The sequence below is a fragment of the Psittacula echo genome, assembly GCF_963264785.1.
Source record: "Psittacula echo genome assembly, chromosome: 2".
In the NCBI taxonomy this organism is placed as follows: Eukaryota; Metazoa; Chordata; class Aves; order Psittaciformes; family Psittacidae; genus Psittacula; species Psittacula echo.
The window spans coordinates 17,030,228-17,161,097 of record NC_137737.1 but is presented as its reverse complement, the minus strand read 5'-3'; the positions used below and the strand labels follow the sequence as shown (position 1 = coordinate 17,161,097).

The window sequence follows — 130,870 nt, the reverse complement described above, 5'->3', positions numbered from 1 at the left end:
AAATCCGTACCTCTTACCTTTCCAGGCACTGCGGCTCACCCTGCTACCGCTTTCGGGGGGCACAGACCGGGGGATGACATCCTTCCGTCCCCGGACTCGCCCATTCCCTGCCCTCCTTCGCCCCTGGGCGGCTGCGGACCAGGGTCTGGAGATTGCCAGGTCGAGCTCACCCACCTAGGACCACTGCAGAATAGAAACTCTGAGAAATAACTTTTTGTTCTTCTAAGCGGAAAATATATCTAGGTTAGAGGCAGTGCTCTACTGCCCGTGTGTTTGAAAGGAGAATTTGAGGGGACACACACCCAACACACAGAGAATTAAAGGAAGGGGGAGATGACATGCCTACACCTTCACAAGCCAACCGCGAGCAGTTGTAATGTGGATGTAGTGATGGTTCTAATAGCGTTTCCTTTGGGGTTGTGGGGAGGAAAGGGCTAGGGGGAAGAAAGAGAACTAAATGAAAGACTTAATTATTTACTGAAAAAAAAAAAATCAGGTATAAATTCGCCATATATCGTAAAGAAACAATCACTGAAAGAAAAATTCAGCAGATTTTTAGCTCTTGTATTATTTATGACAACTGACTATGCATTGCCATCTTTTCGGAGACAAATCATATTTAAATACTAAAAGTAAAAAAGGGGGAGAGGGGAGAAGTGTGAATTTAAGTGTTTTAAAAGAAACAACTCCATAAAGGAAACTAACCTTCTGGCTTCTGGCTCACAAACTTTCTTCAGGAAATACCTGTGGAGAACGACAGTTTAGCAAATACCACACAACACTTAATTGAAACTTGGAGTTGTGCAATGCACTAACATTGGATCATTAAAATAACTCCATCGCATGTTCTTTTAAAGGTGACTAGTGAGGAGTTTAAACAGAAGCCAAACAATGTAAATATGGTAATTTTGTTGTTGTTTACTTTAAATGTCAAGAGCTCTACTTTGTAGCCCAGTCGACGTATGCAAAGAATTGAGAGTTGTTCGGACTTATTTTAAATATCTATAAATATATATATTTCCCTGCAGGAACCAAAGCGTGAAAGAAATAAAAAAGAAAAAACAACAAAAAACCACAACCCAACAAACAAAAAAACTCCGCAATTTAAAAAAGAAAATATAAAAAAAAAAAAAAAGAAAATATTTAAAATTCTATATCAGTTTACAAAGGATACTGTGTTCTATCGTTAAGGTAATTTGCTGTTGAGAGTATGTGAATGTATATTTCATACAAGAACGGTGTTTTACAAGACTTGTAAATAATAAAAAAAGAACCCATGACCTATTTTGTTTGAATGCCTTTCTCCCCCTCCCTGTTTTTTGTGTTGTTGTTGTTCCTTTGGGGCTAAGGGGTTTGGGATTACTTTACATGTGCAACAAAGTGTTGATAAGAATGGTTTTTGATTAATAAATTTACCAAATGGATGTAATTTCTTTGTCACGGTTCACAAAATGCAATATCTTTATATGACATCACTGTTTTCAACATGTATCATCTATATGTATATACAGTTTTCTTTAAATATGCGAAGTATTTGGTTGCATGTATACAGTGGAACAGTGCACAAGGAAAATAAAAAAATGGAAACTTTATATTTTTACTCTGGTGTTAAGTTACTGCATGTTCTTTTATCTGATGTAACTCTGGGACCAGAAATTCCTCGTGACCTTGTTCAGACATTTGAGGAGAATTATTCTTTTTTTGGGAACTTCGCCATTAAATCTTCTGCTCTGGAGTTAGCAAGTGAACCTGGGCTTGCTCAAGCGTCGTTTTAGGGGGTCGCAGGAAGAGGATAATGAAGTATGTTGATAGCTCCCTATGTTTTAGGCCTTTTTCTTACCCTGCCAAGGCCGGTAAGGCAAGGTTCTATGCTTCAGGGTTTGATGTGACATTGCTGCTTGCTCCCCACCACATGAGTCCAGCAGAACTCCTTGGGAAACGCTGGCGGTCTCAGTAGCTTTTGGGATAGATTTTAGAAGCCGAAGGGAATTTATAACCAAAGGGAAGGTCTAAACCAGCCGATAGATGTTGAGCCCTAAGAAAACTGTTGTCTTTGAACAAAAAAAAAAAAAAAAAAAGGCATGTGGTGGAAATGGACTGTTTGAAATTGTCCTTGATCTCCAAGGCAGGGAGGAGGTGGACTGGGGCGGGCAGGGGGAGTGAAGGGGAGGAGGGCTGGAGGGAGAAAGTTAGGGGAGGGAAGGGGGGAGAAAACCCTAAACAATAGCTGAGATAGGAATGTGTTTTGAGAAGAGTTTGAATCTTTCATGTTGACCCTAATCCTAATCAGGAGAAGAAAGTACATTCTGTTTTCACATTGTTTACTGGCTTTGAACTTCTGTATTGCTTGGACATCACCCATAACCTTGAGGTGAAGGACTTACTGACTTTGGGCCTTTGTTGACAACTGCCACCCAGCCAGGCAACCTCTGCCCAAAGGAGATGTTAAAAAGTGAGGAGGGAAAAAGCAGACTTTTTGTTTGTTTGTTTGCCTAGTGTGCAAGGGGTGATGCCAGTTAAAAGGAGATGGACAGAGGGACAGGCAGTGGGAGAGGGAGAGAGGGATGGATGGTGAGATAAATGGCAATGAAAGTTAAGCCAGCAAGCTTCCTTTCCTGGTTAAAAATTAACTGGCATTCCTAGCCAATCCCAGAGACAGTTAAGCCATGGAGTTTCTCTGGTCGGGGTTTTGATTTCCTAGCCCAATAAAATCGCATCCTCTGTGTTGTGACAATGTGGCCATAAAAAGTGTCCGTGACTTGTCCACTGGCCTGCACGAAATACATCGCTATAAAGGCAGAGGAGCTTTCAGCACCGAGAGGTGAGTGGCCACTTGCCCTCAACCATCCATCCGTCTGTCCGCCTCCTCGCCGTCCCCGCGGCAGGACGAAGGGCAGGCGGACGGACAGACGTCGGCGGTTTGAAGGCTGTTTTGCCACAAGATGGCGATCTTCAGATCAATGTCAAAGCCGCCCAAGGCGAGGGGAGCAGCCCTGCGAAAAAAAAAAAAAAATCTTGGCCTTTGTTCATTTTGCATCCCTGGAGCCGCACGGATAATTATTGCACTTACCGGGCTCCGCGTTACAAAAAGCCGCTCGGGATGCCGGGGGAGGGGAGGGAGCTGCTGGGGCTTCTCGGTGGAGTTAAAGCCTCTGGGCTTTGGGTTGGAACATAAGCGGAGGTAAGTGTTTTATCCATCTACCCTGAGTGGAGAATGGAGAGGAGCGGGCAGTGGTCGCTGTGGTCCTCAGCCAGCTGAGGTGGCCCCGGATCCAAGCATGGAGCACAGCGGAAAATAACCCTAGGGAAGGAAAGCAATGCAAAAAGTTGGTGATTACGACGTGAAATAATATAGAAGGGGTTTTCTGAGTTGCAGCTGACCTTTTATTTTCTCTTCGTAAAGTTTTGGCCAGCAGGGTGGAAAAACCCACGTTATCTGGAAATAGTTTTTCAGAGTAACTTGTAGTTTTCTTCCAGTTATAAAAAAATTGTAACACTGGAAATATCATGAAACTTGACATTTATGTCTGAAATAGTAGGTGTCGTCAATCAAATAGATCTATGGCAACAGAGACTGCAAATGACAGACAACTCTGACGATCTTATTGGACTTGAACTGTAGTTTAGTTGGGGTCGTTTGGTAACTTTAAAGGATAGGCTGCTTCCTTGCAGCTGGACACAGACTGTGGTAAACAAGTTTTGTCACACCTATGCTAAAAACTCTTTATGTGATTGCATATGAAGTCAATGTTTATATGAGACCAGTGTTGGATTTCCTCTATCTATATCTATCTATCTATCTATCTATCTATCTATCTAAACCAGCACATGGGCTGTAAACAAACAATAGTCACGCATTCTCATGTGCTCAGGGCTGCTCTGGTTTGTAGCTTTGAAACTCTATCCTGGCTACGAGTATCCCTAACTCCAGGTTACTTTTCTCACTCATAAAAGTTTCACATGTTTTTGTTATGTCTCCATTTGAGAAGGGCGGGAGAGAAGATGGTATTATATGGAGGAGATACTTGTTTGGCTGCATGTTTTAATTCACATGTTTCTTAGGAGAGATATTCAATTTAAAAATGTCTGTCCGGGGAATTAAAAAAAAAAAAAAAAAAAAAAAAAAGAAGAAAGAAAGGGGAAAAAAAAAGGGGGGGGGGGAATCATTTTATCCTTGATCTCTCATGTGAAGTAATACAACTCGTCTGCAGTATTCTTAAAGAAAGCGCCCTTGTGCTGTCAGGGAACTGTTGCAAGTGTAGTTAAAAGCACATGTTCAGTCAGTAGAGAGATGTTTTGAAATGCCTATCGGAACCGATCGATTTCATCAAAGATGCTCCATTAAAAGCTCAGGGATGTTTATCTCTTTGACCTCCCCTCAGCAATGCCAAGAAGTGAGAAGCAACGTCTCGGAAAATAGCAGGGTGAGTTGAGGGTCCCTTTGCAACATTTCATTTTACACCAGTCAAGTTAAACTCAGCATATTTGATCAAATATTTATTTTTCCCCTCGTTGTTTCCCTGCCCCATTCAATACTCGGCTGAATAAATCAAAGGGACCCCAGCAGCAGTTAAAGCGCCCTCTGGTTACAAATTTTTTACTGACGGCCGCAGTCATAGGATAATATTTAAAAAAAACAAACTTGTTTCTTACAATAACTGTTTATTATTTCACATGATTTGGGTTTGCATGTTTTGGAGGGAAGAGGCGAAGCCAACTCAATGTCTACACTGTGTTTAATTAATCGTGTACTCAACTTCAGCTCACATACCACATTCAAACCCCTGGGAGGCTTTTTCATAAGCTCTTTGGGTTTCTGTTTTGTTGTCTTTTTTTTTTTTTTTTTTTTTTTTTGTCACAATCTTTTCATTAAATGCTCTGAAATCGAAACTTCAGGCCAAAGTGTGTGTCTGAGAGCCAAGTTGTACCGCAACCAAAAAAGACATTTGTGTATGCATCCAGATCTTTTTTAAAGGAAAGACAGCTACAAAAAGGGGAGAAGGGATATAGTTTCAAATGCTTAATACAGCTGTGCGGCCCATCTCTTGCAGCAGAAGGGGTACACTTAAAAGACAGACTGGGGTATGTAAGATTTCCCCGGCACATGTTATAACCCGATACTGCTGTTGCTTCTGCCCGGCGTTCGGGGGTCTCTGGACAATAGAAAGCCCCGTTGTTCTCGCCGGTGCCGAGGAAGGGTGAGGAGATGAAGCCCTAATGAATTGGTTGGGTGTATTTTGTCCTGCCGCACACTAGAATTTGGAGCTCGTCAGACTTCCTTGCAAAATATGCTCCTAATTCAAATGAGTAAAACTATACACATATACTATAAAACATGGTTAGAAGAACAAGCCTCCGGATGGCTGGAATAAAATTAAATCTCAGCCTAATTTTTAACAGGATAGTCCGCCAAAACAAGCCAACCACACCACCACCACAACCAGCATGAAAGAATTTATAGTAAAGATAAAATTAGTGGGGCCGTCATTTGTCACCTAACTTGGCACAGATGCAGTTCCTAAACCTCCTGTTTGAAATCCGCCTTCTTTGGAGCAATTCCAAGAAAAAAAAAAAAAAAAGAAAGAAAGAAACACCACACAAAAGGAGGAATCTGGCACACACGCACGTTTTTGGCAACTGACAATTCCAGTATTAAATAACTATACCCTGATTGCATTAATTTTTGGAGCTGTCTAAAGCGTAATTCGCGGCTCTACTCTCAGATAGGCGGCGCATACACTCCTGCAACAGCCTGCAAGGCCATTTACGTTTTCACAAATTGCAGTTTGCCCGTGTCTACAAATAAAAGCATATTTTAATTAGCTCGCAAAACGCTTCTCCGGATTAACAGTGCTGATCTTTCGGGTTATACGGGCCAATAATAAAAAGATAAATCACGGTTTAACATGATCCATTTTGCGATTTCCAGTCAGAGTTTGCTCAGGCTGAGCTGCCGGGTTTTATTTATTCCCTTTTTGTTTTTAATTTTAGTACGACCAATAAAACGGCTTAACGACGCTATTAATGCATCTATCATATTTTTCTTAGATCAATAAAGTTTTATTTTTATATTGTTGTCTATGTACGCCATGAATTTAGATTCTTCACGAAAGCACCTTCTCGCCGGTTTTGATATTTATCAGAATTTTATTTGCTCGGTTTTATAGACCCTCGGATAGCTTTACTTACAGAAGTAAAATTAAAAAGAAGGTATTTCTCGTCCCCTGGCGTCCACAATATTCTTTAAAATTTCATTTAAATGGGGGTGAAGCTCCAAGGGACACATTGTTAAGGGTTGGAAATGCAGTAGCTACACCCAGCGCATGCCAAATTAGCTCCGTTTAGTCAGAATTGACCATTATCTTTTATAGTTTCGAATCAAGCGAACATTATTAGTTTTACTTCACTGGGTTTGACGATGCTAGTTACTATTTGCCTTGGCCTTGTTAGCGATTAAAGAAAGAGGAGATAATGCCTCTCCGAGCTGAGTTCATGATCTAGACAGAGGCTGTGCCTTGACCATCAGATCCACAATGGACACAGCTACTAACACAGCACAACGGGGTCCCACCAACGGCAGCTCCGTCAGGGCCTGACACCCTCCAAGGGCGGGCAACCCCCAGCCTTCTGCTGGGGGTTTAAAGAAAACTTTAAACCTTCCAAACTGTCCCTGGCCTCCATGCCTTTTGTCTGATTTCCCTGGACCGGCTTGCAAAGAGGGAGAAGAAGCCAACTAGTGCTTCTTCCAGAGCATTTCGAGTCGTTTCATTTCGGCTGACGGGGACTGCAACGTCCTTTTATAGGCCTTTTTCCCCTTTAATCCAATTTTTTTAAAGGGAGCTGCTTGTTTTAAAAAACAGCTTTGGAAGAATTTCAAGTGTTGCTCCTTGGTTCCGTATGGCTTTTAGGTTTGCAATCCATTTCTATTTAATTTGGCAAATGCAAAATAAACATACCGCAAGAGCAGACTTCCCCGGAGTAATTTTTATACCTGACTTGTGTAGAGAAACGTATTTGGAAGGCGGCGTTGGGGCTCACGTTTCATTTTATTTAGATCTGTATTTATAACGCTAAGCCTATTGATAATAGCCTTCCTGTATACCAGCCAATAAACCTGTGTCATATGTAGTATTAATTTTGTTAGCAGCGATATGACCCACATAGGAATCTGATAAGGGTTTGTCCATCTCACACTAACACATCACGAGGTTAGTCGGGTTGGGAAAACACGAACAATATTACAAGACGAAATACGGGAAGGAAATAACCCACGGAGGGTTTCCATAAGTTGTGGGGTCTACCCAAGCCACTGCATCCTACGGGCCGGTCAGAAGGAAGCCGTGCTGTGATGCTCGCCCCACCTCGCTGGAAAAACCAGGCACCTTTGCGTAAGGACTTTATGGATGTTGCAAAGTTGTAGGTAGAATCCTTCGTCCGCTCCCCGGCGCTTTTAGCGGGCACGGAAGAAGGCTGAGGAGGACCCCTCCGGATCGGCGGGCCCGCGGAAGGGACACTCACCTCCCGCCGTAAGGAGGAGGGAGGAGGAATTCTTCGGGGGCATGTCATGCCGCGGAAAAAGCGTTTCCCCGTGGCAGGCACACACGGCAAGGCGAGACCACGTGGGGGGCTTAACAGATCCGTGGGGTGGAGGGGAACGGTTGCTCCTATGGGCAGCTTGAAAGCTGAGGGCTGGCACCGGGGGATGCAGGGCCCACCGCTCGCTCGGCCGCCGCCGCCGCCAGCTCCCTCTTGGGCATGGCAGCGAGTGCCAAGCCGCGGCCATCGCCCAGGCCGCAGCTGATGCCCGGAAGGCAGCCTTTTTCCCCCTCCTGCTCCACTGGAAGCCGAGACCGTCCGGGCTGTACTTCCCCGGGCAGCTTGCGGGAGAGGGGAGCGAGCCCGGCTACTCGGGGTGGCCGGCCAGCGCCAGCCAGCCTCAGACTCCCTTTGAGCCCGGAGTTCCGCGGCCCAGGCAGTGAGGCGACTTCGAAATGGCGTAAGAGAGAGATGATGGAAGTGAAAGCAAGCCATAATTAAGCAATTCATTAGAAAATCTATCTGTCTCTCTGTCTGCGTCCCTGTCTGTCTGCTATCTGTCTGCTCCCTCCGCCACAACTGCAAATTGACTGAACAAGGCTGTTTAGTATCTCAGGATTCATCTACTTATTTTTCTTTCTATTATTTAGTACAGTGCTTGTGAAAGAGACGGTGCTTTTGAAGAGGCAAAAAGTGAATGACCGGGGGGGGGGGGGAAGATAAAAATGATCACTCAAATATAAACACATCAATAAACAGGGTCCGCAGCATCCTGCGAGGATCCATTTGAACTGCTAGCGTCTGGATTCTTTCTGTGGCGTATGTCTAGCTTTATATTTTAGATGGTAATCAGACCTTTGGAAGAATCCAACGTTAACTAAAGCATTAGGAATTGCAACCGCACAATCAATCCTCCCAGAATGGCATTGCTCCCTAAGAAATTCTTCAGCTCAGCAGTAAGCATTTTATCTCCAGGAAATTTAAGCCTAGCCTGGCGTCGTCGCGGTGATATTAGGCTGGAAGCAGCCCCCTTCCTCGGTAGTTTTACGCGAGAGGCACTAGGCCCCTTTACGGTTTCCGATGATCCATGATAAATAATAACACGTCTTTTATTTCTTAAAAAACGAGACAATCAAATAAAATGAGCAGAGCCTGAGCATAAAACACCGGGCGAGCCGGGCTTTAGTAATTTCATGAGACACACACAGGCTGCGCAGGAAGGTGAGCAGGCACTGTCGCCGGAAAGCCCAACCGCGGGGAGAGAGGAGCGATAGTAAAAGCTTCATCTGGACACCGTTTCAGCCTAGGTATAATAAACATCAGGACCGCCGGGCTATTTTATAGCGGAGAGTGTGATAAGAAAGGAGCAAAACTCTGAGACAGCACCGGCAAAGCCAGCTCCTTGCCTTTCCCCTTCCCCTTTGCTTCCCAGGATCGTGGCTCTTGTCTGGGCGCAGGGGCTTGCCCATATGGACGAAGCGTGTGAGCCAGTGTCTATGGAAATCTATATTACACATTAATATCCATCTATCTCCCAAAATCAGAGGTCGACCTGAGAGCAGCTCTGTGCATACGAAACCAGACGGGGAGGGGTTGCTGGGGAGGCACGGGCTTCCATTGGCTGCAAGCGTCTGCCGTTGTGCGGGGGTATCTCTAATCATATTCAGCATGTTTTGCACAAGAAATGTCAGCCAGGAAGGGCTATCTGCTCCCTTCGCCAAATTATTCCACAACAATGTCATGCTCCGAGAGCCCGGCTGCAAACTCTTTTTTGGTAGACTCCTTGATCAGCTCGGGCAGAGGGGAAGCGGCGGGAGCAGGAGGAGGAGGCGGAGGAGGAGGCGGCTACTACCCCAACAGTGGTATCTACCTGCCACAACCGTCCGATCTGTCCTACGGGCTGCAAAGCTGCGGACTTTTCCCCGTTTTGAGCAAACGCAATGAAGGTACTTCTCAAAGCATGGTCCCCAGCTCTCACCCCTACGTGTCAGGGATGGAAGTGTGGCTAGACCCCCCCCGGTCCTGTCGCATGGAAGAGCCGGAGAGTCAGCAGGCCACCTCGTGCTCCTTTGCTCCAAGCATTAAGGAAGAGAGCTCCTACTGCCTCTATGATTCAGAGAAATGCCCCAAGGGCTCGACTGCCACCGACCTCGGTCCTTTCCCTCGGCTGAATGCCGAGGTCAACCCAGCCGGCAGCGGCGGCGGGGTCCCCGTCCCGGGCTACTTCCGCCTTTCCCAGGCTTATGGCACCTCCAAGAGCTACGGCGCGGGGTCGGCCGGGGCTGCCCCCTTCCCTCCGCAGCCCCCCGGCCGCTTCCAGACGCCTCCATCTTTGCCTCCTGTCCCGAACGCGGGGAGGAAGGAGGACGAGGAACGCTCCCCCAGCCCCTTGGCGTGTGTCTCCCAGAGGGAGGACGAGACTCAGGCTTCATCTTCCACCGCAGAGGAGCTCTCTCCAGCTCCGTCAGAGAGCAGCAAAGCCTCTCCCGAGAAAGAGCCCGTAGGTAAGCGAATGGTGATGATGGTGATGGTGGTGGTGATGATTAAAAAAAAAAAAAGAAAAAGAAAAAAAACCAAAACGGTTGAGGACCATAGTGGCATCGCGATGCAAAAGGAGGATCCCAGCTGCCCCGCGGGGCTGCCAAGAAGCGCTGCTCAGACTGACCTTCTGAACTTCGTAATATTAGGGCATGGGGTTGCCGTAAAAATTAATGTCCATCCTATAGCTTAAACCCCTTAGAGTCTCCGCTCTGGGCAACTTTAGCCCGCATGCTGCTTAAACATATAGAAAAACAAGATCAATCTTTCCCCTGTGATGTGAAGGTGCCTACCAGATAACAGAGATGTTTGTAAAGCATCCAAAATAAGCAATAGGCAGTGCCAATAAATAAACCTATTAACTCGGTAAGTTATATTTTACGATCCAGAATGCTTTTCGGAGTAACAGCCGCGCTGAAATGTGCCATCTATGAACTGCCATCAAATTAGACTGATGAATGCACCGCGAATATCCTTCAACGTCTACACTAGATAACAGGGTAGTTATTTATTCATTCACTTCTTTATTTCCCTTTCGGGTCCCCATGGCAAAAAAAAATAACTCCCCTTCCCTGAGCGGCAGACTTTGCAGGCGCTTCTCTCAGGCTGCATTTCAGACGCCCTGTTATTCCTTCAGAGCGCCACATTGGAAAATTATAAGGTCAAAACAAAACAAGAAAGCGGAAAACTACTAGAGAGACAACCCCAAACCAGGAACCACTCCGAGCCATCGAGGGATCAGTGTTACCTCCTTTCTAACCAATTCCAGTGATAGAAATAAACAGCCTGTACCTGGAGATTTTTAGTTTTGAGGGTTTTGGTGTGTTTTTTGGTTTGATTTGGTTTGGTTTTTTCCTTCCCAGAAATGGTTGGATAAGAGAGGGCCGAGGCGAAGCACCCGGGAAGGCAGGGAGGCTCCGGCTCCTCAGCTGACCTTGTTTTCTAACTGCAGAGCATGCTTGTAAAGTTCAGATTCGTGCAGGCTTTGTTTTTTGGAAGCAGGTGTCTGGGGGTGTGTGAAATAAGCCTCCAGGCCATTTACGAAGCACACCCCAGTAGCAGTGGGCTCGGAGAGCCCGAGGGGGAACGAGTAAAAGCCTTTTTTGGAGGGTCGGAGATGAACTACTAAGCGGGGCGCTCTGCCCCGCCCGAGGCTGGCCGGAGCATTTTGAGGAAAGGCAGATTTTCCCTGGCGGATTCACAATCATTGGGAAACCGGTTTGAAGCTCTCTGTACCCACAAAGACACCCCACATTACAGTTGCCCGCAAGTGACAGAGCGAGCTTCCCAAACACATACTGGCACACACACAAGATGCTCCTTCCACCCTGTTCCTCCCTGGCTCATTGCCTCCTACCCGCTGGTAACGTCCCTTTTTTACTTTCTCAAAACTAGGCAATTCAAAAGGAGAAAATGCAGCAAACTGGCTCACGGCAAAAAGTGGCAGAAAGAAACGGTGCCCCTATACCAAGCATCAAACTCTCGAGCTGGAAAAGGAGTTTCTATTCAATATGTACCTGACTCGTGAGCGTCGCCTAGAGATCAGCCGCACAGTCCACCTCACAGACAGACAAGTTAAAATCTGGTTTCAGAACCGCAGAATGAAACTGAAGAAAATGAACAGAGAGAATAGGATTCGGGAGCTCACAGCCAACTTTAATTTCTCTTGATGAACCTATAAACACATCTTTATGGTTTAAAGAGCCAGTATCATTTTCCTAGGCTGTAGTCATCCGCACCTGTATGGATTAACGATTTTAGGGGTTCTCAATATGTCCTTAACCTCTTAAGAACTACTTTGGAGTGGGAAGAGAGGGTGGGGGAACACGACTAAAGCTAAGTTAATGCACAAAATGCCGTGCGTGAACCTCCCCACTTCCTTCGGCCTTTCCAGGGGCCAGCTTGTTCCTTTAAGCTTTAAAACACAGAAATACCATTTCAGGAGCTGCAAATATCTTTTCTCCCATATCTCTCTCTCTGAAAAGTAAACAAGCTTGGTTAAAGGCGCATTCTTTAAAATTAGAAGCGGTATAACTTGAACTGCACGTAGCTGCACAATGAAGAATTTAAGCCTTGCCATATTTCTATATATTGGGAGCTTTCTTCCCCTCCCCCTTTTCCTTCGAAAAGCAGGACTTACAATAATGAAATGCAGGCATCCTTTAACAGAGCTTCATGGGAACGGGTGTTAAGAGAGATTCTTTTCTTTTTCTTTTTTTTGGTCTTTTGTTTTGTTTTGTTTTGTTTTTTGCTTTACCCTCGAAGTCAATATTACAGCTTTAAAATTGGCCAGGAAAATGAAATCTCTTCTCTTTAAAGGTATAAAAGCGTTCGTGTTACTCATGGACTAAATTATGACACTTACCTCTGAATTTCTCTCTCTCTTTCTGGTTGTAGATATTTACTTAATGTAGTTTTGCTTAAATATGTGGAATTAGTGATCTTTTTTTGTCTATAAATGGCGTTACCGTTGGTAACGCATGACAAGCACACAGAAATTCCCCTTTGAGAAGAAAGTGGTCACTTTTTCCTCACTAATTTCACTGAAAACTCTATATCCTGAACATCAGACGGACTTTCTGAGCCAGAGTCTGAGATTGCGAGGGAGGCACTGTTCGTCTTCCTTTATACTGTGAAGTTACATGCATTAAAGGGTCAAACATATAGGTGAAAAGATTAAAAAAATAGAAAAAATTAAAGAAAGAAAAAAGGGGAAAAGCTATAAATACAGATATGTATAAATGTCTATTATTATTAAAATGCCGATACTGTTTTAAGCAAATGCATTCTATCGTTATTATAAATGTTAGTTCTAGCTATATCTAGTCCTTACCTTAAATCGGAATAAATTAATATTGTAATGCTGCTGTGCGTGAAAAAGACGATGTTTATGTTCTCATAGAAGAATAAAATACCGTGGAATGAATCCTTTTAATTTTACCTCTTTTTGTGACTGTTTATCCTCAGGTTCTACTTTATGTCTTCGAGAACTTTTACAACAGGAATAGTTGCCTAAACCCCCTGCAATTACTTTAGGAATCTATTTAAATATTACCTAGACGGTCGTAATTTGTCTGGGCCATATAGCGATGGTGCTCTAAGGTTTGTCGGCTTTTGTTCAGTTTTATGACTTGCTAGTATATCTGGATTGTTGCTGTCTTGAACGAGTGGTTTCAGTTGACTGAGGAGCTGCATAGAATGAGGAAGCAAATTACTATTTCTTGAGGGTAGGGAAATGATCTTTTTTTTCTTTAATCAAACACCTACAAGTGTGCGGAGATCTTTTACACCAGAGGACGATGACAAAATTCTAGCTTTATCTCAGGGCTGAGAAGAAATCGTAAAGGTGAGCTCATGGAGAGGGGGGTACCCCAGCCTCGCCTCCTTGCCAGTGGGCCCCTCCAGACAAGACTATTCCCTACCTGGCTGCATGTGGAAGAGCTTATTTCACCTAGGCTGCTTCGGATTTTTTTCTTTGGGCTTTTTTTGTTTGCTTTGCATCCTCCCTTCTTTGCTGCATGTTTAACTGATGGAGTCTTGCACAAAGGGAAGGCAAAAGGAGGTCTGGGAGAAGAGAGAGCTGATGCTTTCTTGCGGGGCTGTGTATGCTGGGAGGAGGGGGGGACAGACTTTGAACCCTAGCTCCTTGGGAGCCTTTAGCTTCTCGTGATGTTAACATTGGCGTGCATGGCCTTTTTCTTCCCGATTGCATCTGCATGGAGAGGCGAAAGCTGCCCGGGAAGGGTGGGGTGGTGATGGTGATGTTATTATATATTTTTCTTGTTTTCATTAACTCACCCGAGGCTGGCCGGGGACCGCGGAGGGGCGCTGGCTGGGCGGGCGGGAGAGAGGGATGTTTTAGTCACGTTTCTGGGTTTATTTTTGTAGCGGGATCCTTGCGTTAAGGACCACGGCAATGGGCAAGTAATAATTAGCGCCTGAGAACTGCTCTGTGGTTTAGGTAGTTTCATGTTGTTGGGGCTCCACCTTTCTCTCTACAGCACGAAACTGCCTTAATTACTTCAGTTGATATCATCACCAGGTATGCTTGGTGCGAGGGTCATTTCTGCCCGAAGAAATCTTAGCGCTGAACTGATCTGTAGGCGTCAAGTCCCAATGCCATTGTTCCCCATCTGCAACGGAGCCTCCTTTGATTCCTCAGATAAACACGGCAGCCGAGGGGGAAAGCTTGGCAAGTTCTTCAAGGTTAGCTAGCTCCTAAGCGAGTCCCTGCCTGCTTGCGGGATTTTAATATATCTCGTAGGCTGCATTCAAGGTCAGGTGCGTTTTTGTGTTCTGCTCGGCGTGCGTCGAGCTCGGGGGGCTGGAGAAGCGGCGGGGGGGGGGGGGGAATGTTGTTTGTATTTTTCTGTCCGGATTTATTAGAGAACAGAGACCCGAAAGCCTGCCTGGGGGTGGGACTTGGGAGAGATCAAGTCTGCCGGCCCCGCTCCTCTCATCCATCGCAAACAAGGTCCCGGAGCGCAGGAGCAGTGGCCGGTCGGACCCCACTCAAGGTGCGGGCTCGCGGCCCCGCCGGCGGCTCTACCCCATGGTGGGGGTGTCTATTGCCCGCCTGGGCCTGTCGCGGGGCTCCGTCAACCGCGCGCTGCCGCCCATCAGATCAGCGCCCCCGGGGCTTCCCCGCGGCCCGCAAGGCCTCGGTTACGATCATGACTGCGGCTCGGCCGTTCTCCGCGACGGCGGAACGGGCAACAGCGACCTCTCCGGGCTCGCCGCCGCTGCCAACACCGCCGCCTTTTGTGTCCGCAGCGCGGCCGCGAGCAGGAGCTGTCTCCCGCCGGGCCCTCCGCCAGTTCCGGCACCGCAGCGAAGCGGGGCACCCTCGGTAGCCGGAAGGCAGGCAGGGGAAAGTGCAGAAAACTCAATCTCAGTGTGTATGCATTTCTACTTTTTTTTGTAGTGATTGTGATTATTTTTGCCTAAAAAAAAAAAAAAAAAAAGAAAAGAAAAAACCCCAAACAACTTTTTCAAAACTCGAACTGGGATGCAGGAACTCGGAGGAGTTTGGATAACGGATTTATCTAGACCCATCCTAGCCTTCCTTAGAGAAGGAGACGTCCTTGTCTGGGTCAGGAGCAGAGCTCGACGTTGCAGTCAAATTTAAGTGTTTATGTCTGTCTCTACCCACACTGCACATCTGATGAGCTATCTGCTGTGATCGTGCGGGGAGTGTGTTTACAGTGTGTATGTCCGTGGCTGCTTGTACGGCCTTTGTACATAGGTTTGCCTCTGCTCTTTATTTCTCGTCTTGTTTTTTTCAGCATCATCCTGATTTTTGATTCCTTTACCCTAATTCTGGTTTTTTATTTTCTCTCCGCCATGCCAGAATACCTCCGTGCATTCGTAGCTCTGGCGATTCCGTGAGAGAGGTTTGCGGTGGCAGGAAACCCCGGGGAAAGGCGATCCTGAACTTCCCGTTCAGGAGTGCTCGCCAAATCCCGTGCATTCCTGCCCCACGCCCGCGTACGCCTCCTGCTAAAGTAGCAGGGCTTGCAGATACCCTTCGCTTGAGAACCGACAGGGTCTTTCCTCTTGCAGCTGGGGGTAAAAGGTATTGGGATGGGGCTTCTGCTAACTTGGTTATATCGAGGTGGAGGGCAGGGAGTATTTTTGTCCAGGTACGATGGCTCCAACGGTGCTTCGTTCCTGGGAATTCGGATTTCATTGTGCAATTTGATGTGAACGTTTGGAGGCTTTTGCCTCCGAGGGTTTGAGCCACCAAAACCTTCAGTAATTTGCAACGCAAATCGTGGGGAGCCCCCTCTGCCCCGGCTAGCCTTGGTGGCTCGCCTGCAAAATGGGCTTTGAGGAAAAATGGGGTCTAAAATGACGAAAAGAGAGACGAATGCTCCAGCGTTATTAACAGCAACGTGACCTCGTGAAAAACGCCTGTAATTATTTGCTATATTTTATCCCTTGCTTTCTGTACACCCGCTCCTGCCACTTGGCTGCTGACAGTGAGCAAAGGCAGAATTTTACAGGGAAATAAAAATGCAGGCACTTTCTTTAAAGCGTTACTGTTATTGTTATTCATTTGCTATTATTTTTGGTGGGCAACCAAAAAAACGAAACCCGCTGCAAGTCGAGAACCCAAATTCGAATATAAACATCCAGGACTCCTGCAGCTAAGATTATTTTTTCTGAATGGAAAAAGGAAGTTCTACAATCACATTTCACCACAGCTGACTCTCAATAATAAATACAAATGACGTCGAGTTCCGTCTTTCCAGGAAAGAAATACAGTTATTTTGTACTGTTACGGCGTGCCTATACAATGGCTAAAAAAACAAAAAACAAAAACAAAAAACAAAAAACACACACAAAAAAAAACCCCCAACCAAACAGATGAGAGCTTTATTTGCATTTTTTAAATTGTTAGAAAATAACGGGCTCCTTGTTTGTGGAGATCTTGCAACTGTTCCGTAATTTTCGAACTCTAATGGGGGATAATAGTTTCATTATGGGCCTTTGTAATCATGAATGGGGGGAGAGAGCGTTGTTAAAATCGGATCTCTGTAAGATTTCAGATTAAACTGTTGGGGAGACATGAAAAGAAAAAGAGAGAAATAGAGGGAGCGAGAGAGGGAGAGAGGCAGCCACATAGCGATGTAAAACTAATTAGAACCACACTTTCACATGCACAATATTTACACGTGATTTTAATTATTACTCAGCGGTCCCTACCATTTGCTGGGGTCTATTTTCAATAAAAGCTGTTTCGAGTAAATTGAGACACTCGCCGAGATTTTTTGTGCCCCCTGCATTTTACTGACCGCGCTCCTTTGCCAACCGCGGGGACAAACAGCATGAGTCTCCGCCGGAGGAGAAAACCCAGGGAGTCGCAGTCGTGTTTGCAGAGCGCTCAGCCACGACTTTAATTCCTAACACTGGACTTGGATCTGGCCGCCTCTTACTTTTCCCCCTCGCACCCTCCCCTCCTGTAACCCTCCGCTCGGTTTCCGATGTCGCTAGTGTGTGTCCTTCAGTCAAAAGGAGGTGCCAGCAAATAAATAACTATATTTGCACATAAATTTGATTCACTAGATTGCGGGACGGCCGACTGCGAGCGCCCCTTTGATAGCCGCCCGGAGAAGCAGGGTGCCTTTCGGCAGCGGGGAAACGGGGCTTTTTCACCCTTTTCCCCCCGCTGTTTCCCTGCATAGTTAAAGAATTAATCGTCGTGATAAATACCGCCGGCCGGCTCTGACCGCACTTCTTCCCTCCCGGCCGGGAAGCAGTCTCCGTTCACCTCCGACCGCCCAGCCCCGGTTCCTCTCTCCGGCCTGGCGAGGGGGTCCGCGTTCGCAGCGGCCCCATCCAAGGGCAGGGGCGGGCAGGCACGGCGGGGAGGACTCGGAGGGTGTTCCGGTCACTGCCGCGATCTCCCCGGCCGGGTGGGGTGGGTGGTGAAGTGCAGTTTGGCGCGGGCCATCCCAAATACCCGTGCCAGCCCCTGCCGCGGTGCTCCTCAGACCCGGCGGCCGGGTTGCTGGAAGGGGATACGTTGAATTTGACTTTTCGCTGCCGGCTCTGCTCTGAACGGAACGGTATTATTTACAATGAGTTCCCAAACTAAACACAATAGTATAATTTAACCTTTCCAAGCACTCGTAAATTTTTACTGCTGTGAAACACAGCGATGCAAATGAGTGCGCTCATAGTTACTGACTTAATAACAACCCCGTGGTTCCTGAAACAAAAACTCCTTATGAAATATAATAAATACATATTTAAATACAGTATACCGCAACTGCTGTTTTTTTTTTTTTTTTTGCTTTTATTATCGTATCATTTTATGTGAAGGTCTCAGATCATAAGGGTGGTGTGGGGTTTTATTTAATTTTTTTTTTCCTCGGGGAACACGACCCACTGATGGAATGATTAATTATGATATAAAATAGTCCGTTTAAACAAAAAAAAAAAAAAAGGAAAAAGAGGAAAGAGAGAGAGAAGGGGGGGCGTAATACGGAATCTGATCTTTTCATCTCGGTTGGCCGCAATTAAAACAAACCCCGCCGTATAACTCAAATATCCCTTTGCATAAAAACATATGGCCTCGCTATAAAAATTATGGCTGGAAAACAGTGACCCATTAATAGCCCGCGGACTGATTTATACTTTATTGTTCTGCTCCCCCCCCCACGTGACCGGGGCAGCCAATGGGCGCCCGGGCTGCCCTCAACTTATTACTGAGTCTACTTCTCCTCCAGCACCAAGTTGTTACGTGAAACCCGCAGCCCCGAACCGCGGCGGGTCCGCCGACCGCGCCCGCCATGTCGGCTCCCGGGACCCTCAGCAATTACTACGTGGACTCCTTCCTGGTTCCGGAGGGGGACGAGCTGTCGGCGCCCCGCTACCCCCCCGCCCCACTGGGGCCGCCGCCGCCGCGGCCGGCGGCGCTGGCCGAGCACCCCGAGCTGGCCCCCTGCAGCTTCCAGCCCAAGGCGCCCGTCTTCGGTCCCCCCTGGAGCCCCGCGCACCCAGCCGGCGCCAGCGGCGTCCCCGCCGTCTACCACCCCTACGCGCACCACCAGGCGCCGGTGGCACCGCCCGACGGCAGGTACATGCGTTCGTGGCTTGAGTCTGTGCCGGGCTCCTTGTCTTTCCCCGGGTTACCTACCGGCAGGCATTACGGCATTAAACCTGAACCGCTGGCGGCCAGGAGGGCTGACTGTACCACGTTTGACACTCATACTTTGTCTCTCTCTGATTATGCTTGTGGTTCTCCTCCAGTTGATAGGGATAAGCAAAGCCACGAAGGCGCATTCTCTGAAAGCAATGGCGAAAGTGAGGCAAACGGAGAGAAACAGCAGATCGATCCAAGTAAGTGGGACTGCGAGGGTCATGGACTTTAGGGCACTGCGCCGGCGGCGGGGAGGTGGCGAGGCGCTGGGGTTAGTTGCGCGGCCAAGCACCGGCTGCCACCGCCGCCGCTCCAGCTCGCCGAGGTCTGCCATCTGCGGAAGCCAGCGCTGCCTTTCGGAGGCTTGAACGGGATCTAGAATGGCTCGGGCTTTCCAGGCTGAAAGGAAAACAAAACCCCACCCTGCAGCTGCAACCTAAACAACAACAACAAACAAAAAACCCCACCAACACCCAAATCCAGAGAGGCAAAAGCCGCCCCCCCTCCCTCCTCAGCCAAGCCAGCAAACTTCGCCTGACGCGTTTGCATCCTCCTGTCCCAGGCAGAAGCCGGGGAGAGGCCGTCTGTAAAGCATCGAATGTGAATCTGGTCTTTTTGAGACGGCTCGCAGGCCTGGGAAGCTCTTGCGGTGCTGAATGCACAAACCTCGCCGTTGACTTGGTCCCTTCCCTCCCCCCTTTCGTCTCTTCGGTGGAAAAACCCGGCCGGGCTGGATGCTCCCAGAGCTGCGGAACTGGTGGCAGAGCGCCTCGGGGTTGCTATCGCGATTAGCGCCGTGCGAATGAGGGTCCTAAGCGGGCGAGGTTTTAATTATGCCAGCTGTAGACTGGCTCGCCAGCTCCCTGGGTCTTGCCAGTGATGACACAGGAGAAGGCCGAAATTAAAAAGTGAAACAATTTCGATGACATATTGGTCTTACTGGTCACTCCCCGGACTGGCAGTTGGGGGGGGGGGCAGGAAAGAGGGAGGGAGCCAGCAGAGAGAGAGTGAGGAGGAGAAAGTATTTGAAAATTACATCCTATAAACAATAAAAAAAGCGAGGGGAGGTGGGGGCGGCGGGGCTCCGCTGCGTGTCGTTGCGTGTGACCTCTCCATGTGTCTGTATTTTGGAGTCCATTGTGCCTCACTATCCTCTGTGCCTGGGGAGACGAGAGGCACCTCTAAACCCCAATATCGGGACACATATGCCGCTTGTCCTGCGTGGATCTCCCTCCCCAGCCCCCTCTCCTTATGCTTCCACCCTCCCCGAGCCTGAACTTCTCCTGTTTTTTTCATTGTAGATAATCCAGCTGCAAACTGGCTCCACGCAAGGTCCACCAGGAAAAAACGCTGCCCTTACACCAAGCACCAGACGCTAGAACTGGAGAAGGAGTTCCTGTTCAATATGTATCTCACTAGGGACCGCAGATACGAGGTGGCCAGGCTCCTCAATTTAACTGAGAGACAAGTGAAAATCTGGTTTCAGAACAGGAGGATGAAAATGAAGAAAATCAACAAAGATCGAGCAAAGGACGAATGACGGTGACATGGGGGTTAAATAAAAAATGCACAAAGTTAAAAAAAAAAAAAAAAAAAAAAAAAAGAGAAAAAACACCCAAGAAAAAATAGGTTAAAAACAAAACAAAAAAATCTCCCCTGGAGCCCTGCCATGCAATGCGTCTGGGTCCAGGCCTCATTTTCTTTTCCCTTGGCAAATTGTGATTATGATTGTACCTTGATTGTCACAGAGACCAGTTTGCCAGGAGAGGTACAGTAAGACTTTTAATTTTCTAACAGGAAAGAAAAAGGGGGCATTAGCACGAAAAAGCTGTTTAGCTGGCTTGTATAAATCTACCTGTTTCTTCACTTATGGAAAGAAAAAAAAGAAAAAAGAAAAAAACTACCTTTCATAATGCACAACTATTTACGGACTGTATAGTTTAGTCTTACGTAGTTAATTTTATTCGCTCTTTGCGCGGCAGAGAGATCTCTGCTCTAATACTTGAACACTGTGTTTTATTGTGGTAATTATGTTTGTGACTCAATTTATGTGCTTGGGTGCTGTACCGGATGTAATGGTGTAAGCTAGAATTCAATTTGAACTCAGGTTGTTTATTATAAAAATTGCATAGAGTATAGCTCTGTAGTGTATTAAGTCTTTTCTGTATAATTAGACAGTTAACCTTTGATTGTAAAATATATATATTATATATATCCCAACGCAAAAAGAGGAAAAAAAAAAAAAAAAAGGCTCGTCTGGGATGTCTGGGAATTAAGGTTTGAAGCAAGTCATTTTAGTATGCACAATTGATATATATAGTACTGTCTTTGTCGGTTGTATATATAATCTATATATTAAAAAAAGTAAATAAACAGTCTAGCTTAAATATTGTTTTTGCACCAGTGAGCAGTTATCAGATTTCGGAGCTATACGTATATGTGAAAAGGGTAACTACCTATGGTTTACGTTTTAATTTCAATCGAATGATTTGATGGTTATTGTAATGAAGGTTAATTTTATTGATAATAAATTATACGCTATAAAAACCTACATTTGGTTATTGTAAATCTGTATCGATTAAAAAAAAAAAAAAAAAGGGGGGGGGGGGGGAAGAAATCCGGGGAGTTATGTTGATGCAGAACGTACACTGTCTATTTTGCAATAGTTACCTCAAGGCCTACTGACCAAATCGTTGTGTTGAAATGATATTTAACTTTTTGCCAAATAAAATATATTGATTCTTTTCTACTTTGTGATGCTTTAAGATTATTAAGAAGGGGTTCTTCCACAGCACACTGAATCTTGCCTGCAGGTGTGGCAGGGCTAGGGCAGCTGCCGAGTCAATATTATTTCGGTGTCAGTTCTACAAATGCAGACCCCAGGTGATAATATTTTCTCTTATTTTAGTCCGAAATGCTCAGATCCGGGTCCCGAATGCCATTGCTTGGCTGAGAGGAGGCTTTGCTTCCTCCCTTCCGGATATAATTTGGGAAGCAGGCCGAGGAGGGAGCCCCTTCGCCTGGCAGTGGAGGCACAGTCCCCAGTTAACGCGGATTTAATAAATTCGCCTGTCGGGGCGGGGGATTTAGGACCAAACCAAAATGTCCGTCGTTCTGCGATGGGGACAATAATGTAAATCAGCTCAGACAACGACATTTAAGCTGAGATGGTTAATTAGCCTCCACCAGAAAATGCCTAGCACTAAGTGTGCTTCCCAAGAGCTGTGAGAAGGCTTGCCTTACCGAACGCCTTCATTTTAGGGTTGTCCCTTCTAGAGATACTTGCCCATGCAAAATATGTTATTTCAGACATCACTCCCTTTTTCCTTCTCCTGCCATCACATTTGGGATATTTTTTTTTTCCCTTTTAAATTTCCCTTGACAAATAAAAATAACTCGTTGCATTTTACTAGCGCCTCGGATTATATATGTGTATATATATAGATATAGGTACAGATAAAATTTTACAGACAATTATAGCAGAATTTATGGTCTAAATTTTACTCGCTGATTCAGCCGAAGGAAAGAGGTGGGCTGGCAGCAGGCTAGAGCACAGGAGACAAAATAGGATCTAGTTTTTAAAAACACAAGAAGGTTTCTTTGGAGTGGAAGACACACACGACCCCCACCCCTTCGCTGCACCCACCCCTCCCCCGCCGCCCCAAGCCAAACCAAGCTCAGCAACAAAAGAAAATAGCAAAGTCTGTGAGCTTGCTGAAATTTACCCTTGTTTTGGGCCGACATCTTACTGCTCAGACCAGATATCCTCCATAATATGAGCCGCAGCACACTTCTGCGGCACACCGAGTCTTGTTTGCAAATATGTCGAATAACAGTACAAGCCTTCTTGTTTTACGGGCGTACACTTGCACACACATATGTATATTTAAAGAAAAATAAGATGGAACACACTTATGGCGTTGGCAGAAGTTGTTGTTAGGAAAATTCAGAGCCATACAGTGCAATAAAAGAAAATGACTGCTGTTACCGTTTATGGGGTGTAAAACGCTGCAGGGCTAAAGACAAAACTTAGGGAGCCGGCAAGAAGTTTACAGATGTGCGGAACTGCGGGAGGGGGAAAAAAGCTTTCGGCTTCACCTTAAAAAAAAAAAAAAAAAAAAAAGAGAAGAAAAGAAAGGAGAAATCCAGGGGTAAGTTTTGATGAGTTCTAATTAGCAAAAGGGAGTTTGTTCTGGTGTGCACACACACAAAAAAGTCCCTAATTGATCCCTGAGCCAGTATTTGGGGATGCTGGGACGCCCTCTGTTGTTGCAGACAGAGGCAACTTCAAAGAATCAGCATTAAGAGTGTGTAATAAATGACGGGTCTGCAAACTGTCTGGAATTCGGCTCTTAATGAGTTTACAACTGTCCAGCCACAATTAAGATTTTCTACAAAAGCCTTTTCATTTGTTTTGTCTGGCTGTTTTAGATAAAGCGGGCGAGCGGAAATAACAACCTTTTATTGGCCTTCCCCTGCTTAAATCCAGGCTGGGAAGTGTACATTTATCTTCTCGGGCGCTGGCGGGCAAAGGCGCTGGCTCCTCGGACCACGACGCGGCGGGACGGCGGGAGGCAGCGGTGGCGGTGGCGTGGCGGCGGCGGCAGGTGGCGCTGTGACACTGCGAAAGAGCCTGCGCCCGCCCGCCATCAAGCTCTCGGCCGCCTGCCCGAATGCTTCTAAAATGTCGACTTTATGGGAGCCTAACTGGGGTGGGAACCGCTGGTTTGGTTTTAACAAAGGACGAGAGGTTTGAGATTCCCCCTCTTCCCTTTCCTTATCCTGGGAGTACAGCGAGGGATGCCCCTCTGGCACAGGGCGCCGTTAGGGTGACGTTCACTGCCTGGCCCCGCTGGGTGCACCCGTGGCAAAAGTAAAGCTTGCTCTGCACCAAGAACATATCCTGCATTTATTATTCTCAAAACGCCGAATCATTTCCTATTAGCTAATAGAGATGGATGGAGCCCTGGCACAGAACCACTAGCTTCTCTTTCTCTTGGCCCAGACCTTCGCCGTTCTCTGTCGAAGCTCTGAGACTGCAAGCAGGCTGTCCTGACCTTCTGAAGGGCTTCTCAAAAAGGAAATATTGGGAGCAAGGGGGAATTAAGGGGTTCGGGCAGGATGGAAGAGGGTCCCCCGGATCAGCCCCGGAGGACAGCACCCGGAGGGCTTTCCCGTTGGAGTGGTGGATGAAGTGGCGGGTTTTCCAGTGCCTGTCTCTGTCCCGCATAGCGGGAAACGGCAGCACCGCAAACCCCCTGTTCGAAAATTATTTACCGGCGATTGAAATTCCTCAACAGCTGTCTTTGATCCAAATAAAAAGCTCTGCTTGTGTCCCAAGCAATTTCAGCTCAGTGGGACCCGCTGCAATTATATGATACAGATGCGAACAGACTGATGCTCTGCAAACTTGACGTGTCTTTCAAAGTCATTCCTAACTTCTCCTCGCCTTCTATTTTGATTTCTTCCAGTCTTTTTCCTATTTTTTCCTCCTTTTTTGCTTTTGTTGGCTTTAGCGTGTTCAGAATGAGGCTTAGTGGGGAATTGTGGAGTGTTTTCAGACTGCAGTTGCCAAAAGAGAAGAGTGGAAAGTAAGTGGAAGGAAAATAAAAGCAGAAGGAAAAGAAACATAAAACAGGGTCTGAAGTATGAACGCAGTATTTTTCAAGTTTAAGGCAGACAAGCAAACAAGTAGCTGCATAGTATTCCGCAACAGAACTATTTTTTTCCGCGGCTTATTTGAATTCCCTTAAATCAAAGCCAATCCCTTTGTATCGAAATTCAGAATCGGGAAGGAATGCGAGCACTGAGCTATTTTTTTTTAGAAGCACTGTTTCAAAGATTAAATTCTTTCTAGGGATAGAGAGTAACAGCCACTCCCTGCTTTCTAACAAGAGCCTTCAGATCAAATGTTTGTCTACAGTGGCATTGCTAAACTTATTATGAATTTTTTTCCTTGGGCAATAAAATTATATTGAAATTTAAAAGTGTTTATGCATCGTCATACTAAGTAATAACTTGGCACAGTGCGCTCCATTATTATCGTGGTTAAATTACAGCGAGCACAGATTCCAAAACAACAAAATCTTCTCTAGTATGAACCACATCAAGATACTGTTTAATACACAAGCCATAATCATGTAGTGCTCCCAGGTCGCTTATAACTTCTGAACACCATTTTGTCACTACCTTTTACTTCCCGGAAAAGCTCAGGACGAGAAAAGAGGTAGTCCAGAGCTCACAGGATAAAAAAAATAAATACAATGAATCACGCCTAGAGTATTATTTTTAAAGCGTGTGAAAATATTGCGGTGACGGAAACCTTGAAATCTGCGCCCTTTCGCCTTTCCTCGACAGGGGGGGAAAAAAATCTGGGGGAAAAAAGAAAAATTAAAAGTGCGTTTTTAGATTCAGGAATCCACCCTGATTTTGTGAGCGATAAAAAGGGAAATTTCAGCGTCTGTTTCAGAGACAGCGTTATGGCTAACGCGCGAGGGGGCAGAAGCAGTAAATAAGGTGGTGGGGACCCATGTCTAGGGGCCGTTTTAAGGTTTATTTAGAGAAGACTTTTTCAGAAATCTTAAGGGCTAGCAGAAAAAAAATCACAACACAACAAAAGCTGAAAGCAATATATATATACACGTATACACACATATATGTATGAAAAAGGTGACAGCAGTAAACACACAGACACAAACGAAAATATATAAACGTGTAACTTATACAGAAACAGAGAGCTAGAAATACAACCACCCAGCTGATCTATTCGGTCCTATGTTATCCATATTTAAGTCTAGACATTGGTTATATTTGCTGTTTCTTTCTTCTTGCATCTTGGTATGTTGTCACCAGAAGAGTAATTTATTGGTCTAATGTCATCTACTTCAGCCTCTTTGATCTTCTTGGTCGTCGTCTTGTTTGCATCCATTCGTTTAATTTCTTGGGCCTTTTTTCCTTTAAAGCAGCCTCTTCTGCCGGCGTGTTCCCACATCGCAACTGCGACCGCAGGGATATTGTCTAGTATTGGCGAATTGGAAGAAATAACAGAATGGGGCTCATTCACCAGCTTCTCCCTTATGCCTGCAAATAATAACGCATTTTCATGTGCTTAACACTTGGCTAGTATCTACATAGAGTAGCCACATTTGCGTGCTCTGAAGCACCAGTATCTCAGGGATCTGGCTGTAGAGGATTTACTTGCTTCTGTCAGTAACTTATATTCATGGGGCTGCAGTAACCACGTATAAAGAGTCCCAAAGGGTGTGTATGTATGCGTGTGTGTTGGAGGTGTGTGTACAGTGAGGGGGGGAGGATGCCCCACGTTTACAAAAACATAAAGTTTAGGGTCCGTGCTAAATATCGCCAAGAACAATTTTAACTGGTGAGAAAGTCTTTGTACACGGGGCACCAAACTATAATTGAAAGGAGAATTTCCGGGCAATTCCATTGTGCTCCTTCCAGTTTATGATGTGCAATACAGTCAGGCAGTAAAAGCTGTCTTTACCAGGACTCTCTGTCTGAGGGAAGGAAACTCATTTTACGATCCGTTTAAAGGAAGGGCACGGTGCAGCATCCTCAATGAAGAGCCATTCACATTGTTGAGGAGCCCACTGTTTAGAAAAGCAGCAACGCTCCCCGTCATCTGAGCGTCCTGCTGCCGCCTCACCCTTAGGACCGTAAGGTATGTAGGACCGTAAAGGTAAAAGCGGTATGAAACAGATAGCTGAGATTTGAAGCCATTTGTAGGCGATTTCTTCAGCATGGGGGATTTTTATTTATTTTTCATTTTCTGGAGTTCCGAAAGGTTTTTTTTCTCTATTTTTTTTTAATTTTTTTCCCTCTCCTGGGAGGGTGACCCTGCCTTTTTGTCCTAAGGGGAGGGCAAACCGGGAGGCTCACTCCAGGGGGACCCCTTGATTTTACAGCCTCGGGGAAGCCCTTTAGGACGGCGGCGGTACCACGGGGCCCTGTGAGTGAGGGGTACCTCTCCAAAACCCTCTCCCGGCTTACCGCCTGCTTATTTTCCCCCTTACGGGGAAAAAAAACCTCATGCAAATGTCACGAGCAGCCTCCGTATAACTATATTTTGTTTGATTTCATTTTCCACAACACCCCTGGCTTGTCTAAGGGACAGTATGTGGGCGTTCCCCCCTCGGGAAATGGGAAGCACTGCACACCGTTCTCGGGGTGGCGAGGGTGCGGCGGCGGCTGGAGGGCGCTCCCGGGCCCGACGGCAGCGGCGGCGTTCCCGACCCGTCCATGTCCGGGCACCGGCGGGCCGCAGCCGGCACCACCTGTGAGGCGGGCGGGGATTGGCGGGCGTCGTCATATGACCGGTCACGTGCTCGAGGCAGCTCAGTCCAAAAGAAAATGGGGTTTGGTGTAAATCTGGGGGTGTAATGTTATCATATATCACGCTACCTCGTAAAACCGACACTGAAGCCTGCCGGACAACAAATCACAGGTCAAAATTATGAGCTCTTCGTATTATGTGAATGCGCTTTTTAGCAAATATACGGCGGGGGCTTCTCTTTTCCAAAATGCAGAGCCTACTTCTTGCTCCTTTGCAAGCAACTCCCAGAGAAGCGGCTATGGACCAGGCGCGGGTGCCTTCGCCTCCTCCATGCCCGGCTTGTACAATGTGAACAGTACCATATATCAAAGCCCGTTCTCTTCCGGATACAGCCTGGGCTCTGATGCCTACAACCTGCATTGTTCCTCTTTTGATCAGAACATTCCCGTCCTCTGCAATGAGCTAACCAAACCCAGCTGTGAGAAAGCGGAGGAAAGCAACCTGCACAACCAGGCTGAGCCTAATTTCCGGATATACCCCTGGATGAGGTCTTCAGGTAGGGGCAAGCGGAGAGGGCTCGAAGCTGTGGCAGCCAGGCAAAGCGTGTCGCCAGAATTATTGTCAGCACAGCCTTTATGGTTTTAATTATAGCCGAGGCGCCATTGCGTAGAAAGCCCGTGGCATTGTATGTAAATGAGTATCATAAAACTTTTTATTGCCCAATTAATGGGTTCTAGCCTCGTAAATTTATTTAACTCCATTTGCTATGGAATTTTAGCATTGAGTTGATTTGTGCTATTTGCTGTAGAAATGCGGAGAGCTGGCCGCGGGCTTCCAGAGCCCCCACGGGTAAGCGGCTCCCCTGCCCTCTGCCGAAGTTGGGCAGAAAAATCCCGCTCGCTGGGAAAGGCGGAGGGGAGAGGGGCGTTCAGGAGCGGGGGACGGGCTGCTGAGGACTTTGCCAGCCCATGTTGCGGAGACGTGCCACTCTTGTCCCTCCCTGCCCTTTCCACGGAGATAAGGATCTATAGAAATGTACTAAACAGGAAAACGGGGCGGGGGGGGGGTGGGGTGGGTGAGGGGTACTGGGGGGGAGAGTGTGTGAAAAAGGAGAGCTCTCAAATCTGGAGCTAAATGCGATGTATTGTTTACGATCCAGGCAGGGTGGGGGTGTGTGTGGAGGGAGCCCCCGATATTAAAATAAAACAAATACGGCCCAAGCTTTCAGCTCTCTATTTCCACTTGCGAAACGCGAAAGTCTGAAAGGTTTTAGGGAAATACATCGCCTGGGGGGAAAGTTCCTCATCCCAAAAGCAATTTCCTCCCCCACTTCTTCTCCTGAATGCTTTCTCTCCACTTTTTCTAGGTCTCGAGGAACTTAATTTTTGCCTTGCCCGAGTAGGGCAGGTCGTGTGGCTGAAATGTCTTTGTTATGGGAAAGTGGGGGGGGGCGGGTGGAAGTGAGAGGAGGGGATCATTCACTGTTGCTCGGCAGCTTTTTTGTTTTTTATTACTTATTTATAAAAAGCATATTAAGAAGGAAAAGAAAAAAATTTGGAAAGAGAAAACTTTATTCTCTCTTCTTGTCTAACTCTTGGCCATTTGTGCCTGTTTTCAGGTCCAGATAGGAAGCGAGGGCGCCAGACCTATACCCGCTACCAGACCCTGGAGCTGGAGAAGGAATTCCACTTCAATCGTTATCTGACTCGGCGGCGGAGGATAGAGATCGCCCATGCTCTCTGCCTGACGGAGAGACAGATCAAAATCTGGTTCCAGAACCGGAGGATGAAGTGGAAGAAGGAGCACAAGGAAGAGAGCTCCAGCACCCCGGCTCCCACAGAGCCCACGTCAGCAGCAGCCTCTGTCGAGAAAGTGGAAGAAGACGAGGAAGAGGAGGACTAAGGAGTCCCACTCGAGGAAGCGATCTCTTAGTCTAATGTATGCACATGACAGTTGGGAAAGCTCCCTTTAAAGGGTAAAAAAAAAAAAATAATGGAGAGAGACTTAATGTTTTTATTAAAAAAAAAGAGTAATTTCCCTCCAATAATCATCTTGCAAGCGAGCGTTTGCAGACATTAAAACGTTTTTTGGGGTGGTTTCCCAGCCTTCTGTCCACTGTCCCGTGCTCCCCAGACCTACCCTGTGCCGAACCTTTTGGTAATATCTCCTAAGAGCACCCTACAATCATTTATTTCTTTCATTTACCCAAAAACGGGTGGGTGGGTTTCTCCACGGAACATTTCACTGGGAGAAGCGCTGCTTGCACAAATAGTAAACCATGACCTTCGAAGTAACTACCTGACTCAATAGTTCCAATCATGTGTAAGGGGAAAAGTGCATTAGGCTCACATTAAGAAAAACTACCTAATTTTTGAAGCTCTGCACTTCTCTGTTTCTTTTTTTTTTTGTTAATTATTGTTAGAAAAATATCATAACTAACAGCTACTCTAACAAAAGTTTAAACACCAAGTAAAGGGGGGGGGGGGGGGGGAGACGTTCCACAAACCACTACGATCTACAGCAATGATTTGTACTACCTATTTTCCAGACTACCTATATATCTTGCTCCGCCTACCTATCTTTGAAAGTATACTGTATTTTAGTAGTCAAAAGGATGTTACAAGATTACTAATGTGAATCGCAAAATGCTTTTAGAAATGTAAGTGTAGTCGTTTGAAAAGCACTCATCCATAGCTTTGGTATAGAATTTGGTACCGAAAAGGCTGAATATATTTAAATTTAAAATAATATATTTATTCCAAAGCAATTAGAAATGAAAACCATATGCTGCAATATATCTTTGTTCTTGATTCTTTACTATTCCGAGTGAGGAAGCAAACACACGCCAATATTGTACAAAGCGGTTTCACATCTCCCATTGGCTTCTACCTTCGGCTGCCTTTGCTAAAGGCCGTTTTCTAATTCTAGGTTGATCTTACTTAATATAGTGGAAAGTGTTATTTGAAAACTGAATTTAAATGACCATGTAACTACCTTAAAAAAAAAAAAAAAAAAAACAACAAACCAACAAAACCCAAAAACCCTGTTTGTCTTGATTATCTGAAAGTGTTATTATGTAATACCGTGAATTTTCCTACAATAGCAAATACTGGTTGGGTTTTGTTTTGTTTTGATTTTTTTTCTTTGTAATTTATATTTGTCTTGGAGCTCATTTGTAAGATCATATCATAAATTGGGAAGTATGTAATTAATTTGGAAACTTTGTAGCATGGTGTATTGTTAAGAACTCTGTATAAATCCGTCGTAAAGGTTTAGCTAAAGTTCATTCAAAAATTGTATGTTACAATGTGTTTTGTTGTGTTCATTGTGAACATTTGGATATGCCGTGTAATTATTGGAAGTGGGGAAAAAAAAATGTCCGTGAACTCTCTTTGGAAGTGATACCGTGTTCAAGTATCTCCCACGATAAATGTGTTTTATGTTATACAGAAAATAAATATGCTTGTTGACAATGAATTGTGTTTCTTTATTAGTGACACAGTTCGAAGGAAGCGTCAAAAAATAATTTACATTGACAAATACAGAAATTAGATCATATAAATATTATTTTCCGTAATCAGAATGGAAAAAAATCCAAGGTGATGGATTGATAGGAATCAGTCAATTTCTCTATCTCATCTTCGTTATTTTTTTCCCCTAGTGCTGTTGATTAATAAAGCGAAAAGCCTGCTTTATGGGAGGGTTTCCTTCCACCGTTTTCCCGTCCTCTCGCAGTCCTAACGCTAGTCCAGGCGCCCAGCGAGCGAGCCGAAATCGCACGCAGTGAAATAATATTTAGTAATAAGCAGAAAGTGCGGTGAGAAACTTCCAAGTGTAAATGATCTGGTCGGGTACGTTTGTGGGATGTGCGGGGTATGCAGGCGGCTTTCGAGGGCAGCAGGGGGGCATTAAAAAGGAGGGGAAATCCCCCCGCTTTAGAAAATGTTTAATGTTTGCCAGGTAACACGTAATGTCAAGGAGATCTGAAATTTTCAATCTTTATAATAATAATAATAAAATAAATAAATTAAAAAGCTTATCCGAAAAGTCCCTTTATTCGCCCGGGTAAATACAGGTAGAACCAGAGCATCATTTGCGCAGAAGTTTCCCTTTTCTACCACACTCTGTTCCTGCTCAACCTACTAATTGCAAATTTAATAAAATTAGTACAAACTCCAGGTCTTTTAAAAAACTCTAGGGCTGCCTCTGTGGTAAGATGGCGCCTCTCTAAGACCTGCCTCTTCTTAGTGATGAGGAAAAGGCCATAAATCCGTTGTTGTTTATGAAAATTTACAACTTTGCAATACAACTTTATGAGTTGTTCGGTTTTTCCATTGGTCGTTGTCGGTCATGTGGATGGTAACCGTGAACATGAACTTTTTTATAATTTCCCTTGCGAGAATAGAGCCGCATTCTTTTGCTGAGCTCTGTCCTGCTTCGGATCTCTCTGGCTTTCAATCCCCATTTCATTTGTTCTTTGTAAGGCAATAGTGAACAAAGTGTGCGGAGGTTCGGCATAAGCAGCCGCCTAGAACACAGATCCGGGATGGCAATTTCCAGTTCCCCCGCTGGAAGGTGTGGCATATTGGATTCAAAGCACTGGCGTGGCAGATTTTCAACTTGCAACCTGGCTAATTTCCTGCTTCTTCTGGCACCAAAAGGAGGGCGATTCGTCTCCTGTGCAGCCAAAGCGACAGCTGTCAAAGTCGCAGGGGCTCCTGTGAGCCAGAACCTAAAAGGTGAGAAATGTATATGACACTACCGTAAGCAGGGAAACATAGTTTAATACGTTTAAATATTAGACATGTGCAATTAAAGCAAGTGGAAATGTTAGCGGCCAAAAATAGACGTGGCTGCAACTCGGTTGATTTGACTTAACCAATGCATGCAAAATTATGCCAAAATAAAATGTCTACTTTCTATTATTTAGCGAGGAAGCCGTGGATTTTTTTTTTTTTTTTTTTTAAACGAAGTTTATTTCTGGTTCCATTTGCCAGGGAGCTCTGTGGCATACGGGTTATTTTCTAATAATTTAGCTTTACAGCATCAATCCGAGGGGATTTTTTTTTTCCCCAGCGTGAGGGAAAAAAAAAAATTACCCCCCCCAACATTAATTTATGTTTTCATTATTTCGCAGCATTAACTTAAAGTTCATTTGCGACGGCTGAAATTTAGATGTAATTTATGTTTTAGTATTTCAGAAAAAAAACCCGTAAGTCAGTATAATGTCTCCTGGCTTCCCCGGCATGTCCACGCGAAAGGTTATTTCTAGATGGGGGAAACAGCGCGGAATGTGTCTTTGATTTTCTTTATCAGATCCAGCGCTGCCTGCAAAACCCCCGTGCCCCTCCGTGGGTTCGTGGGAACGGCGTTCCTGGCACTTTCCGCCTTGGGTTGCTTGCTCGCCTCGGCTGCGCAGAAAGGATAAAGCGATCCGAGCGGCCGGAGACGGAGCTTTTGCCCTTTCCCCCCACCCCCCCTTTTTCTCCTTGTTGTGACTGCTACCGTGCGGCGCTGGGGCGGGGGAAGCGGCGGCTAGTGGGTCGGTGCCCCACCGTGTATGCCGGCGAGGGTGAGAGGGCCCCGGGAACGGCGCCCCGGACACCCTCCCAGTCATTCCTCTCCGCCGCTCCCGCCTCCCCACGGCGAACGAGAGGCTCAGAGGGCTTTAAGTGTTAGCCTCGGCTGTGGTTGTGCTGCCGGGCTGAAAGCATTACATTTGCATTGCATTGCGGTATCCGCCGGACTGGAGCTGCAGTGAGCGCCGGATTATTTATTGCGAGGCAGCGGGTGCTCAGTGCTGCCACGGCGTGGCGGAACGGCGGAGGAGGGAGCAGAGCCGAGCGGCCCCCGCGGGCCCTGCGAAGAGCAGAGCTGCTCGGGGGAAACCCAAAGAGAACACCCCCAAAAAACCAAACAAACAAAAAAAAATAACACTAATCAAAATAATTAAATCATTCCGGCCAACCGTCTTTTACGCCAGCATCACAACTAACCCCCGGGCAAGATATTCTGGCAGGACCGGCTCTGCCCCCTCCCCTCCCCTTCCCTTCCTTTCCTTTCCCTTCCACTTCTCTTCTACCGCGGTGTGTGTCAACTGTAAAATATCACCGGGGGAAGCTGGGGAGGAGCCGCCCGCCTTCCCTACCGGCCAGGCTCCCGGTACCCCGCCAGTCTAAACAACGGTTCGGCTTGCCCAAACTGTTTGGATTAGGAGGTATTAGGTAAAGGTTGGTTGTGGTGACGCTGCCAAGCATGAGAAGGATTTGTAAGTGGGTTTATATACAAGGAGAAGGAGGCTTTGAAGCTTAAGAGGGTAACTGGCCCCGCACCTGTATCCGAGGGTGGCTGGGGCAGAGGGCCCGGTTTCGGCGGGAGGAGAATTGTGAGGTGATCGGAGGAGGAGGTGCTGGGGGAGCGGGGCATTCTGCAAACAAATAAAAGGCGGATAAAATCGGCGGATATCGCCAAGTGTGACTTTGTTGCGGTGGCAAAAATGCAGCGGCTGACTTTCTGCTTTCCAGAGTGGGGAAACGGTGAAGGGAAACTGCTGTGAAATGTGTCCGGGCAGGGCATTTCCCCCGGCAGATCTGGGGGGTCACAGATTATTGTATTTAGAGGTTTTCTGGGGGTAGGGGGAGGAGCAGAGAGGACGCTTGAATGTGACTGAAGCGGAGATTGCAATGCAGATTGTTTAGCTGTCACAGTAACTACTCGAACACGACCCAGCAAGGCAAACGTGCACATTTCAGTCCTTTCCATATTATGGGATCAAAGAAGAAATGTTTTCGCTGCCTGCGGTCGGGCTTGTGACTGTTTGGTTTGAGCACGAACAATAACTTGAAAAAGACGAGAGAAACAAAAAGAGAGGGAAAAAAGAAACCGGTCTGTAACCGATTCTATAGCATGCAAATATAAGTAAGCCTGGCTCGATTTTTTAATTTTGGTCTCTGTGTGATGGATTAAAAGACTCCATCTGGTCACAACTTTTAAAAAGTGAGGCAGTGGGTTTCGCTTGCCCCCATTATTTCATGGTGCGTTTTCGTTCTGACCTGCGTTGGTGAAAATCTGCTCTTTTAAAATCCCCTTTGTATTTAGCATGCTGTGTGCTTGTCTGATGATGTTGTTTCCTTTTTGTAACTATCCGCGCTGAGTAAAAAAAAGAACTTTTTCTGGAGAAGGCTGACTTTCAGGAAATACGCGTTTCCGAAATGACCTCCCAAAGCAAGCAGCTAGTGAGCTGTAATTCTACCAGGTGTGTTTATGGACTAGCCGGGATGAAGAGGTTAAGGAAGTTGGAAAAAAAGGGGAAAAAAATTGAGGCAATCAACATCTGAATGTGAAAGTCCAGCTGGGACTGTGAACAATACAAACTATTGTGGAGCAATGTTTTAACTCACTACTGTTTTATAGGTATCGTAATCTGCCCCCGGAAATGAGGCAAATAACCTCACAACAACAACAAAACTCTCTTTTGAAAGTTACTTTAGGAAACGGGGCTCCTACGAATGTCACTTTCCGTCAGAGTGCCTTTAAAATAAGGCTATTCAATCTGTTGCAATGGGCACAGATTATGAGTAAACACAGCTTGGAATGAGCAACCTCATTTTATCTGCAGGAACTGCAGGGTTATGGCTGAATTCAAAGCGCCTCAGCGAATTTAATTAGCACTGTTACTGTCCCTGCCCTGGGCCAAGAATTTTATTTCCACTGTGGGGTAACTGCCATTGAAAATTGGAGGTGGAAATGTTTGTTTCATGTAGATGTTTGTTTTGGTGGTTTTCCTCTTCTTAAAGACACACATCCGCGTTTAATCAAATTATTCGGAGCAACAACGAAACCGATTGGCTTTTGCTGACTCATTAGAGGGGCTGTATTAATTAGGAATAATCCTACTGGTTCATTTTCGAATTTGAATATTTGATTCCCTCGGCTCGACTCTGGCGGGGGGAAACTCGGGGAGCGGAGACACGTGGAACTTTGGCTGGGCTGCTCAGGGGGCGCCGGGAGCCTGCCCAGCCCTTGCCGGGGCCTTCCAGGGCACCTGGTGCAAACCAAAAATCTCATTCTCCAGAACCCCACAGTTTCCTACCACAGCCGAAACCTCCGCGTTAATTATGAGGGTGCTAATTAAGATATGAGACCTCTTCCACGCAGGACACGTTAGTTTCTCTCACAAAAGCTAGGTTCGGCACTGAGGTAGGCTCCGAAGGGAAGCCTCAGCGGAATAAGTACAATGAAATAAATTTAAAAATCGGCTAAAACCTCTGGGATGCGGTTGTGGAATAGCGGTGGGAAAATGGAGAGATGCCGGCCTTTTTCTCCACCCCATCCCGCGCTGCGTTGCGCGGCGCTGCTCTCCCCCTTTCACATGCTCCCTCCGCTCAAAACTTTCCCTCCGCAGCATCCACCGCTGCCTCCTTCCTTCGCCTCCCTCCTTCGCGTCCCCCTTCCTCCATCGGAGGGCCGGAGCTGTTCATCCGCCATCCCCACAGGACTACGCGGCTCCCTCCCTTAAAAGTTGGCGGGCGAGTAGCCCCCCTCCACACACCTTCTGCCCCCCCGTGGGGGAGGGTCGCCCCCGTCCGCCGCTGTCACATTGCCTGGAAATATTACTATTATTACTGTCATTGTTATTATTATTATTATTACGATGGGGCTCCCTCACGCCGGTGGGGCGGTGCCGCCCGGGGGCGCGGCTGTCCCCGCGGCTCTGCGCGGGGCGGCGCGGTGGGGCCGGGGCTGCCGGTAAGTTGGCGGCGCGGTGGCGGCGGCCCCGGGGGAGCGGGCGCCGCGTGCGCTCTCATTGGCCGCCCCGCCGTCAGCTGCTCCTATTTTCTGCTGTCGCTTTTGGCGCTCGGCCATCCAGAAACAAACCACTTCGATGACTCCTAATAGTTATCGCCAGATGTACTAATACACAACAAATCACGGTCCGGGCGAGGGGGAAGAGCAAATGAGTTCCTATTTCGTGAATCCCACTTTCCCGGGGAGCCTGCCCGGGGGCCAGGACTCCTTCCTCGGACAGATCCCCCTTTACCCGGCTGGCTATGATGCTCTCAGGCATTTTCCGGCTTCATATGGGGCAAGCAGCCTGCAGGACAAGACTTACACCTCACCTTGTTTCTACCAACAGTCCAACACCGTCATTGCTTGCAATCGGGCTTCCTATGAGTACGGAGCCTCTTGTTTTTATTCGGACAAGGAGATTAGTAGCGCTTCTCCCTCCAGCAGTGACAAACAGAGGGGGCCCGGGAACTATCTGCACTTTCCTCCCGATCAACAGTACAAATCCAGCAGCGTCCAAGCCAAAATTGTAAATGACGAAGGCACCGACCGGAAGTACACGAGCCCTGTTTACCCCTGGATGCAGCGGATGAACTCCTGCGCTGGTAAGGCACTCAGATGCAATGGGGGGGGGGGGGGAGGAAGGAAAAGTTTCTTTCCCCAAGATTGTTTGGTTTGGTTCTTAGACAAAGTACAGGTTGCTGGAGAGAAACGGGTCCTGCAAGGCACTGTGCAACAGGAAACCTTCGCAGGTTATTTTAGACCCGGCACGCTGGCACCCTGGGGTGGGTGGCCGAGAACCCAGCTTGTGGGTTCACTGGTGGAAGTTACAGGGGAATCCTTGGGAAGTAGGCAAAAATAATAAAAAAAAATAAAAAATAAATAAAGAAATAAAAAAATAGAAAAACCAGGAGCAAAGCAGTTTTACCAGTTTCCTAAAGCCACCTCACAGCCCCTGCTCCGCTTCTTCACTGTGTCAGAGAACGATGCAGGGAATATGCCCTCTGTTCTGAGGATCCAATGCATTTGTGGCACATTCCTCCTCGTCCCCCTCCCCCAGCTCATTAGCCTGTAAGTATTGGAGATTGAGAGCACGTTTCTGGGGCCGTGGGCTCACTTCCATGGCATTGCATTTCTGATTTTCTCTGACTTAGGAGTGAACTTCACGTAACTGAACTATTCTGACCAGGAGTGGTGCTTGGGGGAAGGGGAGGAGGGGGTTATGCATTGAGGTGGCACTTATTTTTAAGAATCCCATAGTAAGACTTTTACTTTCAGTGTCTGTTAATGGCTTCCGTCCTCCAGAGTTTATGTTTGCTGGACTGTGGGTTGCATTTCTTTTTTGGAGAGTTACACTTTTTTTGCAAGACCATTCTGATGCTGTTTCGCATTCAAGGGCAATAAATTCCGGAGCAAATGGCAGAGGCTCTTCTATGATCTTTAGCTGATGTCTATAATTATATTTAAATCACATCCTCTCTGTAGTCACAGCCATGGCAATAGAGCGTGTTTGTGTAAACACACCCGCATATGCGTGCATACGCTCACGCACACACACATGCGTGCAGCTCCCCGGATCGCACACGTGTGTTTGTAGATGTGTGTGTGTGTGCATAGGCTCGCAACACGCAGAGGATACACAGTGCTCAGCAATTCATACGGGTGCTACCTACTGCACTTTCCCTAGGTCCACCTTAAAGCCTCTTTGTACCTCAGTTATCCCACCACTCTAAACACGCTGCACATCCGCATTTACAGCTGGTCAGGCAGGAGAAAATGAAAAGAGGGACAAAAAGAGAAAGAAAGGGAGAAAAGCCTCCAGGAAACCACAGCAATTCTCACCTCCCACCCCCACCCCTACCCCTCTGTGATTGTGCCTGCAAAAGGAGGCAGAATATACTAATCGCTCTTTTTGGTCTGAAATCACTGGGCCCTGTCCAATGCGATCGTTTTGTCTTTACTTCTACAGGTACAGTATATGGAACTCATGGGAGACGAGGGAGGCAAACTTACACCAGATACCAAACGCTAGAGTTAGAGAAGGAATTTCATTTTAACAGATACTTAACCCGAAGACGACGTATTGAGATTGCAAACGCTCTCTGCCTTACTGAACGCCAGATTAAAATATGGTTTCAAAACAGGCGGATGAAATGGAAAAAGGAAAACAAATTCATAAATTCCACACAGCCCAGCAGCGAAGAAACAGAGGAAAAGTCAGGGGAGTAGAACCACGTTTAATAAACGCTACCAGGCCTTTCCGTAGTGCTTACTATTCCTATTATATACCTTGTGTTCCTTCTGCTAGTAAAATCCTATAGGTTTGTCACAGTCTATTAATTCCTCAAAGGCTTGGTTAAAAGATGTACATTTACAATCATCTGTGACTTTCTTTAATATATGTGGAAGTCCTAGCTTTCGAGCTACAGGCATGTATGTATATAACCACCTTCCCAAAGCGTAGATGGCATTGCTTAAAGTCTTATAGAAATGGCCCAGATTTTTAAATGTTTGAGGTGAGCATCTGCGTGTGGGTGAGTGTCCCTGGTGTACCTGTATGAGAAGAGATCAATGAGGGATATTTTTTTTTTAAATTAACTATATTCATATTGTAGAAATACGAGAGATTTTAGAAAATGTTGGGTTTCTGTTTTTGCTAAGTCCCGCTACGTCGGGCCATCTCATTATGCTGTGTTTGGGAGCTTATGGTCTGCAGGGGAGGAAAAAAAGTTTTACGCATGTGCAAGATATTTAAAAAGCAAAAAGGAAAGGAAAAATCCTTTTAAAAAATGTTCTATAAACCCCTGGGTATAATCTTGCAGTTAAAGCGAAGATGAATTGCAGAGAGATTTATTTTAAATGCCGCTAAACTGCCTAATATGCACTACTGGTGTTAAAGTAAAAACTCGGCGTTAAACTTCAGGGGAAGCGAGGGAAGAGGTTTCGAGGCGGGCAAATTTCTGTGGTTCCCGTTGAGCTACACTGAGGTTTCGGTGAGCTTAGTTATACACTGAAGGGGCTTTGAATAATGGACTACATTTCTTGTGGCTTCGGGGGCTTGGGTCGATATTTTTTTATTTTATTTTCTTTATTTTTAATTAAAAGAAAAGTGTCTATCATTAAGGCGGTGATCTTCTTCCCCGCTTGTGTGGTATCCTAATTCGCATTCACATTTCTTAGCACTGGAAACAAAAAATAAATAGATACTGTAGAGTAAAGTAGCTGCCATAAAAGGCTTTCACTTCGAGTTCTGTACAAGTAAAATGAGCGCAGCGAAAATATTGATTAATATATATGTTATATCTAAAGTATGTTGTGTGTGCGTGAGTGTGCGTGTGAAGCTGTGTACAAATACACTTGTACATGCACCGAGGCTCTTTTGTTTGGAAGGCAGCGCGATTTAGGCTACAGCACTAAACATTTTAAAATCCAAATCTGGAAAACACTAATGCAAAATGGCTACCGTCTCATTTAGAGGTTTGGTTGGTTTTGTTGGGTGTTGTTTTTTTCCCGAGAGGTGGAAAAACAGCGGCGGCCGTAAAGCTGCCTGGAATTTGACCCCTAGTAGGAAAAACGCTGCACGATATTTGTCTTTCATAGGTACCTGCCATTTCGCATCGGCAGAACGCGGGTGCCTCTCGAATCTGCCGGCACGGGAAAAAGGGGGGAGAAAATTAAACTAAGATATATATGTAGAGAGAGAAGGGACATAAGCGTGGCCAACACCCGAGGATGGATCACGCAGAATTTGTAAACTGGTGTAAATAAGCCTCGCAAGGCGGCGAAGGCACGCACAAAGCGGAGCTCTCCCTGCACGCCGAGCTCTCCGCTGGCCGCGGCGGGGGAGCCGGCCCTGCCGGCTCAGCTGCCCCTCCGCCGCTGCCGGCTGCAGCATGCCCCGCTCCGCGCCGCCGTCGGGGGCCATCACCCCGGGCCGACCCTGCGGAGCCGCCGCCATCCCCCTCGCCGCCAGCGGGTGGCGCTGGAGGCCGGCGGACGGGCGGGCGGTGGCGGCGGCGGCGCGCAGCGGAGGCGCGCACGAGACTGCCCGCGCCCTCCCAGCTCCCCCACCAGTGCACGAGTTTACCTCTAGAGGTCATCAGGCAGGATTTACGACTGGACAACAAAAGCACGTGATGTGGAGCCGTACCCCATATTTGGGTGCCTACGTAGGAGGGAACCAAGTACATGTCCCAGTCATTTCCATAATTCATCATAAATTGTGCAAGGGTGCTATAGACGCACAAAACGACCAAGAGCCACAAATCAAGCACACATATCAAAAAACAAATGAGCTCTTATTTTGTAAACTCATTTTGCGGTCGCTATCCAAATGGCCCGGACTACCCGTTACATAATTATGGAGATCACAGCTCGGTGAGCGAGCAATACAGGGACTCCGGCAGCATGCACTCCGGCAGGTACGGATACGGCTACAATGGCATGGACCTCAGCGTCGGGCGCTCTGCTTCCACCCACTTTGGTGCCAGTGAGAGACCCCGCAGTTACCCGGCCAACACCACCTCTGCCTCGACAGAGCCCAGGTACAACCAGCCCGCGACGGCTTCCCACTCGCCTCCCCCCGACCCTCTGCCCTGTACCGCCGTGGCCGGTTCGCCTGTCACCAGCGAGAGTCACCACGGGGTGAAAAACTCCCTCGCCAACTCCACCAGCACTTCGTCCAATTCCAGCAGCAACACGCACATCAGCAGGGACGGGGTTGGCACCTCGTCCGGGACTGAGGAAGACACTCCAGCAAGCAGCGAGCAGGCAAGTGCCCCGACCGACCAAAGCACAGCCCAGCCTTCACAGCCCCAGATCTACCCCTGGATGCGAAAACTGCACATAAGTCATGGTAAAGCAAATACCCTGTTCTTTCTTTATTTATCAGGAGAAAAGGGAGTATTTAATGTAAACCGGGTGGCTGTGCCGAGCAAGGTCGGGGAGAGGGGAGAGGAGAGCGTGAGAGCGGGCAGCCTCCGCGCACAGCACAGCTCTGCTCTCAGGGAAGCAGGCTCCTTTCTCCGGGGGAGCCGTGTCCCCCCCTCAAAAACACGAAAAGAAATATAAAGAACCCGCTCGGCCCCAGTAACCGAGCCCGGCTGGCTCCCAGCGCCGGCCCCGGCGGGCAGCGGGAGAGCAGCAAGCACCTTCCCGAAGGGGCTCGGGAGCAGAGGCTGCTCCCGGCTCTCCTCTGGAAGGGGGCTCCTCCAGTGGGAACGGCGCGGCTGACCCCATTTATTTTGCCGAGCCATATTAAAAAGAGAATAGGAGAGGGCGAGGAGGGCAGTTTTCACTGCTGGGAAGTCGTAGGGAGGGGGAGGAGGGGCGAGTAGCCCCAAACTCCGGGGAGAGGGCTCGAGGGAGTGGGGAAGCGGAGCAACTTTCCGCCCGGGGTACTTGCCCTGCCCTGGGTGCTGGGGAAGCAGCCGGGGGCTAGGAGCCTCCCAGAGCCTTCCCCAGCTCAGCCGTGGGAAAGGGCTGCACGCTTCAGCTTTGCTCTCCCAGCCCTGAACACACAGCTAGCAGCAGAAGCATCCTCCAAAATAGCTTATCTGCGGAAGGCGGGAGGGGTAGGGTGTTATCCTTCCAAAAATTACCTCAAAAATTCAATTAAAAAATAAAAATCGAAAGCCAAATCCAAGCGAAAACTTACCGAAACCACCAAATCCCCCTCCCCCAAGCCTTTCCTAAAAGGGGCTGGAGGAGGAAACTTGTTGAGCATTTATCCAAACCAGAAACAAAACCAAGCAGGACTGAGAATAACGGTCCTGGATGCTGGTAGCTGCAGTAAGTCACGAAAGATCCGAGTGGCTGCTGAGAATCTAAATTATGTACTTTTCTCTTCCAGACAACATAGGGGGACCAGAAGGGAAAAGGGCTCGGACTGCTTACACCCGCTATCAAACGTTGGAGCTGGAAAAGGAGTTTCACTTCAATAGATACCTGACCCGCAGAAGAAGGATTGAAATAGCACATGCTCTTTGCCTCTCAGAGAGACAAATAAAGATCTGGTTCCAAAACAGGAGAATGAAATGGAAAAAGGATAATAAGCTGAAAAGTATGAGCATGGCAGCTGCAGGAGGGGCATTCCGTCCCTGAGCGTTTGATCAATTAAAAGTACTGAGCAGTATTAGCTGACCCTGCGTCTCATGTCAGTACTAAGTTGACTTTCTAAAACTTCCTTGTGTTACTTCTGTGAAGAAACCCTGTTCTTGTCGCCCTTATTCATCTTTTAATCATGAGCCTGTTTATTACCATTCTCTCGCGTGTATAAGTAGATCTGCTTTTATCGTACATTTCTTTGTCTTGAATGGCTTTGTCTTGAAAAAATAATAGATGTTTTAACTTATTTATAAGAAGCGAGCTGTGTTACTTGAAGTAACTGTTAAAGCAAAACTAAACTAAACAAAAAAAGACAAAAAAAAGGAAGAAAAAAAAAGAAAAAAAAAGGAGAGAGAGAAAGAAACCCTCCCCCGGTTTAGTACAAATGTTATGTGTTGCACTCAACCTGCTTAACTGTGCATGTGTGGTCAAGTGTTAATGTCTGTATAGCTCCAAGCTGTTAAAAATATTTTTATTCAAACTACCTATATAATTCCTGTGTAATTAATGCTGTTGTAGAGGTGAAATGATGAAATCAACTGAACTTGTCCTACGTGTAGTGAATAGTGAATCTGTGACGAAAACTGTGATTCCAAGCAGTATGTCCTTGCTGTGCCTTTGTATATGACTCTTTGCACGAACTCTTAGAAGTGGCTCTTATTAAGTGCAGCTTCTGTGATGTATGTTTTTTGTGAACAAAGTTACAAATATAGTCAAAGTCTGGCTGTTTGAGCAAACTGTGATCAGCTTTTTTTTATTATTATTATTATTATTTGTTTTTAAAAAAAAACCTGACTGGAAATCAACAAAAAAATAAACTTTCTATTGTAAAGTTTTTGTGACCTGGTTTGTGCAAAGCAAGAAGTTGTGCTTCCTGATTTGCCCCTGAAAAAAAAACCAACTAACTCGTGCAGAGTTTGTAATATTATTTTACCTGGCTCTTGCTGCACGTTGCAAATGGTAGGTGCTGCTATTGTCCGCTACCACTATTTTTAATTGAAAGTTTGACCACAAGTACCTCCTTACTGGTTTCTCGCTAGATGGAAAGCTGCATCGCAGGACCACAATCAACACCCTTTGTGGGTGAATCAACTGTTAGATGTTTGTTGATGGTTAAGAAAAAAAAAGAGAACACCCAACCCATGTGCTTTGTTAAAACGCGCTGCTAACTCCAAGACGTGTTTGCATCGCTCTAGATTTTCTCCTGTGGTTTCATTAAGTATATTTGCAGGACAGACACCTCCGAGCCCTCTGCGTCTATTAGTAACCCTCACTAGCCACATTCCCACTTTTCGCCCTTTAAAGATTTTTGGTTTTCTTCGCTACAATTAGTTTGCTATAAACGTAATGTTACTTACCCCATCAGAGCTTGAATGGTTAACTCTTCTGAGCTTCTAAGAGCAACTAAAGATTTGCACATTTACTGACTGGTTACATTGATGCCTTCCCTTAAAAGTTATAAAACAGTAAACTTTATAAGCCCCAGTTCCGGCTATATGACATTTGGGTGCCAAATGAATAGGGTTTTGTCTATGAATTAGATCGTAAAATCATCCATAGCACAGACAGATAGGCTCACTGGCTATAAAAAGTCACGTGGTGCCATTAAAGTAAGTTTTATGGTTTTGGGGAGTTGACATCCAACATTATATACCACATAACATATAATCTCACTGACGCTGGACTTCATTTGACTCTTTTGCAGGCTACGTGTGCCTCCTGGCCATTCAAATTGTCAGGTTTAGGGACAGAAGTATCCAAACCACAAGTTCTCAATACTGTATGAAAAATGGCTCCTTGCAAGTCAAAGGTAAGTTTTGTGCACAAGTTCCTTGAAGTTTATTTGGACAGTGGGGATGCCGAGGCTCCCACTCGCTCTCGCTGCCTCTTGCCTCTCTCTTTTTTTCTCGTTCTCTTTACCTTTCCCTTTCCTTTTCTCTCCGCCTGGAGCTTTTCAGGACGGTCCCACTGAGCCGGAGAGGCAGGATCAACCACTAAAGATCCAGGTTGCGATGCAATTCCTCCCCCTCCCCCCCCCCCCCTTCACTCGCAGCAGCTAGCTCTCTATTTTAACGATCAAATCAAAGTAAACCACAATAAGCGACTTTGGCAGAGATGGATTTTGGGGCCTAACTTTAATCACTTTGACTACCGCAGAAGATAATTACTTCCTTTCCTCCAATAGACTCTCCAACTTTGGAGAGGTTTTGTTTAGCAAGGAGTAGTTACTGCAGGCGATTAAAAAAAAGGGGGAAACAAAATAGATAAGGTTTGATATTATCTGGGCAGTGTCTTATGTAGGCGTGATAGAGTTGGAGGCATGCTGATACGTTAATAATCTTTGGTTTGGCAAAATATGTTGCACATCAGAGCTAGTATTAAGATGGCACAGACTGTACTGGGGTGCTTAAGACTCTTGTTTTCTGCGCTGGATTGTGCAGAAGGCTGTAGCTATGTATATTTGTCCATCTGTGAGCATATAGTGTGTTTCGGGGTTGTGCATTTATAACGTTGCTATAACTTTTCCCAGTTCTTATACGTAATTGCATAAGTATAAATATATTTAAATTATGCTCGTGTGTGCATGCATGTACAAATCAATGTGTGCACCTGTGTAAAGCCATGCACATGCATATGTGTGTCTAATATCAGTGTATTTATGTATACAAAGGGTGTGTACGTGTGTATACATATATATGTTCCTGTGACTTTTTTCTTTTTTCTTTTTTTAAAGCGAACCAATTGACTGTAACTTGTAGCATTAATACAAGAGACTACAGGTCATTAGAGTGCTGCAAATTATGAAATACGGGCTTGCTTTATTGAAGATTGTAAATATTCCCCTTGCTCTGCTTTCTCCCTCTCTCCCTTATATTGCTGGCTGCCATTGTGGGGTAGGCCCCAGCTGCGTGTTTACTTCAACATTCTTTTTATTTAAGTGGACTGTTCTCACTAGAGTGTGATTACTCAGCAATAAACTTTATGGCCGGATTTTACTTTAGTCTTTGAATTTCCAGGACTTGAATGAAAGGGTGAAAGGAACTCTGTCTTTCTTTGGGTAGCATTAAGGCCTGATCCTTACCCTCAGAGCTGTTACTTAGCTGAGTGATCTCAGGGGGCACAAGACTGACTAGTTAGGGAAGAGGCTTGAGCACTGCTTCCAAAAAAATATGTTTGTATATACGTATCTCATATATCTATCTTCAAGCCAGCTGTGAGTATTGTTTTCTATGCTCAGGTTTGAAGTAGCAGGGATTCAGCAGATCGCATTGTTTTCCTTCATGTGACATAAAGTCGGGTTTGCAAAAGAACAGGGTGGTTTGGGGAGAGCTGGAAGATAGGCTTTGTTTTATTTTGCTAGTGGTATCTCATTTGAATATATGTATCTGTATCTGTTACTTTGAGTGAAAAGGAGAGAAAGGTGCAACGGTACAAGCGGGTGAGGTTGTTGTGTACCTCTGCAAGGTCTGCACATTGCTGACTGAATTCTATTTTAAATTTATTTATTTGTCTTTAACGTTAAAGAAGCGGTTGTACAAACCATTGGCTTAGCTCAAATATCTCACAGTTTTACAAATATTTAGTATTTAGAGTCAACCTCCTGTGTCAGATAAATGGAGTCCGAAGCCTTTGTGTCTGTGTATCCTTCCTATCCACACTAAACAAACACATATGCATATACTTTATATTTTTTTTTAAATATGAAAGGCTTTAAAATTGCATATCCAAATGCACATTTGAAAATAATTTCCGTAATAAACAGCTGGAGATTTTATAGTACACTAGCTGTCACATTTCTGTCAATAAGAATACCAGAAAGTTACATATGATAGGCGTGCATCATTATATGCCATAAAATTTTATAGTTTTAAGTAAAGGCATGAAAACCCTTAAAAGTTTGGGCTTTATTGATATACAAGTCCTTTTCCAAGGAATATCATTTGCTTGTAAACGGGAATGATATTAGACACAAACCATTCGCGATTACTCAATGTTCAACAATGCTGCGTTATTTGAGTGATCCGGTGAATATACAAACATACATTCACACCCTTTCGACTACTATTTTAGGCACCTGGATATCACTGCAGATAGTAATTTTTCATTGTCTAGGGCGAAAAGGTTTGCTACTAGGGATTTTCACATTTTTGAATGTGACTTCTGGACCACATTCCACATAAAGGAGTGTACAGAGATTCGCTAAGTACTGAAAAGAAAAACCAACCAAACCCACAAGCATATAAACCAGCCTGTACTGCAAAACTGTCTCACGACAAAAGAAAGTTAGCTAGAAATGACAATTTCTCCATATCTCTGGCCCTGCCCTCTCCCGAGCAGCACGGTTGAAGCCATTCAAATCCAGAAATGCAGTCAGATTTTTCTAATCCCCTTTAAATCTGAAATTCAAGCGAACCCAGCCTGCTGAACTTTACCAAAATATTCCCAGGTCCGAATTGTTTTCCGAGGGAAACATATAACAGAGAATAACCGCTGGGAATGAGAAGAGAGGTTTTATCTGCACACATTATTTTTCTGCTCTGTTAGGGGGATTAATGCAGGCGAGTTTGTTTTACTTTAGGCATGGCAAGTGGTGTTATGCAATTTGAAATATAGTTTACTTAATCCTTTGAAAGAAATACTTGAGTGCAGTGTGTCATGTCTAAGAGTAAGGACAATTAAAGATTAGGCAATTCCCTTAATTTGTGTAACTAGTGACTTCGCAAGACGTAACTTTCTCTAAAGGAGAAGTACAACAACCCGGTGGAAAGTCATCCGTAAATTACAGCTCTGCAGCCTTGTCTAAACCGTGCAAACGCCCTAATTGCAGAACATTATGGGGAAATTATTATTCTGCCATTTCCTTACATTCAATAAGTGTGTATCTGTGGAAGGGTGACAATGAAGGGGTTTGCAATCTGCTCCATGGGAAATTGAATGGAACAGATCATGAGGGGCGGATCATGAGGTTTCGATTTCAAACCCTGGATACTGGGGCAGTGCCTTTTCCCTCCCCACAAATACAGATTCAATGCATTAAACGCAGACATATCTAAATCTCCTGACCAAGTCAAGACATCACTTTGCTTTCTTTGCTCTTTCTCTTTCCTGCCCTTAAAATCTTACGGATTTGCTGCTAGCCAGAGCACAAAACCACATCTCCCACAGCCGCCTGGTCATGTTTAAAAACATTATTCCTTTCGAATTAAAGCATCCTCACGAATATCTCTCTAGAAGGCAAATACACTTGGACCATCATAGTCACATGTTCCTGTGGCTACACGCACAAACAATATCAAATCTAACATAAAGAACGTGTAAAATTTGCAAGGATAAGGAATCGCATAAGGAATCTTTTCTATATCCCCTCCCCAAAAAAATGTCTTTTCAATAATAATATTTGCTATGAAGGTTATTGGGTAATTATTGCAATTTTGTGGAACAGTCCTTGCTTGAGGTGAAGTCTGTCTCTGGATAACAAATGGCAGCCCGTGCAGTTCACTGCCAGGTTAAGTAAATGCAGAAAAGATAAATCTGCACACCCTAGGAATCACCAGCAGAGCTCGCTTTAGACCAAGTTCACAGTCAACTCGTTTGCCTAGACAAGGCTTCGCAAACAATTAGAGTTGTTTCTTTATGTTTAAATCAAGGACAAATGACTAAGACCCTCGCAGCAGAGAGCTGCAGCTTTTCCCCCAACGCTCGTCGCTACATTTCTTCCAACCTCACGCCCAGAACTTACCCAGCATTTCACCTGCAATTGTAACCATATAGCGCCTTTGAGTAAGAGGCTTCCCTCCAACGCTGCCGAAAGGCTGCTGTGCAATCTAACAGCACTTTACAAAGCTGCGAGATTAAAGAAAATGAAAGAAAAAAAGGCAATAATTAAAAATGAAAAAAGTATCCGATTTCTCAACAGCAAGAAGGAAAAAGAAAAAAAATAAAAAAGCCCTTAGAAAGCTGGGGGAAAGGGGAGAACTATTGAAACAAACAGTGCGAGTCTCTTACTCCTAAAAGAAGCTGCATAGCTTTTGTATATCTTTGTGGTTAAGGGCGTTACAACTGCAGGTCAAAAAGTTGAGGGTCAAAAGTTTACGTTTTGCACCACTCTTAGTCATTCGCCCAGACAGAGTTTGATGTCAATGTTATAGCCGAGATCTTGACTATCAGCACAAAAGATAAAATAGCTTTGAGTTACGTGTGTATCACAGTATGGACTTCAGGTGAACCCTGCTGGCTGAATGACCTCAATTACCGAGGAAAGGATAGAAAATTCCTCTTTTCAAGAGTAATACGCGTTGGTTTTCATCTTGAATTATCGGCCACATTTGTGTCCGAATATCTCGGGTTCAGCCGTAGCAGGTAAACACGCGTGTTATCCCCACGGCATCCGCTGGTGTTGCCTCCTCCGAGAGCCAGGTAGCAAACTGTTTCACCCTTGTTTATTCTATAATAACCTGCTTTAAGAGGTTTAATGTTGAGCCTTTTTACTTTGCAAAATGGCAGGAAGATAAGATAGGAGCGAAGCTATTAACGCCTGTATCGATCCTAGCCTCGTCTTTGTCTTTGCTCTCATTTCTGTAGTGACCACTAAACTGTACTTAAACAGGACATGCCGGAGATAATACAGGTTATATGTTTGGTCCGAAGGAGCTCGTTTAAAATGCGGGACGGTGGGGCCGTGTTGTGCTACCGATGGAAAATATTGCGGGGAATCTGGCGCTGTGCTCCTCCTTGATTAGGAGGATTCTCACAGCTTTCGGGAATTACCCGAGGCAGCAGTTCCCAGCGAAATGGGGAGCGGGGAGGGGTTTTTTTCCTATCCCTCCGTTCCCTTGGCTTCCCTCCCCCAAAAGAAGAAGTTCTGTGGCAGTCCTTTGCGCAAAGATTTATTCCCACATAGCTGGGATTTTTTGTTCCCGCTGCCGCCTTGGTGTTGGAGCTTTAGCTCCTGCGTTAGGCGACTCTGGAGGGAGAACTGGCCAATATTGAACAGGGAATTTCATTCTGAGGGAAATCACTGCAAACCAGCTTCAGCCTGAAATGGTGAGGACGAGGGCTTGATGGTGGAGAGAAAGGATATTTCCAGATATTCCTAAACCGATATGAAAGTTGTGGAGGAGTGGCGAGAGGAAGCCTGGAAAGAGCTCACCTCACCTCCATCCATGTATTTGCTGCCTTTCCACACCAAAGGCAGGAGGCTACACCGGCCTCTGTGCAGCTGTTATGCGACAATCCTTTACGGGAGACACAGCTGGATCGTGGTAGGCGAGTGCTATTCCTTGAGAAGAAATATGCGAGATTAGCCAAAGCGATTATTGAAGATTTTACCTAAAGTACCTGCTGAAGCCTGAGAAGTAGATAGTGCAAGTGTTTGCTCGGCGTGTAGACCGTGTTCACAAGTTGCTGCTGTTGCTCACTTGTAGTGAGCCCTAGCATTGCACGTTTGGACAGCCTGCCCTCGCTGGAGATAATGTATAACCTTTCACATCCAGAGTATTTATTTGGTGTAAGAGCGAAGCTTGATAACAAGCTAAAAGGCGTAGCCAAATATCTATTTGGTTAGAGAATAGCAGGCGGATTGTTTCCAAGAATAGCAATGCATCTTTGATATACCCACAATGAAAGCAGTTACTATAACCGGCTTACTTATGAGTAGGTGATCGAAATCCGTTCACTTCCTCACCAAAACAATTAGTGTCTCTAACTCCATATTTTCTATCTGTTTTAGAATGAATATATCAATGAGAGTATTTTCAAAGAAGCTGAATCTGCGATTTCAATAAATCGCAGTTTCTTTCTTCTGAATTGTCGTTTAAATTATTCCCTAAAAAAAATAATATATATATATATGTATATAAAGCAACAAACTGGAGCAGAACAGTTAGTAACTTGACACGAATTCTTTCTGTTCTTTCACTCTCTGCATCGGCACACTGCTCTCTGGCGTGGAAGGTCTGCTCAAAAGACCATTCATTTCAAATCGGGGCACAAATCACATTTTACGTGTTTATTTAACTGCGCCAGGACAGACCGAGCTAAATCCCGCCAACCACCCCCCATTGTTACAAGGAGCCTCGATACCGGGGAAGCCACCGTTTTTGCCAAATGCTGAACTTGGGACAAAACTGCCAGCATTGCCCCAGCAGCGACCGTAGGAAAGAAGCAGGAGCAGCCTCGGGGGCTGTATCATTCCGAGGAACAAAGGAGGGAATACAGTCGATACATTCCATAACGTTTACATTTTCCCGCGATTTTTTCTTAATTTTCCCTTAGAAGTAATGACCTGGGCAAAGCACCCCGCTATCTAAAAGACACTGTTACAGACCTTTTAGAAAAACTAAGTCCAAGGCCGAGGTGAACTTCAGGTCACCGCGTCTAACAAATATGAAAATGTCGCCTGGTGAAGGGCACGCCTTGTTATTTAACAAAGACTGTCAATGTGTAAGATTAATAAGAAACAAAATGCACACGGTGTCACTTTTCGGTCACTTTGAAACTTGGGACAGCCTCGCATTCAAGACGGGAAAGCTGGGGCTAAATATATTCAAAATGGTTCAAATCAAATTCAAACCAGACTGCTAGTGTGATTCTCCCTCCTCCTACCGCTCTCGGTAGAGGATGCCTGGACCCGGCGAAAGGTTGACTTGAATTGCTATTATTATTTTTATTACTATTGCTGTTCTTGCTGTTATTATTTTCTCTTTCGGAGTAATTACGTTTTAGCAGCGCCTGTGAAGGGTAGCAGGAGTGCTTGCTTGTTTCACAAGAAAAAGGGGGATTCCCTTTCCCCCCGCCCCTTTGGGTATGTATGAGGTTGCCTTTGACTGTCCCTCTCAACTTAATTCTGGGGGGGTCCCAATCTATTCCTCGGCCAGCGTCGTTTGGGAAACTCTCCATCCCTTATTAACTGATTAAAGTCTCCTTTGCCAGTGAAATTGAGCCCCTAGTCCTTCTGGGGAAAAAAAAAAAAAAAAGAAAAAGAAAAAAAGTGAGCGGGCCTATTTTTCCTCTTCTTTTCTTTCTTTGTGAGCTTAGGATGATGCTACAAGTTTGTTAAAGGGAAGTACCGGGGGAAAAAAGAGGGTTTCTGAGATTGTTTATTACAGCCATAAATCTTGCAGTAAAATGTCGAAATGGCCGTGTGCAAGATAACACTTGGTGGTCTTGGCTGGGTTCTTGTTTATGATAACAAAACCACAAAGACATGGAACAGGCCTTTTGGAGGTCCTGTCTCAGCACATCTTCGCAGGCTAACAGAACCACAAGAAAATAACAGGACTTCATCTGAGCAGCTCAGGTCACCTTGCAGATTTACAGTCGTATGGAAAATTGCATCCTTCTCTCTGTAACCGAGTGCCAGAGCCCCACGGTAGAAAGAGGGACAGTGAAGCAAGTATACTTTGAGATCTAATCATGGTAAATAATACGAAACAGAGCCCGGTCAGCTCGGCCAATATACCGCTGAGATTACAAACCAAGACACCACTTTTCGTTGTGTTTTACCGTGGCGTGGGAGCACGGCAGCTTGCTGGGGTGCTCTGACCATGGTGTCTCAGGGCTTGTGCCCAGGATATTTTTAGGATAACCCAGTGTAATTCATCTGGTGCTGGCCGGCAGGTATTTGTATGTATGTGTCTGTATGTGTGCATGCATGTCTTCATGCCGGGATAATGCTCTCTGCTCGTGGTGGGCTTTGGCAGTCTTTGATTTTTTACAATCATGTGGATGAGAGCTTTATTCTTTTACAACATGGGTTGCTGTTGGTTTTGTAGGGGTTTTGTTGTTTTGGGGTTGGTGGTTTTTTTTTTTCACCGTCTTTTTCTTTTTTTTTTTTTTATATATATATTGATAAATAAAACAATCTCCCCTTTCCTGCCAAATGTGTGCTGTTGAACAGTTATGGCTGTCTCTATGTGCATGTGTGTAACCGCATTTCCTCTCCATGCAGAGTAAATAGAGAAACTTATCTATTACCCCAGTAAAAGAGTTCCGTAGATGTGCTGTTTGAAATGAGTAAGTAAATGTGTTTTAACTCTCTTTACAAATTAGACGTTCGATAGGAGGAGGAAATGAGTGATTGTTTAGATAAGTACCCCTGTATACCCAAGTGCTGGAAATGTTCTAACATATTACAAGCCGCCTGCAATGTGCTTGCCTCTGTGTGTGTGTGTTTGTGTGTAAATAAAATATAAATCGATACGATGTGTGCCTTGTTAGATAGAATATATATTCAAATAGAATTTTATTGCATATATCCATTATCTATAAAACTGCAAAAGACAATAATCTGAATTTAAACCAGGCTAACTGTTAATGTAATATCTTTAGGAGGGCAAGATCTAAACCGTATCGTACTTATGCTTGATATATTAGATGTATTTTACCATACCAGCAGATGAGATTACCCACTCAGCAATTATATTCTCAAAGGGTGCGGTAAATATTTCTGTATGTTTAGATGCTTTCCTGAAAAGGACAGGGAGAAAAATTCCGAAAAGTTCGCTTCTAACGCCGTACGTACCAGACTAACTGATGTGCAATATGTATTTTTTCCCCTTACAATAAGAGCGTAATTAATTTAACCATCAAATTTCAATTACCTAAGGTCAAGGCAGTTGCCTCTTTCCCCTGTGAGCTGCAAATATCGTTAACAATCTCAGTTTTAGCCACGCAGAAGTGCCCCATTGCCCTCTCCCCTCCACGCCAAGGTTTAGAGGTTCCTTCTGAGAAGGCGCTAGCTATTTCTCTTGGAATACAGAATTGAGAAATAAGGCCAGGACAAGGCATACCAAACCGACGGAATTAAAATCGTAGTTTGAAAACCGCTCCTCCACCGGGAGGGATGCTCGCAGGGAGCCCTGCCATCGCCGCTAGGAAGTACTTGATGCCGTCGTGTCCGCGTTCCCCTCTCTCCCTCCCTTCCCCCTCTCTTCCCAGATATTTTCAGCCTCGCTACGTCCCTCACATCCCGCAACTCATGCAAGGACTCTCTTCTGCCTCCCCGCCACCTTCGTACGAACTTTTGCATCTATTCCTCCAGTTAGCACAGCTTCGAGGGTGCTAAGATTTGGCCCCATCGCTCCTGGCCGAATGGCTGCTGTCCAGCGGCGGCGGGGCGCTGAGAGCAGACCCAGCAGCGCTGCCGCTGGCCCGTGCCCGGCAGCCGCTGCCGCCCTCTGCCTGCGCGCAGCCCCGACTCCAGGCGTTTGGAGCCGGGTTCGTTTAAAAGGATTGTGCAACGCCTTGTGCAATGCCTGCCTCCCTCTGGACCGCGCAGCTTGGCTGCGCTAAGCTTCCTCGCCCCACTTCCTACTCTCTCCCGCGGGGGAAGAGAGTAACAAAAAAGTGCCGGGACGGGGAGAGGGGAGAAAGACTGTCAGAGCTGGATGAGTTTTATTTCGCTTGACACCGCCACTGCCGGTCGCGGCCCGAGCCGGAGCAGGGGATGCTGGTGAGGAGCGGCCACTGGCGCCCGGCAGCCCCCGGCGGGGCGCTCCCTTGCCGGGCAGCCGCCGCACGGGGAGGAGGTGCAGCATTGGCCCCCACGGTGAGTCCGCGGGCTCGCAGCTGCCCCGCGGCAGTTCGCCCTTCTTCCATTTCCTGATCCGGGGTCCGCGGCCCCGCGCGGTAATTGGCGCTGGCGGTCAGGTGGTGGTGGGGTGGCGGGGGGTGAGGGGGGAGTGTGAGTGCGTTTGGGTGTTGTGTGTGTTGTAGACGCTCCAGGGGTGGGAAGAGAGGAAGGGAGGGGAGTGCGACTGGGAACGGAGGGAGGGGGGAGCTGGAGGCCCAAACTTTGGTAGCGGCGAGCACTTGACAGCAGCGGGAGGGGGAGAGGGAGGGAGGGGAGAAAGGGGGGGAAGGGGAGGGGCCTCGCCGAGCCCAGAAAAACGACAACGCGAGAAAAATTAGTATTTTTGCACTTCACAAATTAATGACCATGAGTTCGTTTTTGATAAACTCCAACTACATCGAGCCCAAATTCCCTCCCTGCGAGGAGTACACGCAGCACAGCGGCAGCGCCGGCAGCTCCGCCAGCTACCACCCGCACCACCCGCACCCGCACGCCCCGCCGCAGCAGCCGCCGCACCTGCACGCCGCGCACCCGGGCCCGGCGCTGCCCGAGTACTTCCCGCGGCCGCGCAGGGAACCCGGCTACCAGGCTCCTGCAGCGCCGCCGGGGCCGGCGGGGCCGCCTCCCGAGGCGCTCTACCCGGCGCAGGGACCCTCCTACCCCCAGGCGCCCTACAGCTACAGCAGCGCCGGCAGCGCCGCCCCGGGCCCCGAGCAGCCGCCCCCGGGCGCCTCGCCGCCGCCGCCCGCCAAAGGCCACCCTGGCCCGGCCCAGCCCCTGCTCCCAGGCCATGCCCTGCAGCGCCGCTGCGAAGCGGCCCCCGCCGCCGCGGCCGGCACCGGGCCCGGCTGCCCGCTGCTGCCCGACAAGAGCCTGCCCGGGCTGAAGGGAAAGGAGCCGGTGGTCTACCCCTGGATGAAGAAGATTCATGTGAGCACGGGTGAGTTGCTCTTGCCAGGGGGAGGTGGGGATGCAGAGGAGGGAAGGGGGGAGGGTGCTCCCGGGGCCGGGATGGGTCGTTGCGTGTGTGGCGCTTTTTTTTTCCCTCCTTCTCCCTCCGCGTTTCCTAATAATAAAAAAAAAAAAAAAAAAAAAGTGAGAAACCTTTTGTATCCGGGGTCCTTTATCAAAAGATTTACGAGACGCCAAACTGTTAGGGCAGTAATTATAGCCCCCATAAATTTAATTGCCCTGCAGTGGCTCTGGGCCATGTGTCTTTGAAGCTTTTCTTCTAACCCAAATGCCCGTCACCATTTTTTATTGCTCCTCGATTGTCCCCACTGTCGATAGGCTGCGAAACAATTTTTCTTGCCGTTTATGTATCTTACGTGAACCTGGTGTCAAGTTATTATATAATGATTATGTTCCATCGCTTTCCCCCCCTTCTCTCCTTTTCTTTCCCCTCCGCGTGTATGTGTATGTGTATGTGCGTGTGCCTGTGTGTGCACGTTTCAGTCAATCCCAATTACAACGGAGGGGAGCCCAAGAGGTCTCGCACTGCCTACACCAGACAGCAGGTCCTGGAGCTGGAGAAGGAGTTCCACTTCAACCGCTACCTGACCAGAAGGCGACGCATCGAGATCGCTCACACCCTCTGCCTCTCTGAGCGCCAGGTCAAGATCTGGTTCCAGAACAGGCGCATGAAGTGGAAGAAAGACCATAAACTGCCTAACACAAAGATGCGCTCCTCAAATCAGTCCACACTGAGCCAGCAGTCCAAAGCACAGACACAGGGCCACCCCCATCCGCTCGATGGGGCTACACCCAACGCAGCCGCGCTATAAATACGGGTTTTTTCCCTAATATATATGTATTTACCTATCTATTGGGGTTTTCCAGCTGCCCCGTGTTGGAGGCTGGCCGTTTGGACCAAATAACTGTATAAAACAAAACAGGAGCAGGAAAGGAAGACGAGACGTGCCCAAGAACGGGCACATGTTTAAACCAAAACCCGGACGATTGTCTACATTGTATATAGATAATGGTTCCATGCCCATCATTTTTTTCTATTTATGGAAACGCTCCCTTGCCCTCGGTGTAAGAAAGGGCTGGATGCTGTCACGGACGAATTCTCTGTACCTAAGGCGGACTCTTTTTCCTTTTTTTTTTTTTCTTCTTTTTTTTCTTTTTTTAAGAGAACACTTTACAAATAAAAGACGGTTAAAACAAAGCAAAGACCTCTTGAGACACTTGTGTGAGGCATTGACTCGAATAGCTCTGTTTTGTGGCGTGTTCGTGGGTTCCCGTGTGCGGGTGTGTGAGTGTGCACACACACTTATGCACACACCCCGACAGGGGAGAGAGAACGAACACGGCCGCGGAAGGTGAAGGACTTAGGGAAAATGTCCCCTTACGCTGTCGAAGGGAAATGTTTTATGTATCAAAGGTAACTTAACTGGGTTTAAGTGTAGCTCCCGCAGTAGCTGTGATCTTAGTTTTTCTCCACATTCCCTATCGCATTTATTTAAGGAAATATTGCTATAAAGGCTGTCGCTGTCTTCATATTTGGCACCGTCTAAATAGTTTTGGGTCCATGTACAATTTGTGGATTTTTGGTGTAATGTATAACAGTGCCAAATGCTGGTAATAAAGAATATTCTGTACAAAAGAATTAAACGCTTGAAACACAAGTCCACTCAGTGCTGTTTCATCCACCTTGTGCTTGTGTTGGCACCAGGAATGGAAAACAACGGTTTCACGCATTGTTTTGACCTGGATTCATCTTGTCGATAGGGTAATGGTGTCTTTAAATATGTCCTGACTCCTAATTGCCTGGCCGGGAGAAAGAGTGCTGCAGGACGAGGAAAAGTCTTGCTTCACTGTGTAGGTGAGTGATGCTCTCTTTAGCAGACTTGCGGCAGAATCAGCCCGGCTGTCCATCGCTGTCCTTGCGACATCTATTTTCAGGTGCCTTACAGAGAAACCCTGCTTCTACTGGGAGCCAGCAAACTCTCATGATGGGTTTTGCTGGAGAAGTCACACATGCTCCCAACGATAACACTTTAAATCTTTAGCCAGCCGTAATTTATTCGCTCATTTTCACCCGATTATGATTTCTCAACTGGCCAGCACTTTGGAAGGGGAAAACATGGGCGGTAACTTAGTTTCTCTAAGCTTTTCTGTTTCTGTTTCCTTCTTATTTTCTTTTAAAGACTATTTAAAAATGTGTCGAGAAAGCCTCGGCAGAAACATAAATTTGAGTACAACTCAGGAGGTTTATTTGACTGAAATGATTGAAACGGCTGTGGCAAAATGGGGTTCCAGTGGCTCCAGCTCAGGCTTCGCATCTTGCTGCTTCCAGGCAGCTAAGGAAGGCAGGCAAAGTGGAGCTGGTAATGGGGAGCCTTGCTCAGGGCTTCCTCAATGGAGAGTGGCACTGAATCGGGTAAGAAAACCAGCTTGGAAAAGAGCTCAAGTGCTAGTAAATCTTCTAGGGAAGGCCTGAAGGCCATGACTGACTTACACAAATGCATTCAAGAGAGGGATTTTTTGAATCAGTGCTTCTTTTCGGGTGAGTGAGGCTGCCAGGACCAGGTGCATCATCACCCTTGGGTGAGGTAGCACCAGGCCTCAAGGGTATTGCCAGTATCCCTGCCTGGCCATGGAAGAGGGGTCGTCCTGGAGGAAAACATAACATGCCACTGGCAAAGCACATTCAGCATCAAAGAGATGGCAGTTGTAAAATGCCTTCAGCAAACACTCCTGTCTCCAAACCTGACCAAGGAGCAGGCCTGAAAAATGTGCTTCCACTCTCATATTGATGTTTATTAAAGCTTGAATTGCCAGCTGCCTCCTTATAGAGGGAGAAAAATATAGTTGTGAGGTAACTACTACCTGCAAGCATGTAACACTTCATTTTGTTTATTGCTCGAGAATCTCTCAATATATTAATAGCCAAAATTAGGACAACTGAGCAAAATTCCTGCTGAAACATATTAACTGGCGATGCAGAATTTCTTTAGTGTGCAGTCTATGTGTATAAACCTGGTTTGCTCCCATTGTAAAGAGAAATGAAATCACGCTGCAAATAGCAATTTTAGAGAGAATCATTAATCACCTCCTACAATAAATACTTCTTTGTAATTCAACAGCGGTTCTGAAAGGCATTCTCTTGGAAAAGTCTGTGAAGATGCAAAGGATTTTCCTGGAGAAAAAAAAAAAAAAAAAAAAAAAACCAAACCAAAACAAAAAAAGTGGTCATGTGTAAAGACACAGCATCTTGGCTGTCTGCTAAAAAATGTACACTCTCTTGCTGGAGATTGAACCGCGGACTGCAAAATACCCCACGGCAGATTATCATCGTTTAAGGTAAATTTTCCTCTTTCCCCCTCTTCCCCCTCTGCCTGCGCTGGGAGCGGGAGCTGCTCCCGGGCTGGGAGCCCTGTGTTCCCAGTCCCATAGCGCCTGTCTTTACAATAACTTCCAAAATTACATCGTCCAGTTTAAATTCTCGCATTGTGCTCCCTTTGCTAAGGCAACCGGGAGTTCACCGAGAGGACAAATTTTCTATCCCATTAATTGTTTTTTTTAGAGAAGCAGACTGACCCTTCAAACCCTTGACCTTTAAAGACAGTATTCTTTTTAATCCGGCACTTGGACCTAAATGTCTCCTCGCCTCCCTCTCTCTCTCCCGCTCTCCCGGTGTCTCTTACACACGGATTTATCTGCCCTAAGGCGAGCGCGGCCCAAAACGCTGGAAGTGGAAGTTTGTCAATCTTTCAAAGAAAGACCAAATTATCTCGAAGTCAATTCGGGAGCCGCAGGGAACGGCAAGCCGGTAACCCCGGTACCCACTTCTCCTCCCTAACCCCCTTCCCCCCTCCCGCCCCCCAAAACATGCTCCTTCTCCAAGATCCTACTCCCTGCTTTTCCTGCAAGATCTTGCTATACCTGGTTTCTTATTACACAGGGAACTCAGCTGTGAGAAGCGCCTTGTGGGATTTAACAGCAGCTAGAGCCATCCTGCATTGGAGGATTACGCAATGCTGGGGCTTTTTTTTTCTTTTTCCTTTTTTTCTTTTTTCTTACTTTTTTTTTCTTCCCCCCCCAGGGTGCTTGCCTTCCCTTGGCCTTCTTGCCCAGTGTTTGTAAACGAGGAAGGGGTGGGGGGAGCTCTCACACAAGCAGACGTCTTGACAGGCATGCCATGAAACTCCAGCCACTTCCGTGTCCCCCCTTGCCCCGCGTTGGTGCCCGAATCGTGCAGCCCCGGGACCACACGCCGTTCCCACACCTCCGCCGGAGCCGGGCGGGCGGCGCGGCCCCTGGAGCCCCGCACACTGTGAGGGTTCTCCCCAGGTGCGGAGGCTCCCGGCCTGGCCGTGCCTTGACGTGTGGGGTGGGGGTCACCACGGGGCCGTTCCCTCGGGCATCCGGGTCCGGCCCACGCGGGTCCCGGTGGGGTCGGGGCTCTCCCCGTAGGCAGGGAAAACTCCGTAGCTGCTTCCGAAGGCCCCACGTAGCCCCTCCGGCTCCGCCTGGGCCCGCGGGCGGGCCGACCTAACCAGAGGAGGGCAGCCCCTGGTGCTCTCTGCCAGCAGCGTTTACAGCCCCAGGTCCTGCAGACAGTAAAGATCTGGGCTGAACTGGCTAATTTGGGATACACAAAGGGAGTGCAAACCTGCCCCATTTCGCTGCACAGAGCGGGACAAACCCATGTTATTAATGCCCAAGCGCTCTCCTTAGAAACTGAGGATCTGTCAAAGCCAGGAAAGATTAGGAAACCCAAGTACAAGGATCCCTGCACTCGCAGATAAAGGTGTTGCGTCTGTTCTGGGGCAGATACTGAAATTTTAATCTTCAGGGTCACGTGACTCATTAAATAATTAATGCAGATAGTCAGGAATGGATCTGTGGCCGTCAGTCCTCACTAGGAGTGATTCTCTCAGAAGTGAAACTCAACTCCTTATTACTGGAGTTTGTTTTTCTTCTTTTTTTTTTTTTTTTCCCTTTTCTTTTCCCTTAAAAAAAAAAAAAAACCCACCTGATTTATCTTGAAAGATTCTAAACTTCTTAAGCAAGCAATAGGGTCTGTGTTGGTAAGTAGGTAGTGTGTATTTCTAGCTTGATGACTTTAATTGTTTGTGCTTGCTTTGTCTGCTGAGCATTTGCTTAACAAGTTTAATATCTAGAAATGTTAAATCTTTGGTTTAGCTGCCTTGCGGTCACATTACGGCTTTTGGTGATTAAGCGTTACCGAGGCAAACACATTTGATAATGTTCTAATTCACAGTGTGGAAGGCTGGGTGCCACGGTGCAGGAGGACCTGCTTTGTTCAATTTTCCTGGCGTTAATAAATCACCGGCTCCTAGTGGAGGGCCAAAAAAGCAATGGAAAGGCAGTGAGCATTGTACAGGAAAAGTCATGGGCGAATTTCTCTATGACTCATTAGTCTGAACGATTTATGTACGGGTTTAAAGTGCCGCAATGAATATTAGAGTTTGGGATAACAACAAATTAAAAAAAAAAAAAAAAAAAAAGGAAAAAGCGTCATAGCGTTTGTAAAGTGCTTTACTGCTACTTAGCAACTCTCTCAAGGAGCAGCATAGTTTAAAGGGCTGTGGCGCTGTAAAATATGGTAGCGTGACTTCCTCGCTCCAAAATAAATAACAGAAAGTCGCTGGCATCACTTTGAGGTACACGCTCCATCTTTAACATGAGTGGGGCAACCCAGTCACAACACGCTTGATCGATGGTTATTGCCGTTTGTAACATGCCTATTGATTAGGGATCAAAACTGCTAAGGTATGAGCCTAAACATAAAATGCCAGGGGTATCCTTCTGTGCCGGAGCCCAGTGGGGAGGAAGGTAGAGCTCAGAACAACCCTGGGTAGCACCGCTAGGGCTCTGAGATCACAGATTGAACTTGCCATTTTCTTTTGTGTTTGCCAGTAGATTTTAACAGTCAGCGCTCTCAAATTTACGAGAAGGCAATGAACAGCTTAGTAGGCTATTATGGCATGATTTTATGTAGACTGGAGTTCAACACCAGATTTAAAATTATTAGCGTAATTATGGAACTACTAAATTACCAAAGCAAAATCTCTGCTCGAAAAGTTCTCCCAAGACAGAGTTAATAATTTCAAGGCTCAGATGACACCCTTCCGCAAGAGCGGCGTTATTAAATTATTAGCATTTACATTTACTGACAATTTTAAGATGCGTTAGGCGGCTTTTATTAGGGAGAATTAATACGGAGGGGACATTATTATATCTGACAAATTCCGATGTAAACGTAATTCAGTAAGTGGCATGCGAATAATCTGACTATTGTCTTTTTGGATTGTGCAATATTATTTATTTTAGGGGAAGCGAAGCCTCCACTTTTTTCCCTCTTTCAATTGTTTTCAGTCTGTCAAAAAAAAAAGAAAAAAAAAAGGAGGGGGGGGCTTTGGGCCCGATCCTGCCTCAGTGAGGAAATTTTTTTAATTTTTAGACTTTTCTTGGTGGTGGCAGGATCGGGCCCTGCTAACCGTTTGAATAAAAGCCCAACCACAGTACGCCCCGCATTTAAACTGGAACACTTTCCGCGTTTTATTCAGCAGAGATGAACGCCACGACTTGTGTTTAATGTCTGTTCTTGATTAAATGATCCTAAACAAAGGTTTCCCAGAGGAAAATAAAGCAGACATTCATGTAACAAGAGTTTGGAATGACAATATTTCCAAACACTTGGAGACAGAAGGCATAGCTGTCTACGGGGAGGGAAGGGAAAAAAAAAAAAAAAAAAAAAAAAGGAAAAAAACCCCCATCAGCACGCTTTTATTTCTCAGCTCCCCGTGCTCCTCACCCGGGTGGGAACCCACTTAAGCTCCGCGCCAGGAGCCTACTCCTGTTCCTCCATCCCTGACTGCTCCGCTCTGCAGCTCTCCCAGCGTACCCGGCAAAGCATGTATTGCTTATGAAGGAGCAAAACACCTCCCCCTGCACTCCCCGGTAAGGCACTGTTTGTTGCTTGTTTACAGGGAGCCCCGAAAAACAGCCGCTGGGCTGGGGAGGTGGAAACCGGGAGCGCTCCCGCGCAGTTCCGCGCAGCTGGAGGAGGTAAGAGCCGGGAAGCGGCCGGGCTCTGCTTTTGCGCCGATCGCAGCTGTAAGCAAGCCATTTGCCCGGTACCTGCATGCAGAACAAGCCTGTTTGAATGAGATTTTGTTGTTGTTGTCGTGATAAATATTTAACCTAGCTGGATTTTTTTTTTCCTTTTCTCTGGATTGGCTCTATTCATCTGAGGGTGGTGAATGCGCGTGTCTGGGCAGACAAAGAAGCGTATGGGACCTGAGTGATCGCCATCCTTATAAAGGCATTGGGGGACAGGAAGGATGCAAAGTCATTTGAAGAGCGAAAGAGGTTGAGAATTTCTTTGTACATTCTTAACTCCTTCCCAAATCAAAAGGCGTAACGCGAGGGAAAGCGGGCTGGAGCCATATCTGTTCTGAGTGCCTCGTCGCGGCATGTCTGTTTGCCTCCTTCTCGAAGGGCTTCGCAGCCAGTCCTGCAAACGTGGGGAGTGCATGTGGGGATATTAGAAAACCTGATTTTCTGTCGGAGTGCATGCACCAGAATAAGTTTCGTTAATTCGCCTGGCCTGGCCTGCTTTGCACCGGGCGGAGATTGGTGTTTGGTGGTTCAGAGCTGCTGAAGTCCTTCACATGTGCTGGGTTCTTAGGCAGGAAAAAAGCAATGCTTTTCATAGTGACAATTTTCTTGTGCCGGCTGCCGAGAGGGGAGGATTACACAGAATTAGCTCAAATTCCTGGTAGATTTACCTACTTATTCTTGGATGCTGATGTACAATTAGTATATTTTACTACCTTTTAAAAGCGGTCATAAATTACGGGACTACAAGGGTTCTTTGTGTTGACTTAATGGGCTGCTTAAATCTTTACTACAAAAAGGCTCTGCAAATGTCTATTCACACTTCTGTTAGGAAATAAAAAGCGAAAATACGGCAAGAAGGAACCTTCCACCGGTGGCATGTACCCGCAGCATTGCCTGCAGATATATTTGGGATTCCTTAATGGACCCAAGACTGGCAGACTCATCTGATTCTGAGCAGAACTTCTCTCATAAGCGCAGTCGATAGCTCTGTTCTTTTTATCTGCTTGGAAATGATCAAAGACCAACTTTATCAGATGCACAGATGTAGGTAAACAGCTCTGCATCCCAGCAGATTTCAAATCTGTCGAGGAAGCGAGGAAGTAAATACTTAGATAGTACAGTGATTCCTATTTCACCTCCACATGGGACTGTTAGGCTTACTTCTTAACAACTGGCACGAAAGTAAACTTGAAAGACAGTAAAAACTCTAAATCGAATGATATTGAAGGTAACTTTGAATAGCATTAATGGTAAAAGTGGCTATTAATGCCAGAGCTGGCACAAAGGGTCTCTCTTAATGAAAGCACGTTATGAACTCAGATCTGTTTGTCGTTACTGAGCGTGGAATTTCAGCTCAGCTCGAAACCATGTGTATAAAGCACAGAAAAAATCAGTAGCAGACCTACTGACAAACTCCACTTCTTTTTTTTTTTTTTTTTTTTTCCTGCTAGAAACCATGCTGCAGGTCTCCGAATCATCGAGGTAATAAAACACAATGTTGAATGTCCAGGAACAGGAACAAAGCAATATATGGGATGGCAGGGGAATTCTAGCGCCTGCAACTCACAAGATCATTTGATTTTGTATTTGCAAACTCGTAATCGCGATACTAGAGCAAAGAAAGCTTTCTCCAAAATCGGCGGAAGAGAATAATTTTCAGCTGCCATCCAGGACAGCATAAAGTTAGGCAGACTCCCCCTTCCGCCCTCCCAAAGCACACCCTGTGGAAGGTATTCACACGTCAAGAAGTTACTTTTCCTAAGAATTAATTAGTTTTCCCACTACATGCACGAAGTTAATTGTTAAACAGTAGTTTTAGGATTAACTTGGCCATTAATACTAATAAAGATGTTCATAGAAACAGGGTTTTGAAGCCAATAGCCACAGCTAGCGTTAAGGCATTTAAGCTGACTTATGATTGTGATTTATTGCTTTTGTAGTTTCTATTTGCTCAGGACTGTAACTTCTAAGGCCATCTTTCTACTTTTGACGCAAAGCAGTCGATAACTTTTCTACAACAGCTCCAAGAAAGACTCGCTCTGCTTTTTTCAACATCTGCTTCGTTCCCCATTATTTCCAGTTTCATTGTTGCGGAAGAACTTCTCTGTGTGTTTCTTTTATGGAATCTAAGCGCACAGTATTTAAAAGTGCTGTGAGTCCATCTCGAGTAAATATCAGCCTTGGTTTACATTAAGTACAAGAGCTGTGGAGGTCCCAGTTGTGCTGATAGCTACAGACTTGGGCATGCTGTGTGTATCAAATGCTCTCTCTTTTTCAAAGGTCTATAAAGGTTTTAGTCCAGTTCTTAGTGAGGGATAATAGATGTGTACCCTGCTACTAGTTTAGTCATTTCCTTATGAAAAATTGCAAATCCTTCCTTCGCTGTAATGTCATGCTGACTTTGCTGCAGTGTCCACTACTACACATTGTTACTGATGGGTTTAAATTCCAGTGGCCCACTTTTACTAGTCAAGCGGGAGTGCCCAAGGTTTGCTCATAACACTAAAAATCACCTTTAAAAAGAAAACTTCCACTCTTCAGTGAAGTGCAGGTGAAACAGTAAGAGGGGGTATGCAGTTAGCTGGAAGTTTTCTTTGGGTTCATGGGGGAAGGTGGGAAGATTTAGACAAGGGTATATTCATCACGATGCAAAACGCTGGAGTCACAGAACTGGACCAGGAACAAGTTAAAAGCGTGAATTATCTGATTTTCTTCGACTCCTTCCAGAAAAGTTATGTGAGTTGAGGGTTTCTTCTGTTTGTTTAGCTTATTGTGTCAATAGCACAAGTTAAACAGTCCTACAGGGAAGATGTGGTGTGTTTGCACACAGGCGAAGCTGCCTGGCTCGAGGGCCGCATGCAACTTCGCTCTTCTCTTTTTTTTTTTTCTTAATTTTTTACCCCTTAGGCAGAGAGATCCCTTCCCCAATTTTTTTTTCATCGTTAGAAACCTATAATTTTGTGCATCACTCAAACTAGCTGTATAGGAAATGCGTAAGCACAGGTTTAACAGCAAGGTCCCAAAAGGTTTTGCGAAATTCAAAGCCACGCCAGTGAAGGAAAGTGTATTCTTCATAGTGTGTTACAAGGACAAATATCAACTAGCCTCTTAGAAGAGACTCTTTTGGGCCTTTGTCAGGTAATTATAGGTCTTTTTACTTTCTACAGGAGCCCTGATGTAGTGTGTGGGAGTTGAGCAAGCCCTCTACAATGGCAGGGCTGAGGTGATTGGGAGTGGGGGGAAGGCTGGTAATCGTCCCACTTAGAAAGGGGCTGGAAATAATAGTATTAGGATTTGGGCTTTCTTCGGGGGTTGCAGCGGATACGCGACGTGGAACAGAGCGGCGGGCCTGGGAAGCAAATGCCGGTTAATTAGGCTAAGTATCAGTGCAGCGTAACCCCATATTATATGAAAATTTTCTCTTACCTTCCAATGGGCTTTGTGCAAAGAAATATTGATGTGGGAGGAAAAAGAACCAAACCGCTCTTCCCCCCCTCCCAGTCATCAGCGTGTCTTGGATTTTTTTTTTTTTTTTTTTTCTCCTCCCTTAAAAACTCTCCTTTAACACATTGGGTTAAGGCTTTAGAAAGCAAAGGCTCGCCCTAAGAAACCCTGTTCCTTCAATGATTCCCTATTTCAAATAAAAGGATTTAAGTTGACGTATGACCACGTGAGCACATAATACAGCGCATTATTGTGGCATTTGGAGTGGAGACCCGGTCTGGCTCCGTCTGCGTTTACGCTTTTCCAGTTTCTGTTCAGAGCAAGCACTGCTTTCTATTATTCCTTTTTTTTTTTTTTTTTTTTTTTCCCTTTCCTCCTGCCCCCATCACCGTCCCCGCAAGAGCTGGCCGTTTTACTGACAGCTTTCGTTCCTTATGGAAAGGTTGTTGTCGAGCCGAGAGGACGAAATGCTTCGTTAGAAAGGATGGATTTTATTTTAAGGTATTTCCGTTGATTGTTCATTTCTGTGGTGAGTTATGGCTGTTCGAGGCAAAGGTCAGTGGAGGAGGCTGGAGGGAGTGCGTGTGTGTGTGTGCGTGCGGGTGTGTGGGCACCCGGAGCCGGGCTGCTTCCCTCTTTGTTTCAATTTGCTGCGGTAAATATTCAACTCTCCCCTCACAGGGAGCAGAGCAGGGAGAGTTTGCGGCTTTATTTATTTTTCTCCATAGAGATCCCACACTGCTGTTGATGCCCAGCTGCCTCCACTCCAGCCCCTCCATTGCCATCTTATCATTATTTATGACCTGCTAGAGATGGGAAGCCTCTTTTATTGTCGTGTTTGGATGTTTCCCCCTGCTTTAATTTTATTTTACTACTTTATTATTTTATTTGTGTGTTTGTTTATGTATTTATGCACTTGGGGAAGTGGGAGAACACGACTGGGGGAGTGCTCCTCGGTCGGGGTCGTGCTCGAGTGTGGTGGCGGTTGTTGTTTTATGGGGATTTATTCGGCCGCTGCCGCTCCGTAAATCGATGACTGTGTGATCACGCTGCCATTTTATTTATGATGCTTTGGTGGTACTTCTTTTACCGTTTGCGGAGGGCTGCATGGGTGCTCAGCTCTGGGGCAAAGCTTCCCTTTTCCAAACGAGCCGAGGGGGCTTCTCGTTTTTTCTCCTCTGTGAGAAGGAGCTGAATCAAGAGCCATTCATGGCTTCTAACAATAAATCAGCTTCGGAAATGTGGGGTTCTTTTTTCCTCTCTCTCTGAACGGGAATCTGGAAAGAGAGAATAAAAAGGGGAGGAGTGGAAATCATCTTCTAGGAGAATATATGCTAGTCCTAATTTCACATCCATGTCGTCGTTTACATAAATATAGATATATCCATAAATATGGATAAAAGAGTTAAGTATTTGCATACACTTATAAATAAGTGTGTGTAGCTATATATAAAGAATGCACTCTAAATTTCGAAAATTTGAGAGTAGTTGACTAGCCAAGGAGGGCAAAATGCTACAGAAAAAAAGACATTTCCCCCTTGTGTCCCAGCTTGGGGAAAGTCGGAGCGCTGGGGTTCGCTTTCCTCCAGGTCGCTCCGCGTCTCCCACGCATTCCTGCTGCAGCGTTTGGTACCCAGTCACTAGGTGCTTGTAATTACTCATCTTTAGAGGGTCAAAAAGAGAGGGAGAGGGGAAGGAAAGAGAACTATGATAAAAAACTCCGCTGAAAACAAAACAAAATAAAAGGTTATATCCACCCGGAGCTATTAGCGGCTGTTTTGCAGAGACCTGTTTGGCCTGGTTTCTTGCTTTCCTGCTCTTTAAGCCTCTCTCAGAGCAGAACTGACCCAAAGAAATGCTTTTTCCCCTTCTCACCATACTGAAGCACGTTGTACTTTCTCAGACCAGGCGTCCCTCTTCAGGGAGGGAAGGAGAGCTATTTCGCTCCCAGTTGTGTGTCTAAAAGCCAAGGTTGGCTTTGCCGGGTTTTGAAATGGGCCAAAACGCGCCTCAAAAACAAAGTGCAAGCTTTAATTGCAGCTCAATTACTTGGCAGCGTTTCTTCTGATTTATGACCCAGTTCGGATGCATATTGACCCAGTTAAAACACTCATAAATTATACAGTTCTGCTCTAGAGCAAGAGAAAGCAAGAAGAGTTTTGGAGGAGAGAGGGATTTCAGGGAGTTGTGTAAATAAACTCAGCCTTCTAAGCAAATAGCAAAGAGCGCGTTACCATTCTTCAGCGTTAGGGAATAGAAACAATAATTCTGAATAACCACGGCTTGCTTCGATAGTCCAGACCCTCTCTAAGGCAGCTAATATCATCTCCTAACTCTCTCACTACTTGGACAGGCACCACTTCTAGAATTGGTTCTCTTTTTCAGAACCTCCCTACGTTGCTATTTCATCACGAGAGATCCCCCCCAAATCAGTCTTGAATTATGGTGCTCCCTGCTTCCATTTCGGAGCATCCAAGGACAAAGCCCTTTACAGGCATTATTTTATTCGGAAACTAAACGTAATTCTATTAAAAGGGAGGGGGGAAGAGGGGAAGGGAAGTCACGCAGAGTGGAACCCTTTGGGAAGAAAAAGCAGCCAATTTTTGACCTGGGAATCGGCCCCAAATGATGCTAGTCCTTCCCCGTGCTGAATCCTATGGCTTTCCGCGGAATGAAGCAGAAAGAAAATATTCGGCCTCTGGGAGTGAAAGACAGATAAAAGCAGCGGGCTCTGCGCGTTGGGACACTTATCCCAACATCATAGGAGACATAAAAAAAAAAAATAAAATCATCTTCTCATGCTTAAAATGATCTCTTTGGGGAGAGAGGGGGCGTGAGGAAACGGGGTTAATAGGCGAAATCTCGCAAAATACTCTTTGCAGGCAGTAAGACGAATGGAGGAAACACTTCAGTATTCCTACGCACCACTTTGGTTCTCACGATTAAAGTCCCTTGCAAATCCCTTCAGTTTTAGAAAGACCCCCTCCTCCCCACCTCCCTTTCCCCTTTCTTAAATACAGACATGTAGTCACTGTATCCCGCTGGAGTCGGCTCCCAAGTTTAAACACGCTCCCAGGAAAAGCTGGCCCAGGCTCTCTTCAGGCTCCCCACACCGACTGGTCCCCGGCGGCCGCAGGTTCCCGCAGTCCCCGGCTCGCTTTCCCTCTCCAAATCCTCCTTTCCAGCCCGGGGGCTCCGTCGGGGCGCAAATCTGCCGCTCGCTATGTCGGGCAAGTGGGCGAATGGCCGATCAGCAGTTTCAGAAGAAAGTGTGGGGTTGATTATTGACTAAAAAGACTTTTTTTTTTTTCTTCCGATGAAACATTCAAGGGGTTGTTTGAAGCAAAACGCATACGCGGGATTTCTGCCTCTCCTCCTACGCTCCCTGCTTCCCCTTTCATGTGGTGCCTTCTCACTTATGCCATAAGGAGCAAGTGTTTTCTGTTTTAGTGCTCTGTTTACAGCTTTGGTGCATGAAGTCATAAATCTTGCATAGCCATAAATGACAAAAACCATTGGTATGCGTAAGAGGCCACCCCAGCCTTATAGTGCTTTCTATTTCTCGCTTCCCTCTCGCTTTGTTTGTGCTTTAAGATGACGCCAGGCTCCCTCGCGCTTTAACCGCACTACTTATATTTGTAATGCCTTAATTAACGAAGTAACGTCAAATTTACACCTAGGCATTATTCGGAGCCTCAGCTGAATGCACGAAGCCCACAGTCCTGCTCCCGCCCGCCAGAGGGGCAGGGGCTGCAACTTTAAGTTCTTGTTTGCACGGTGGCTGCCGTGATTCTGTTGCAGCGAAAAAAGCGGGGGGTGAACACCACCACCTCAAAAACTCAGGGCGCTGGAGGAATTGCTGAGCGCCCTTCCCAGCTCTGCCGATGAGCGGGAGTGAATCTGCTCGGCGCCGGGCCCGCGTCCACGCGGGACTGCCCCTCACGGGTCCCCACGGCGGGCTGCGGGCACCCCGATCTCCTGTGCAGCACATGTGTGTGTATGTGTGTGTGAGCGCCTCTGTGCCGGTTCCGGGAGCTGGGGATATTGGGGGGGGTGTCGAGGGGTGTTTGTGTGTACATCTGTGTGTCTGTGCGCTCACGCATGCATGAGTTAATAATTAGTAACTCTAATGATTTCCAGCGTGGCTCTGAAAGCATTGCCCAGAGCAGGGATCCTGGTGGGCTTCGGTTTGCTCTCCCAACACAGCCCCGGCTCTCCGGCCTTTGGTCCTCTCCCCGGGACTCAGCCGGGGCTTTGCGGGGCTCCCGGAGGCGTGGAGCGGCAGAGGGGCTATTCCGCAGACGCTCCCCAAGCCCACCGGTAAGAGGGACAAACCCAAGCTCCCCCTCGGCAGCACCCCCGGAGCCTGGTGAAAGCGAACGACCCTTTGTGAGAGCCGTTTGTCTTCATTAGCATAATTTTCCTGGACTTCGGTGACGCCCGGGTGCGGGGGGGTCGCACTCCTTCAGTGCTGCGCTCCTCCGCTCCCTCCCCAGCCCCCACCCTGCCCCAGGCTTCCCCAGGCTGCCGCCTTTCTTTCTTCCTTCTTTTTTTTTTTTTCCTTTCTCCTTTTTACCTATTTTTTTTTTACCCACTCCACTCCCCCCACACCACCCTTTCTCCTTCCCTCTCTCTCCTTCCCTTCCCAGAGAAGCCCTGGGAAACAACCCCATCCTCTGTGCCCCGCACACGGGAATCCCGGCACGCCGGGGACCGGCTCGGGGCAGGGTGGGGAGCCTGGAGCAGGAGGGGAGCAGGAGGGGATCAAGGGAGGCCGGTGTCTGGAGGAACCGTCCCCATCCCGTGCGGGGCAGGCCGGGGGGTGCCGGGTGCGGAGGAACTGAGCCGGTGCCCAACCCGCGGCCGCAGGGACCGGGCCGGGGCAGGCACCGCCTGCTCCTGGGGTCGTGTCGGCTCCAAAAAATTTGAAAGGAAAAAAAAAAAAAGAGAGAGAGGGAGAGGGAGAGAGCGAGCATGCTGGCTTCCGCCTCAGTCGTCAGAAGTTAAGGTAAGCAGGCCACAAATACGCTGCTATCAGTCGTGAATGGCGGAGTTTATGTCCCAGTGATTTATGACCGTAGACTTAAATGTCGGTTCAAGAAGAGTTCACAAGCTGGGGCTTCCTTCCAGGCAGTGACTGATACCCTTACACTTCGTGTTCAGGCAGCTTTCTCTCCTGTCTTCCCCCCCTGCCCCCCCCCCCCCTTTCCTTCTCTCAACTTTGTCTTTATCTTTCAGGAAATCTTTCAGGGGGGCTGCCTGGTTTTTTGTCCTAGAGTCAGAGTTTGGGGCTCGGCTGGGGGTTACAGGGCAAAGATGTAGTGTGCTTGGGAAGGGGGGAGGTGGAGGGAAGGAGATGGGTAGGGAATAGCTTAAGCGGGGAGCGGGGGAAACGGGGGGGACTTGCGTCCCCCAAGCAGCTTTCATCTGCTGTCTCCGGGCGGAGCGTGGGGGGAGAGAAGTTGGTGAAGGGCCGAGAGGTGTATTGCACAAATAGAGATGGAGCTGATCAACTGGGCCCTGCAAAAATTGGGGGGCCCTATGTGTTTGTGAAACTCGGCCTTTTGTCTCCGAGGGGAGAGGAGAGCTCTTCCCATTCCGGGCACCGGCTGAGGTGACAGACCTCCCCCCCAGCCCCCCTTCTCCCGTTAGGGCGCTGTTATTACAGTGATTCTTGTCGCTCTTAATCCCGCTATTCCCGCTTTCGCCAGGAATGGCCGGGCGCTCCTCAGGTTACCCCGCTCCTCCAGAACTTTGTAGGAAGTGATTAACTTGGCGAAGCCAAAGGCGGTAGCTGATGATTTTTTTATTGCTTTTTTTTCTCCTCTTGCTGGCAGGCTGCCGAAGCCTCAATAATATTTTTGCCTTCGGAGCAAGGTTGCCCATTGTCTGCGGGCAGGAGGCTGCGGGAGCAGCGCTTCCCGCATCCCGGCTCAGCGTTGCCTGCCCTGCCTGTGCTGGCAGACTTCCCAGCGGGCAGGGGAGACGAAATATTTGATGTCGCGACCATGAAAGGCAGGTGCCTTTGTAAAATCGCTGCTGGCTCATTATTTCCTCTTTCTCCTCTAGTAGTGGTGTCTATATTCTCTCTTTCAAAGGAATTGAGAAAAATCACACCAGGCCTCGATAGCATCGGGAAGGAGAGGAGCTGGAAATTGAGTGGGGTCTTCAGATCTCCATTGCCTTATTAGCTTAATAGCATCCAAAGAGCTTGATTAGTGCAGTGACAAGGTAGCCGCCCTGCTGTAGGTGTGTTACCTTCGCTTTGTTACGATCTAACAAAGAGAATACTGTTTTCTAAGAACTTGTATAACTTGAAAGGCGTAGAATGAGCTCGTTTGGTGCATGTGTTGTGTAAGGTTTTTCGCCCCTAAGCATTTGTCCTCGTTAGATGTTTGGGGGAAAAGTATCCAGCTGGTTAAGTACAGGGAAAGTGGCAAAAGAAACGTGAGCTCTTCTGATCCGAAAAGACGTGGTTGTTTGTCAGCAAGGAGGTGGGGGGGGGGGGGGGGGGGCCGGTAAGGAACACACTTTGATTTCTGAGAACAACGTGAGAGCATGTGGAAAGAGCTCCTAGATCGGAGACTAAGCACAGGTCTCCTCTCTCATGAATGCAGGAGATTCTTTAACTGGTTGTTTTCAGGCAGGTGACCTGTAGATTTTAACCTGGTGGGGGAAAAAAATAAATAAATCCATAAAGAAAGAAGGACGGGGGACAAAAGAGGAGGGGGACGAAACGGATTCGCCCAGGCAGGAAAAGCATTCTCTGGGTTTGTGTCCACCCTCTCCCCAGCAAAGTGACCCTCATACATCAAATTACATAGCAGTTTCCAAGACAGAACCTATTATCGCTAAGTTGGAAGGAAAGTTCAAGCCGTGGTCATGGAGATGAACGCTGGTTTTTCAGGTTCCTGGTGTGTTTTTTTCCCCCAATCCATCATGTTTTAACAGGTAGGACCTGGCTGATTTCACGAAAAGTTAGTCTCTTGAAAATAACCGTTGAAAACAAAACCCCAAACCAACTGCGGCCCGAGCGCCCAACCTGCCCTGCTGGCCTGGCCGAGGGAGCTTTGCCCTGTTCTGGGTGCAGCTGGGGCTCCGGCCCCACTCGCTGGTGGGAGGCAGGCGGGCAGCTGCGCGGGGCGGCCCCAGCCGTGCTCCGGGGCCGGCCTGGAGCCGTCCCTGCCAGGGTGCGCGACCTGGGCGGCTCGGGGTGGGGTGCAAGCGCAGAGGGGAGAAGGCGCTGGCTTTGTTTATTTTCCCATCGAGCATTTCATAGACAAGCCGAAATCCGTCACTTGGGATCGGGGTGTTTAAATATCCCTGGCTAGTAAACCTTTCCACCCTGCTCCTGCCTCTTGGCACATGTAGATAGGAACAAGCCCGTGTATTTCTTTGAAGTTGTATGGAGAGCCATAACCTGGAGAGAAAATAAAACAATCCCGGTTACAGGAGAGAGTTTGATCCTAGAACTGGAATGAAGGAACAGCCCAGCCCCTTTGCATTACCGGTTCCTCGATCACCTCTACCTCAGAGACTGGTACTAAAACAGCCTCTCAGTGATAAACGATCAACCCCTTTGCACTGTTTCTTAAGAAGAAAGTAAAAACCCTAGAAAGCCCCTATCCCGGTGCAGCAAAGCACATATTTGTAGCTGCCAGTAAATCCAGGCAGCTTTTATATCGAAATGCTCTGCGCCTGAGGCCAAGTCATGCTGCTAAATATTGCTGACCACTTTTTCTTTTATGGCTTTCATGTCACTTAGCTATTGAAAGTAAGATGGATTTGTACCATTTCTTCACCCTGCTCTGCTCTCCCCACACCCCAGGTCTGCCCGGAGAGGCCATTGGAGGAAGAGTGCCACGTGACAGAGGGGTGCCAATGTTATTCTCCGAGGGTGTCAAGACCCTGTCAGTTTGTGAAATAAATATTGGGAAACAACGAAATGCAAAAAGCGACCTACTACGACAGCTCTGCAATCTATGGTGCCTACCCCTACCAAGGAGCAAATGGTTTCACTTATAATGCGAGTCAGCAGCAATATCCTCCATCTTCATCACTTGTGGAAACTGAGTACCACCGCCCCGCGTGCTCCCTCCAGTCCCCCGGCAGCTCTGTGTCCCACCACAAGGCCAATGATATCAGTGAGAGTTGCATGAGGACCCTTCCCAGCCAGCCTCTCCAGACCCCTGGCCTCGTCGACCCACAGGCCCCACCGCAGCCAGCTCCAGCCCAGCAGGCACAGCCTCCACCTCCATCCTCCGCCTCACCATCTCAAAATGCCAGCAGCAACTCTGCCCCAGCCAACCCCACGAAGAGTGCAGCTCTTAACTCGCCCACTATGTCCAAACAGATATTCCCATGGATGAAAGAGTCTCGGCAAAACACAAAGCAGAAAAACAGCAGTTCCAGTTCAGGTATGAAACATGCTCTCCCCCTTTCCCTGGGTACCCCTGGGCTGGCCATCCATCCAGCGGGGAGGAGGGCAGCCCTGCTCACCTTTGCTTCAGGGAGGGAAAGGAGGAAGCATTTTTCCTCTCCAAGCTGACCCCCTCAAGCCTTTGGAAAGGGATTGCCACCACTCTCAAGGGGAGCTCAGTGAGCAAACCACTCCCTGCAAAGCTTTGCCAACTTTGCAGGATGGGTCTGAAGTGATTTTGTTTCCTATGGCTAAGCCACTTGTGCCTTTCTGCATCTATCACATTTCTTATGTAATCCCCCCTCTAGTAAATCATCTCAGTGTGGAACAGCCCAGGCCTTAAGCCAGAGGCCTGTCCCAGGTACTTTGTTGGCATGGTGCTCTTAGATTAATAAGACAGTGACCTATCTCTGCTGAAGTGTAACAGGAATAAAATAGCTCATCATCACATGCAGGCAGGATCAATGCCCTGCACGCAGTCAGAACCTCTTCCTATTTTAACAAGCTGATTGGCAAAGTTACAAGCCTGGTAAACAAAAATCATTCCAGAATGCCATGAACTTCAGCCCATAAAATGTTATTTGAGGGATGGAAGTATATATTAACACTTTTATTACTTGAGGAAACCCAAATCGATAACACCAGTGATAGCTCCAATGCCTAAGAGTTGGACTTATACTAACCTCTTCCTCCCTTTTCCTTAAATGTGCCTTGAAAATAGTGTTCAAAACTTTAGCAAGTATCTTTGCCAGTCTGCTTTTTAAAGCTCTGGCAACAGTGCTGTTTATAACCTTCCATGTCATATATTTGTTTTATTAAAAAGCAGTAACATGTAAACATGTCTGTGTGCCTATATGCAAGCCTAGCCACTGTATGTTCTTTCTATGTATGTTATACTTCCCAATCAATACCATATGTTTATGCTATACGCTAGACATGATAGAAATACTATACTGTAAATTTAATGCTTATATGTTGTAATGTTGTATTGTAGATACCTAGCTTTCAGGCATCTGTGGATGATGTGTATAGATCAGGCTTTTCAGAGAAAGAGGGCAGCAGGTCTTTACAGCAGTGGAGAACAGCTAGTTCTTGAAGACCCTGATCCCACCATGTGAGCAGAGCCATAGGTTCACCTTCAAAGTTACTGAACTCCACTTGTGTTTCCTTAAACTTTTCCTATTCCTTTATGCAAAGCTCAAGATACATTGTAGGCTGCCATTCTTAAAAGTCATATTGTGCTACTAGTGAGGTGAAGGAGGTCTGTTGAGGTTTATAGCTTGGCATGACAGCTCATGCCATAGAGGAGAGTACTCGTTGCATACATGCGCACCTATCTCGTATCCAAGAGCCGGACTCTCCAGGTGCTGGTGTTGTTGGCTGTTGTCTGTGGTTCTTGTGTTGTGGTGTACCGTGCTGATTGTGTTCTTTGTGTGATTTACATAGGTGAGAGTTGTGCTGGTGATAAAAGCCCTCCAGGGCAAGCCTCCTCTAAGCGAGCCCGTACAGCTTACACAAGTGCCCAGCTGGTAGAACTGGAAAAGGAGTTCCACTTCAATAGGTACCTTTGCAGGCCACGAAGGGTAGAGATGGCTAATTTGCTCAATCTCACGGAAAGACAGATCAAAATCTGGTTTCAGAACCGCAGAATGAAATACAAAAAGGATCAAAAGGGCAAGGGCATGATGACCTCTTCAGGAGGACAGTCCCCAAGCAGAAGCCCTGTCCCTCCAGCTGCTGGGGGATATCTAAACTCTATGCATTCTTTAGTAAACAGTGTCCCTTACGAGCCCCAGTCGCCTCCACCATTTAACAAGCCTCATCAAAACACCTATGGCATCCCTGCATCGTATACCGCTCCTCTTAATAATTGCCCACCTCCTCAAAAGAGATACACGGGGACAGCAGCTGTAACACCTGAATATGATACTCATCCTCTTCAAGGCAACGGTTATGGGAATCCACACATACAGGGAAGCCCCGTCTATGTAGGGGGCAACTACGTGGAGACCATGACCAATTCTGGGCCTTCCATCTTTGGTCTAACTCATCTCCCTCATCCTCCTCCCTCTGCCAACATGGATTACAGCGGGGCTGGGCCAATGGCCAACAATCACCACCATGGACCTTGCGATCCGCATCCAACATACACAGACCTTACTGCTCACCATCCTTCTCAGGGAAGAATTCAGGAAGCACCCAAACTTACCCATCTGTAAGAGACAGGAGTCACTAAGTGGAACACCAAGCCCCCAGCTTTTGGAGAGTACTCACCCCTTCCCTTCTCTCTCCTCCTCCTGCCATGTGCCCTCCCCTCCCCTTCTCGTTTCTTTTGTTCGTTTTGGTTGGTTTTGTTTCCTTTGGTAAAAGCGTTTTCTAGTTTATGTGACGTAGCAATATTTGTTGCTTGAATTGCTCTATAGTTTCACTAGTGGATATTTATCTTCTTGAACTGTAGCCTTGTGTCTCACTTTGGGAGTATGCAGAGGCTTTATACTTTACCTTCTACACTTTTATCAAAACAGGGTATATGAACAAATTTTCTATAAAAGGAATTCTTAATGTGAATTTGTTCGTACATGATTGATCCCACGGGGAAGCAATTTTTTTTATTGCACTTCTTTTAAATAGCAAGAAAGACATCAAAAGCTCTTGGACAGGGACTCCCTGGACAATTATTAATACGTGTAAGTCTTTCAATGTGTGTATGCTGGTGAACATTCAGATTTATTTATATTTTTTTTTGCAAACATTGAGTAATCTAAGTGTTTAAAATTTTATTTATCCCCATTTGTTCATATTTATATATATATAAAAAAATCTGTACCCTGAATATTCAGGAGGTATTTACCAGGCCATATGTTAGATGACATATTGGCAAGCATTGGAAATAGCATTTGAAAGGAAACTATAACTCCTTTTATTAAAAATGGTGATAATGATGACGATGCAATAAAATCTGGGTAAAAAGATCACGGTTTGAATATTTTATGCTTGTAACATCCAGCTAGGCGGAAGCGTGTGAAGCTGAAAAGGCTAGATTTGTTTTGAAAGTTATACATTCCTTGCTGCTCACGTTCTGGGGGGGAAAAAGAAAAGGACAAAACAAAAAAATAAAGTTTTTATTCTGAATAATAAAGAGTTAAGAACATGTTCTTCACAGCGCAAAGAAAGGGAGAGCCCTACATGACGTGGGGAGTTGGGAAACTCGTCTGTAAACTCACACGAGGATCCGTTCACCCACCCGAAGGGCTCCACGACGCCTTTTCAGCATTTTATAGGCAGGGAGAAGGATGTTTTTTTCCCTTCTTTTTCCTTTTTTGTTTTTTTTCCTTTTCTTTAGAAAAAAAAAAAAATTTCTTTTTTTTCTCCCTTTCCCAGCGGGGTCCCGCGACCGCCTCCTCCTGCGCCCGCTGCGCGGTGCCCGCCTGGCGCGGAAGGCGGGCGGGCGCTGATCGCCCCCTCCCCGGGGCTCTAGGGAGACCGTCCTCGGGTGCGGCGCGGGGAGCTTCCGCTGGCTCCCCTGCGGGTCTGCCGGCCGGGTGTGTGCATCTGTGAGTGAAGCACAGGGGAACAGAGCTCCGAATAAAGCCCCGCGTGGGTGCTGAAGGGGCGCCGAACCCCGGGCTCGCCTGCTGGGAAGGAAGGGAGCTGGGCGGCAGAGCCCCCCAGCCCTTGAGAGGAAAGGCAGTATGGCAGGGCCCCTGCTAAAGCGAGGTGGATGCCGAGCATCGCTGCCTCTGGACACGGCTCCTTCCACTCCCGCCGCCGTTTTGTCCCTTTTCTTTAAAGCGGATTTTGTTTGTTTGTTTGTTTGATTTCCTTTAAATATATATATATTTAATTATTATTTTTCATTTTATTTTGAGGTGATTTCGTGCTTGCTGAGCCTCCTTCCCTTCCCACCGCAGCCTGAAGCTGTGGGGGAGGGGAGTCTTGTGTTCTCTCTCTTCCCGCGGGGGTGTGCATGCGTGTGGATGTGTGTGCTTGTGTGTGCGTGTGTACGGTGTGTGTGGGAACGCGGTATTACACAAGGACGACTGTCCCGGCCCCAAACGGGCACCCGCGGGGGTCCCCGTTCCGAGTCGGCTCGAGGTGGAAGGCAGAAACTCGCCAGAGTGTGTTTAAATGCGATTTTTTTTCCTTTCATGTGAAATGTCTGTAATATTTAGATTGAAACTTGAAAGATAAATCAAAATGGACCTTAATAGACTAGGTAAAATATACCCCTGCACGTTTATAAAGACATATTCCTATGCTGTGAGATAATAACGCACGCTGTTCACCATCTGTATCTTTTAAAGCACAGAAAAAGATGTCGCCATTTTGGTCTTCTGCTGAAATATTATTAATCTTTGGGCTTTATCTTGCTCCCAGAACCATCCTTGCCTGATGCTGAAGCCTTGTCATGCATCCGTGAATCTATATAGAGCTTTTCTGCATAAATAGATAAAGCATGCTCAGTCAGAGAAAGGGATTGCAAATACATTTATACCGTGCTGTTTATTGTGTATATAGATATGTAACTGTGGAAGGAAAGGTTATGTAGTCTGATATTTTTCATTGAAACCTGATTATTACCCAACACAGACCAATGACTGATTATTGTTTTGCAGGCGAAGGAAGCAACATTTGCAACATTTTTGCAACATTGCAAGACGCTGCTCTTTTCAAATGAGTGCCCGCTATAAAATTCAAGCCGGCCCCCCACCCCTAGGAGCAGTTAGGTTAGATACAACAAAAGGTAACGGTACAGCCGGTGATTCTTACTGTGGGGATCCTTTAACACCACGAAGTAAGTTCAGGAAAATGTCCAAAGAGAAGGAATTTGGCGTTTCGCCCCCCTCCCCACTCCGAAGAAAATTAAATGTAAGCTATTTTGCCCCTTCTTTACAGAAACCATACTCAACCGCTTCCTCAGAGCGTAGAGGTTGCAAATGAGAATTTGTATTTTTGCATTTAAGAGTCGCCCAATTAAAAGATCCCTCTGGAGGCAGCAGTAATCGATTTGCCCAAGAATTTCGAGTCCTCTTTCCAAAGGTTTTTTGTTCCAGGTGGTTTTTGTATTAGACTGACCACAAGAAACAAATGTGCAGAATAGAGACACCCACACAGGTTTTACTCACAAAGCCTGGTTATAGTCCAAACCTCTCTCTCTATTTTTTGTCATTCTGCTGTTAATCCCAATATTTTCCAGAGAGGAAAAAAAGAAAAAATTAAAGAAAAGAAAAAGAAAAGCCCGACCCAGAGGTAGACACTGAGAAGCAAAATAAAACCGGACTTTTCCCACAAGCAGCCAAATCCTCTGCCAGCATATTTTAAAAGCAGCTTTTTTCCTTGTTTACTTGCGTTTCTTGCTCTGCCTCTTTTCTCGGCCACATTTGATCTTGGAAAGAGCAAGAAGCTTTAAATGTGTTCTTAAGGGCCAGTAGCTGTCAAACCTTTTGGCGGCCAAGATTGATCGCGCGCAGACACCACCAGAGCTTTGTTTGGACTAAAAGCAAGAAAATTAAACCCCTTGCATTTTCCAACAGCATCGATATTTGTAAGGCATCCCTTTTGAGGGATTAAATGACAAGTCTCGTTCTATATTTTATTTAAACAAGCAACCACCAAAAAGCCCATTTAAAGCCTCCCGGCCCCTCCCCTCCCCCTCTCTCCAATGCCTTCGCAGATATGCTACATCTTGTGGGTGCATTAACTTAAACCCGATTTTTAAAATGCACTTCGTGCAGTCTCGACGCAGACTGATCCGCTGCGTGCTCGGGGTCTTGCTTTTCTTTTTTTCCCCCTCTTCCATTTCCTTCTTCCATCTTTTTTTTTTTTTCTCTTTTTTTTAAAAAAAAAATTACGAGGACTGTTGCTGACCCCTTTTTGGCAGGTCCGAAAATAAAGCAAGGCTGCTCGGCATCGCCCTGGCGATGGTCCCTGGCTCCTGGAGGACACGGAGAGCTGCTCGGAAGCTCCTTCCCCCCCCGAACCCCGGCGTCCCCCACCCCGCCGGGCCCCCCGGCTCCGCGGGAAGGCAAGTCCCATCCGACCTGCCCGGGGCGGCTGTGACAACGGGATTCATCAGGCTGGTGGCTGTGGCCAGCATTGTCAACGGTCTCCCTCAGCCTGTCCGGAAAACTGTGCCCAAAGCATCCAAATTCGGGAGTTGCCTCGACCTAGCAGGGGCGACAGGAGGCGGCGGCGGCGAGAGCCAAGCGTCGGAGGCGAGTGCCCGTCTCTCAAGTCACAACCCCGCAGCATTTGCGCTCAGCCTGGCCCCGTGAAAACAAACCCGCTACGAGCCCATATATTTCCTGGTAATCGAAAATACTCACCAGAGCCAGCCTACTACGGTTATTAAGCAAATTATGGCAGCAGACGGGAGTATCGTTTGCAAGCTAAGGCACAGGATTTGAGGTTTTTTTTAAAGAGGCAACAGTCAGACTCGTTTTCAGCCTCGCGATTTGGCTCGCCCAGAGAGGTACTCCTAGGGTTATGTTTTACGGTCCAATCCCTGGAAGCCAACTGGAGAGGGAAGTCACGAAGCACAAGGGCTGCTGCCTATGTGACTCTTCCCTTAGAAGCAAGGTTGCTGAGGAAGATCCTGTTAAACAACGGCTCAGCACCGGCGGCCAATTGTTCTCCGTACTGTACACCCGATAGCCACCAAAAAGGGAAAAAAAATTAAAAAGGAGGAAAAAAAGGGGAAAAAAGAGAAAAAACGCAAAGAAAGAAAGATAAGAAGAAACAAACAAGAAAAAAAAAAAAAAAGAAATAAGGAAAAAAACCCTCACGGGAAGAAAAAGGAGCCCATCGAGACTAGATCGGGAAGAAGAAACTAGTTTTAGAGGAAGTGCCATTTTTTCCTAGGAAGAAAAAAATCAAGACACTGCTTCAGAGTCCAGCCTAGGTGCAACTTCTTATGCGGGGGCCTGGCGGTGTCAAAACTTTGAAGATTAATGGATTACTTTGTTAATGACTCAAGGCGTCAGATTGAGGTGCTTAAATGATTTGTGAGGTGCAAAGCGTTTTCCTGACAGTCCCAAACAATGAGAGAAGAGTGTGCGGGTGGAGGCGAGGGAGGCAGCAGGCTGCAGGACAAGGAGCCACACACACACTCACACACACACTCGCAGCCTTTCACACAAACATATCCACGCACACGCACCCTCTCCCCCCCCCGATCATTTCAGATTAGGACGCCAAGGGGATAGATACTCGAGATATCATTTCCCTCTTTAAAAAAAGTGTAAATAAATCCTTTCTGGCCCCCAATGAGGCGTTCCTTCCCGACTTTTTGGATCAATCAAACAGACAGTGGCTTCTTTTGATTAAAGCCCAAATTGTCATTGGGCAGAGGCAATCATGTGACAGCCAATTCGGTCCAATTTCAACCTTGTCTCCATGAATTCAATAGTTTAATAGTAGCACGGTCCCCATACGGCTGTAATCAGTGAATTAGAAAAAAAACACCCCACCAGCGATCTTCTATGCTATATTTTTTTCTCCTCTCTCTCCTTTTTCCTGGGCCTTCCCCCCCCGAGGCCCCTGAATCCGAGCGAACTTTTTCTCCGCGGGGGCTGCCAGTTGAAGGCCATGAATTTCGCATTTGAGCGAGAGATCGGTTTTATCAATAGCCAGCCATCGCTTGCTGAGTGCCTGACATCTTTTCCCCCTGTCGGTGATACATTTCAAAGTTCATCAATCAAGAACTCGACGCTTTCACACTCGACACTGATTCCTCCTCCTTTCGAGCAGACCATCCCCAGCCTGAACCCCGGCAGCCACCCTCGCCACAGCGGCGGCGGTCGCCCCAAGGCGAGCCCCCGCGGCCGCAGCGGCAGCCCGGGCCCCGCCGGCGCCCCGCCGCAGCCGGAGTACCCCTGGATGAAAGAGAAAAAGGCGTCCAAGCGATCCTCGCTGCCGCCCGCCTCGGCCTCCGCCTCAGCCGCCGGACCTGCCTGCCTCAGCCACAAAGGTCAGTCCAAAGACACGCCGCCGGCCCCGCTGGGCCGCTTTTTTTGGCTCCCCGCATCTCCCCGGCTTCGCGGGGGGACGAGGCGGAGGGGCGGGCGGGCGGGAGGATGGCGCTGGCCGGGCTAGCGGGAAACCCAAACTTTCCCCCAAGTTGCTTAATGCGGGATGATTTATTTGAGTTGGAGCTGACCTCTCTTGTCTCGCCGTCTTAGAGTTAGGATATTTGACAGTAATGAAGAGTGATAGATTGCTCCCGCTTAGCTAAGCAGCTGATGCATTAATTATAAATTGCGGTATGGCTAATATAAAGTTTGCTCTGGTGTGGGGAGGTTGGGGAGCTGGATGCAGTGATTTGGCAGAGGTGGCTGAGGGGCACGCAGCACCAGGCGCTCAGCACTGCAACACAATGGCTTTACTGCATCCAAAGGCGGCCATTTTGTTGCAGTTGCTATTTTATGCTATATGGACATATAGATATAGACACATACGTGTGGAGAGAGCACTTCCCCTCCCCCCCCGGGATGCGATGTGCTGGGGTGCTGAAATTCAACCCGTGCATTTATCTGTTTTGTGTGTGCGTGCGTCTGGGTTCCCTTTCGCTGCTCTGGCGGTGGTGATTTGGGGTGCGCGTGGTGGTGGTGGTTTTCTTCTTCTTTTTTGTTTTTTATTTTCTTTTTTTAACAGACCCCCTTGAAATCCCCGATAGCGGTAGCGGTGGATCTAGGCGGCTGAGGACGGCTTACACCAACACCCAGCTTTTGGAGCTAGAGAAAGAATTTCATTTCAACAAGTATCTCTGTAGACCAAGGAGGGTTGAGATTGCAGCCTTGCTGGATCTGACCGAGAGACAAGTCAAAGTCTGGTTCCAGAACAGGAGGATGAAGCACAAGAGACAGACCCAGTGCAAGGAGAATCAGAACAGCGACGGAAAATTTAAGACCCTAGAGGACTCCGAGAAAACGGCGGAGGAGGAGGAGGAGGAGAAATCCCTCTTCGAGCAAGCCCTCAGCAACGTCTCCGGTGCTCTCTTGGAGCGGGAAGGCTACGTTTTCCAGCAGAATGCCCTCTCCCAGCAGCAGGCACAGAATGCGCACAATGGAGAGTCCCAGACTTTCCCCGTTTCGCCTTTAACGAGCAATGAGAAAAATCTGAAACATTTTCAACATCAGTCACCCACTGTTCAAAACTGCCTCTCAACAATGGCCCAGAACTGTGCAGCTGGCTTGAACAATGACAGTCCTGAGGCCCTAGATGTCACTTCTTTACAGGACTTTAACGTTTTTTCCACAGATTCCTGCCTACAGCTTTCAGATGCAGTTTCTCCCAGTTTGCCAGGATCTCTGGACAGTCCAGTAGATATTTCTGCTGACAGTTTTGACTTTTTTACAGACACACTCACTACGATTGACTTGCAACATCTGAATTACTGAGAAATTAGAGACGTCCTCTCCAAGGACCCTCTCCAAGGGTCCTGCTTTCTCCTCCTTATTCTTCTTCTGTACTTTTTTCCCGTTAATTAATTTTATTTTATTTTATTTCCCCCCTTCCCTTTTCCTGGTCAGTATTTTCTGTCTTTTACCTCCCTCTGCTATGCCATTTTGCCGTTTCTTACAAAGTTTTAGTTGTGTTCGTTTCTAACCTAGCCACATTCTAGGTCCTTCTATGAAAGCAATATATGAGGTCTGTAAGAAAGTGATCATATAGGAATTGTATCTTCACTTTCTTTTTATTTTTGTATTGCATTAGGATGCATTGTCATAAGTATTTTTGGTAGAATAAATTCTTGTTTGCTACAAGGAGCTTCCTCTTTTTTCTTTCTCCTCCATCTTTCTCTTTCTCTCCTTTCAAGACTGATAACATGACAGGTATTCCTTCCCATCCCTTGTACTATTAATTTACTAATAATCAAAATTCAGCATTCTGACTGGGAGCTCTCCCTTTTTGCCAATTTATGACATTTATTAGAGAGGGAAAATAGGTTCACATTCTTTATTGCAAGGGTTTTCACGCGGAAAAAAAGAACAGAACAAAACAAAGCAACAAAAAGAAACCAGAGAAACTAAAAATATTTGCAGCTTTGATGGAGACCTCTTCCTTTTAATGTATAAATGTAACATCTTATCTCTGTGAGGATACAAAGCTTGGAAATGCTGAGCTGTAACAAAAGCACGAACGAGCACTTTCTCTTGCTGGGAAAACACAAGAGAGACTCAGTAGGATAAGCGTCTCCTGCAGAAACTAGCCTGTTACATACAAGAAAAGCTTTTTTTTTTTTTTTGGGGGGGGGGAATCCTGTTTTTCTAGAAATAAGTATTTAGCAGCCAGCAAGCTGTTTCAGGAAGCGTATCTTAGAAAATATCAGACCTCACAGAGAAGGGGCTTGGTTACTTCTCACGTGCTGAGCGGACCAAGAAATCAGCCCTAGAAGGAAAGGAAATGGAGAAGTTAGTGCCTGTAAAATCAAAAGGGTGGCAGAAACACAGGATAAAAAATGTAGGGAGGAATCAGTCCCTTCACCCGTCCTTTTGATGAGCAGTGCAGGGACACAACAGAAGATATATTTTTTCTGTTTAAACCTTCTTGCGGGGCGAAGGACTGATAACGAAAAGGAGAAACTCTGACTTTAAAGTTGCAATTTCTTCTGGGCTCCCCCCTCTCTGCTGGCGGCAGCAAAGACGGGCTTTCAGAAACCTCCACCAAATTGCCTGCCATCCGGTCAGCGGACTCCAAAACGCAGGGTGAGCCCCGTTCTTCGGGCTAAAACTGGGCAACAGATGCCAATGAGGCTCTGCCGCTCCGGGACCGGGGGATTCCGGGCGGGTACGATCGCTTTTCCCTCTGTGTGTGTGTGAGTGCCTGTGATTACATTACACGGGCGAGTGAGGTTTGTGGCCGGGGCTCTGCTGTCCGTCCGCGCAAGGAGTGTTCTCTCCCAGCCCTGCAACACGTTGTGGAGCTGGAATGCGTGGGTTATAGCTGGAAGGGCTGAACGCAATTCTTCCGAAAGTCATAAATCAAACTCTTTCTATGAATGAGAATGTCATCAAAGAGATCAATTGCAGGAGCACATGCACAAATAAAAATCCTCTTACGTATTTGCCGGGGCTGGGGATCCCCGTCTAAAACCATTAAGTGAGAAGGCGTTTAGTCATAAGTCATTTTTATTGCTCTTTTAAAACAACAGCTTGGCTGAGCTGCGGACGCGGCGAAACCTCGGCCCTGCTTCTTCTCCTCCTCCTCTCTGCTCCAGCCCTGTCCCTGCGGAGACTGAGCAGCCTCATCGGCATTTTAACTCCTATGCCACTGGGCCAAATTGGACCTGAAAGAGCACGTACGGGTTTGGGGTTTCTTTTGTGCCCAGAGTTCTGCATTCTGGCAACGCTTAAGGAAAAGAAAAAAGGGGGGAGGGGAAGGTAAAAAAAAACGATACTTTACTTTTAGTGACACGAGATTCAAACTTCTCGCAAACGCTGTTTAAGTAAATGGGGAACTCAAGAGAGCAGGAGTCGCCTCCGAGTCTCCCAGTAAGCCTTGGAGTCACAGCGGGGGCACAATCTCACGGAAAATCCTAAATCGCTGGGATCACTCCCAGTCCTGGGGCAGGAAAAGTGGAGCAGAGCCGCGGAGTGGAGCGGAGGGGCCGGGGCTGCCGGCGGGCAAAGGCGAAGGGGCTGCAGCACCTCCTTGCCGGGCAGCTGATGTTGCTCCCAGGCACAGTACAGGCAGCAAACCCCCCGTCAGAGAGACAATGCAACAAAAGAGACAATGGCAAGAAAAAGGGAGAGGGAAAATGATTTCAGAGTGCTGGAGACAGTAGGAGAAGGGCTGTAATTCGGAGGAATTTACAGGTAAAATGTATCTCTTTATAGTAAGATATAGTTTTCCTTGGCTGGCTGAAAAAGCACTGAAAAGATGCCAGCCTTTTTATTAGTAAACAGTCCCAGCGGCCTGCCTTTTTCCTCTGCCTTATGCAGTATTTATCACAACTGCTTTACAAGAATGAAATAAATGTGTTTATAGCTGTAACCATAGCCAAAATTGGAGCAGTATAATGATGTAAATGCCTCTGGAGTGTTATTGCTCTTGTCCTCTACCCTCTGGAGTTTAAGAAATTGAACCTTTCCAGAGCGCTCTTAACCATCCATGCCCGCGTAGTAAATCAGAATAAATAGAAATACTGAGGGCATACGGGTAGACGCGTGGTGGAGAGAGGAGCCCTCTGACTTTGCTGGCAGTAGAGAGGCCATGGAGGTGGCATGGGGTAAGGGCTGACCTAATGGTGGTAGGAGAGGTTTGCACCTAGGAGAGGATGTTGTAGTCTATGTGTGAGGGAGGAGCTTGAGGGTTTGTGTGTGTGTGCTCGTGAGCAGTGAGAGGTAGCAGAGTAGAAGAGCCTTTTGGATTTCAAACCAAGCAAGAACTGAGTGTGAGAACAGAAGGATGGAGAAGCCGGCTGGAAATGCACCTGCAGAAATAGAGGAGACAGCCCCTCCTGGTGCGGGTGGCAGGGGACATGATTTTCCATCTATCCATCCATCCATCTAACTCCGAGGATAACGTTTCGCAGGACGTCTCTCTGAAGCCTGCTGGTGCCGTTCTCTCCCCCCGCAGAAAGCTGGGTGCGCCGGTACGGACGGATGCCCGGCATTTGCCTTCCCTTTCCTTTTCCGCACACGTAAACTGAATACATTCCACCTCCCTCCCTACTTCTCTGCCTTTCATTTTGTCCGTGAGGGTGGGGATGGGTAGGTTTGAGTCGACGCTCGGCACGGTTCCCAAGGGTCCAGGGGCCGCCTCTGCCACTGGCCATCTGCCACCTCCCGCCAATGCCGGACCGGGTGGTGGAGCGCAGGGACAAAGAGGCCGAGGCGGTGGGCCCTGCGCCTCCCGCCGCCCCTCTACCCCTGCTCCGGGCCGCCTCCGGGGCAGCCGGGCTGCGACCCGCGGCACTCCAGGCAGCCTCCCCCCGCCCGGTTCAAGGGCGGGCGGCAGTGGCACCGCCGGGTCCCATCACATGGGCTGCGGAGCCCGCGGGCCCCCGCCTAAATATCCGTTCCCCTGCCCCTGCTCTTCCTCCCCTACCCCAACCCCGCTGGTGCGGGGATCCCGGCGGGGTTGCGGGGCGAGCAGGGATACGAGCCACGGAGAGGACGGTAGGCCCGAGAGAGCACAATGGCCGTCAGTCCCAAAAGCGGCTCATTTCCATGTTAATGTCCGCGGCCGCTTGGTGATGCGGCTGAACAAGCCCCTTTAACTCTTGGTTTGGCGTCGCGCTGGGACTGCGGCGGGACAGGACCAGCGACATCCGTCGGCCCCGTCCCTATCCCATCTCAAATCCCAGCTAATCCCCATCCATATCCTCGGCCCCATTCCTATTCTCCGCCTTATTCTCAACCCCGTCTCTATCTCCATTCTCATTCTTCGTTCCCATAGCACTCCACACCCCATCCACAGCCCCATCCCCATCCTCGTCTCCAGGGCTGATGCTCCCAGCGCTGTCCCAGCCGACCTCCTCCCCAACCTCTCGACACATATCGCGGATTCAGCAGTCCCCCCACTCCCGTGGCCCCAGCCGGCAGATGCGGTGGAGGGGTGTGTGTGGCGGAGGTGCCCAGGGCCAGCCTGACAGCGCCCACACCAGGAGATGTGCAGGGGCACCCTGGCTACAGCAGCACTCACCCTGGAGGGCACAGCCGGTGGGCTCCGCGGGCCGGGCGCAGCCTCCGCATCTCTCTTGCCTTCCCCTCTCAGCCGGCGGGCGGGACCCGGTGGTGGCGGGACGACAGCCCAGCTCGGCCCCCCCTCGCCCCCCCGGGGGGTGGCCGCCGCCGCCCTGCCCCGCGGTGCCGTTCCGTGCCGCGCCGTCGGAGCACTCGGCTTTTAAATGCCCTCGACGCGGCGATCTATCAGCGGCAGGAGCCGGGAAAGTCCCGCAGGCGCCGCAGCCATTGGCTGCCGCCCCCCACGTGCCTGCCCGCTGCCTGTACCTTCGTGTCATTTTCCTGCCGGCCCCATGGAGGAAGTGGGAAAGTTGGCGCGGCCCCGCCGGACGCTGAAGACCCGGTGGCGGCGTGACAGAGGGACGCAGCGAGGATGAGCTCTTTCCTCGAGTACCCCGTCCTCGGTGGCGAGGCGGGGGGCTGCACCGCCCGCGCCTACCACCCTGACCACGGGATTACAACTTTCCAGCCTTGCGCCGTCAGCGCCAGCAGCTGCAGCGGGGAGGACCGCTTCCTCCCGGGCCGCGGGGTGCCCATCAGCCCCCACCGCCATCATCACCACCACCCCCAGGCCCAGCCCGCCGCCTACCAGCACCACGGCGGCCTAGGGGTGTCCTACGCGCACCCCGGCTGCGGCCCGACCTACGGCGCGCAGGGCTTCGGACCGGCATACGGCCCATACCCCTTGGGGCAGGACGCGGAGATGGGCGGCGGCTTCCCCCCCTGCGCTCCGGCCGTGTACTCGGGGAGCATCTCCTCGTCATCCGCTGCCGCGCAGCACCCGCACCAGGGCTACGCCGGGGGGCCGGCTCAGTACGTGCCTCCCCCCTACGGGCAGGAGCAGCAGAGCCTGTCCCTGGGCACCTACAACCATGCCCTGTCTCCCCTCCACGCCGGCCACCGGGAAAACGCCCGATCTCCCTCCGCTGAGACCTCGCCACCGGCGCAAACCTTCGACTGGATGAAAGTGAAAAGAAACCCACCCAAAACAGGTCAGTGGCCTGCTGGAGGGCCTGAGTGGGGGCCGCTCCTCTTCTTCTCTCCCTCTCTCGGCCGTGGGTGCGGGGAAAACGGCTCGGTGCCCGCGGGGTACCGGACAGGTGGGGCGGCCCGCACCTCTGGGAGCAGCCGCTGCCGTCTGCCCACGGCGCTGGCAGCCAGCGCCGCTTATTCCCGACTCCCCCTCTCCGCCTCTCCCGCGGTCATATTTCTTGTAATTCATAAACCACTTATCAAGTTTCCTCTGACACTAGAGGCTGACTCCGGTTTAGCACCTAGCACTCCATCACTCACCCTGCCGGGGCTTCCCCCTTATCCTAAGAAGTTCTTGCTCCCTATCACTTAGCCGGTGTGGACATATTGATTACGTCGCCTATAAATCATTCGCTCTTACTTACCGTTGAATGTCCCCTCGCAGGCAAAGCTGGCGAATACGGCTTCGTGGGGCAGCCCAACACAGTCAGAACTAACTTCACCACCAAGCAGCTCACCGAGCTGGAGAAAGAGTTTCATTTCAACAAGTACCTGACCAGGGCCAGGCGGGTAGAAATCGCTGCCTCTCTCCAGCTCAACGAGACACAGGTGAAGATCTGGTTCCAGAACCGGCGGATGAAGCAAAAGAAGCGAGAGAAAGAGGGGCTTCTGCCCATCTCCCCCGCCACCCCCACGGGCTGCGAGGAGAAGGCAGAGGAGTCGTCGGAGAAGTCCTGCTCCTCGCCCTGCAGCGCCTCGCCTGCCTCCTCCGCGGCTTCAGACACACTCGCTTCCTCCAACTGAGATCCGCTGCGCCCCGACGGCCGCCTGACGCAAGGGCCCCACCAGGGCAGCTCGCTTCTGTTCACCGCCGTTATGTCAGTCCCCCGGTTGGTCCCTTGGTCGGTCGCTCTCCCCTGAGAGGTCCCGGCTCCCCTTTCACCCACCCAGTTCCCCTTTCCCATTCCCACACCGCCTGGTCCCGGGGGTACCGGCTCCACCGTCTGCTCACCTCCCATCGGCCGGCTCCCGGCGCCTCGGTGCCAGGGGGTTTTCTCCCCCCAACCCCGGCAACCGTCCCAGACTTTTTCTGCTGGAGGATATGTGTTGGCACACGAGTCTCCCTCCTCCACTGCAAGGACGGTCCTCTGAGTTTCCCGAAGTGGCAGACAGGTTATCTAGGGTACATAACCTCATGAAGAGATGCACTATTGCAAGTGTTTACACGACTAATAGGACTTTCATCCCCTTAATTTAATGTATTCTTTGTTTGTGTCTATGAGTTTGTTGCTTGTAAATACTTTGTCTGAGAGATTTATCTTTTTACAGATTTTTCTAGAAATGACGCTTTGATTATCAGGTTAAGCAGGGTGAGCGCATTCTCCAAACTGGATCCACTTTTATATTGGTAAAGCTGACTACCGTGTCAAGTAACTGTCTTAAGCTCAAGCAGATACCTCAATACAAAAAAGAGTAGCGCTATTTCTTTAAATGTGACAAACAAGGCTTCAATTGCACTAGGTTTTGTAAACCTTACCCGGTGTGCTTGCTCCCTCTTCCCCAAAGCTGTGCTGGATTGTGCTCAACCAAAGGGTATAAGTGTCCAAATGACCTCATCTCTTCCTAGTTTCCTATTAACCTTACTTTAGACTCGATGTCTTTTCAACCTACTTGTGAATGTGACGAATGGCCAAATGAATGTATAATTTCTGTGGTTGGTGTCCGGACCATTGCATGATGCACCGTGCTTTGCTGTACTGCGGGTACACTGAGTTCTATCAGTTGTCGTGTGTGAGCGAAATGTTCTCCTGATTTTCTGTACAATCATGAAAGGCTCTGGGATTCCGCCAGTGATGGAAGCCAGGGCAAGATTTACGGGTCCTTATAATGTCTGTAATAAATATATTCCACTTTCAGGTAGCCCTTGTATGCCTACCTCTGCATGACGTCAGCGCTGAGTCACAGGATGGGCTCAGCACTTTGGTTTCCCTTATTTTCCACTGCTGGGGCCTTTCCAAGGAGGAAAGCGAGGAAAAGGCTCCCAGTGTAACTCTTCATGAGTTGTTTTGCCAGGGTCAGAACTCCGGCTGCTCAGCCTTACTCATAACACAAAGCTTCTTCCTTTCCTATGCTCAAAACCCAATATTTTTAGGAAATATCAGGCCCTCCTCTCCTCCTCCATAACTGGGAGGAATTTATGATCCTGTTCTATTTCTGAAGCACAAACACAAGAACTTCCTGGGTCAAGTGCTAACCTTTTCACCTCGGGATGGATGCTGACACTTATGTAAACAGAGCACCCTTCAAAAGCAGAAACTGTCTTTGGCCAGTCTTTCCTCACATTGCAGGCCCCTCGCCAAGGGCTGCACATTCAATTAGCCTGGGTCCTGAGCTGGTTCAGCTTCTCCTTCCTGCTGCCCTGTCCCAGGCTCCCAAACATGGTGGCTGGTGGGTGCCAAGCTGGGAGATGGCTCTCAGGTGCTTGTCAGGGTGCTTGTGTTGTTAACCCTGGCCTATTCACCACCACCACCACTTTTTTTTTTTTTTTTTTTTTGGGCGGGGGGGGGAGAGTGTGCGAAAGTAAGTTTTGGCAGGTAAATATAATTAGATTTCCAAGGGATGCCAAGTGGACAGAGGGCCGGGTCGGGTCGGGGGAGCATGCGTGGAGAGCAAGCAGGTGGCAGGAGGGACCAAAGAAATGCACAGCTGGACAGGGGGGTGTCCTTCAGGTCACTGATGCCTCTTGAATTTCAGTGCAAACACGAGCAGCATCTCCTTCCCGTGGCCCAGCTGCGGAGGGCTGGGTGCTCCCTGACTTCTCCCGGGGCCGGGCTGCACACGCAGGATTTGCTTTGCGGGATTCGCAGAGAGGCAACGAAATTTTCTTCACTTCAGTGTCAAAAGAGACAAGCCCTGATTTGCAAAGCGCGGCGGCCATATCAAGAGCTCCGCTATCTGCAAGGGAGCAGGGCTGTCTCCAAAGGCTCCCGCCGATGCCTCTATTTCTTTCATTTCCCAGACTGCCATATACTTTACCTTTTGTTTATTAGTGTAAAGCCACAAAGCAAAACAGATGGCTTTCTTCCAGAGACTTGGATGTGTTAAAGTGGCATTTGCATGCCAATGAGGTCATTTAAATATCGAAATCTGGATCTAAACATTGCTGGAATCCGGATCTGCAACCCGGCTCCCCGGGTGTTGACTTAATGCGTTAGAAAGAGTTGCCATAAATTATAACCTAAATGCGAGAGACAAGACACTTGTCCGCAATCTTGTGGTGAGAGATTCATCGGCAAAGAATCCCTTGTCCTTCCAAGCCCAAACCCCGGGTTATCTTTTTTTTCGCAGTCCTGATCGATTTCAAACTGTCACCCCAAATTTCCCGATCCTGGCTTATTTTGTTAGCCGTATTATTATTTCGATACGATCAGCCTTTCGGGATGGGGAGTGTGGGAAAGATGAATGAAAATCTCTGCCTTGGAGTTTCTGCCAGAAAGCTATAGCTAAATAAATAAATAAATAAAAATCACAGCGTGCTTTGGCCTGATGGAGACCCTAATTTATCCTTTGGGTCGTAGGGATCCTTTTGTTTTCATACCTTTCAAAATTTATTTTAATTTTTCTCTCTAGACTCTCAGGAGGACCAAAAAAAAACAACCCCACAAACCACACACAAAACCAAAACCAAACCCTCCAGAAAAGGAAAAAACCCAAACCAAGCCAAGAAAACTCCAACCCAAACTGCATCTAAATGTCTAACGGAGTTTAGCATCTTCCTATCATACTTAAGGCTATTTCTGCTGTTCACCTTTAAAGTTTACTTTTGGAGGCTATTGAGATGCTTTGGTGTTTTCCTCTGGGGCAATCAGATTGAAACCGATCAATATTTACTCAGTCTGAAAGGGCTGTTGAAAAGGCAGCTAACAACAAACTGCTTAGCTGCTCTCCCCTCTTTAATCTCAGGTTCACCGAAAGTTCAAGCAGAAATGAATTCGGTGATGGGTCACTTTAGAATAAATCCCAGTAGTTAATCTCACAGCCTTGGTAAAGGCAACAATTACACTCATCCCTCCCGCTCTCGCTGTCTCCCCCACAGTGGCAACTTTCCGCTCATTTTTGCCCAGCCGATTTTACTAAATTTTAACCACTTTCCGCTCTTTTGCGGAGACGACAAAGCCCCAGATTCTCCTCCGCGCCCGCGCGGCATAAAGGCTGGTACTCCCAGGGAGAGATACCGGGGGTGCGGGAAACATCCCCTGCTCAAAGGATCCTCATTTTCACGAAGGGGTCCAGGGACAAACGGGGGAATGCTTGGAGCACCCACCGGCAGAGACGGGGGTGGCTGTGGGAGGCGCTGGCGGGGCAGTACTCCACTCTCCATCCTTGATGGAAAAAGGGTAGAGAGAAAGCTGGGCAAAAAGCTGGGCAAAGCGCGATGAACGCCGCTGCTAATTGCAGGGACTCTTCAAAGGCCAAAGTTCACGCAATCACTGCATAAATGCATGCTTAATAGGGATTTATTAGTACCTCTCTAATGGCAGCTCACGTTTGGGCCATAGACTCGGGCTGGTTTTCACCGGCAAATTGCCTCTCATCCCACTCTCAGCAAAGAATTGCCGGGGGACCCCGGGCACGAAAGGCGATGAGCTCCCGGCCCGGCCCCCGGGTGACTCCGACTGGGGCCGCGGAAAAGCTTGGGTAGCCGGGGAGGGCAACCGGGGGAGGCATAGTCTGTAGTTTTTAGAGGGTCTGTGGGGTTTCTTGAATCGTTTCAGAATGTTTTTCCACATAGTCTTAGGGGCAAAATGTCTTGTTTATTTTTCCTTACCAGTTAGCTCTGTGAGACCGCAGTAAATTTGTGACCACAGAAAGGGAATACATAAATAATGAAATTAATAATATATGAATAAATGGCAATATAATAATAAAAAGCTTTCTTTCTTTCTTTCTTTCTTTCATTCTTTCTTTCTTTCTTTCTTTCTTTCTCTTTCTCTCTTTCTTTCTTTCTCTTTCTCTCTTTCTCTCTTTCTCTCTTTCTTTCTTTCTTTCTTTCTTTCTTTCTTTCTTTCTTTCTTTCTTTCTTTCTTTCTTTCTCTCTTTCTCTCTTTCTCTCTTTCTTTCTTTCTTTCTTTCTCTCTTTCTCTCTTTCTCTCTTTCTTTCTTTTTCTTTCTTTTCTTTCTCTCTCTTTCTCTCTTTCTTTCTTTCCTTTCTCTTTTTCTCTCTTTCTCTCTTTCTCTCCTTCTTTCCTCTCTTTCTTCCTGTCTCTCTATCTCTCCTCCTTTCTCTCCTTTCTTGCTTTTCCTCCCTCCTCCTCTCTCCTTTCTTTCTTCTTACCTTCTTTCCATCTTCTCATCTTTCTTTCTCTCTCACTTTTTCTCTCTTTTTCTCTCCCTTTTCCCTTTCTCCTTTTCCAAGGCAAACATTATTTTTTTTTCTCCCAGGCACATTACTCGGCCGACTTTCACTATTAACATTATCCTTTCATAGTTTCTGTGTCATGAAATATTACAGGTCACAGTTACTCCTGTTTCAAGCTCAGAAAGACCATTAGAATCAACGGGAAGTCTAGAGAAAAAAAGTTTTCCCTTGTGCCTAAGAATCTGGGGTGAAACTGTTGATTTTGATCATGCGAGGAGTACTCTTTGCCATGAGACTTCGAAAGGATTACACATTCCAATTCTACGAGCAGAAATTGGCCTGGAAAACGCTTCCATGCTATTTTTTATAGGGCAGTAACATGTTTTAAGCATTTATTCCGTAGGGAGAATGTTTCAGCCATTGCTTTTAAAATTATTTTGGCTTCCCAATCTATTTTCCTTGAAAATGTGTATCTCAGAAAGTTAAATCAGGACTACTGATTCTCATAAAAATGTACCCAAATAATGATTTACCTCGATTACGATGAAACCAGCAGCTAGTTTATGACTTTGCCAAGTGCTCAGTTTGTAAATACAAACTCAACGTATTGCAAAAATTATTCCTGTCCAAGAAAGTGAAAGTAGCAAAAAGAAAACAAACAAAACAAGCCCAAACGAGGGACGGCGAGAGGACACGAAGCTGATCTCAGCCACACTCCTGTGCTCACATGGGTCTAAGACGTGGTGTAGTCAGCGGGAAGCGGAGGGATTAGGAAAATACAGGGGCTCATGGAGTGTTTCGCTCTCAACAGTTGTTGGAGCGTGTAGGAAGTGTTGGAGCGGTCGGGAGCCGGGGGAGTCGCCCGCTGCCTGCTCGGCGTCCCGGCGCGCCGCAGAGGCTGCTCTTTGCATGCGATACGCCTGGCTTTGAGCATAAGTATTTATACATTTTCTAATTCTAAGTTACGCGTGGATGTAAGTCGGAGGGACACCCGCCGCCAGGAGGAAAATAAAATAAAATAAAATAAAATAAAATAAAATAAAATAAAATAAAATAAAAAAAAAAGGCAATATGCTATCTATTACTAAAACATAAAAAAAAAAATAAATCCAAGGAAATATCTACTTTGATTGAACGTTTCGCTAACGCATTTTGTAGAGATCGATTGCATTCGCAGCTGTCCTCTGATTTGATCTTCGGGAAATGACTAATGCGAGGAAAATTCGTTGTGTGCATTGTAATAGCAACGAAGCAGGGCTGCGGTCACCGGGCCGCTCCGCGCCTCTCCGCGGGTGACTCCCCGAGGCCCCGGTGCAGGGAGGGCAAACGCCGAGTTCAGCCGGGGTGCCCGGCGGCCCCCCCCGCGCTGCCGGTGGCATGGCAGGGCTGAGGCAGAGGTAGCGCTTCTGCTGTCCTTTGTCTATTAATACAGCCATCACCAAATCCCAGATAACTTCCCCTTGCCTCTGTCAACACCCCTCCGGTCCAGGCCATGCTGGGGGAAGAGGGATGAGACCTGCCAACGGGGTCCCGTAGCAAGGGGGTGCCCCTTTTAGGGGTAACTTGGTGACAGATGTTGACGTTTCTAGGGAGCTCGGTAAACAGAAAGTTGGACTGGACTTTTTCATAGCCCATGTGGTTTTCATCATTCCTCGTCAGGCTCAGACCAAAGGCAGAAGCTTCCCTCTTCACACTCCTCATCCCCTCTCATCTTCAGCAGTCACTCAGCCCCGGTGACATGGAATAGAGAGCAGAGAAAACACAGGAGACCGGGTTCGTTAAGTAATGAAAAGGGATGGGGGTGAGGATGGGGCTGGCGGTGGAAATGGGTGGTGGAAGGAAGTGGGAACCTCTTTTCTACTGTACACCAGCAAGCCTTCAGGTACAAAGCACATCTGTGTAAATCACAGACTTCATCTGGGGACAGAGCATGGGGAGCACATTGAAGGAGTCTCAGAGAATAGCCACTTGTCCAGACTTCTCTCTGCCTTCCTAAGAAGTTGAAGGTTATGGAAAGGGCTAAGCCACAGAGTGGGGATTTGTAGACAGTTTTAATTGAATCTCCTCTGTACCAGTGAACCAAAGCTTTTCTTGACTTTTACAAGAGATCTACTACCTCAACTAACTCCTGTGCAAAAACCTCAGTTGCAGTGGAAATGCCACCCAGGTCTCAATTTATTTTTGTAGCATAGTTGTAAAATTTTCCTGTTAGCACCCAGCAATGGCAGAGACTTTAACCAGACTAGTTTATTTCGCAAAAAATAAAATCCCTGCGGTGCTGCTCTGTAGTATCAGTGGATTTAATATCCACTCATGGCTCTGAGGATGGATGGATCATAGACCAAAATGCATTGGCTGGGGTTGTGTTGTGTTCCTCATGCTGCACGGGGGGGGGGGAAGTAAAATAAATAAATAAAGTAAAAAAAAAATAAAATCACTGTCTAGAAACTGAAAGGTGATCCTGTGTGAGGTGAGCCAGCAGAGTCATGCATATTTCACCGTGCAAAACATGTTATCTTCGAGGAACACTTCTTCCAGCAAACAGTATTAACACAAACAATGCTTAGATATGGAAGTGGGTATTGCAGACAGGCAGGACCCTGTGCAGCTTTGTAGTTTATTACCATTCCTCCTCCCTCCCCAGTATTTTATTTTTAGTATTTCTGACAGCGCTAGAAGGCAAGGCAACAATCATGAAAATAGAAGGGGAGGTAAAAAGGGCCAGAGAAGACCCATCCTCAGTGATATACCTCAGCTCACACTGCACAGGAAACATCCAATGTCTTCATCCATAGCAACATGTTCCCCCAGAACTTAGATTCGTTTGAAGAATGTTAGCAGATGTTTAATATTAGCAGAGACTTGTACCTGACCCCACACATACATCGGCTTTGAGTGGGACCTATTGTGGCTCGTTTACCAGGAAGATTCAGCTCACCTGGGACCCTCGGGTCTCCAAATCAAAAGATTAGCCTCATTGAACCTGTTAATCCAGGAAAAAGAGAAACTTTCCTCTCTTCAGATCACAGTTTTCTCACCCCGGGGTTTGAACAGCACAGTAAAGCATATAATTAACATAACCCAAACACATTGAAAATTCTGCTGAGACTCCTCTAACAGGCATCTCAAAATGGCATGATTGCAAATCAGGTGAGAGATTCTAGAAATCCATATAATCTCTGTGTATTCCCCTTTTTGAACACAGTAATGTGTTTTGAGACCAGTCAGCCATACAGGTTGCGTCCCACTTTCGCAGGAGCTGGAACAGAAGAAGACACAACTATTACCCTGAGCTCTGGATCAGGCCCTAACTGCAAACTCTGTGTTCAATAATGAGCAAAAATTTCTCCTCTGCTTTTAACTGCAGACATCAGGGTAGACTGTGCACTGAAAGCAGTTGAAACGTAACAAGAAATCCTATGGTCAGTCATTGAAGGTTTTTTTGTATTGTATATGTGAGCAACCACAGGGGAATCCTGCTTGTGAAAGGGAAAGATGATGCATTTAAAATATTTACTGCTACCAGAAATAACAATTTTGTCACCCTATCCAGTAGGTGTGAATCAAAATAAATGCAAACCATTTAAGTTTACATATAAATCTTAGTTGCAACCTTAACTATGATGCTGTTCAAAATACGGGAATGGAGGAGGCCGTTTAGTAACTTGTCTTAACCAGGATTAAATACAGAACACATAATGGAACCATCTTCTGCAGACCTTTTTCATTAAAATCTGTAGAGTTTTGCCTTAGAAAGTACTGCAGAGAGGTTTTTTTTAGCCACTAACCATTTTTCAATGTGACATTTTACAATTTAAAATAATAAGTGAAAATTAATTACCACAAATGCAGCATTTAAAGCAACAGTGAGCCCATACTAACATTGATTTCTCTCTGTGTGTCTCCTTCCCTCCTTCTTTATAAACCTTATGTACCCTGTCGATACAATACTACCCACTTTGATAATAAATCTGTTGTTTCAAGCTAGGATGCTACAGTTTCCTTTTCCATGTAATTTATAGTTCTATTGATTCTAAAGCTGTGGTTCCCTATTTCCCCTCTGTTGTATTAAAAATGAGTTCTAATTGCAAGGCAAATGATCTTTGGTTGAAGCACCTCACAGAGTATTTTAACTATGGCTAAGGAGACTTAATTTGATTAATAGAGAAATGAAAGCCTTGAACATTTAAAATTATAATTTTCAGTTTAGGGAAAAAAGAGAGACAGAGAAAGAATGGAGGTTAATGGAGCCAGGGAGAGTGTTCATAGATCAGCACTAGCAGATGTTCTTTTGCTTTTCTGTCAACATTTCTGGTTTGTTGCGCATACAGAAAAACAAGCTTTTCAACTCTCACCACGACTTCAGCCTGTTGCCAGTTTTGCTTGCCTGCAGGATATCTGCTTATCTAGCATGGGAGCAGGATTAAGCCTCCTCCCCTTTGGTCTAGAAGCAAAACAACCTTTCACATGAGCTGTGAGGCTTGTCACACTCCCTTCCTTCTTTGCACACACATTTTCAATCCTTGTATTTTTGTTTCATGAAATTCCTTTTGTCTTAAAGACCAAAACACTGTCCAGGAGATGAATGGAAGAGCTAAGCAATACTAAAAGCATTCAGGTGTGTGTTGGCTGAAAGGAGACAAGGAGGACCTGGCTCCTTCCTTGACGGCAGCATACGCGTCCAGCCTTGTGGGATGGTGGTCCCTGCACATCTGTACGGGGTTCCCTGTATTCCTGGTGACAGCACTCAGTGTGTACCCTCAGTGAGAAGGATGCTATTACTTTATACAGGAAATTCAAATAGCCCTTCCCAGTGAAGCACCTTTGAGAGCTCCCTCATGTGCTAATGTGTCTGAGGTGTCTATGTTGAAGGAAGAGAGTGATCTATGGGTGCATGGGTATGTCCTTGATAATTCATGGCAATGAGGCACTTTTTTTCATTTTTTAATCCTTGAAGCAGGTCTTCTGTTTTGTGCAATTCCATATCAGTTTGGAACAGCAGCACTAAAGGTGATGGAGTCCATCCTGAGCCTTAAAATTAGGTTTGTTTGTCTCTAAATATTCTCCAGGGCAAGGAATATCAGCCTTTAGAAAAACACTCCAAACAATCTGCATTTGAGTGAAGATTAAATAATGTAAGATTTATCACTCATATCTCAGAGGGTAGGACTTTTTTATTGTACAAAAATGTTTAAAATAAAAAATGCCATCAGGCATCACAAAAGGTTAACTCCTGCTGTATTTGTACTATATAAAACACCCTAGCAGTTTCAGTGGGGAGTTTCTCAGGAAAAGGACTGTGGAAGTAGCCCTCAAAGTCACTACTTGGGGAATGATGAACACTATCTGAACTCAAAGAAAAGAGGGAGAAGGGAATGAAGTGTGTCAGTGGCCTTGTCTTGAGACATACCTGCTCAATGAGAGTTTGTCTGAAGGCAGGCACCATGCTCTACACTACTGGAAGGACATTCCTTCATGTGTAAACAGGAGGATATGTGCTTAGCTGGAGCACCACTACTGAAAATACTGCTTTTTCTTGACCAGCAAAATGAACTCTGAATGCACTCAAAAGGTGAAGAGCTGCAGAAGTTCTTATTGGGAAAACTGAGGGAAGAAATCTCTCCTTGAACACAGCTTACTCTCTTATTTAAAATAATAAAAAAACCCCATAAAGTTTTTTCTAGATGTTTCCCAGATACTTATCCACACCTATGAGACAAGCCCTTCAGGATCTGTTCACTGGTGCTCCAAGCTTTTCCAGTTTTCCAGCCTTTGGTGCAGCCAATGCTTTAATTCAGGTTAGGACAAAAGTGGTCGAAAGGACAAGGCTGATGTGAGGAAAGAAGAGAGACCACCATGCAGGGGCTTTGCTGGCCATTGCTGCCACTGTACCCAAGAATATTTGCTGCAGAGCAGTGGGGTAGCTGGAAGGAGAGACTGCTGCCCAGGTTGGGCAGGAGCAGGGGGACAGCATAGAGAACAGAGACTTTGGTGGTGATACCTTTTCCTTTCCCAGGAACAATGTGAAGCTGCTATAGTGCATGGAGAGGTATTCCAAGTTGCATTTCACATGACCATTCAAGACAGTTGTTATTCCTTAATGTATTTTATAATTCCTCTAGGTTTCTTCCTTTCTGTACTGCCTACTCTAGCTTGGATCCCACCACCCATGTTTTTGTGCTTTTGGATGTAACACAGAAGCTTGCTTTTCTTTAAAAGGCATGTGGATCATGTGATCAAAAATGAATGACAATTATTTCTAATCAATTTTTTACAAAAGCAAGCATCTCCCTCCTTCCCTCCCTCCTTTCCTCCTTCCTTTCCTCTTTTCCTCCTTCCCCACTCCCTCCCTTCCTCCCACAATCTGAAAATATTACCCTTGTCAGCCAGGTGTGACTGTAAGATATATGTATACCTCCATTTCCCTTCTGGGATGTCCCACAAGATTTATACTCAGATGTGTGGGAAGGAAAAGAGGATGTATGGTTTCCCGAGATTCCTATCTGCCTTTTCAGTGAGGGGTTTTAAAGTGAGACTTTGATCCAAGCAATGATAACTCTGCTGAGGGTAAGGATCGTGTTTTGCTCTCTGATATTTGTTTGTAGTTTGCTGTTGATTTGAAGTCTTTCCCCAATTTCTTCAGTCTGGAATTCACAGACTCAGAATTCTGCTGCAGGGAAAACATGGAAATTGTTTTTCCCTTGCCACAAAGTGTTTTCTAATAGTTGCCTCCTTTTCTGCTGTCTTTTATTCTGCTTTAATATCTTTAATAAGTGTTACCATCTGCTTGGGTGTCTAGCATTACACATTGTGAACAAGGCCAAGAGTTTCTGAGGGGCTGGGATGGTGTTGTTTACTATTAGGTGTAATGAAGATTGTTGACTTTGCCTGGGGCAGGTGGGCTGGGGCTGGAGCACACATAGAAATGCAGAACATGTGCTGGGGCTGAGCTATCTACAGTTCTCTTATAAGGAGGTTTGACTGTTGAACTAGCAGCACTTACTTAGTATGCAGAGACTCTTTTCTCCTGCCATTCTCTGGCCCCTAACATGCTTAACCTTAGAGAGAAAGGCACAACATATTGTAATGCTACTAACTGGTCGAAAAGCACTATCAATTTTAGACGTGATAGGTACATGTCAGAATCAGCATAATTAACTGGAATGACAATCCTGTTAAATGTGTTCATGCCATTGCACTGGCAATAAAGCATGGGTAAATTTACAATTAAGGCCTGTCTTTCTTCTATACCTTGGAGACTAGTGAGAAACATTAAGAAGTTGTATAGCATCAGGAACTGAAGGGAGGTATTTATCACAATAAAAACATCAGGTGATGCATTTCCCATATTATCTGTCCTTCTTATGCAAATACTCCTTTTCCTGGAAATTTCAGACTAAGTAATAATTATATTTCTGATCTGAAAGGTGATAATTTCACACTCTAAATTTTTGTCTTCATTTGGAAGGTGGGTGAGAACCACGTTGTTTAGCTACCTTCCATAAAGGAATTTGAAATTGTTCTCATTTCACATTATACATCAAGCTGCACTCGCTTTATATTGGGCACATTGCACGTTGCATATCCACGGAGAAATTTTCAGGGATGCTACAAGACGTTTCCCTACATTGTACACAGATGCTACAGCTCCTGCTACAGTGATGGCTGGAAAGCATCAGAACAAGTAAGATAAAGGTGATTTAAAGTGCATCTGTGAGTCAGGCAGTGAACTGACAGCCATCTTTAACCAGCCTGACCCTGGGATGACCCTGAGCTCAGCTGGTTGTGAGATAGTTGGGTCTATTATGGGACAAAGGATCATATGTCTGACAGGATGCAGAAAACACATTATAGAATCACAGCTGAGTAACAGTGCAAGACATAATGTACATTTATTTGATGAACAACACAAGCAAATCTTGCCAAGAAAATTTAATTTCAACTATTTTGTTTATTTCGAGTCAATCTCTTTCTGCTGCCTATTTCCAGAAATTCATATTTGCTAGCTTTTTCTTTTCTAGGAATGAAACAGATGATCATGCTAGTGAAATTTATAAAGCATGTAGAATGTACACTGATAAATTCATATAATGGAGTTGCATATTTCTATTGTATTTCATGCTTCCCATATGGGCTCAATCTGCATCTATTCTACATTAAATTTTGAACATCTTTGCCTAAAACCACATATAATTTAGTCAAGTGAGGCTGAAAATGTCAGAACAAGTGCAGCAGTGGTCAGAGAGAAAGCCGTGGGCTCGAAACTGCATATGGCCTCGTATGTGAGTAACTGCACTCATGTGAACAGTGCTAGGAGATCACAATTTGACGTGACAGGGTTCTCAAGAAGGGAAATACCTGGGTACCTTTCCAGGCTTCACTTCCTTCACATCTAGTCTTAGGGATAACACTGTGGTAAGCGATCTGATATACTCAATTTCAGCACAGGGAATAAGGCTGCTGGAGATACAAGTAATCTGTTTAACCTTGTGCATCAAGAATTAGATCAGCTCTAGCCTCCTCTCTGCAGAGCTCATTGTATGCCACGGAAAGGAATGATTGCCAGGCTGAAAACATAGAAGCTGAGGCTGGGGCAGGAAGGAGCTTGCCTGGGCCACTTGGCTGGTCACTTACCAACCTCTGAGCCCTGACCCTGCTGCTGACCACACCAGTTCTCTGATGTGGAGGAAAGGGACAATGGGTATCTCAGTGCCCCAGAAGCAGCACTCAGCACAGTGTTGCACAGTCTCTGCCAAGCGCCTTGGTCGGACTCAGGAGCTCTGGCATTGGTAAGAAACCCTTTGCAGGCAAGATAATGGTTCTATTGGCCTAAATGGGCTGCACATCGTGTCCCATCTCCTGAAACAAAAAAAATCAAATCCAAAATGGAGTGGTTAGTAACACTCCCCCCAGCCTCCAGCGGTTAAGCTGCTGGTGTGATGGGCAAAAGAGGTGGAAAGATGGAGAAGGGGAAGAGCATGTCTGTCAGAGGACAAATCTCTTGTCCCCCTGCAAGGGAGACAGGACCACATCTGCCACACCTCCTGGCAGTGCTGTGCCCCTATCCTGCAGCTACCCCAAAGCTGCCATCCGGCATCACTGGGTGGCAGGCAAAAGGGATGCAAAAGCTTCAATCAGCAGAAAGAAAATTGAGAGTTAACCCCCTGCCTTTCCTGCTGCCCCCACAGCTGATGTGGCGGGGTGATGAGAGAGGTGGGATGAAGCACTACACCACAGGCAAAGCAGAGAGCAGCGCTTCACCTCAGCCAGCTTTCAAGGGGACGGGGGGTTAATCTGCTTCCCAGGCCCTGTTGTCAGTAGCTGCATGTCCTATTGCTCTGGGCAGGCTTGGATCTGGCTCGGAGTCCTATACAAACAGCTCACTCTTTACAGAGCTACTGCGCTGGGTGACCTCTTCTAATGTATTGCTGGTTTATATTTGGGCTGATTGCTTCCAAAGGGTAAATGACATGAAGTGAATTAGTGTGACCTCATTAGCGTGGCTCACACTGGCAAATGGATGACCGCCATTAGGAAGGCTCTGTTGTGGCAGTGCTTCCATCGTGTTACCTGCGGATAGTATCATCTTCTTGCTATAACCTGCTGCAAAGATTTATGCACTATGCTAACTTGCGTGCTACAGCTGCTTTCTGTCTTATAAATATTGACTTCTGTGCCGAAAACAACAACTTGGTACAACAGGAATTAATCTTCTACTTGACTGATGCATCTTTACAGATCAGTTTGTTTTTAGAAAATAGAGCTCGAGAGAGTTTTATGATTTAGAAAAATACTGTATAAGTTGATCTAAAATATAGGCTGCGATAAGCCGAAGCATCATTAAAGTGACATGGGGGCTATATTTTGCCTTTTAGATTTTCCTAACTGTGCCATCTGTTTGTCATCTTTTCTTGTGTGAAATTTTAAAAAATGGCCAGACTCTGGGTCCTGAATCTTTTCTGTATGTTGCATTTCTCCGATAATTTCTCTATCACTCTAGCCAAATGGGTTTAATTTGCTTGATTTTTTCTTTTTTTAATAAAAAAGTCTTTAGGTGATCTAATTTATCAAAACACTTGCAGATGTTATATCTTTCGTCCTCAGCAATAGCATTGCAATACCAGGGGAGCAAAGTGCATTCCCCACCTGAGGTTAGACACTAAGATGAAGTCACATCTCTCCATATCTGGAGTTGATAGTAAATAGCAATATAGAGTTATGGTGCTAAAGGACAGACAAGGTGCTAAAAGACTAAAAGACAGAACATCAGCTTATCTTAACCAAGATCCTTCTAGGAAGACTTGTGCACTATAATGCCTAAACAAAGAGATTTTAGTGTGCAAAGGAACCATTTAGAATATTAGATCTAAAGATGAACTTAGAGTATTTTGACAATTGCCCTTTATTGAAGTTCAGGTGTTCAGGGCTCCTATTATAGCCATTTTTTGTAAGCCTGAACATACTATGCATGAGAGTAAGAGAAAGTGAGTACTCCCTGCTGTGGTGGAATTTTTGCCTTGCCTATGCTCTTACGGATCATGTAAAAAATAGGAAGCTGTTGTGGTTTAGGACAATGTTGACTCAGTTCTGCTACCACGTATTACAGTCTTATACTCCATAAGACAGACCTGACTGTCTTGCAAATGGGTTTCTGTTTGGATGGAGATTTCAGTGTTAGTTCTTTACTGATTTTAATGAAGCTCAATGCCATGTATCCTTAAATAAGCTGCTGGTGGCAGGACTTCCACTTCTGTGGTGAAATTCATGCTTCTGAAATGGAGCCAGTCACTGGGTTTTTCACAGTCCCCACCCAGGCAGGTGGGGGTACCATTGCACTGTTCAGTTTGTGCAATGTCACAGTGATGTCTTCAGAGACCATGCTCTCCCCACTGAAATTCTCATTTAGGCCACTAAAATCTGTGGCAAAATGCTAATAACCACTACGGGGTGGATCATGGATAGAGACAGCTGATCTGGCTGTGGCTGTCACTAATATGAGGTTTGAGAAATCCTAAACTGCAACCCCTGTGAAGGCTGAAGTAATCTGAATGGCTCATGTTAGTTATTCCACACCACTAGTTAATTCTGCCATAAGGTTTATATATCTCAGAAATAATATATAGAATATATTATTATTATTATAAAATTATAATTATTATTATAATAATATATAGAATATATTATATATATAATATATATAGAAATAATATATAGAAATATATATCTCAGAAAAAATTAACAATGGAAAATACTACAGGTGTATAATATGAACAGATTACTAGACTTTTGTAAAGCTAACTTGTGTAGTGAAATTAGGCATTTAGGCTTTACTCTGATAAACTGTTAGCTTTAATTTTTTGGTAGTTGATTCCCATGCTTGCTCCATGCTTAAGCACCCAAGCACGTAGATGTTTGATCTGGTTGAGATGTATGGCAGTCTCAGAAATGGAATTTAAAAAAATTTCTGATATTTATCCATAGGAGATGGATATGCCCATGCATTTAAAATGGTGGTGCTCAGTGTCTTCAAACAAGAGTTGCTCTTATATTTCCAGAGGAGAGAGCTAAGTAAAGTAAACCAGCGCCATATTTTAAGCTTCATCCCTGTATGGGTCCTAGTAATGCAAATATTCTCATGTGGGAAAAGAGTATTTATTTTGTGGTCCAACCTCCAGAAGAAAAACCAACTGAACTGATTAAAATCACTTTCAATCAATAGGAATTGTAATCAGTAGGAATCTGCATCAATAGGACTTTGAAAATGTTAACTGAGAATTCAATTTCTGTTGTGATTATAAGCTTTACAGCTATTTAATTACTTCAAGTGCAATGCTGTTATTAGAGAAAGGTTCATTCACTGTGAAATGCACATAATTGAGGCATTTTTAAGATATAGTTCCAAAAAGTAGCAGTGATTGGTTTGAAAAATAAACAAATAAAGTAAATCACATGGCTGGAATCCTTAAGTGGGTCACAGCCAGAGATACCTCTTCTGTAACTGTCTGATAAACTGTGCATCTGATTATAAATATGCCAAAGCACAGATGTGATCTTCAGTAAATACATGTTCATGCAACAGATTAATAGATTCATATTAAGCAAATGAACACATTTTGAACTCTAGGAATGATTAATGTATAGAAAGTAACATGAGCTGTAGTTTAGATGTGTTAAGTTCCAGACTCTGGATTCCAAGGTAGGAAACCTTATGACAGCTTAGTGTTAATTCTGAGTTCAAACCTATAAAGCAAAGGCCTTTTTTCAGCACTTTCCACAGATGGATGTTCATCAGCAGTGCAGTAGTTATTGCTATTGGTTTTCATTTACAGAAAGCAAAACCAGACACCAGCACCTAGGTAGTATTCCTGATATGCGTTAAAGGGGTGATCAGCAGGAGCAGTGTCTGCAGGCCCAGAACTGGCCAGGTTCACGTGAATCTTTAACTCACCTATAAAACCTGCCCAATCTCCCAGAATAGCTGTTTGTGCTCCTGTAGAGTGGGTTTTGCCCTGATGCTTTATATTATTTCAGAAAATCATGATTTCATTGCATACTGGGCAGAATTATCTATGTGTTTCTGAGGAAGTGAAGGGTTGGTGGAAAGGGTTTTCCTTGTCCAGCTTCAATCTTGAGACCTTAATCAAACAAGCAGATCAGAGTCAGTGATATACAGACAACGTTTTGGGCTTTCATGGCTCTCTTGAGGCATAGTCCATTAATATTTCAGTCTCTGACAGCACTGGGAAACAGTTTTTGGTGTGCTGCACAGTATTACTGACTTGCTTAGGCTCTGAAATTGCATGCACTTGTGGTTCTGTCCCAGATGTAGAAAGCTAAGCATAGGAATTACTCCAGATTTCGTGGATCAGAGCAAACCTATGAACAGTCATCCTGTTGCTTCAGTACCAGCTGAGCCCAGCTCCAGGCCATCGCAACTGCAAGAGAGAAGACTTCAGGCAGAGACTGTGTACATGGCGTGTTGTGAACTCATCAAGTTTCTTGAAAAGTCCCCTTGGATTCTGAGTCCGTCAGAGTGGAGGAGGTGCGTATTTCTGGGTTGTGGGTTCAGCATGGTCATTCCATTACATTTAGAAGAAGAAGAAGAGATCTTTCTTTTTCCCATGTCTTCCTCCTTGCTTTCCTTCTCTTGTTTTAAGGTGGCCGTGAATGAGACATATAGATGTGCTGTTAGCCACAACAATCCCTTGTGTTCTATTTGCTGCAGAAATTTGGTGAGCTTTAACATTTTTCATTCAATGGGCCATCTAGACCTGGACTTTGATATGGATACACAGATTCTATTTAAATATTCAAGTACTCATCCTTCATAAATCACCAAGTTGATTTTGTTTTTTTTAAGCTCTGAAGTGCTAAACATGTTCTTTTGTCCTGATATTGTATGATGATAAATAAAAGCCTGTAAAATAGCTGTTGACATGAAATACCAGCAGGAATATGTAATGAAAGCAAAGTAATTGTGTTTATAAAATCAAGGCTTATCATGCTGTGTTTAGCTAGGCTTTTATTTCAGCTGCACTCAGATCAGGGCTCTTCTTACTGGTTTTGTCTTACTAACATGCACACATCTCATACTGGCAAATAGAGCAATCCCTATTGAGAATAATATGCCCGTTGTTGTCATAATGGATCTCCGTTGACACATTTAACAGCTTGAAGGTATACACTTCAGACACTATAACTTACACTAATTAATCTTTATTACATCATTAGTGCCTTGTAAAAAAAACCAAACTAAAACAGAACCTCTGCAAGAACGTGCCATTGATATTAATGAATATGCTTGACGTTAGTAAAGTAAAAGATAAACTTTATTTTGAAACAGATGCTCTAAGAACCTTATGCAAACAGTGAGTGGATAAACCCAGCCAAGTGAAACTGTTCTCCATTACTGTAGAGTATAACTGCAGCATACTCTTGTTTGACGATGAATTATGGGTTTCTGTGTTTAGAATTCAGAGGATTACTAAAGAGATTATCTGATCTGTCAATCAAACTGATATCTTGATGGCTTGGAATACTGCTAAGGATTTAGCAAAGTGTCATTATTCTAATGCTCATTCTGGGTGTCATGGTTAACCAACATCTTAATTACATATCATGCATAATCTCTCCAATGGCTTATGGTTGTAATACAGGTCTCAGTAGTCACACATAAACAGAGTCCACAGCTAGGAGTCACTTAGAGCTTCAGGGTCCCACTGAACGACTGCTATAATAAAGAATTCAATAAACTGTACCCATATTGAGTGGAACGAATTTGCTTGTGGACTGCTATGGAAACCAAGCACCCTCCATCCTGTCCAGGGGAATCAGCTAACCATTCCGAAAGTCCAGGTATAGCAAATGCAAGCTTCATCACGGCTAAACATCCTGCCACAGAAACTAATTAACTGAAGTTGAAATAATCCGCTCATATCTATGGCTGCTATTAATCTGATGCTTATGGTGAAGAGAAAAAGCTGCAGAGCAGTCAGATGAAAACAATTTTTCTCATTAAGTAGCAGCCTGCACCCAGGTGCCTAGGAGGACCTAGAGGCTTTGCAATGCCCTATTGTCCTCAGGGTTAATATTCCAGTGTACTTGTCTTCTTTACCTCACCTTCTCTGTTTTCCTAAATCAACTTTTTGTTCTCATCCCTCCATTTGCCTGTTTATTTCACACAAGAGGAGGGACATTTTGGTGAGGAAGAGAGGGTTTCCTAAGTAGTCATGAACACATAGTCACATGCTACCTGAGCACTTACGGTGTGGAATAAATCGCATTTTACACTAACAGCCATGTAAAATTACTTGGAAATAAGGATGGGAAGGAGGGTGTGTGTATAAGGTAACAGTGCCACACAGCAGAGAAGGGACATGCAGATACTCCCCAAAATCCACTAAACCCACACTTGATTAGCATGAATGGTTTCAGCACAGCACTTCTTAATTTAGCTGCCTTAGATTTCTCCAGCATGTTATCTGTGCCATTCAGGAAACCCAGGGTATAAATGCTGAAAGACCTAACCTGATTGAAACATGAAAGCTTATCCTGGTGGCAGCTGCCAGGGCTGACTGTTCTCCATCACAGCCTGAAGTGGAATTGCAGAAGAACAGTGACAATGGGCTACCACTGCCCCCTCGTAGCCCTGCAGAGAAAGGGAATGTCGCTAACATAGCTGGATCCCTTAAACCAGGGTATTGCTAAAGGAAGTTGGTTTCACTGAAAATTGTTATTACAGAATACAGCTACAGATGTAAGCTTCTGTCATTAGAGAAGCTCGGGGATCAGTTTCAAAGGGATGCTTTAGAATGGCTGAGTGCTTATTTCTACAATGATGCGAACTCATCTGTGTTCTGCAGTGCATCCTCATCTAAAATGTAGATACCTAAAAATCAGTGCCATTAATTCTCTGTCTGGGTACTGAAAACAAACACAACAGTTACGGTGGTTAACATATATGACACATTCCTGTGATATAAAGACAAACAAAGCAGTTAAGTACTGGACATGTTTTCTGTGACTTTCTGCCATAGCTGAGTACAGACAGTACAAAAAGGATCAGATTCTCAGGTGGTGTAAGCTGATATAGTGCACCAAACTCATAGCTAGGCTAGCTGATGGGAGATAAACCATTTCTTTCAGGAAGATCTAGGAAAAAAGCTTAAAGGACAAGCAAATATGAATTATAGTAACTGCATCTTCTTTATCATGATCAGGCTCTATTTATAGCCATTTTCCATGGAAGTCCTCCAGTTTCTGTCTCTAGACGCAACTACCCATACAAAGTACACTTGAGCATTTGTTCAGGATTGCTCACATGCTTATGCCAACAGGAAATGGAAATTATCTGAAATGATTTGCTACGGCAAAGCTGCACTGGCTAACATAAGAATAGTCATAGCCAGGCAATGGAAAAATTGACAAGTGGTTAGCTCAATAACATTTAGAAGGAAATACAGCCAAAATGAGTCAAATTATTCACAGCTAGCATTAATTTTTTTGTGCATTGTTACAGGGAATCTTAATGTTTGTCTAATTGAACTTTTGCTAGCTGTGCCTGGTATGTGTAACAGGTTCTCTGTAACCGAGACAGAAACCAATGATCTGCAAATACTAACTGTGCACTGTAGCAGTTATGACTTTAATGGGAGGAACAGAGGAGAGAGCTACAAAGTTTGTTTTACCCTGGCATAGGATAATGACTGGTGAAAGCTGCATGATCCTTAAGGTGGGGTGGGCCACCTTGCTTTACCACTTGCACATCAGCACAGATCTTTTCTGCCATAGGGTCATTGACTTCCACACATTAAAAGACATTCCTCTACTGGAGAGGAAAAAATTCCCCATGTTTCTTACTTCGGGCTCAATAACATCAAATGAACAAAGTGACCTTGCACACACATTATCCAAAATGATGTGCATGCCGCGTTGTTCCCTGTTCAAAGAAACAGCATTCTGCTTTAAAAATAAAATGGTAGAAATCGGTAATTTAACGGCATGTAGCAAGCAGTTTTCAGCTTTCCCTGCTGTGAATCAAGGCCACGGCTTCCTGTCTTAATCAGGATTTTATTTAAATAAGTTTCATTGTACCACAAGAAACAAAATTGGCAATTCATTCTCTTGCAACAAGATGTGTTGTCTGCAGGGCCAGTTCAAAGCTTCTCAGCAGTGTTGGCAGGGTTGACTTTTGCAGCCCCAAGGTGGGAGGACTGGGCTCATCCGGCTGCTACATGGGGAAGGACGAAAGAAGGGCTGGAATGGAGGAGCATCCTGGAGAGCCAGGCCTGCTCCTCTTATGCCACTGGGGCGGGACATCTGCCACATCCCCTTACTTGACTTTCCAGGGCTCTGCTGGTAGGTAACACAAAAGCTATTTTGCCGTTCCTACCAGTCATCTGCTTGAGGTAACTGCTGACTTCGCCAGCGGCAGTGCCAGCTGTGGTTATTAGTTCGTCACTCTGAATGCACTCTGAAGGCAGAGTGAATACTGGGGCCAGTCTGAGCCACAGTGGGAGAGAGGTTTCAATTGGCAATGAGCCTGTGAAACTGCCTTTCCCCAGTGAAAGGCTGGCTGTTCTTGTTGACTATTTTATGCAGGTATTATTTCCACCTCCTGCAGCACCGCTGTGAAATGTGTGTCTTGCCTTTGAACTCAAAGATCAGGACAAATTCTCCCCTTCAACAGAGTTTGACTTAGGCTGGGCAGGGTGAAAGGGAGAGAGACAGCCTTAGTTTGATCCTGGATGTAATTTAGATTTACTGAGAAATATTAAACCTGGGGTCTGTCCTACCTTCTTGACAATCAGCATTCCTACTGCACCAATGACAGCCGTATCTCCTTCATCTCTGCTTGCCTGTAGGACTCTCTCTTTTTGAGGGGCTCACCATAAATGGTGTGGCCTGCAAGAAACAAAGAATTTGAATTCAGGGAGTTAACTAAATTTACCCAAGATCAGGGAACATGGGATTGTGTAATCCTTTATTGGTTCTAACTCTCTTAACTTGCTGTTTTCAGGCATCACAAATAAAAACCTGTTCCAGTCCTAAATTGGTTGAAGGGGCTTTGTTAGAATAGGACTGCATTGGTTTAACAAACAAGATGGCCTGATCCTAAATCTAATTACAAATTCTCAGCTGAATTACTGCAAAGTTACTGTAGTAACTCTGGGGCCAGGCATTACCGGAGAGGGGTAACATTACTTCCTTGGGTCCAACATAGCTTGCATACACAAGTGGAACCTTTCTTGTGGTGTCTGTGGCACCTCCTATGGGAGATGTTTTGAGTGCTTCAGATTAATCTCTGGTCTTCAACTGTTCCACAGCCTTGCCTGGAGTGATTTAGAGCAAGAAAGATGACTCAAGGTTGGTCTTGCATGTGGATCCTTCCTAAAAGATCTGATATCACTTTCAGTCAGCACAGACAAGATACAGGCTGCTTACCCTTAGGCTAGCAAATGCTGTGTCTTAGGAACAAACTGGGGGTTGAAAGAGTTTTGGGAGCACCCTCTCTGGGGTTGCTGCTGCTCCGGGGACAGTCAGCTGGGAAGCACTGGTCCTTCCCCCACAAACAATTCTTCAGCTCATAAGGTATCCTATGATGAATATATGAAACAGTTATGGCCTTAAATACTTAGGTTAAAGCAGTAATTGTAGCTAATCACTGAAGGGAATAATGAGACACTTCTAGATATCAGATGACCTTACCACAGTAATACCTGTCTTGTCACGTTTTATTGTCTAGTGACACCATGAAGGTTTTGAAGATAATTGAATGGCAGGCATTCACGAGTGCAGCGGGTGATTAAAGGAGCAAATAGCCTAACAAGCATGGTCAGGTACTGTGTGCATTTCAGCTGTTCATTTTGCTGAAGGCCAACAATTTATGCTACACCCAGTGGCTACCGACTCTCTTCAGACTAGGTACATGCAATAAAACTGGAATGTTAATTGTGGCTGACTACAAGGCCTTAAAGGGACCGTGTCCTTGCAGGTACTGGCGATACCTTATTCTAAGTTGTTTCACTCTTAAATTTTAATTTAAACCTTGGTCATTGAAATACTTATGGGAAGGAATTAATACAAAGGTGACACATTTCGACACATATTGGACATTCTCATTTCAAAGTGAAATCTAGTGCTAATTTTTTTCCTGCAGGTGAGATGACATGGCAAATATTTTTAAAGTACTACCTGTGGTATATGAGAGACACACTGTAACAATAAATGTGGAAAAATGCCAGTGTTGTGGAATTATTGACAGATCTGGTAAAATTCAGTTTCTCCAATATCATTCCAGCTAAACAGAATGAATGGGGTATTAGACTCTCAGGGTCTGTGGCTGCAGGTATATTACTCACTAGACAGCTTTCCAGCTATGCATTTAAGGGAGAAAGGCCAATGTTATGCTTAAAAGTACAAGCTCGCCAGTACTATTTCTACGGCAGGTAGCTGTCTTGCTACTTGCAGGATTATTGACTGACTTTGTAAATGATGTTATAATCTGTGTCATACTCCTCTCCTCCCAGGTCTATAACTGAAGTAGGGATTCTTGAAACTTGGGAACTGTTCAAGAAGTAACTCCCAAAGAACTTGTTTAAATGTCAGCTGCCCAGGCTCAGTTTCCCAAAAGTATTTAAGGTCTAACTCTCTAGTGGCTAAATTCCTACCAAGGCCAGAGGGAAGTCAAGTACCCCCACAGGATTTAGGTTTTCAGATATCAGTGTGAATTTGACCTCTAGCATCCGCAAAGCCTTCTGTTGAGTGGCATAAAATGTTTCCTGCTCTCCAGAGATTAAGCATATTGGTTAGCTACACTAATCCCCATCTGTCACTAGGAAAAAAAAAGGTGGAACTGAGATCAGTAGCTGGAAAGCAAGTGTCTCTCCAGTATAACACTAACTTGCTGAACCATCAAGCCGAGATAGCTTGGAGGTTTGCCACATTGTCTATTTTCTCATGCACTGGACATTGACAGCAGCTGAGATCCTCATATTGCCCAGACTCTCGTGTCATGAGAACTGTACAGTGATTACAGATGGAGGGTGTTGGTTATATCTGTTTCAGGGCTGCTCCACTCTCTCTGCTAACAACCTGAACTGCCTTAGGCCAGTTCCCTGTTGTTTGTGTCTCTCCTACCTTTTCTCTCACTTGTTCGTGAGGCAATCCACTGATACTTGTTCTGTGTGGAGCTTGGCTGCTGAACATGTCCTTACCACCTCATGTCACCAGCTGGACAGCAAGCTAGAAGGGACAGATATGGTTGTGGTGAGGTTTGAATATGATTAAATGCACAAAGTCTTAGCAGGTTTTAGCTTTGCAGCTCTAAATATCACATACCTTGTTAAGGTATAATGATTCCTCCTTAAGGATACTTCTACTTCTGGACACATTATATCCTGTGGAAAAGCTATGCCATGTTTTGACAGTTTTTGCCTTGATTTTTAGACTCCCTTGAACATGACAGGTTTACATTTTCACTCAAATGCCACAGACTTCTTGCACATATCCTCCTTTAAAAATTCGAATCAGTAAAGAGGGATCAAAAGTCTACACCTCCCTTCCCCATCAAAAAAGAAGATGGAACAAGAAAGAGAGCAGCAAGAGAATGATGTTTAGAAACAAATGACAGCAGAAATAATAAGAGAAAATATGGGGAAAGAGTAATTTATGAAGATAATGATAATAATGATAATAATTTTGGCTTATTCTTAGATTGAGCTTGTGGCACAGTGCAAAGGAGAGGTGAGCCTGGGGAGTAGGATGCTGACCTGTTGGGAGCCCCATTTCTCAGAAATTTAATCTTGGTGTGCCAGTCAGGTTTTGTTGTTATGTCAGCTCCTTTCTGCCCTCTCTTGTTGTTGTGTTTGGATAGCACCTTCTGCATTGAGGGGGAAGAGTGCTGGTCAGGAGATGCTCACATGCCTCCTGTGGCCTCGGCTTCTCAGAGTGCATTGTCTTCATGGGCCATTTGTCACCTAGCCTTACATTTGAGATGAAAGAAATGAGCCTTTTAAGTGAACTTTCCCATCTTTTCAACTCTTATTTTACTCCCAGCCATCAGAGTCAGGCAATATTGAGTCCTGGAATATAGTCTACAGCAATCTCTGGTCTGATGGCAGGGCCAGAGTATCTCATTTGGGGCTTAATTTTGGGAACTCACTAGGGCCCAGCTTATTTTAGCCTTGTTCTCTTCTGCATGGGATTAGAGTGCCTCTGCTGTCAAAATTACTAATAGACCCCTGAGGCAGAAAATGTTTCTTCCGTAATGATATGTACTGTGCTACTTCACATCTGGAGCGCTGCAGGGCCGTTCTTTTAGCCACCTCTCACTTTGCTGGAGAAAGAGATGGAAAAATGACTGTCTTTCCTGGTACATCTTTAACATACTTTAGTTCAGTTTACATTAAATACCCAGGAGTGAGGACAGAATGACAGCTACTGTACTGTGTGAGCTGCCCAAAGGTAGACTCTGTTAATACAGAAGTTAGACAGTGTGACAGATAGATGGGAGATAAGCAAAAGGCTATTATCCCAAGGTAAAGTTATTTCAACATACTGCCAATAACCCCTATATAATTTGGATGAGAGGTGGGAGAGGCATGACTTCAGCTGAGATCCTTTGACTGTCATCTACACCTTTCAGTGAGGCTCTGACACTTTATCAAAGAGGGGGAAAAAAGAAGAAAGATCAGTCTTTATATTCTGGGCAGATGTCCAATAAGAAACTCCAGCAGAAGATTAAAGTCTTTAACATGAAAGAGAGATCTAGTGCAATGTGTAATATCTAGCAGTTCTAAAAATAAGCCTGTTTGTCAAGTCTGCAACAATCAAGCTGATTGCTAAGCTTGACAGCATGATATACAGCTTGCAATCTGGCACAGGGGAAAAATGCTATTCAAATATCTTCACAGGCAAGCTGGCCTTTGCATTTACGGGAGAGGGACTGCACAACAGCCCTGGCCCAACGTACTCGGTCTTTCTCTCCAGCTCTGACACCCCCAGTTCCTGAGGAGCTGGGCAGAGGCTGGAAAGACAGTTTCTGAGGAGTATTCAGTAAATATCCATGCCTGACCTTGAAAGTCTGACCAGAGCCTTCTAATAGTCTTGCCACAGAGGGAGAGTCCCTAGCATGTCTGCCGGAGTGTCACATGTTGTGATTGAGTTGTTCAGACTGCCATCAGGAGAAGTATAAAGATAAGCCTAGGAAGGTAATGATTCCAAAGCAAGCAGTGGCAGAGCTGGGGTTGAGACCATTCTCCAGCTCAAACCACTGAGAATAGATAACTGACTAGAGAAAGCGCTGTATGCAGAAGATGAGTGCTTGTGTAGTGATTAATCTCACAGTGTACTTCCTTTTAAACTCCAAGTCCTCCTTTGCAAGAGGCAAAGGAGCACTGTACCAGATCCAACAGTGGGGGAGGAAGAAAACCAGGGTGGAAAAACCATGTAACATGACTGTAGCTATAAAGGAAGCTGATATTCAGAGCAGGATTCACATATGGAATTGCTTTCTTTCCACTTCTAAGCATGCTGAAGGAGCACTAAATCTAAGTTCAGGATACGAGACAACATACCAGTCTATTCTCAGAATGCTGCCCAGTATTTATGACCAGAAATTGGCACAGTGACACACACAGCAGAGGAATTCAGTTTGCTTCCTGGGAGGGAGCTACTGTCTTTGGGCTGTAAGCAGTACCTCTGTAGCAGTGACCTACTCCTGGGCTGACATAGTGCTTCTCTGAGAGAGGCATCAACACACAGGCAGCCCTTTCACAGGGACTGAGGTCCTGTCAGAGCTGAACTGGGACCAAAAGCAAACTATATGCTCTAATAAAGAAGCCCCATTTGTTCTTTCTAAGAAGTATGATTGACCTGATTTGCTGCTGAAAGTAAAAAGGTTTTAAAAAGTCAAGTCAGCTTTCATCTCTTCCTAGCTGGGGATGAAATAGGACAATCAGTGCTTTCTGTGAGTCTGAGACCTGCAATGAAGTCTCTGGATATGAAACTCTTAACAAGCTGTCTCCTGGCTAACCTTCCTCTGCACTCCATGTGCTCCACATTCCCAAACCACTTCTTTCATTTCTAAGTGTCCTTCTGATCCCTTTTGTAACGTAGGCCTTTTTTTTTGCTTATCTTTTCTTTCCAGGAAGCCAAACACTAAAACCTGAACTTGAACATAATGTTAACCTTACTAAACACTGTTATAGGCCTAAAGAACAGCCACATGAATTACATAGTTGATGTTCTTCACCACCTCATTAAAATCCAGGACAGCTGAACGTGGATGCTCACATGACCAGAACTGCAGGCATTTGCAACCCTTCACATCAATAAAATTCCAGAGTACTTTTTTAAAACATTGCAGCTCCACCCAGTCCCCAAGACACCTCTGAGGTTTGTGAGCCTGAGGAAAGAAAGCATCAGGCAACAGAACTATTCTGTTCTGGCAGGCGTCCTCTGGTCACAAATAAAGTTTGATTCCTATAGCTCTTTTTTCTTCTTTTAAATGCACAGCTTATGACTTCATACTTTCTTCCTGGGGCTAAGTAGTGCTGGTTCATACTCGTTATTGCACATCACCTTCTAGAATGAGTAACTCTTCATGCTCTGTTCCTGTGAAGATGAAATACAAGCCTCTGACTCCTGTCATCTGGGACAGGTCCTATTTTTACGGAAATTCACAAGGTTTGGAGAAATACAAATGTTTTAGGGGAATATATCCATGGAGAGCTGGCTTAATGTCTCACAGTTTGTCCCCAGGACTGCATGGGAAACACCCAGTTTCACTTACTAGAGGTCGGACCAGAGTTCATTCGTGTGCTCCTTAACTGTTCCTGTGCCAGTCCACAAGGCTGTTGCCTGTGCTGTTGGAAGCCTGCTGCATCTCTGATGGAACCGCAGGGAATTGTACTGTCCTTGCTATAGAGAGAGGCATTGGATATACTTGCTCCATTAAATAGTTTGAAATAATTCAGAAAGTTTGGGTAATGAGAAATGATCTTGTGGTAGCATTTTGAGTGAGGACTGTGAAAGCGTTCCCACATACAAACATGTCCAAAATGTCTTTGGTTTCTGGGAAAGCCTTGTCCAATTAATCTTTGTAAGGTAAGGAATCAGTTAAATAGCTATAATTTATGTGCTCACTCACCCATAAGTGTGAATTGCAGTTCCTTGCCTCCTTGACCCCAGAGAGATATGTCTGGGTTTAATGACTCTAATTCAGATGGTATTTTACCCACAGACACTGTTGGCGACATCAGCATTTCTTGCATGACAGGGTAAGGGTTCATTACTCTGGGAGAGCAAATCCAAACCCATACCTAGGAACAGATCTAACCCTAACCTAGCCTCCAGCAACCTGCTTCTGAGCATCCAACAACCTGAGCACTGCTGAGTGAATCTACCATCAGGGATGCGTTCTTTGAGATCCCAGCTCTTACCCTAGGCTCACCAGCAGGACTGGCATGGGAAGCTTTCAGGAGGGAAAGAAAGATCTTATTCTCTGCCAGTTTCAACACTGCTATGTGATGTGTAGGAGGTAGTAAAGTATGTCCAGAGACCTGCTAAGCTGGGAGAACAAAGCCAAACTTTTGTGACTGGGGTTCCCACTTTCAGATAGGCAAGGGCGCTGATGTTTCCCAAATACATTATTTCTGACATTTAAAAATGCCTGGCTTTATAAAAGTCCAGTAAACCTTGGCTTTGTTACAGTTCATATGAATTTTATAATTGATTTCGGTAGAGCTAGAATTTCACCTTGGACACACAGGCCCGCAAATCATCTAAAAATATCTACCTATTTAAACTTAGTCCAAAAACATTTTTTTGTAGACAGGTTTATGATATAAGAGGGAAGATCACACTGCCAGTTTGAGTCAGATGCTGAAAGCCCTTTCACATTTAAGGCATGATACTTGGGAATAGAATGACAGCCCGTACCATTTCACTTTTTACTAGCACATAATAGAGCAAGTGCCACCTGTTACAAAAGCTGTCAGCACTCTCTTTGGTGGAAGGGTGATTGAGCAATGAAAAACACTTGTCTGATCCAGTCAGGATTTATGATTATATGCTGCTGAGTACGTTTTGGGTTTTAACAGTGAGAAAACATACAAACATGAATGCATTTATCTATATCACTGACCTTTGCTCCTGAGCTGGAAAATTCCTTTATTCCTTATTTTGCCTTTTACATATTTTGCTTGCAAATATTTTATTCCATATCTACTTGCAAAGTTGCTTCCTCCATAACACTTGCCTTCATCATGTCTTTCATATACCCCATTACTGAGTTACCCCAAATCTACACAAAACAAAATCAGCCCAAACTCACCAGGAGGAAGTTGGGTTTAGATTTTTTTTCCAGTACTTGCTCTCCTCCCCTGTTGTCTAAGGTTAAGAGAACCAGCTTCCAGGCAGGCTGTGTGGGCAGGAGACCGGGTAGGGAATAGAGGCCATTCCTTCCAACAGAAGTGCCCAGGAGGATCACCCCCTGTTTAAGCAGACCTGCTTGCCATCACAAGAAGGATACATACGGCTAGCTTCCGTTTTTCCACACTGCCTTAGCTTAAGGAGAGTATTTTTTCTCACACTTATAAATAAATTTTGTAAGTTCCCTGAAGGCTTTGAATGAATTGTGCCAGAAGAACCTTGTTTGTTAGGACACTTAGCACACTTACAATATAACACCTGTTTTGTTATTACAACATTTCCCATATGTACAATCAATCCATCCTAGTCACCTAGAGCCTGAGGACTTACTTCACTTTCTGCTTGTTTGTTTCTGTTTGTTTAAAGAAGCATTTGATCTCTGGCAAGTAGCTCAGAGTTGCACAGCAAATAGAGAAAGAGACTTCAGAGGTACATTTCCACCCCAACACTGGCATGCTTGGAGAAATGAGGATGATTAAAATGAAGATGACAGAAGAGACTACTTCTTAAGCTGTGATCTTGCAAAGACCTTGAAGCAGGCGAGCTCTTAGGGCTATCTAGGACCACCCCAGTGTTGTTAGCTGTCCCTACGACTGCAGGAATTGAGTAAACAAGGTGCTTCTTGCAGAAGAAGCTCCAGAGCTTGTGAAAAGCCTGGGAGGAAAAGGCAAAGTTCCTCGTGTGCTAGACTGCTTTGGTCCCCCTTTGTAGGCTTGTTCCCATCAGCAGGCCGAGTCATGTCTGCACTATCACAACACCGTGCTCCTGACTATAGCTGTGCCCCAGCTGCCTCCGTTTCTCCTCTCTAACCATATCGCAGCCTCCTCCAGCTTGGTTCTGACACATACAGGCCAGTTTCTTCAGGGGAAGGATGGAGGCTGGAGAGGGTGCTGGTGGGCAATTCACCTCCTGCCTGCATGCGTGCCTGATGCAACAGTACACCCCAAAAGGGCCAGGAGACCTTGGTCATGTGGTTGCAATCACTGCACCCCACCCTCTTGGGACTTCTACTGAAGGTCTAGAAGACAGCAAGGGAAATTCCCCTCACAGCTCAACCCACTGCTTGTCTGTGGGGCTGCCATGTATGTGTGGGAGGCAGCCTGTGCTTAGTAGAGTGAGCTGATGGAGCATCTACACTGTGTAAAACCCTTTTGGTACCACAGACACATGTCGAATCACAGAATCATGGGAGAGCTGAGGCTGACAAGGATCATGGACAGGCTCCAGTTCAACTTCCTGCACACAGCAAGGTCAGCTATGAGAGCTCTTAGGTGGCTGAAGGCTTTATTCAGCTGGGTTTCGAAAACCTCCCAGGATAGTGACAGCAAAACCTCTCTGGGCAGAGACTTCCAGTATCCAACTGTCCCCATCATGAAAAGGTTTTTTTCTGATATCCATTCTGAACCTCATGTTTCAGTTCATAACCATCTCTCCATGTCCTGCTGCCATGCACCTCTGTGAAGGTCCCGCCTCTATTTTCTCAACAACTACCCTGTTAGTACTCAGGGGCTGAAGGGCTGCCCTTATGTCCTCCTAAAGACACCTCTTCCCCATGCTCAAGAGGCTCAGTTCTCACTGGGCAGCTGTTCCAGCCCTGACCCCAGTGGTCCTCTGCTGAGCTTGCTCCAGCTTGTCAATGTCTTTCTTGTATAGGTGATCCAGCGTGGAACTTCACGTATCTAGGATGAAGACAGAAAAACATCAGCTACAACAGCACTACCTGCATTGGGTTTTATTTTGTGCCCAATCACAGGCACAGTAAAGTTTTATTTCACTTCCAGTTTTGTGAAACTATCACAAAGAAAACTTTATTGGATGTGCTCAGAGCAGATAGTATTAGTTTGTTATCATCATCTTTTGGATTTTGGTTATACATTAGGAACTCCATACATGTAGTTTCAAAGCATATAGAACATAGAGTACTACTGCTACTTTGAAACATTTTATTTTATACTGGTCAGATTCAATATGTAAATCTGCAAAATCTACCTCTTTTTTTTTTTTTTTTAATTCAGAATTAGAAAGCTTCGAAGTTATTTTCAAGATAAAGGTTTATTTTTCAAAAAATATATCAAATCACTGTGAAACACTCTATTAAAAGGTCTGATTTCAGTACATGGTTATTTTTCCATTATGAAAAAATTTGCTTACATTGAAAGGTGAGTCAGTTAAAAAATTAATGCGGCTGAATCAGTTGTTACATTACTATTGAATTTTCTAAGGGGTGGATTCTTATTTGACAGAAACATGCCATCAGTTGCAGCTGAGTATCTGATCCTGAATACAATCTCCTGGCTCAAAAAGTACAAATGCATTCCAAAAACAATTAGAAAAAAAATCATGGCTAAAGGCCATCAAGGACAATCCCATAAAAAAGATGTAGGTATATAGGGTGTCCTTATACTGTGGATTTCTGCATCTGAAGAGGATTTACTGAATAAAAGTATGTTTGTTTTGTAATCGTTAGGTGTCAGACACTGAGCGAGACTGGACTGAGCTGTGTGGATCCTTGGTCTGGCATAGTTCTGTCACTCTGATTTTTTTACTTCCTCAAAAATAACAACATGCTAGCTATCACCAGACACGCAGTTCATCTTCATATATGAGAAATTACTGTACTTCTCTGATTTTCAGATGGAGCCATGCTTAACTTTATTTGCATATATCTTGGGAAATACAAACTGTGCGGTGCAAAACATTGCTGTGCTTAATTTCTGTAAAAATACTCATTGAAGACACCTGAACTGACATCAGTCACTGAAAAATGTCTGCGCTCTGACTTGTTTTTGCACAAGAAATCACATGCCACAGATGCACACTTTGTTTTCAACTACAAACTTCAGACATTTTTTTCTCCCTGCAAGGCATACTGAGCTACCACTGCTGAGTGGTGCAGAGGATTTAGCAGGCACAGTTAGCAAAGAACCCCCTGGAAATCCCATCAGTGTGTCAAGACTGATGTTATTGATGTATATGGGGAGACTTCTCATTCCAACCCCTGCTGCTCCTTTAGAAACCCAGAGGATTGTTAACATGGTTAGAGAGAGTTCATGAACTCTGCTCTGTATGAATGCAAAGTATCTGGAACATTGATATGGAAGTGAAGACTCTCTTGCCTTTGTTTCTATTCATGTTCCTTTACATAATATTTTAATGATTAAGAACCAGATTTAGCCCTCTGATATGCCTGCTGACTCCTCTGAAGTCACCCGATTGTTACCAAACACAGAATTTAATCCTGAATTTTGTAAAAATGAAGTGATAAAAATCCCAGCTCTTCCAGCTTCATAGAACTTTTAAATGAAACCATTCCTTTGGCTCCTGCCATCTATTATTGTTTCTACTGGAAAGAAAGAGAGAAAAGGAAGCTTAAAAGACACAGCACAACCCTGTGGATCTGGCTTTTGTGCTGAGGCATAAACATAGGGTAAGTTCTTTCCAGGGCCTTTTTACCAGTGTTACACACACTCCACAGGCAAATGAAGGGTCTGCTCCCTCTTAGCATCCTCAGAGATAAAAATGGCTTCTCGGGTGGCAAGACGTAAAGCTGCTTTCCCCAAGCAGCCAGAGGTTCAACTGCAGGAGCTGAGCTGTGCCATCGGAAAGCGTGCTGCAGCACCAGATGCTCACTGAGCCATTTCACAGCATTCCCACTATATAAGGCAGTTCCTTCTGGCTTAAGTGTGAACCAATGAGGTGACTGTAAGTGTAACATGGAGTAGGGAATTATAGCAGTCATTCCTTAATTTACCACACCTAAGTCTTGCTTGAGAAAAACAAGTTTTCTGCTGGACTATGTCCAGCTCCTTCCCTGCTGTCAGCCTGTCACCAGCCATCTCCAATGCCTTCCCTCCCTTTCTGGAGAGGTTCAGCAGAGATTCTTAGACTGGGTCCTGTTCTTTACCAGTAAAGTGCTATCATTTCATGTGCCAGGCAGCAAGTACTGGCTGGGAACTGCTGTGCAATAACCTCATAGGCACTTCCTGAACTGCCTATTTACAAGGCATTGCCAAAATGCACCTCCCCTCTTTATTTATTTATTTTTAAAAATAAATCTTTTGCTTTCTGACAGCTTGGACCTTTTTATATTCAGTGGGCCAAGTTCTGAGGAGTATAAAATTGATTTAACTTGCATACAAAAGGACATCTTACACTGTGCTCTGAATTTCAGTTTCTTGGTCCTCTTAAGTTATAGCATGGGTTATGAAATATACAAAAGCTACTAAATAATTTTAAACACCATATATTTATAACTAAGAAAATGTTTACAGCTAGCACATCATTAAGAAAACTGCTTGTCACAGCTCTAGGCTGGTAGATCACTTTGGGAGAGTAAACACAGGCTGCAGCAGCAACCTAGTTTTTACCAGGAGGTTGTTCAGAATAATAGCTGGAGCAGTCAGTTTTCACAGCCATCACAATAAGTAACTTCTGAAAGATGATGAGATGGAGCTCAGACTTGGAGAAAAGAGGCATTCTAGACAGTCCTTTCTACCATACCTTCTCATTTTGCTGGCTTGCTTCATGTGTTTAGGTATGGGGAGGTTTAACTGAAAGGTTCTAGCCTAAGACTGTAATGAAATGCAGTGATTTCAGATGTGATGGTTGATGAACATGGTAGTTGATGTAATCTATTACCACAGTTTCTCTGTAGTAAAAAAAAAAAAAAAAAAGGAAAACAGAGATTTATTGACAGCTGCTTGTGGACACATTAATTTGTTCAAATGCTAAAACAACAAGAAGCCTACTGCTGCTGACACCACAGAAGCCACAAGTGAACATCTCATATCTTGGAACTGAAGTCTAACTAAACACACCATCCCTCTCCATCTACAGAGCATGTGGCCAGATGAATGCTGAAAATATTGCTATTTCTGGTTAGCTCTGTCTAATGATAGATCATAACACTTTTATGTTTTTATTCTGGTTTCAGTAGACATTTATCCAGTGACATACTATCTTGCAGTGTAAACTTACCTGTCTTCAACAGAAATAAAACACATTTCAAACAAACAGCTACATTTTGCCACTAGATACAAAATTGCTCTGCTTATACTGCCACTGATCCTGTAATTTTTTCCAGTGTTTTATGATATTGCGCTTCTAGGTCCTGCTATAACAAGTGAAGTCGGGAATTCCCTTCTCAGAGTGAAGCCTTCATTGCTGATGGCTGTATTGACATGGAGATGATGGCTGGGGATAATGTGTATTGAAGGCACAGCAATCTTCTGAGATTGGTGACAGTCATTCCTGAAATGCTTAATATAATCTCAATTTTTTGAGTATTTTGTCAAGCAAGGGCACGCTTGGTTAGAAGGTATCGTAATTTCAAGAGTTCAGGTCTGAACCTAACTTTACACATCTTTTAGACATGAGAGCACACGTGCAGACTTCTGAAGCTCTTCCTTGTATCCAGGTCCTCTTATTTGGCAATATAAGAGGAAAAGGTGTCAGAGTCATCTATACGTTTGGCTGCAGGCTTTGTGGGATTTCTTAGCAGTGCCAGCCCACCTGCATGCGGGTCTGCAGCAAAGTCCAAACAGCTCTCTCCTTATCTAAACAGCTTCATTAATCTCTAAGAAGGGAGAACTTACTGCTTCTTCTGGGTACCCAGCTCCCAGGGTACCCAGGTAAGAAGGATAGACATGATCTGATAAGAAGGATGCAGATTCATTATGTGTCTGCCAGCAGGAACATGACACAGAAACCCTGATAGTGCAGAAGTCTGTTAGTTCAAAGAGACACTGAAAAGAAAACCTTGCCCTCTGCTCTTTCTTTGTCCTAAGGTGAAAGGATGACTAAGATCAGTGACTTATGATCGATCATTGTTACTATCTGTTATGACTAACTTGAAGAATGTGAGACCTTAATCTTAATTTATATGACTAATATCCCTGGCTGTGGTGCAGTTTTAGGGATCGGATGCAAAGGAATAGTCCTTTGAGGTGACATGTTTGGTTCCTGTGTATTCTCTTCACATCTCAGGGAGCAAATCTTGCATTTGCTCATTCAGCAGGAATATAAATGACCACTTCTGCTGCTGATGCATAACCAGAACAGATCTCAGGTTGTTCATCAACTGTTCTAGAGCAATTCTTAAATGTAGCAACATTTGTTCACCCATGTGTTCTTGCTAGCTGCTTGGACAGGAATCATACCTTCGATACACTTGAGGTTGAGACTCTCACATACATTTTACCAGCTTCTAGCTATTTGGTTTTCAGAAAACTAAAGTTGAAAAAAATTTTTAGCTGTTTTATTATCACTGAATTAATATTATTAGCTTATAAAATTAAATTGCTTAGAGAAAGGTCCAGTGGTTTGGAACTTTAAAACATAAATTTTATATAAGTCTTCACTTCAGTTTCTGATCAATAATTCTCAGAAGATGGCTTGATTTTATTGCCAAAAGTTGTGTTTTTATGAATGGCATTTTCTTCAAAATTACAAATGTTTCAGGTGATTTATACCATTTTAAAACATAACACCTTCATATGCACTCTACCTTATCACAGGTGTCTGTCACTCATGCTTCAGTCCCATGGAATTATTGGTGAAACTATGACTAATAAAATTGGTTGTGAACCAAAATTCAATAACAGCAAAGTTAATTACATGTTTGCAAGAGTATAAACTTACAGTTTGATCAATATGTAAATTCTGACCTTCAATGGTCTTTTCAACCTTCTTTTAAGCTTTTAGTCTTGCAAAGATTAACTTAACTGCCTAGAACTTCCTTTTATGAAGTTACCAGAATATGAGATCAAAGAATTTCAAATGGTGACTTTATATTTTTCAGAAATTTAAAAAAATAAACTGTAGATGCTGCAAGTTCTCATTCACGTGACTGAATAGCAGCATTAAATTGATGTGTATTTACTGTAACAAGAATATCTTCTTAACATATTTTGTATTTGTTTTCATGTAAAGTATGCTATTAACTATATTAACACAGCATGTTTGAAACACAGTGTTTGAGACTCCTGCCTGAAGTGTTCTGTGTAAAGGATGGCTGTTGAATCAAAGCATTTTTGAAGTTATTTGTCTCCTGGGGTCTGCCAGAGCAGACTTTATGTAGAAAAGGTTATCCTTTCATCACCAGATGACTACTTTTTTATCTATCCTTTCTTAAAGTGGATCTAAAGACACCAGTGCACTTGTTTTTATACTGCTATGGGATCCAGATTAAACAGGCCTGTCATCCCCTGTATTTAACAGTGTTATGGATAGTAATAAGCTTGATACACACAAGCTTTATTCAGGGCAGTCAAAACCCCACGTTTTTGGACACATAACTTTCTGGTTAAGATCTTAATCTGACTTTGGGATGACATGTTTGAGTGAACAATTTGCAGAATACTGCCAGCTGCACCACAAAAAGTCACTGAGGTAGACATTGTTTCTATCTAGACATTCATCATTCGTATGTTTGCTTGGCTGGTTTTATGTGTTGCATTTATGTCCTCAGAGACATCAGGGAATTTAAGTGACTGGGATGGAAACGGAAGGAAGTTCTAGCTCAGACTTGAATATATCCTATTGTGTAATATGGGGCTGTATTTTTCTTGAGGATTTGTGGTTACAAAGTAAACCACAAGACCAAAGCAATTGGATACTTTCTAGCATGTTTGAACTGAGTGGCTTCTACAGTAGGATATATGTGCTCCAATTCAGCTCTTAGGCAGCAGTTAAATGCTAGGTAGGTTGCTTGATGGACACAGAAAGGACTGTCTAATTTTAAAATAACCTGTAGAGTCTCACTCAATGTTTTTAAATTATTATTCCCTCAGGAAGATTATATCTCTGATTGCGAACAGAGAGAACTTTAGTTGGGAGGTGTGGAATCTTATGGCTTATCTAATTATAGCTTTGCTTCTGCAGCCTCCCTCCATGTCCTACCGTCCCACTATTTCTAGATCTATCAAAGGTCTCAGCTGTTCCTCTTTTCATTTGTGGCTGGTTTTGTGACTCTTACAGCAGAAGTCCCAGACTAGGAAAGTGTACTCCTTCTTTTTAAACAGCCATAGGAAACAATGTCTCTCCTGATTTAAACTGGTATCCTCTGACACTGTCAGCATTACCTGGGAACTTCTGTATCTTAATGCAACTAATTCCTCAATTTCTGTCCTCTTAAGGTAACAGAATTACTGAAGAGAATAAAACCCCCAAGCACTGTAATTTGCTTTAGTATCAGCAATCATTCCAGGCCTGTTTAAAGGGGGAATAATGTTGCATGGGAATGGTGCTTAAAATGTACAAAATCAGAATGTTATACGCATCACAGGACCATAGGTGGTCAGTCTGTAACAGCATGGAAAACTTATTTTAGAGTCCAGCCCAAGAGGCACTCTTTAGAAGGAGGCGTAGTCCTTCCTGATCTTGAACATCCCTTTTAGCCAACACTGACATAACTGAGAACCAGAGGACCCAAGCAGACCCAAGCTGCTTGCATGAGGCCCTTGGCACCTTGTGGAAGTGGCTGCACCATTTCTGTTGATGAAAAAGCCAGAGCTGTTACTGCTCACTGCTGGAATTTAATACACTGCTTGTGTGTTTTGCATGGCGTTTGCTGAAGAAGGCTAAAAAAGGCTTGGTAACATATAATGAATATATATTTTGCCCATGTTGATGTGATTTAATTGCAATCCTGAAATAGAAAAGTGAGTTTAAAGTATCAGGCAACACACAAGAAGCTAACCTAGTGAGAATTACTTGGTCATTGAAATCTAAAAGTCAGGAAGGTTTCGATCCTTGGGCTCACCTATAATTTGTGCACCATAAATGTAGACTGAAGTCGTTAGGGACCTTGTAATGACAGTGCTGTCTATAACAGTACCATCAAGCAAGACATTGGCATAAATCATTGGCACTTTGCAAAGTGTCACTTCTGTCAACCTCTCAGTGATGTGATCTTTAGTCTTTCAAATCTATAGACTGGCATTTGGATCAGCTAAGCACCTAACATCCTGTCTTGCATATTAAAGCTGTTTTAGCCAATATCCAAATGCTGAAGTAATGCCTGCTTAAAAATATTTTTTAATTATTTGCATAATATAATCCAACTTTACTTTAAAGCTTTCCTTTAGGGCATAACTGTACAGTCCTCTGTTGATGAATTCACAAGTACCATAATAAATAATAAAAAATTTTTATTAATTGAAGAAAGAAGTCCTGTAAAATCACTAAAGGGATGTTGAGAAAAGTCAGATACTAAAATAATCACAGTTTATATAATACTTTCAAAAAAATATTATGAAGACTGAAGCTTTTAAGTTTGAAATTGGTTTAGATAATATACAGGCTTTTTATGGGTAGGAATTGTGCTTGTGTGGATTAATATAACTAGACTAAATAACATAAGAAGATTTAATAGCAGTGGACAGCAAGGAAAGAAAATTCTCTTTCATCTCTCCAATGAGCCTAAACCCTGGAACTCAGTAAGGTAGTCCCTCTCTGGACAATATTGAAATCCTACTGGAACTGTCTTATTTTCCCATGGGTAGAGACAATGTATTGCTAGCTGTGTAAACACTACTGGGCATGTCCCAGCACTGGATATCAGTGATGCTACTGATAAGTTGTTAGAAGGTCCCTGGTATGATCTTGTTCAGTGACTATTGTCTCAAAAACATTGACTGGTACAGATGTCGTAATAGCTACCTGAAGCTGTGAAGAAAGAAGCATGTACAGAATTTGCAGGTGTCCTTACAATCACAAATGACAAACATTAGTCACTTCATTATACGCTGCTCCTTCCTCCGTCTATTAGAGCCAGAGTTGTATTGTGTATGAGATTTTAGAAGAGTTTTCTTTTGGATTAGGAACGCATTTGTTAAAGGCACTTCAAGAGCCCTTGTAGTCTGTGCCAAAGCCAAACTGATTGATATACCTACCATGTAATTTAAAAGACACAGCATATGTGTACACAGATGCAATGAAAGTAATGAAATAATCTTTGGCAGAAATAAAAATACATGTAGCTCTATGAAAGGCAACAATTTCATGATCATCAACACCCAAGACTAAACTAGCTTACTCACAGCCTAGAAGTCATGTGTATCTTACACTGCAGAGGTTTGGAAAAGGTTAGATTAGACAAGTGGATTTTATTCTCTTGCCCATTGGCCACTGGAAGTTGCCGGACTATTTTTAAAATGCCCATAGAAGGTTACTAAAAACCACACCTCTTTTCAATACAGCCAGGTATCCTCTACTTTGCTGGAAAACTTGAAGAATTTGAATGGAGGGCAATGAGATACAGCAACTAGATTAGTCTTAAGCATCTTCAAACTCAGACGGTGTTTTAAGAAATACATGTTTTACAGGCTTTCAGATTTTATGAAGGCCTAATAGAATTCTGGCATAAGTAGCTGTACAGTCTCATTGTCATTAAATAAACAAACTTGGAGCTATTATTGTAGTGTATATAAGCTCGGTGATGGACTGAAGTCCTCTTGTTCTATATTCTTTGTCCAAGCATAACATAATTTTGGTTTATAATTACCATTACAACAGAAGTGGACAGTAGAAGAATCACAACATTCTCATAAAAACTTTACAACAATGAGGATCACATATGGATGACCTCACAAGTTGATTCTATTGTGTTTTTGATTGCCAAAGGTAACAAATAAGTAACTTAGTCAGGTTGTATTGAAAAATTTGAAGCAAAATGGCTACAACTAAACATGATATAAATAAATGTGCCGAGAGCTGAAAGATATATACCTCTTTTGGAGAAAAAGCTAACATATCTTTCTAGATATGTTGAAGTCTTCAGTGTCTAATTTGGAAAAGCTCTTTTATGGGCAAGAGGAAAGAATAAAATTCTATATTACAAGTCTTTAATGACTGAAATTGCAATCAGTAGATGCAGTTTCTTATTTTAAAGACTAGAAAATACTTTAGAATTAACTTGGAAACATAGTAAGATTGTCATTCATCATCCACCTGAAACTCAAATGAGAAGCCCCTCTTCCACCTTTGTTATTCACCTCTGTTATTTAATGTTAACATATTCATAGCGTATCTCCTAGATTTTCTTTTGTGTTGAAGCTGTGCAACAGTGAAGTCAAAGCATTCTGTAAAGACCAGGAAGGAAAACTGAACTAATATTTGCATTTCTGCTTACTTATCTTGTTTGTCCATAAGCTCAAAAAATATCTGTTCATGTTTACATGACTTTTTCTACCATGAACTATGTTAAGTGATGAGGGATGAGACAATATGTATGCATTTAAAGAGATAAAATGAAAGTATTACAAGGAAGATTTCTATCAACTGGCTAGTAATTGGAAACAAAAGAAGAAACCCATCAGCGCTGAAATTAATGACTGTCCTGCCACAGGCTTTATTTGGCCAGGGTTTTCTTCTCTTTTCTTCTTTTTCTGTATGCAGACCAGAGTAAGGAAAACAATTGCACAAATCATAATGGATTCAGGGGTAAGTCTGGAAAACAAAGAGAAGGTACTTCACCTCCATTTCCAATCTCTTTGTAGCTATCTACGTGTTTCGTCTAACTGATCAGTAGTGAAACAGAAGCTCATTAGATCTCACAGTTAACATTTCACTGTGATGAATAAATTCGTTGCATCCAAGGCAGGGGATTTCTCAACAGAAAAAAATCCCTCCTCTGATGCTCCATTTCTTCCTTATAATGGACTCAGCATGCAGGCAGCTGAATGATTTCACCAGATACTGAGGTCAATGAGTTAAATTCTCTGCTCTTCATATAATGTCACTACAGCTAACTCTGCTGAAGCCTGTTAAGTCACACCAGTAGAAAACTGATCTAAATGAGAATGGATCTGTCCCAAGAAGGAGTGAAGATGCTCAGCAACTCAAGAAAATGCCATATCTCTTATAGCGTATCTTCTTGGTAGAATTGGATGGGAGAGTAAAATTAAGGGAAACCTACTTCCTTTCTGGTCCAAATGTGCATTCTCAACACAGAATATTGTTTTTTCCCATACATATAAGCAGCAATGGTTCAAATCAAACATAGCACTTCAAGTAACAATTGCTTCACCCATATTAAAAATCCAATTTCATTAATTCAATACCAGGGGCCACTGACTGGCAGGGTAGCCTTAAATCACTATAGGCATAGATTTCTTCAAGGCCAAGCCTGAATGTCTCTGTAGCGCTCAGATGGACAAGCCCTTTCCATGACATTTCATCTGTCTGCAGAGAGCTTTACACAGAGGATGGGTGTGGACATACCTGAGATCATGGCTGCTTGATCATGGCTGCTTGCTCTCAGACTCCTGAACCCTGAACTTTCTGTCACTCTCTCTCCAGTTTGCCTTTTTTCACTTCTGAGTTTTATCTACTTTAAGAATCCACTGAGATTTCCTGCATCTTCTTTCCCTCTTTCCAAACATAGATTATGATATTTCCACTTTCTCTGTTGCTCTGACACAGTTTTTCTCTTTGCTCTTCTCATTTGCTCCCAGTGGAAGAGTTTGGAGAAGCAGCATC

The 130,870-nt window shown here is 45.6% G+C and overlaps 9 protein-coding genes across 9 annotated transcripts; all 9 read left to right on the top strand.

The window, feature by feature from the left end:
* Window positions 1-9,220: 9,220 nt before the first annotated feature.
* On the top strand, window positions 9,221-11,744 carry HOXA10 (homeobox A10; the record flags this gene model as incomplete). The annotated part of the gene is made up of 2 exons (XM_080611219.1): window positions 9,221-10,040; window positions 11,470-11,744. The coding sequence occupies 2 exons, from the start codon at window positions 9,221-9,223 to the stop codon at window positions 11,742-11,744; spliced, it is 1,095 nt and encodes a 364-aa protein (XP_080467345.1).
* A 5,647-nt stretch (window positions 11,745-17,391) lies between these two features.
* Window positions 17,392-21,695, top strand: HOXA9 (homeobox A9). The gene is made up of 2 exons (XM_080611206.1): window positions 17,392-18,921; window positions 20,023-21,695. The coding sequence occupies exons 1-2, from the start codon at window positions 18,372-18,374 to the stop codon at window positions 20,259-20,261; spliced, it is 789 nt and encodes a 262-aa protein (XP_080467332.1). The 5' UTR covers window positions 17,392-18,371; the 3' UTR covers window positions 20,262-21,695.
* Window positions 21,696-27,194: 5,499 nt separating this feature from the next.
* Window positions 27,195-29,448, top strand: HOXA7 (homeobox A7; the record flags this gene model as incomplete). The annotated part of the gene is made up of 2 exons (XM_080639684.1): window positions 27,195-27,570; window positions 28,633-29,448. The coding sequence occupies 2 exons, from the start codon at window positions 27,195-27,197 to the stop codon at window positions 28,914-28,916; spliced, it is 660 nt and encodes a 219-aa protein (XP_080495810.1). The 3' UTR covers window positions 28,917-29,448.
* Window positions 29,449-31,560: 2,112 nt separating this feature from the next.
* Window positions 31,561-38,030, top strand: HOXA6 (homeobox A6; the record flags this gene model as incomplete). Its single annotated transcript, XM_080611211.1, has 3 exons — window positions 31,561-31,753; window positions 36,149-36,406; window positions 37,771-38,030. 3 exons carry the CDS (start codon window positions 31,561-31,563, stop codon window positions 38,028-38,030), a joined length of 711 nt encoding a protein of 236 aa, XP_080467337.1.
* Window positions 38,031-40,091: 2,061 nt separating this feature from the next.
* HOXA5 (homeobox A5) lies at window positions 40,092-41,903 on the top strand (the record flags this gene model as incomplete). The annotated part of the gene is made up of 2 exons (XM_080611804.1): window positions 40,092-40,656; window positions 41,653-41,903. The coding sequence occupies 2 exons, from the start codon at window positions 40,092-40,094 to the stop codon at window positions 41,901-41,903; spliced, it is 816 nt and encodes a 271-aa protein (XP_080467930.1).
* An 11,920-nt stretch (window positions 41,904-53,823) lies between these two features.
* HOXA4 (homeobox A4) lies at window positions 53,824-55,262 on the top strand (the record flags this gene model as incomplete). Its single annotated transcript, XM_080639681.1, has 2 exons — window positions 53,824-54,418; window positions 54,934-55,262. Exons 1-2 carry the CDS (start codon window positions 53,839-53,841, stop codon window positions 55,260-55,262), a joined length of 909 nt encoding a protein of 302 aa, XP_080495807.1. The 5' UTR covers window positions 53,824-53,838.
* A 17,702-nt stretch (window positions 55,263-72,964) lies between these two features.
* On the top strand, window positions 72,965-75,657 carry HOXA3 (homeobox A3; the record flags this gene model as incomplete). The annotated part of the gene is made up of 2 exons (XM_080610337.1): window positions 72,965-73,436; window positions 74,885-75,657. The coding sequence occupies 2 exons, from the start codon at window positions 72,965-72,967 to the stop codon at window positions 75,655-75,657; spliced, it is 1,245 nt and encodes a 414-aa protein (XP_080466463.1).
* A 5,338-nt stretch (window positions 75,658-80,995) lies between these two features.
* On the top strand, window positions 80,996-82,836 carry HOXA2 (homeobox A2; the record flags this gene model as incomplete). Its single annotated transcript, XM_080611528.1, has 2 exons — window positions 80,996-81,407; window positions 82,091-82,836. Exons 1-2 carry the CDS (start codon window positions 81,026-81,028, stop codon window positions 82,834-82,836), a joined length of 1,128 nt encoding a protein of 375 aa, XP_080467654.1. The 5' UTR covers window positions 80,996-81,025.
* Window positions 82,837-87,499: 4,663 nt separating this feature from the next.
* HOXA1 (homeobox A1) lies at window positions 87,500-88,902 on the top strand (the record flags this gene model as incomplete). The annotated part of the gene is made up of 2 exons (XM_080609581.1): window positions 87,500-88,118; window positions 88,544-88,902. 2 exons carry the CDS (start codon window positions 87,500-87,502, stop codon window positions 88,900-88,902), a joined length of 978 nt encoding a protein of 325 aa, XP_080465707.1.
* Between the last annotated feature and the right edge of the window lie 41,968 nt (window positions 88,903-130,870).

What these genes read in the sequence shown, in the direction of transcription:
- HOXA9 (XM_080611206.1), top strand. Translation starts at nt 18,372, where the DNA reads ATGTCGGCTCCCGGGACCCTCAGCAATTACTACGTGGACTCCTTCCTG. An exon ending in GAAACAGCAGATCGATCCAA is followed by an intron (nt 18,922 to 20,022) that starts GTAAGTGGGACT and finishes TTTTCATTGTAG; the next exon opens with ATAATCCAGCTGCAAACTGG.